Source organism: Pholis gunnellus (genome assembly GCF_910591455.1).
Source record: "Pholis gunnellus genome assembly, chromosome: 12".
Taxonomy (NCBI): Eukaryota; Metazoa; Chordata; class Actinopteri; order Perciformes; family Pholidae; genus Pholis; species Pholis gunnellus.
In genome coordinates, this window is record NC_136539.1 from 12,967,063 (window position 1) to 13,110,797 (window position 143,735).

The following is a 143,735-nucleotide window of genomic DNA, read 5'->3' on the forward strand; positions in this document are numbered from 1 at the left end:
TACAGACGCGTCAGAGGTAACGGCTTCTGGTTTTATGACCTACATTCGTGTAGATTTGAGTTAATTATCAGGAATCTATTTAAACAACCTGCTCCTTTTTTTTGTTTCTGACTTCTAAGAGTCCACACAAGTTTCCTGTCACTATCATTTGCCAGAGGTACCAATCGTTTCTTAATATTTTGATATATTAACCTGATATTACGTTCCCACAGGAGCACACGCATGCTGCATCACTATCTGTGCCTCTTACACTAAATGGGACATTTGACTAATTAGGTACTGTTGCTGTTTTTTCCTTAATATTAGACAGCGGCATAAGGGAGTCAAATATGTATTATAGCCTTCCTGGTTTTAGTGCCTGTGAACATAATTAAAATGGTAGTCGATGAAAAGCTTTATCTGGTTAATCAGAATGAAAAGCACATGCTTTTTGAGTCTTTGTCAATTTGCTGAAAGCGAGTCAGACGATGTGGTCTGTAACGTTAAAAAGGACGCGCCCGTATTGTCGTTCCTTTCATTTGCATAATTTAATGAATCCAATTCATTGTAATGCAATGCCAAGTGCACCAGGAACATAGAATGACAGTTTGAGTTAATGAAATGTGTTAACGGTATCATCATTTACTTGTATGTTAATTAGTCCAATTAATTTCCCCTGCTCGGTAATCTGAATATTGTAATAATCTTTTCTCCCCTGCAGGAATGAACCTATGATACACAGACCTTTGGGACAATCTGCTAAGAGAATCGTGGGTTTTTCCAGTTGAAACGTGAGTGCCTTCAAATATTTCTTAGGTGTGAAGTTCAGGAATATTCCTGCAGTTTTTAGGGAATTTTTTGCTTGAATATTATTTGCCAGAGTTTCTGTATAGTCTGCCTTTTAGCTTTTATGATGCAAATCACACCCACAGTTGGAAATGTGTTGAGGAGGATTGTCCGGTGCCAGACTCAGGATAACTTTCACCTGCTTGACAAACGGCCATTGCATTGCAACAAGAGGAGGGATGGTTCTTCTGGCCGTTGCAGATAAAAGCTGCCATCAGTTGGCGATCCTCCTCGGCACGTTAAAGGAAGGAAGAGAGATCGGCTGCTGTCCACACGGTCATTTCAACTGACCACCTGGATTGGAGGCTAACTTTGTCAACAAACTGTTGTAGCTCTTCTAATAGCGTACTTATGTGTGTCAGTGTTGGCCTGCAACCTTATGAGCAGAGAACGGTTTTAGCCCGGTTAATTAAACTGGAGAGGTGATTTTAGTTTTAAGAAAATGATGTCAGACAAGTAAAGCATCCTGTGGCTTTGATTTGTTGAGGAAAATGTGTGTTTACTGCACACACTCAGTTCCTCGTTGTTGCTGTCTTTTTATGCAAAAGAGGAATGAAACACAATTCAACTTGAGTCTTATTTTGGAGAGTAAAAGGAAATCTTTTTTTTTTATAATTTAATCTTCAATATTGTGTTTTGTGATGGAAACATATTATTTACACTACTGGTAGTTTGTGTGTTTTTATTGCAGCCATTAGCTTCGGTTCTTCTGGCTCCGGTTGAATAATGGTGCATTTGTGCATGGTGCGCAACTTCTCTTCCAATTCATGTGCAAAATACATAAACACAATAAATACTGTAATCATGCAATAACATTTCCAACTCTATGTGTGATAGAATTCAAAATGCTATTGGGATTATGGTTCTTAACCATTGGGAGGTAATGTGAACTGTTGGCAGAAATGACTTCTTTCATTATACTGTCCCAAATATACAAAATACTTCAGCGAGAGGGCTGCTTCTTCCCTACGTATCCCTGCCTAGCTGTAACTGTTGTCCCCAGTTGTTGAAGGATAGGCCTGCAATTTTTGCAAAGTGACTATTATTTGCCTTCCTCAAGGAATCAACAACTTGAAAGTACAGTGCGATGAATTGTTGGGGTTGTGCGGCTGCATTTATTTGCAATATGTCTCTTCTGTGAAACACAGAATTTAGAGCAGAAAGCCTTTATTTAATTCCCACTCGGATATGAACTGAATGTCTCCTCATAAATGAGATGCACTTACCATCCTGCTTAATATTTTGTTTATAGAAGGGCACTAATGGTGTTTTTCTCTTAAACCATTAGGACATTTGAAACCACATAAAAAAAATTAAAAAAAGTCCTGTGTTTTTACATTCCTGACACATTCTTGCCCTTGATCAGCTATAGAAGGCAGACAATAGCGCAGATCATTTTCCCCATGCAGGGAAACACAGCATGGATCAACTCAATAACCTGATATTCCCTGTCTACTGAGTGTGGCCAATTTAGCAGAAGGTCAGCGCCTTTTTTTTTTTTTTTTTATTCCAGAGACAATTTGGTGACCTCCCTCTGGAGCCCCAGCAGGACAAACAGAATCGTCGAGCTAGAAAGTGCTTGTGTTGACATTGCGTTTAGGTGTGGACTTCTCAAGGTGAACAGATACCTGGTGAGGGACAGGGAGGCTATTATGCAAACCTGAGCCACGGCCAGAAGTCGCAGGCTTGTGGATTTAGTTTCTCGTGTATTTTTGTCAATTATTGAGCGTCGGGGGGGATGTTTAAATTTAAAGACGTCCACTGGGTATAAAAGTATGGTGTATGTGCTTCCGTGGCTGCAAATCATTTCCCATCATCCTTTTCTATTCAGAAGTGACATTCACAGCTTCAAATTAAAGTAAAATGATGGTCTGACTATGTTCTACTTTAGGAGGGTGGAATTCAGATTTGATCAATCTTTTCTGTCTGTATTGCAAAATGTCTCTCATGCTGGTTTGCATGTACTGTATGTACGCTTTTTTTACCAGATCCAACTGTGAAAATTGAACCGACAACAATGAGACACCACCATCAAATTTTCCACATTATGTTGTTCTTTGTACTCATACGCAGCATGTGTCTGTTTTTAGTGAAGAGACAATTGCATAAGATCCTGTTGAGATCTATGAGAAGATTAGGAGGGGTCACTTTTAGCCATTCCTCACAGCAGTATAGTTTTCCTGTGGTACGAAATAACCCTTTATCTTTATTGTGCACCTCACGGTCAAACGTGACAGCGGCTTCAACTTCCTCCAGACTGCAGTTGAGGATAAACTGCAAGCGTGCGCTCAATATTCTCTTTTGGTGACAAGAGCTGGCCTCCAGTGTTATTCAGCCCATTGAAAACAATTTCAGATATGAAAGGAGTCGTTTTGTATCTGAAAATGTACATTAAATGGTGTCAACAACATCCTGGAGGTCAGAGTAGAGTCCCCATGGAGACTGAATCTGGCTGCTGCGCTCGAAGACTCGACACCCCCCTGAGTGGCGGCTCCGTGATGGCTCTCAGTTTCTCTCGTCATGTCCCTGGCAGCTTTGACACAGGTAATATGCATGCACGCTGACAGTGCCTGGGATGTGCGGCAGAGACAATGATGTACATATCATTTTCCGTCCTGACTGATTGAAGACTGTAATCTGTGCTGGACTTTCTCACTGATTACACACGTCTCAGGGAGCAAAACAAGGACTCTGAGCTGCCACTGGGCACCGGACTCATCCAGGGCTTTCAGCCTTCAAGAGGACTGAAGTCCGCCTTTAAGGTGAGCTCAATTTTCGTCCCATTTACACTATTGTTACAAGTGTCGGATGGAATGCATCTGGTAGATAGTGGTCAAACTGTGGCTGTCTGAAGATGACACAGAAACAGATGTATCTGGCACCCAAGGTCATCCTATTCCCGTCACTAGCACAAGCTCCTGTGAAGGCACAAAGAGAGAAACAACATTATGAATTTTACATTCACCGGCATTGTGTTCTGTGCTTACAAAATGCAAAGTGTCTCCTACAGCTCAACGGGCTAAACCTGTCCCAACAAGACCAACCAAGAAATGCAGAATAGCTATACTACTGCTTTGTTCCTGAACAAAGAAAGTGTTCCACTGGTTTAACGATAAAGCAAACCCAAAGGTTTTATTATTTAAAGTGTTGTTCTCTTGCATAATATATCATGTTTGCAAAAAGTGCACTCAGATATTCAACACGCCCTTAACCTGCCTGCGTAACCTTGTGAGGTACACTTGTGTCTTTATGTAAAAAGAGATTTCTCTGTTGACAGTAGGTCAATCCTTTACAGAAGTTACCTAGCACATTACAAGGTTGGTCTCGGGAGAGAAGTAATGGGTTCTGGGCAATTGACCAACCTGCCATGCTTTGCTGCACCTGCACTGAGTTAGAGCTGTCATCATTACCACTTCCTCTAACGTTCCCCCACAGCAACCCAGACACTCCCACTTACAGCGATATTTCACTTTGGTGGAACATTTTCACTTTTTTATTATGCATCCCTCCGTACACGACCAGAGGCAAGATTTGAAGCAGTAAGGTAACCTCTAACAGGCCTTTGGGGTCTGCACTAAAACATAACGTTTCCAAAATAGCTCCCAGTCACCAGCTATGACTCCGACTTCAACTTTTCAGATTGAGAGCCATGCTTGCCAAAAAGAAAATATCTTGATAGATGAAAGGTTGTAGAAGTGTCTACCCAAATTTTCTCCATGTCAAAATATGAAGAACATGAGGTCAGTCATTTGAAAGGCATTTATCCTCTATTTTAGTTGATTTATTCAAAATGATTGCAAGATTGTACAGTCTGAAAATAATCATTAGGGTGTTCTGTTAAAAAGAAAAGCTGTTTGAATGGTTCATTAGAATGAATCAAAAGCTTCTACATTATTTAGTTAATCAAGACTTGCTGTTAGGAAGCACCTTCAACGTCATTTATATATTTTTTTCTTTCCTTTTTTAAACTATTGTTCATTTAAATGAGTGCAGCAACACTACGTACAGGTCAGGGGTCAAAACTGTGGAGGTCACAGACGTCACAGCTTTCTGATTGCAAAGCCGTCTGAAATCTGGTCTGATTAACGTTTTCAACAATCCTTTTGTGCTTTAGTTAACAGTGAACCTCAGTAGCATCGTGAACAATCGCTTGGAAGACGCTTTCCTTGAACAAAACAATCTCACCACAAGGTCCATTTAGTATTTTCTGAGCACTTGATAAGTGTTGATATCAGCTTATGTCACAAATGTTTCAGGAAGGTGTGGGTGCTGCTCACTCTTAACAGCAAATCTCACATCTTTTTCTGACACGAAGACCAACAAACAACATTATTGCAATAAAAATGTTTAGCATTCAGGCTTTTTAAAACAACACATATCAAAAGAGATCAAGGCCTCGGCATTGCGAGCCTGCAGCAACTTCGCTCTGACTTGCAGATGTTTTTCCCTCAGTTTCCACGTCGTCCTCCTCCCACACATGTCTTATATCAGTATTCGCCGGATCCAAAACAACCAGCTTTGAAAATGAAGGAGAGGAACTTTACATTGTGCCAGAAAAAGGAATGGAAATTACGGGCAGTGTCAGATAATTGAGCTTGTCGTAAGAGACATGTTAATAACAGACGGAGATGCAGAAGACTTGTCACTCCGTACCCTGGGTGACAGACTCTCTCTGCTGTTGATGAGCTGTTTTAGAGAGGAAATTGTTCCACGCAAACACCATCGTTATTACAAGCTGGCAAGCTGCTCGCTTGTGTACCCAATTCTGCTTGAACTGACAGAATCCAATTGACCGGCACATATTCATGCACTTTATTTTCTTTATTCTCACCAACAATGCAGATAATTACTGCACCAAGTAAAACTGAAAATAGAATTTCACTGTGTTCCAGAAAACAATGCCAGAGCTGTCTCAGCAACATGTCTGCTGAAATTACTGTGACTTGGAGACCTACTGTAAGACGAGCAGCAATCCAATATTACTTGTCAGCTTAAAACCTACGGAAATCATCATGGCATTCTCTTCGTTTATAAAGTACAGTGAAATAACTTGCATTTTTCATGTTGTCATTTGTCCCCGCTGCAGCAAAGCAAGGCCACGTCGTGCAAACCTTTATTCAACAAAGCACTTATGGGTTTATCTGTGCAGTTTCTGTAGTATTATGACCCACACATCCATTTGCCATCACTCAGTTTTAGAATTTTCTCTTTCTATGGTCTGAGAAACATAAAAACATTCCTGAAATCACATCAATATTTGAAGTAAGTGTAGCTTTGGGTTACTAAGACAATGAATGCTGAAGAAATAATGATTTCTTTAGAATTGGTCACAAACCGGGAAGTGTACCTTTATGTTCAGAGGGTGGTAATGCTCTGTGAGTCGCCTACACATGAATCATATACTATGTTCACATCATATTTAGCTTGTTTCTGTAAAATGACCAACTAACAGATATTTATAGCAGTGTGTGTGGTTTCCATAGCACAGCTGGATAAAGAGCAGGTTTCAGAGGACTGGAAAATGTATATGGGCATTACCCTGATAGGTTTAACTACTAAATAGCCTCGTTCGTCTACAAATGACCTAACATACATTTTGGTGTGGTTAAAAGGCACATTTGCCCTAAATTTCATGTCTGTGTTCCTATCATTAATCCCCTTGGGAGTTAACGCAATCAGCCGAGAAGCAAATGGGACGTTGTCTCTGATGCTTGCGCCCTCAGAGAATAGCGCCCATGGCGGGACAGTAAAGTGTCTCCCGGGGACCAGACGGACATCTGCTGAGTTCACGTCCCTCCGTCACCTCTAACACGACTCATTAATAAGGATTGTCTACTGAAGCCATGTCAGTGTGTCGTGTATTTTTTTTTTTTAAACTTGGAACTTTGTTGTGAGTCCCACGTTGCAGGGGATGTGTGGCTGTCATACTAATGTATAGGGACACTGTAGTGCCGCTGTCCAACAAGTCGTCCGTTATCTGAGGGAAATGTATCCGTCCAGAGGTGAGGGCGGCTTTGTGCTCTCAACCAGGCCACCTCTCAGCCTTTGTGCCAGTAACAAGCTCAGCTCAGGCTCCAACGAAGCGAGAAATTGTAAACTCTCCGGAGAGGCCCAGTGGAGAGATAAGGGCTTAGTGTTTGCTGGCAATGTGCATGGGGATGGATCTGATACGGCCGAGTCCCACGCCAGAATGGGAGTGATGATACCTCCCCTTCTATGGAGAGTTATGTTTAATCCCCTTTGCCAGTGTATTCACTTGCAAATATTTCAGTCACCATTAATATGTATTAACATCCCTCACTCACTGTTCAATACAGATTTATCAGACTCTATTTTTCCTCTTGTCCTCGCCATCATCTCTCTGCTGCTCTTGAACCACAGCTTTTTATAAGCAGAATAGACTTGAATGGGCTGCTGGTGTTCAAGCAGCAAACCTTTGCCTCTAGATACGGCAGGGTTCAATATAGAGTCCACTGAAGCAACCACAGCACCAATATCAATACTTTACCCATGCAACTTCCATATTGAAACATTTGTTTACGTCGTTTGATATAGTGTTGGCATCAACAGAAATGAACTGCGTAGTTACAGTTCGATACATTAAAGCTGCAAATTCCTAAAAAGTCTCAAAATGTAAACAATTCAGAATTACAAATATCAGATATTAAAAATCATTACATTTTTATTATATTTGAACTCTTAATTCCACAATAAACATTTTTGCCGCTTTTATGTATTTTTCTTTCCGTCAAAAATAGATTTTCACATTAAAGTCTTTTTATAGCTTATAAAGTCCATAAACCTGATGTTTACCTTTACACAGATTCCTGTTCTATTCTGTTTCTGTTTTAGACACTCTCTTTATTCTTACTCGCGTAAGAAACGAAGGGAAAAAAACAGATGAAACTGAATTTCTTGTAATTTAATCTTTAAAAGGGTTTAAAAAGTAATCTTACTCTCTGATATCTGCAGGCACCTTGTGAAAGGCTGACTCGTCACCTCCTCTTATCACGGTTAATTTAGATTCAAATGTGAAATTAGTGGAAATTCTTTTTTAATTTGACTGTAATTCTGAATTACAGTGCGTCGTATAATCTAACAAGATAAAGAATGTTGAATTGGAGCTGTGTGATATTTCGTTCTGTGTTTGGTGGTCTAATCCAGACAAAGCCCTGAGAAGCTCATTACAGCCTGGTGAGGCCTTAAGTCTGTGCAGCCTGCATTAAAGCAGCCAAGAACTGTCTGTCAGCTCCCTGGCAGAGCCCAAATCAAGCTGTCAATTACTGGACGTGTTTATGGAAATTACATGTTTGTTAACATGCTGGAAAAATGTGCTCTCGGCTGAAGCAGCATGTGTTCGGAGAAACAATTTTGCTCGGAAATCACCTTTCAAATGGATGAAGGTGATCCTCATCAGATCACAGACACGAGAGGCATTTTAACTCTCCCCGTCCTGTTACGTGTGAAGAAAAGCCCAGACAGAAAGAGCCACAACTAACAATCAAAGGTGGAGTCCATGTATGATGCTATGTTTTTGTTTATTAAGTCATCCCAGTCAGTCTTGGCTGTGGTTCAACCTCCTTTGTTACTCTGAAACACACAAAGCACAAGTTTGGCATCTAATGCAGCAGTCAAAAGAAAGGCAACAGTAGCTCTTACATCTGACATCCAGCTGTACAAAGTAAACATTATATCCAACGAATTTTATCAATTACACTAAAGGTGAATTAACCACTAGAGGGAGCAACATGCTCTGATTTCTGATCAAGATATCAAATTAATTATTAATGCACAGTATTTCATTTTCACTTACCGCGTATGGACGTCTCGCAGTTTCAAATACTCAGTTTCCATCTGAAGAATGGGTCTTTTAAAGTATAGCTTCACTTTAAATGGATTCCTAACAATGCAGTGTAAAACTGCAGCTCCGTCTACCATTCAGTGTAATGTCTCCGACGAGATGTTTATGTCAATTTCCCTGTTGATTTTCTCTCACATAAAGGCCTTGATTTCAGCCTCCCAATGATCATGAAATTGAGCCAATCGACATGCATGTCTCAGATGTCTGGTCGAGCTCATCTTAGACAAGGTAATTTTGTCAGAGCAATTACCATTGTAATGTAGTCAGGGCATTTTCTGCTGCTTAGGTGAGCCGCTGACAGCATGTTTTGATTTTTAAGCAATTGTGCTTTTCACTCAGAGATCACGCCAAGGTCTGCATTTCTCCCTATGTACCAACCCGCCATGATTCCATTATTTCACATTAACATCTAATTACCTCACTCAGACCTGCAGCTATATTGAAAAGCCACTGCGAGTTCCGGGGTTTGACAAAGCTGTAAGTAAGGATGGGTTGAGGGGTTGGTGGGTGTTTATGAAGAAGAAACTCCAACTGTAAGACATACCCAATTCCCAGTGGACCCGTATTACCTGTCAGGGATGATGACAATGCCCTGGAGAATGTCACTGTGCAGTGAAACTGTCATCACACAATTACTCTCACCATTACTGGCCCTACATCTCCATGTAATGGCTGTGACACACTTTACAATTCAGATTGTATTCTCAGTCATTGGCACTTAAATGCTGCACTCCGTTTTATGAAAAGATAAAGATCTCTGTAATCTGCCAGAGCTCAACCATCCCTTGAAAGCTTGTCAGGCGGCATTTTGTCGTTCACAAGAAGTTGTCATACCTCGTAGCATCTCCCTTTGTTGGCCTGGTGAAAGTGTCTTTTTGAGTGCACTATTGTGTGCTTGTTGATATGTGCTTGCCTATAGAGTGAGACTGTGTTTTGGTCCAGTTTTCTATTTGAATCATGACAAGAGGAACGTGTCGTATTATGTAGAGTTCAGCCGCGACTATAGATCAGTGCAGAGCATCACAGGAGCCCCTAGTTATGGATCATCACACCAAGAACCAAACAGGGTGCTTGTTTTGTTGTGTTTTGGCAGCAGTGTTCAGAGGATGTGCTTAGATTTAAACTTTCATCTCGGATTCTTGCAGCTTAAACAATAGGGATGGAGATATCCTATATTTTTGTTATTGTCAACAAATCTGAAGACAAGACCAAATACTTTCCCACTTCCCCAAGCCCATTTGTTCCTACTGAAGACGCAAGTGTTTTAAAATGAGTCCCAAATACATAGTCTCCTTTTTAAAAAAAGGTTGTGATTTGAGCAAACGTTACTGAAAGTGCAATAACTGTGTTTTTGCGAGACTATTTTCAGTCGCAGATAAATGCACTTGGTGCTGTCTGTCCATGTGATTTGCTGTCTGAAAATGTCTGACAAAGAAGGTTGCTGTTCATAAACGATTTCACTCGCCGCCTTGACAGTGTTGCCCAGTTGCTTCCTGTTTCTCATATTCAAATTACCATACAAAGAAATCAGTGAGACTGCCAGGACTGATGCTGGATCTGTAAAATAACAAAATAACATAAATCCGCACTCTGTCAACATTAAAAACCTTTATCTCTCATATAAAATACAGTCCTTGTTGCCCTTTCTTGTATATTAGAATTAACTCTTTGTCTGTTTCTGTTTCTTCGTGGGATTTGTTGATAATAAGAAAAACATAGCTTTTCACCAGACTCGTCTTCTAAGTTTCAGCTGTTGGCAGGTCTGGGAACAGTCCAACTGCAAAAAGCCAAACTGCCAGCCTGTGTGTGATAGCAGATTGAGTTTAACAAGCCAGATGGGTTGTAATTGTCTGATCAATCCAATGTTTGTGAGCTTTTATGCCTTTTATTATGGTTTGTTTTCCTTACGTGCTGTTTCCTCTGCTTCCCTTGGGGAGGGTCTGTGTCAAAAACACTTTTGCTGCCTCACCAGCGTTACTTCTCTCAGGATGTGGAGTCACATTTTGTGCTGTCTGAGTTGGGCTGTACCTCCCATGAAAGTGACTGGAGCAGCATTATCTTCCACGCCTGTCGGCCATGCCGCTGCAGTTTTACCGTTCACCTTTTCAGAGCAGTTGTCTGGCACACTATATGATTAAGGCTTGCCCTGCATTCCTCACTGTGCAGAGGTCAGTGAAGGCTTTCTTCTCCACAATTCCAAGGAGTAAACAAAATGATTCAGACATTTGGAAATGTCATTTTTTGATCTGCTAAATCATTTGAATTCTTTTAGCTTTTTAAAACTTGAAAGGATCAACCGTTGCTGTTTTTCCTCACATTACATTAAGATATTCATGTAACCTGAAACTTTAACATGAACAAGAAAAAAGAAAATGTGTCTAACTTCTGAGACGGGGCCTCATATTGCAGGCATTGTTATTTTCATGCCACATGTAACAGCAGGCTCTCTTTACAATCATAACTTAAGAGTTGGTCCCCGTACAGATGTGAAGAGGTTAATCCTTCCCTCACAGAAGCTGTTGACTGGTTTTCTCGCCTCTCATTTGCTTTATCACACAAATTGAGACTCTTTCGCGGCACTTCTGTTTCTTTTCCTAGCCATGTAATGTGCTGGATAGATTCTCAACCTGCTCAATCACGGAGAACTAATTTGACTGTATTGTTTGACAAGTGTTCCTTACAGCTTGGTGTGAGGGAGATGCAATCTCAGAACAATTATGCCATTTTCTGAAAGCAGTATGGGGCAGGTAAGAACCATTTTAGATTTTCACAGGTCAAATGTAATGACCACTCAAGTGTTGAGTTTGTAGTGATTTTTTCTATATTCAAATCGCTTTTGCTCAGGGCCGGAAAAGTAGGTGAAAGATTGATATTGTATACATGTATATGCGGATATAACATCATATATGGGCTGCTGATACTCGTGTCCTCTTGCTGCAGGATCTGTGACTGTCTGTTCGTCATTCTCTTATATGGCGAGGACCACATATGACTCTATATTAATTCTAATTCTTCAGCACATCAGGTACCTAATCTTAAAAAATGGTAAAAGACCCTGAAGGTGCAGTGGCATTTCAGAGGTAGTGAAGTAAAAGAACTCAAGGTTGTAGAGGACTCTCAGCCACGTCTTTGAAGCCCCTGTTGGACTTTTACATTTTTATCACACCTGATATTTGTTCTCGATGGCAAATTAACAGCCCTCCTTGTGCCATTCGGTTTCCTTTCCGAAGACAAGGCTTAAATTCTGTCTAACTGCCTGAATTTACTACTCTTCTATTTTTCACACGACAGAATCAATACCAGGAATGAAGAAGAGAGGATAAAAATTTATGGTATCTTGCAATTTAATGGTTGAAAAGATGCAATTTGAAAGATCATAAATTGTGAAGGAGCTTATGCTTCATTGCACTTGATTCAGTGCTTGCTGTTAGAACTTGATTTGCGAGTGTCTGCAAAGTGTGATTAACGAGGCGATCAATGTGCAGTGCAGCACAGTATGGCACTCCTAATGCTCTTCATTAGAATAAATAAAATAAATTGACTGCAGCTCTATGAAAACTCTGTAATGGTTAAAAATCAAAGAATGTCATCGCCCAGCCACGATTTAGCTTCTCTCAGCCTGCATCCACCTTGATCACATTACCCTGACAGCCTTGTCTCTGAACCTGCAGGGGCCCTGAGATGAGCTGGCGTTGAGGGAAGTAAAAAGGAAGTGGTGTGTCGGCGGGGGCCACAGGCACTGCTTAGTTGACTGGTAATCATAAATCGGAGGGCTTCTGTATTGAAAGTGTTGGGGGGGGGGATGCGGTTTGTGGAGTATTAATGCATGAAATAGCATTTCAAGCTGATAAACGGTTCGCAGAATGGTCAGTCGGTGCAGATTGCTCTTCCCTCTTTCTTTTTCACGAAGGCATATTGTTTGTAATAACATTTACCAGGAGAATTTATTCCACTTCATCTCATGTTTTCTCGCCAGACAGCTTGGTATTTCTGTTGTGGAGGGAGGTGGAGTGTCAAACGCCGCTGTAATATTCACTCCTGCCTGTCTTCTCTGGATTATTGTCTTTTCAGATTAGACTATGTCAAATTGGCCACAATATGAGCTGTCATGCAGTCACTTAACTTGGCCCTTCAATTGATTTCTTGCTACTTCTCCCATGTGGTTGTTAAAATCAATTAACTATAAGTAACTGGGCAACGCAACACATTTGTAAATGAGCTGGTATTGATATTTTCATCTTTCTCCATTAAAAGCAAACTATCGACTCTAAGGTTTATGTTACGTGTCATGTTGTCTCTTTGTCTACACTATTACTGGGAACATATGAACCACGTAGCTGCAGCTGATGAACGTCCAACGTGATGCACAACACCAACAGTAATACTGTTTGTGCCAGCTTGAGCAAATATCACATTCATAACGTCAGAACAGCTGCTACCAAAAAGGAACTCATCATTTGACTGCATGTATATGTCTATTAATAACAATATGAATATGTTAATATCTGTCTTCAAATGAATGTAAGCTGTAATTTCTGTATAATACTCTCAACGTGCTGATGTGAGTCCTGCACAGTAAGACGAGATTCATATTTCAGTTTGTGTGCACTTGCAGGCTCGTAGCCGCTGATGAGATGTGTCTCTGATGATAGGGTGACAGCCAGAGTCCGCACGGCGACCAGCGGCCCTCCCAGCTTTTGTCTTTGCAGCACCTGTAGTGTACTGTAGGGTGAGTCACCTCTCCTCCCGCTCAGCCCAACCTTTATTAGCTCTCTGCCCATTAAACATGACCTGAGTGCTCATTTTGCATTGAGACACTTAATTGCGTGCTGCTGAGGCACTACTCCTAATAGGCTAAGTGCTAACTCCTACGGTGACTACATGACCTGTATATGAACTGCAAAACTTTCCTCCCTCCTGCACCCCCAATACCACACATTATTTAACTTGCTGATCTGTTAGAATTGTGTAAATTTACACAGAATTTACAGATAAAAGCATTGCTTTGTCACAACATATTTCTATTAGGTAGTTGTTAAATGGTTCACAAAGAATGAAAGATTTTTCGTTTCAGTTAAATGTCAAATGAAAGAATCGCCGTGCACAGTATATGAATTATTGGAAGTCGTGTTTATCATTTGTGAAATTTGAAACAAGCTGTATTTCTAGTAAATGTGCTGTAAATTCAGACTGAAATGCACTCAGGTGTATTGAAAGATGATTGCCAGGAAATATTCTCCTTTATATTACAGTCCTGGTGAGCTCAGTGTGACACTACCTCTGCCAAAATATGTGCTTAAGTTCCTGCAGAGTGCATTCATATTAAAATGTGACTCACTCGTGATACGGTGTTGTTGTTTGGATTTAAGTTTCCACCAAATGTTCCATTTAAAGTTGTCCCAACATGCAGCCTGTGGACTTTGGATATCCCACTGAACACTGACTAAGTCCTCTTTCTATCAAAGAGTAAATAGGATAGTATTAATACTTAAATAGCTCTAAATAATAAACTAAATAATAGGTAATAGCTAGCTAGCAAACATTGGACAATTGTTGTGTTTTCTTTATGCATACACAATCATTACGGTGTAATGTAAACATTGTATCACGAAATATTGTTTGTTTTTATTTGCACTTCTACTAATTAATAAACTCCTTCCAATCTGGTGGGTTTCCAAGTTGTTAGCAGCTCCCTGCCTGTTAGTCTGACAGAGAGGAGCTGGTGGTGTTGGCAAATCACGTTAAAACACATTTTTAATTGCTTTTGATTACGGTATTTACCGAAAAAGACTCATGTAGCGAAGGATAATATACAGTATTTGACAGCAAAACAGTAAAGCTAAATAAAAAATATATGTTAATTCACAAAGTTAAATGGAGATCTGAGGGATATTTGACAACCTATGGTAAGATTGACATTATGTTAATCTTGTGTTAATATTTATGTTAATATTATTGTGTACTTTTATATTATTATTTAAGCTACATTGAATTGAATGTTACACATTAAATCTTTGTCAAATCTAACATAATTGTGACATTTATGTAAAATGTTAAATTATACATTTTACAGATTAAAAGTTTCCCCAGATAATACAATCCTTACTGTTGTTATCTGGTTGACATCACTATCCTCATTTGTCTACAGAGTTAGAAGTCATGTTAACTTTTTTATTTTCTTTAACAGAATACGGTTGACTGTGAGTCTTGTCTTTGTGGTCATTGTCCAGGTGGTCAGTTTGTGCTGGGTTTATTTTCCTTATGCAGGGACTGTCTATGCGGGTCCATAATGGGAGATTCATTTCTTGTCCCTTGTTTGCTTGAGGTTTCTGCAGCAACTGTGGGTCAAACCCCAGACATGGTGGCCACTGATATATTCCATGAGAGAGTACTGGATACCCTAAAGTAATTATTGTAGCATCCTGATTTTTTGTTTTGTTTTTTGTTCTCTTGATGATTTCCCTGGGGCTCTCTTTTCAAATGGAGGACAATGTGCGCAATCATTTCTATATTTTTGTTTTCCACCATCAGCCAGAATACTGCTAATAATCCATGAAGGCCTTTTTTCTGGAAGGTTAACTGTAACTGAGCACAGCCAAATGGGAAGGGTCAGCCCGGAAAACAAAACAGATCAAGTTTTTTTGTTTTGAAACTGTGTTTATAGTAGGCTTCGTGTTGCATGGCGTGTGTCCCATGAATAATAGACAGCACAATTTATTTCCAAAGATTGCTTCAAGACCCTGCCAAAGTGTTCAGAGGGAGATAAACAGATGTTGACGTGGAAAACCTTGTTTTGTTTTTTTGTAGTGAAGTTTATGTTACAAAGTTTTCATTTCACTCGCAAAAAGATGCACACAGCTTAGTGTGAGGTACAACAAACTGGAAAACATTTTGCATTTGCCTCTTTACAGCTGTTGGGATTTAGAATGTATAAACTCACATTGATTTAAAGTTGGCTGCAGGCCAGAGTGAAAGATATATGACATGAATTGCACAAAAGAAATCACAATAACGGGGTTTATTCTGTCAGTTTTAGAGCAATATAATTCTGTTTTAAAGTTATTCAGGTTTGTTCACTGTTTTGTTCTTACGCTATTAAAAAGAGGTGTCGCAATATTCCTTTAAAAGTAAAAGTCCTGCATCGGGAAGAGATTGTTACTTCAGTAAAAGTTTTTTATTAGCAGGACAAAAAAAGGACTCATTATGCCGAATGCCCCATTTCGAAGTGTTACATAAAAATAGTATTATATTATTACAGATGCATTAACATGTCGGCAGCATGTTAATGATGTAGCTGGTGGACGTCGAGCAAATTTTAACTACTTCATTACTTTTGGGTCACTTAATCTACAGTATGACAAATAACCATGTTTTATAGGCTGGTCGTGTGTTTTGTACATAGAGTCTGTAAAATAATTACCGCTGACAGATAAATATTGTATAAAATCAATTAAAAGTATTTCCCTCTGAAATGTAGTCGAGTAGATTAAAATATAAGAGCAGAACAATTTAAAATATTTAAGTAAAGTACCTCAAAGCTGGAGTCAATGTTGGCGTCAGTTGAATTCACTCACTGAAAAGGAATCCATGCTATATTGTAATAATATAGTTATACATCTAATTCAGTCATATTGGTGAAGGAAGACTACATATTGTGTAATGCAAAATAAAATAGCATTTAGAAAGTTTTTCTTGCTTTAAATGACATTTTTATTGTGACTTTTTAAATTTGCAATGTCCACTAATTCAGTTAATGCCGTCTTATTGAATCCACATTAGCTTTTTTCTACCCGGTAACGTAGTTGTAGCACTGCTCACATTTTGTTCATAACATGCTGCTATACCGTTTCTGGTGCGTCTTTCAGCTCCCACTGTCCTCCTCCAGACTTAGAACAGAAGCAGCAGCGGTCCGTTACTTCCACACAGGTGGATGAATATCACTGTGTGAAATCATTGCTTTGAAACTTAAACAACGCACTCCTCATCAGGTTGGAGCATAAGAAGCTGGGAGGGGGCACAGGGCAGCCGAGCTGTGAATAGGCCTCATCAGTGAGGGTGAGGGTTCAGATTCTTATATTAGTTATACAGTAGTCACCCTCCCCGACCTAAGGCAAATAAGCCACTTAACGCAATTATTTGCAATCACTAAATGTGGTATTCATTATAAAAGATTTTCTTTCTTGCCTCAACATAATTTCCTATTGTTCGTTTGGAAACGGCAGGCAAAAGAGCATTTAAAGTGTTATTGTGGACTAAAGGGCATCTCTCTTTTTTTTTTCAAAAGACCGCTTCAAAGTCTCAATAAACTTTCAAATTATGAGATGAAACTGAGCCTTATTGTGCACAGAAAGAGAAGAAATAGCAGGCTTCCAGAGCACATTGTAATGTGCTGATTTGTAAATATAAGCTTTTGAAATGCAGCACAATACCCCATCATGAATATTTCAGCTCTCGCACATTTCATGCTATTGTAATATTTGAAACCGTTTTTTATTAACCTTATCAGTCGGTATTGTGGTTGCAGATATACACACTTTATCTGATACCTGGCGCCTATAGATGTGAAATCACAGAGAAGGAAGCGTCTATAACAAGCCGATCTCTCCCAGAAGAAGAATCAGTGTGAACAGAGAGCAGATGAACAATTATATCAAACTTTCCCTCTAGTGTTTATCCGTACATCTGTCTTTGTTTGATTACAGTTTCAAGAACAGAAGCCTCACTCTCTTTAGCCTCCTATCTGTGCACGCGTAATGTGCTATTTGGTAATGCAAACCAAATATCGGACTAATTAGCAGTTCCCTCACGTTGCTATACGTTTTTTCGCTCTGCATATTTCTGCCTTCCAGATAGTAATGCAATTAAGCACAACATTTTTTTTTTTTTCCCTCAACAAAATTGCTTAAGTAGATGTAATTAGAGAGGGAATGTTTTGATGAGGAGAACAGAACTTATGGAATATATCCATAAACCTTCACTCTACAACATTATGCAGTAACTATGAAGTGGGCATTTGTAACTTTGTGTAGCGTCTCTTATTTAAAGGATTGGTTTTACATTTTTAAACATTATTTTGATACAATACTTATACATGAAGCTTTATTGGGTGCTGTAATTGTTCCTCCTCTTTACAATGTAAGTCACTGAGTCCTCGTTCTGTGTAAAATGAATTCTAAATGATCAGTCACATCAAGTGGGTTGCGACGTGTTTGTTCCCACATCTCTTGTATTGAAACAGTATTAGGAAGCAGTCTTTTCACAGTCAGCATGAATAGGAGCAGATTAATGACCAAACATTGTTTTAATGTTTATATTGGCATGCGCAGTGGTGGATGAAGTAGGCTACTCAGATATGGTATAAAAGTAAGAGTCCTGCCTTCGAACCTTTACTTGAGTGAAAGTACAAACGTATTAGCATCAAAATATACCCCGAGTGTTTCCAAGTGGTATTATTGTTGTCGCCGCTGTCGCCAAGACAACCGGATCAGATGTAACAGAAAGTGCTCATTTTATAAAAACCACCACAAGAAAATGTGTTCTTTGTTAGATTATCAAAAGGACAATAAATCATAGATGATTGTTTTCTGGCTGCTAGTGTTAGCGTTAGCTAGCACAGATAGGCTTAGCGACATGGTTAGCGCTAGAAACAACCAGGAAAATCCCAATTTTTACTTTTTTTAAATTGCCACTTTAAAGTACTAAAGGTCATTATGCAGGATGGCGCATTTCAGAATAATATATATTAAATTATTGGACAATAATCATTAATGCATTGTGACATCACTTTAATGTGGCAGGATAAACAAAGTCTTTTCTCAACCTATGATAATAAATCAGGAACAAAAACGAAGGGCAACACAAGTATTCTGAGTTTTCCATTAAGATTGTTCATAATGAGGTATACCTCTCTGAAATACTAATGTCTATCTGGAAACTGCTCATTTATACTGTGTCCTTTAAACTACTATGAAAACCTTTCATTTCGTGAGGAAGCGTTTGAACCAGTCCCTGCTCCCATTTAACTCCATATACCGAGTTTGAGAACTTGTGGTGGCATGCGCATCTGTGTGAAAACTGGTGGCAGCATGATGCGTCACAATCGCCTCTGATCAGTTACAATGGAAATAAATAATTCATGCTGGAGGAAATGAGTCTAATTAGCAGGCAGTTTGGGTCCTTTGATAAAGCTGAGGACTAATTCTATGAAGGGCAGGAAGCTCTGTCATCAGTCAGCCCTGAACAGATTAGCATCTATTATGAATGAGGGACGAGCACCCTGGTGAAACCAAGTGTGTCCGAGAGACAAACTTAATAACTCCTGCGATGGGACAAACTTCCCCGCACCCTTCAAACCCCCCTCCTCCTCAACAGCAACACACATATATATCCTCCCTCCCTCTCTCTCATCAGTCTACACTCCCATCCTGCAGGCCTATTGTGTGCAGGTAGAAGCATGTCGTTGCAATGGAGAGACTCGCCCCTCTGTCCATCATCCTGACAGCTGTGGAAATACATTCGCCATGCTGCATTAAGGAGCGTCCACACTGTTTAACACCACACTCAACACACAAAAGGAATGTGGGGCACCTTCTTCATGCCTATTTTCCACGTCCTTGCACCATATTGTTTCATTTGTAGTGCATTATTTCCTCGCAGGATTTGTTTTAGCAACTTCTGAAGAATGAGGAGCGGTAAAGAGATGCTCTCAGTTTTGCAGATGATGCCACATCTCTCCTCTTTATGCGAGAACAACACAATAAAGGCCAATTAGAACTGAGTGCGGAGCCGTTGTGACAAGCAAAGGTCCCGGTATCAGGGGGGACACACGTGGGCGGGGTGGACCTGTCAGCGCTACACTGAGGGAGATAACAATAAATAGCTAATAATGACACTTAATGAGCTTGATTAAGTTGATTTGTTATGGAAAAAGTGCAGCAAATGGTGGATGTAGGCGATGTGATGAAAGACTGATTTTAATAGATAGGAAACTCTGTTGGGGCTTTGCTGCACAATGGGGCTGCAGAGGGAAAATAAGGTACAAAGGGGTGCTGAATGGATTCTCACGAGACACATTTGAGATAATTAGATAAATTTCACACTCGCACACATCATTCACTCAAGGACATTATGAACATGTTACATTTCCCAGCATACAGAGGGCTTCATATATTTTCAAGCTTGGTCTGATTATTTTCAACTTACATGTTTCCAGCAAGCGCAATATGTTCATACAGTATATGAATGTCGTTAAATGCTATTATGGGAGCAGTAATGACTGCCAGATAATTATCCCTCCCACTCAGACTTGACGGCTGCTGAATTTCTCTCATTTCACCACATAATTGTCTGTGATTGAATTGGAGATTTCGTATACTTCTCTGTTCTTTCAGGCTGAGTTGACTTTCCACAGTGATGGTGGAGGTTATCACAGGCCCTACAAGTCCCCCCAATTGCCCTGTAAACAACATGCAATGGTGAACAAAGTTTCCCTGGCTTTCAATATGCCTCTCCCAATTTTCCCTCGAAAGCAACAGAAAGTCAGATGAAGGGAAGTTTAATTAAGTAAGAACCTGTTGAGGAAGATTTCCAATCATGGTCTCTAGAATGAGTGCATTCAGCGTATTCATCTCCAGGCGATATGCTCTCTCTTTATCCAAGTGTGCGCTGAAGTTCTCTAGAGGGACCCCAGTTAATTGAATACATTAAAGTAGAGCGCCGGAGGCTTTATTTATTTTTCTACTTTAGTCAGACTTGTTTAAAGGAGACCAACTGCTGATGTTTGGCCCCTTCTAGAGTTTAAATGGTCTCTACACTGGGAGTGGTGTGCGAGAGTAGTGGTTTGAAAAGAGATTTGATGTAATCCGCAGCCTTATTTATTCACCATGAACCCCTGAGTGAGCCTAGTTTATGTATTTGGCAGTCATTCAAATGTACATCTTAGCCCTCAGGTCTGTGTCCCATTATGTATCTAAAGGGGTCGACGCAGAGAAACATATGGAGATTTCATTTGGTTCCCTTTAAATGTTTGTCTGCTGCTGCATTCTTTCCCCCTAGAAACTTTTACGACGAGTTGCGCTACACTCTTTGCTAACCTTGAGCCAAATTGACACCATTTATATAATCAGTTTTAATTTTGGTTTCTCGTGCATAAACCAACCTTATACATATAAAGATATCTCAATTTTGCAGCTCATTCTCAGCCATCAACTTTTATATTTAGCCTTATAATATATGCGTTACAGCTGAAAACAGAACATCATCTGCAAGCAAACAACCTATAGACGTAGGTCATTTTGTCACAGGAAAATGTCAATCTCAGGTTTTCATATTAAAACAAACATATATTGAGATGTCGGTTCATAAATTGTAGTTTTATTTTAAAAAATAATTTTAAAGCCCCTTTTGATATCAGGAAAGAATGACTTGTTAAAATCCGTTCACATTATACTGATCAAATACAATTCTCTTTTAGATATTATTAAAGATGCAAAATAATTCAGACCCGTAAGTTGAAATATTAGGTGTCTCATTAGCTACTAACAGTTACTAAAGGTTACCGCCTCACTGAGGAGGATTTTGGTTTTGACTACATAATACCAGTTAATGCCATTTCAAAGCAAACCAGATCATATAAGAAGCTGTAAGTAAAACTTTGAATTACAAACAGTAATTGAACCTGGATCTGGATGGGTCAGAGGGATTGTGGAATGACAGAGGTGATTCTTTAACAAGCAGCTTGACTGGTGGACCTCGGGGTATTAACATCATGTGGAGTGTGAAATCCAGACGGTGTCTTTTTCCCCAGTGGCCCCCGGGATCAGATCCCTGGACAACACTCATTAGTCAACATGCTCTTCACCTCCATCGTCGCATTTATCACAACATAGAGAAGTTACTTGCACACGCACATTATATGCTCATTAATAACCCGGTACAACATTCATCTTGTTGGAAGGAAATTATTTTTCTTGCTGTGGTGCACTTGTTCATTTAAACCAATTGTCAAAAAGCTTTTTTCTTTGTTTTGCTGAGCAGGAATTGCTCTATCCCTTCAATCATAGTTAAAGCGGTAATGGGACAAACATTACTTTGCATTATATTAAACTGGCTGTCTATCAAGGTCTCAACCTGCATTTTTTTTTAGTTTGCAGTCTAAAAAAAAAGGAACAAAAACAATGTGCTTTTTAAAAGCAGCTTTGCTGCTGAGAAAGTTGTCAACAGTTTCATGAGTATGTAAAACACTGTCATTTGAATACCGGGATGTCTTTTATTAAAAAGGACTAAAGTGAGATTTAAAATGAACAAAGTGATTAAGAGCGACTGTGCTGGACATTTATATAGCAGGACTGCGCATAATGAATAAAGATTCATGCTTTAGTTCCAAATTTAAATTTTTGCACAAAATGTGCCTGATGTAGTCAGCTTTTAATCACCTTACTGACAGGAGTAACTGCTTTCATTTAACCTTGACTGAAGATCATGAATTCTTAAGCATTTAATTGGATACGTCATTTAACAGAATGAACAGAGCAAATTTTCACCAATTCAAAGGCTCAGATTGACAGACAGTGGCAGTAAGACCCACCACAATTAAAGCTGATCTGTATTCACTGGCCCTGTCACCCATCGCCATTAGTGATGTGACTGTTTGATCATCTCTGCAGAGAAACTTTGCTGAACTTCACCTTGTTTTGAAAGGACTCGACGTTGAATGAAAGATGAAGGTAGAGGAGGGGAAGGAGGATAGTGACACACACACACACACACACACATACATATCTACCTCTAGGACCAAAGCTCCCTCTGATGCACCTCTGGTTTCACGGCAGTAACCATCCTGAAAATGGACGTGACAGCACAAAAGACAACCGTGCAAGTCTCTCACCATTATGTTTATTATCTCCACCAGTGGCTTAATTGAAATGTTTCAAAATCAGAAAATAACCATGCCATCCTTTTGAGACATTGGAAGTAATGTCTTTGTCTCGTCACTCTCGGCAGACAATTGCCCCAGTGATGTGAAAAACTGTGTCAAGTGGTACACAGTGAAATGTGCGGCAGACACTTAATTGTTTTCGTGCCTTTGACTTCAGAGAGAACAAATTCAATCTGTGTGCCAGACATTTCCTCTGTGACTAAGCCTAACCAGCCAAAGCATGTTTGGTTAAGCAACCAGCCCCAGGGTTAAATTACAGATTTTGCAATTACAGTTTTTTTTTTTTTAAATCCACAAAAATACAATGTGTTATTTAAATGAAAATAGCTTTGGGATGTGTCTGTTAACCATATCTAATATAGTGGTTCTCAAAGTGAGGTCTGGGGACTCCTGTGGGCCCTGTGGAGGGCCCTCAGGGTTCTCGAGAAAAATGAACCGTAGATTAATTTCATACAAGTTTTTGGGTCATCAACAAGACGTCTCTATATGTATCGTGGAGGTTTTTAGATATTTTCTTGTGAGAATAAGTGAGAATCCATAATATTTAAGTGATAGATAATCTGATAAATTAGGTTTGACATATGGGTTGATTCTTTTCAACATGTATACATACTATATTAAGGATCCTAATAAGATGCATCTTCATTTCCAGACGGTTTACACACAAAAAAAACAAATAAAATAAACGTTTAATCACAGGCGACAACTGGAAACACGCCTCAGACCAAACGCTTTATTCTTCCCTCTTGGGAAAAATCTTGTGAAAGATTTTGAAACTGGGATGACACACACTGTTTTATTCCAGCTGGATTTGATCAACACTGACATTTTGGAACAGAAGACAGGCATGTTAAAGGAAATGCAGATTAGGGAGACCAAATCAAATCCATTCAAGTGTTGTTCATTCTGCCCCGCCACAATACAAACCATGTGTGCTGCTTTTAAGTGGTGAAAATAATCTTAAGATTATAGAGTGGTCTCTGGTGCTAATTGTCTAAGAGCTGTTTTTCTTTTGCTCCCATTAATTCTTCCTTTAAGAGCTTTCCCCTCGAATGTTTTAACTGGATTTTGTCAACTGTTAGCTTTGGAGATATTGTTTGATGGCAAATGTAATGAGGGAATCATCATTTCAACATGTGTGGTGAAACAGATCTCACAAATGTTCTGCGGGACAGCTGTCGCAACCGATTTGAAATGTTAAGAAGTTTATGCTGCCTCAGAGGAAAAGCACTTAGCGCCTGCTCACTGATGTGTGTTGTTCTCATGCTCAGTGAGGGAAGAGTCTGACAACAGGTTTGAAGCTTGAACAACTTCACCGCCTCCATATGAGACTCAACAAAGATGCACTCCAGCTACATACAAATGCTGAATTTGGAAAGCCTGTATTTTTGTGACATCACTACTAGTTTGGCAGCCAATCATGGTCCAAGACGAGAAGCCTACAGGACACATACAGTGAGAATGGATGAAGTAGGAGGCATCTTGTGTCTAGTGAAGCATGATTGCATATTCATAGTGTCTGTTTTTTTTACAAAGAGGGAGAAGAAGAATTCTTAATGAAGTATTCAAACTTTTTTTGGTGGGGAAAAAAAACATAGACACAAATCCCTACTCCAAGAAGATTCATTTTATATGTCTTGAAACATGTCTGGAGGGTGTCTTTGAAGTCAAATGACGCACATTTGAGTTCAGACTGAAACTCCCCAGCTATAGCTCTCTGCCACACATGCAACAACACGCTCTCACCAAGTCTCTCTCCCCAACTTTTCTCAAGAATTCTGCACCCACTGTTGATTTTTCACAACAACACCCGCACACTCCCACTGTTACTGAATAGGTCAATCATTAAGAAAAGAGGGGGGAAAAAAGTAAAACGCAAACCAACACCATCTATTTATTCCTCTTTGCCTCCTGACACCCTCCCTTCCCTCACCTTGCACACCAGCGAAGGCCATCACTTGTCTGGAGTTAATGGTCACGCAGGGCAGAGCAGCAGGCATTGGCGCATTCATGACTGATTGCTATTGTTGGGTTTAAGGCTATAATATTAAACAAATGGTCCATTCAAAAGGGCCCACTGCTGGATTTCTGAAATTTTTTGCTGCGAGAGAAAAAGCGACCGCTGCAGCACCCATTGGTTTGTAAATTGGTAAACACAGAAGTAAGTAAGCACACTGCAGGAATACAGTAGCTATGTCAGGACGAGGATTTTAAACCAATCACTGATGAATTGTAAAAAAAAAAACAATGAAAGTGACACTCATAATTGTTCCAAAATGCCCTGTAGTCAATAGCAGAATTAACAAGAAATGCTGTAAGTATAAGATTTCTTGTGGACTCTTTCCCCTCAGTGTTTTTGTTCCCATGCGTTTTGTTTCTGTGATTGGAACGGCTTTCTGACAGCTAAATTGATACAGCACTTCATCTCATTGTGACTTTTATTCTTTATGAAAAAAAAGAATTGTAATGCCAGAAGTTCAAAAAAGACGTGACCTCGCGCATGAATACGCATTGATCTGAGGTTATGTATATTTCATGTGTTACTGATTTGTTTTGACAGCGTTACTTCAGTGTATCCAGTCCACTGAAAGTCGACCCGGGCTTGTCCATTTGCCTGTAGCCAGGATTCATGGTCGGCAGTGAATTGTGTGTTGAAGGGTCTGAAGGAGAGAGTTAATGAAGTAAAAATTAATGAAGCACGTGAGCACCACCATCTCAAGGCTGTAAGCTCCTCCATGCCCCATTTATAATGTATGATCTCAATAAAATCAATCCAATGTACCAGTTCTCACTTAGGGTAAGAATAGATTTACAGATTACAACCCTGTGTTCCCCTGGTCATAATTACACCCACCTTCCCCTCCCCCTCCTGCAGTCAGAGTGTGCTGCTGGACTCCTTAAGAGAATTTTATGTGAAGTTTCACAACACTGTGCTCAGACAATGTCATCGTCCTGCTGACAGATTGCTGAATATTCAGCTCTGATGCTGCAGGTGCAAAAGCCTCCTCTTTGAAGATATACGGTGTAGCTACTACACTTAATTTCGGTCGCACATTACACAACTCCTTGAGTGTTTCCTGGTGTGCAGAGTTTCTTGCATTTGATTAAATGTATGTGATATGTGAGGCAAAGCTCTGATGGCCCTTTCACTTTCTCCTCCATTTCCTGAAGACTTGTTGAAAGTTTAAGGAAGATATAAAGTGCAGCAAGTTTCCTGTATTAGAGCTCCCCCTTCAGGTGCCACGAAGAACTATATCTGAACACTGTATCTGATGGCAAACTCTCAACACCATGAGAAACATTATTGAGCACCAGCTTCGATAGACCATGGGCATGCATTTTGGTGGCTTCTTTTATTTGATTTTTTAACCTTTTTGACGATGTTTTAGTGACAAAGACAAGACTTTGTGTCCAATGAAATAAGCAATTAAAATGAGTGTGTTGTAAATTGTGTTTCTTTTCCTTCAGTTGTCTCACTCCTCCTGGAGCTGACGTTGTGAACCACGTGAAGCTGCAACCACTTTGAAATACAAACATCCACAATACCAGCTTAACACATTTATGAAATGGACGAATCCCAAGAGGATAAGAAGCTGATTTTGTTTTAGATAAACCCATACAGGTTTTTTTTTAGGCGCGCACATGAAAAACAGAATTGTCAAGTTCAGCTTCCTGATGTGCCTACCCCTCCACCTCCATGAACAATTCTGTATTTATAATGTCATCTTATCACGCTCGCCTTGAAGGCAGCAGCAAGTGCACTTATGCCTTTCTTTGTTAGGGTGAGTTGGCAATTTCCTGTGAGATGGAGCAACTGCCGGCAGCCCTTTTCTTTGATAATGTCCCTGACACCTGGACCAAACTGCTGTTTCCATCACTTTGCAGGCTGGTACAGGAGGAAAGGAACATGTCATAAGCCTTCTGCCACCCAGAGTCACTCACTGTGCATTTAACAGCACTCTCCTCACTACGCTTTCCAGGATGTAGAGGTCAGAGCCAGAAGGGAGATTCTTGTGTTGGAAAGTTATCGTGCTGAGCTGCATCAAAACAAAGTAGGAACAGTTTATATAATTCCTCGTTTTATTATCACAATTTGTACTTTTCCAATTATCTTGTATGTATTCCCTGTAATAATGTAGCTTTACGAGGTGTACCATGTTACATTTGTACCATGCAAAGCTGGTTATTAAGCAGCAAGTCTGAAAGGGTGTTTATTACAGAGGCCTGACAGATTGATTCTAAATTATAATTAATCAGTTGATTTTGACCCACAGATTGTGATTGTGCCCTGTGAGTTTCATTTATTCAGCTTTTCTTCTGGCTCTACTACAATCACTGTAGACCTGCAGGACTCCCAAGCAAATTAACAGTCTCCACGCTACCCTGCAGCCATAATGAAAATATCAGTCAATCAAAACCCATATTATGCTGTGAACACTACCACGTATCTTCAGAGCTGCATACAAATAGAAACTGCAGAATAAGCGCTCAACCTGTTTCACGATCATGGCTGGCAGTAGATCAGTGGCACAATATTCAAAAGCCTTGCTGCTCTGAGCACGTCCACCTGAAGCACCACTGTACTGAGATTTTCTACTCTGTTGCGATAAAACAGATAATCTGGACAATAAGATGCCCTGGGGAAAACCAGCCTTAATTCCTGGAGGTAGGAGAGCAGGGCATGCTGGGATGTGGGGCCCATCTGCGACCTGTCTGCAGGTCGGCTGATGTATAGCTGTGGGCTGGACGGCCACAGTCAGGGCTGTGTGTTGCTGCTCAGTGTGCCATGGCACTCAGGGCACTTCAACCCCCAGTCCCTCCTTACAGGTACCCCGCAGCCCGCCACCGTGCGCTACTCATTTGCTGCTACACTGGTTTTCATAATTAGCGCCGCAAGGCCTCATTAAATCTGCTCTAATGAATAAATATTGTATTTCATAGCCTGATTACCAGATCAGCTCAATGCTTGAGCGTTGTAAACAATTACTTCCCTAAATATTCATCACGCCAAAGTGGATGATCATTGGTATTTAATACAGGACTAGTATTTTCAAGTGCATCTTTATTATACTAATAATAGTTTTTGAAATGTTCATTTTGGAGGAAAAAAAGAGGAGTTGTTTAATATAAGTTACATTGTATTAGTATCATCATGTGATCATTTTAATTATTTACCGTTTTTATCATGTATAACAATACAAAAAACCCTGCAATGAATATAATGTTCTACTCATAAATGGGACAAGACAAAATATAACCCAGATACTACAAATGTATCTGATAAACGTGATATTCATTTTAGTATTCCTGGTAATATATGACCTGGCATTTTTTTACGCTCTTTGTTGTGTCAATATCTGTGTAATATTGCTGTGTCAATAATATTGTATTTTATTGTTTTGCTTCATTGTTGTGTCAACACTAGATTTACAGACTTCATTATGAATAAACAGCGATGATAGAACACCTATTGGATTTGTGAATTGACACAATTATTGGATTGCAAAATATTTTCAGCTAGTAACAGTTTAGTCACTTAAAGACACCTGGAAGTGTGATGAAGAAAATATTAAATGGAATCAATCAATCACTTTGTCAATGACAAATCCAAACCTTAATGTAATACTTATAATTCTTACATTGTAAGACATTTTGGGAAATACATTCATTTGCATTCTTGCTGAGAGTTAGATGAGAAGATTGACACCACCTTCATGTGTGTATTGTGCTGAGCATAACGACTGGAAACAGCTAGTCTGGCTCTGTCCACAGGTAATAATATCCACCTACAACTTCCTCTAAAAATCACAAATTAACATGTTATATTTCAGACACTGAAGAAGTCACTGTGTGAGGCACAATTTGTTGAAAGCTGGAGAGCTGTTTCTCCCATCCAGAGTATCCTTTTGTTTCCATTCTTCATGCTAAGCTAAGCTAACCGGCCGCTGCCTCCAGCTACATGTTTATCGTACACGCATGAGAGTGGTAGCGAGCTTGTCACCAAACTCTCGGTAAGAAATAAGTGTACTTTCCTTAAAAAAAATAAAAATAAAGATGCTTATCTCTGTGACTTTAATGTAATGGTAACACATGAGAGGCTCATATTGGGGAAAGTAATGTTAATTAGCTAACCTTCGACTAAGGACCACCCATAGGATACAAAACCCAATTAATTTAACGAAAAATAAGACTGCTGACCTAAACAGTATAACGAGAAATTAAGGATTCTTTGTTTTGAAGAGGCCACAGATTGAGCTGAAAGTAACCTACAGTAAGACGAACATGTGTGTGTGTGTGTGTGTGTGTGTGTGTGTGTGTGTGTGTGTGTGTGTGTGTGTGTGTGTGTGTGTGTGTGTGTAGGCTATGCAGTCACTATTGGGCCATTTTACCATTGATTGATCTGCTAGAAACAGTAGTAATAGTTTTCGTGTTGATCCAGCATCAAATGACACACAGCATACATTAAGTCTGATTTGAATTCAACATTGTTTTATCTCCATTGATGAACACCACATGAGGATGTGATAGTTTTCCAGGTACTGCTAACGCTGCGTCTACAATCCATTTGATAAAGGAGAGCAAAGCAGCCATCTCAAGACCATCCTGCGAGGTGAGCTGATGTTTTTTTTGTGTAAAAGCTCATGTGTGAATTCAAAGTCGACACAGCGCTGGACCATGTACGCAGACTCAACTCGTTGGGCCGATGGATTCATGAACACCGCTTCAAAGCCCGGATGGTGAGTCGCGGTGAGGGTGTGAAGTTCCCTTTGCACATTTGTCCACTGATTGTCTGAGATGGTAAAGTCAATATTCTGCAGTCTATTCATTTGCTGTAGCCATATTTTGACAAGAGACACTGTGCACTGGAAATAAACATTGCTTTTACCCATCAGTGTGAACACACAGCAGATTCTCTCAGAGATGCTGTTGTGAGACCAAGACCACAACAAGGGCATACAGTCAGCCCACTCGTTTTTTCATGCCGCCGGGACATTTTCTACGAAACATCGTAATGGAAGCTTCTGTGTCTCTTAAAGACGCTGTATTTAACATTCTGAACATTAGTATTGCAGCAAACCACTATTTGTTGAATATAATGATGTCTACCTGAGCAGAGAATGAAGTTGCTCTCCCTCTGTGCGTGTTGTTGTCAGAGCTTCTTCTTGCTTTGTTGACGTATCCGGGCCCATGATGTCCATCCATGGTTTCAATGCTGAAACAATTGGATTGATATCATTTTTGCATCATGTTAAATACAAACATCCACCAGTTTCCAACTTCTTTATTGTATTTTGTGCCTTTTGTAGTTAAGTATTTTGTTTGTGTAGTACCTTTAATGCAGCTTTTTGTTGTAAATTGTGATTATTTGACCCGTTAAACTTACTCTCTACACTGACCGCAGCTTGCTAACAGCGGTGGAAAACGTTAATAAACTTCCAGCCTTCACGCTCCTTAAGATCTTCCATCATCATGTTCTCCTACATGTTTCAATAACAGTATTTACAGCTGTTCTGGATAGAGTGATAAGTCAAGTCAAAGGAAAACTGATAACACGATTCTGCAGTGATGAGCGCTTTAATGAAAATGTACAGTACAAATCAGGCATCAGCATAGCAGATATTCACATCAACAGTTCAGCGCTACGCTTCCTGTCAGGAGTACAGTGCCTGATAAAACACACGCAGCAGTAGGATAACCTCCACCTGCCATTACACTGAAGAAGAAATCTCAGCCGCTGATTATTTTCGAAACAGTATCATATAATCAGCGCGTCCTGGTGCAGGTCGAATGAAGTACATTTCAAAGATGAGCGACACAAAGGTTAATTCCGTGCCATTCCGCGTAGAGTATCGCACTTCTGAACAGAAAATGCAGGCCATAACTCTATTGCCACTTCAGTGGCACCTTCAACGATTCCTACTTAACAGTGGAAGGCAGAAAATGAGCCAAAGAGACTGGAGCAGAGCGAGAATGTGCTTTAACAGGATAAAATGATTTACAGGTATGAGATTCCCATTAGAGTGTGCTAATTGTTTCCACACCATTAGTGACAGTTATCTAATGAAGGATATTTAACCAGGCGCTGTAGTATATCACACAGCTCCTCTCGGTTTAAAAAGTGAGAGGCAGTGGACCCCAGAGTCTATGCCCTTTACACCTGCACCACCTCAGTGGCATGCAGATCACCGGGCCATTTCTGCAGAACGTCCCAACTAAAGCAAACCGTCTGTGTGTGTTTTTATTTTTTAAATGTACACTTTCAGCAGATCTACAGAACTTGTAAAAACACAAGCATTAATTTGCAGCTCAAAAAAAAAAAGACAAAAGCTGTAACATTTAAAACAATGTAAAAATACAGTAGATCATGTAAACAAGCCTTATTTTTTTTTTTGCCGATTCATTTATAATCTTCTCGTGCTATGGGAATATATACAACATGTGTCTTAAAACATTTAAGATCCACGGGAATGTTCGGACAACGATCAAGTATGAGACATCTTCCTAAAATTTTGTTTTGGTCCACCTTAGTTTACAACCAACCAGTGTTAAATGTAAAAACTCTTTAGAACAGGCAGGAAAACAACAAGGAAGCAAGCTTCAGGCTGGAGAGAACTGGCAGCGTAGCCCTGCTCCAGATGTCAGTCAAAGCTAAAAAACACAGGATCAGCTCCTTCCTCCACATCTCACTCGCCGCTCTCTTCCAGCTCCTTCTTCAAGCTGCAGTGAACACAAAATGAGTCTCAGTGTTAAAAAAAAACAAACACAGACAGTCAAGTCTAAATAAAACACACTTCGAATCTTGCAAATGCTCCGGTCACCTTTTCAGGTAGGCGTGCGCATTGTCAAATCCATGATATTTTGCCAGGTACACCAACACTCCTGTGGCGCAGCGGCCGTCTCTGGCCCGACAGAAGCTGCAGTTACAGATCCCTCTGCATGGCGGGCACAGCCACTCCTACCACGAACAATGGAGAAGTCAGTCAGACCTGCCCAACACACTCACGAGAACACAACCTCGTAGGTTTTCGGTACTCACCGGACTCAGCAGAGCGTCACGGACCTCCTCTCCGTAGCGGTTACGAAGACAGGGCCCGCAGAACTGACCCCTCACCCCGACACACTCTGGGTTACGGCAGTTGGTTTTGGTGTCGATTGTTTTCTGGCGGCACTGGTGGCAAGTGGATCCCTGGAACATTTTTTTAAAAAAGGAGAGAAGCCTTCAGGCAAAGAGCTCAACAAGCAAATGCAGCCGCTCAAATCTTTTGCAGCGTAGCAGCGAATGCGGGACCTACAGTGGTGCTGTTGTAGACTTTCTCCCGCACGTTGTTGCAGATGCCCCGCAGCTCCGTCTCTGTGATGTCATCCACAGGCCGCACCAGGTGAGGGACGGCCTTCACGCCGTTGAAGGAACGGCGGCGGCGCTGCGCATGAAATAAATGCAGTTAATTGCCTGTACTGTTCATTGGGACGATTTGACGCAATGTGAAAAAGGCGACGAGACAACGCAGGCGGTCTGTGATGCGACTCACTGGCTCATCGACTTCCTCGAAGTAGCTGCTTCTGCGAACCAGGCTGAAGCCGTCCTCGGGCTCTTCTTCTGAAGTCGGGCTGCGGGGTCCGTCCACCTGCGAGCGGGACCGCGTGTGGGGGCGAGACAAAGACAAACGCTCGGAGATTCTCCGAAAAGCTCCAGGAGTTCCCGTTGAACACCGAGGTGCCTGTCGAGGCTGAATAAGACAAAAATGGTACCAATTAATATAGAGCACTGATAATCTACCACGTGTCAAATAGTTATCGTCAGGGTTAATTACCGTAGCAGATGCAGACGTTGCCCTCCGTCCTGGGAAAAGTCCGGGTACTTTGTTCAGCTCTGACATGAGCTTTGCCAGCTGAAAAAAAAGAAGAAAAAAATGCATAAAACATGAATGAAAGAGTAAAAATGGAGGCTGTTCAGGTCAACTCCACCAGATAAAGAAAGTAATTAATGTGAAAGAAATAGAGCAAACTGTACCATTTCTTTGTTCTCCTTAATATTCAGGGCTCTCTTGTTGATGAAGTTCTCCTCCCCCTCAGAGTCGGAGTCCTGTACTTTACTTTGCGCGAGTGGCTCGGGTGCAGGCCTCTTCTTGCCGGTCTTCTTGGTGGGGAATGTCATGGCCACCTTCAGGATGGTGGACCTGCGGCCACGCCTCAGAGGTTCAGAGTCTACTTTCTGAAAGAGAATACAATTAATAACTAGGACTAAACTCTGTCTGAGGACGTTCTGAAATATGTTCCAGTTTTAGAAAACGTACCATGGCTTCCATCTGGCTGTTGATCACACTCTCCTCAAACCTGCTGTGTGTGTCCTCCTCCGATGACGCTTTAAACATCTTCGGTTTCTCCGTCGTCATCCTCCTCGTCAGTCTTAAGCTGCTCCTCTACACACAGACAGAATCTTTAGTTACACAAAAAAAAAAAACCACGCTCACCACCATGTTATTAACAGTAGGAAGACTTAGATATTGTATCGTTACCGTGTTTGCAAAGCCTCCATCAGAGCCAAAGCTGTCACAGCTGTCATCAGAGCACGAAGAGGACGTCTCGGGAACCAGAGGGACGCTGCGGAAGCTCCTCAAACTCATCCTGGTAGATGGAGGCTGGGCTGCAAGTTTCTGTAAATCATACCAAGCAAGTTTAGGAAACGGCTACCACAGTGCACAGGAAGGCCTCTGTGTCTACAGACATGCCAGCGGAGAATACCAGCCCTGATACGGATACCACCGACCTCTGAACTCTGTTAGACAGCAAAGCGTCTAAAAAGGCTGTTTTACAAATACTCTGACTCAACATCTACAGAGCTGATGGTTGGATTTCACCAAGTGATCTTGCTTGCTAGACTTCAAATGATTTATGAGAGGACCGAGTAAGGATTACTTTATCAATTAATGTCAGAAAACATTTAAAGAAATGCCTTATGCCCAGGTCCTCATGTTCAGACTGCTTGTTTTGTCCAAACCCCAAAACAATTCTGTCATAGAAGCTAAAAACCAGCAAAAATCTTAAAGTTGGCCGCAACCAGTTATTTTTTTACTTAATTGTTAAAATGTTTACATATACATTTTATGTCAATGGACTAATCAACACTAATGTTTCAGATCAAACTTTAACACAGTTTTGCACATGGAACACACCCCTGTGGGTTAAACCTGGTCAAATGTAAGTATTAGTAGTAACTGGCTCATGTGTATTTCAATACAACTTACATGGACTTTAGTTGTTGTTATTAACAAGCTAACAGTAAAGTTACCTCCTTCTAAACTTTTTAAAGTTAACTTCGCATGTAAACTTATCTGGCCCTTTAATGGTGACCTTTAACTGTTACAAAGTGGTCCTAACGGGAAGATAGTACAATAGTATTAACAGTAAAGGATCAAATGAAGTGTTAGGCAGCTTTTCTTACCTGGGAGCGGGTGGCTGGCATTTTTCTTTGAATACTAGTCGCACACAAACAGAGACACAGAAGTGAACCGTGCAGCAGCTCTGCAGTGAACAATACGGATCCTGCAGCTGCACGCTGCTCAAGCTGTTCGTTTCCCGCGCCACCGGAAGGTCCTGGAAGAGGCATACAATGTAGTCACGTAGTTTGACGGAGTAACACACTTTGTGAGAGACACGGGAGGTCAAATTCATAACTGATATCCGTCATCAAGATTTATAAATATGTTTCGATGTTTATTTAGATTATTAAACGACACAAATTAATTACTTTGTGACGCATTGAGCGGATGAGAGCGGTGGGTCTTCCATGTCTTTGCCGTGGCGCGAATTTTTTTATTTGTGAATTTGCATGCAAGGCGGGTAAAATGTTGAGCTCTGTCCAACTTTAACTTTTGAAGAGGCCAAAGGTAACCTGCAGAGGTACATCAGTCAGTCTCACGTTACAGCAGACAGGACCTAGAAATGAAGCATATGCCTCTTTGCTGAGACTTATTAAAATAGGAATATTCCAGTTACACTTTATGAGGGTTTAGAGTTTATAAAGGAATTAAAGGAGGGAGATATATTGGCAGAGGAAACAGGGAGATACCGGAATTCAATTTACTAAAGCTGAGTAAAAGTGGCTAATAATAAAAGATAGCACTGACTGGCAACAAAGCTGAGATAAGACAAAAAACTGGGTGACATAAACAACAGGAAGTGGATATGAATGATTGAAGCATGAGCATAACAAGACTGGGGTGTGGCTAGCAGACCAAAATAACTTTGCATATCTGGGTTTATGAAGTTTACCTCTACCTTATAATATATCTTATATTCAATACTATATCGTATTATATTGTGTTAATATCTTATACTCTTTTAGTACATTATTCACTATAGTATACCTCTATTATATTTCTACATTAAAACAGACAAACACAAAGTCTCATCACTTAATCATATTATATTTTAGTCTGGTGTAGGCTGTTTGTATACATATTACATCCCGCCACTGTTACATTTGTCTTGTAATTATGTATTTGATGCTCTTGTAATTTTCTTTTGTCTTCTATTCTTATTCTAGTTTTGTATGCCTCTTATTATTTTTTCTTTATTTATCTGTACTTATTTCTGACCAAATTTCCCCATTGGGTATCAATAAAGGCGTTTCTCATCTTATTGCATGTGATCATTGTCACACAGTGGAATCAGAAGACCATGTTATATTTCTGTACCAAAAAATTCAAAATAAAGAGGCTATGGATAAATAATGGATTTGAACAAATGAACACTTTATCTTGGGTAAAGGTGTCATAACAGTTTATTTTTATTGCTTGAGAGAAACCGGGCTGATAAAGAATTATTTAAAAAAAATGTTATGCATCTATACTACCGGTCGCCATCTGCTTTTTAATGGAAGGAATAAAATGAAGAACAAGGAGTGAATTGTCCATTTTTTTTAATAACAATACATCATTTATATTAACCTGACAGGAACCAGTTTTTTTTTATGATAAAAGCTTATGTTCATACATATATACATCCGATCATAGGCATCAGTGTGATTCTCTTAAAACAAGCAGCTCATTTTCAGCATATAAGCAGACATAATTCATATAAAACCATTTGAGAGCATGTCATGTCAGGAAGCTGTCAGTTCATGTGTGGCCCACATTAAGTTCTTCCACCAGCGCCACGCCCTCCCCTGCCCCCTCTCCTCTGTCGACCTCTGACTTGTTTATTGTCCTGACGCGGTAATCTTTTCTGTCGCTCCACTTTGATCCACCCTCCGTCGCTGGCTTTGGCCCCCTCTTTTTCCTCACTAGGGTTTTCTGTCACAGACAATATACCTGGTATCATGGAGGGGCGGTTCTGTGGTGTGACACTGTAACTGTTGGACCGTGGCCTCCCTGGCTGGCGCGAGGTTTTGCTAGTTTTATTATGAGCGTAGTTACCTCTGGTATTGGTCCATGCATTCCCCCTACCCTGCTCCCCTCCCACAGTTAATGTGTTGCCAAAGTAGAGGTTTCTGCGGCGGTCATGCACTGCTCCAGCACTGAGTGGGCGCTCTCGCTCCCTCTCTGAGGCGCTCTCTGACGTGGTGCTGGAGGGGCTGCTGCCCTTTGACCCGAGATGGAGCGAGGAGAGTTTGGCCGACAGGCTGGTAGTTGGCGAGGAGCTGCGAGAGTCAATCCAACTAGATACATGGGCGCGGTTTGGAGAGCGACGCACAGCTGCAGCATAAGAAAACCCCTGGCTTTCATGTGCAGACAGGAACTGAGGCAGAGTGCGGGCGTCAGACCTAGCTAAGGCAGTCAGAGCAGCAGTAGTCTGCTGGGATTTCTGCGTCTTTAACTGCTTCTGCCTTACGTTGTACATCCATGTGGCATCAATATCTAAGAAGGAAGATATGCATTAATTAAATTCAGGGGACAGTCTGTGTTTAACACGGATACATTTGTGATATCTTCAAATGAGGAAATTCAACAATCTGTATTTGTCCAGCAGTGAAAACTGTTGCTCTGGCACTCTTGAGGTCAATACAGTAATAAATAAAACAATTACCAGAGTAAGACTTGTCCGTGGGGCTCTCGTTGATGTTAGCTGGAGTTGTTTGGATGGCCAGCTCCACAGTCTTGATCTCGTCTTGTTTCCCACTGTGACTCCACGTCACTGGATAGCTGTGTCTGGTAGACTTTGGTGACTTGACATCATCCTAAAGTCAAAAGACAGGAAGAGAATACATATAATGCAATATATTTAGATTCATAAATATATTTACCTGATGCTCGGGCTTCTGTGATTGCATTTGATGCATTTTCAAATTCATATTTCAAATGGCTGATATGATGTATTTGCTTAGTTTTGTGAGGTGCCTCTCACCTCATAATTGACTGTGTAGTCGACTTTATGGTTCTGCTGTATTCCAACGATCCATTTGTCCATCACAAAAGGTGGCTGCATTGCAAAGATTTTAGTTCATTAAAAAATCTGGCAATACGACAATCTTAGAGGTATAATGCAAACAGTTAGGTCAGAAACAAAGACAGCATTTAGTATTGATTAATATACATGAGTGGTCATGTCATTTGTAACTTGTTCAGCAAATGTGTTTCTGACGACACCTTAGTCATCCGCAGGATTTCCACATCTTGTCGGTTGACATTAAAGATGACATCTTTGATGTAGGTTACTGCAATATCATCTCCATCAAGTTCCAGGTACATCTTCCATTTGCAGTCCTTTAAAGAAAATAGGATGGGTTGAACATTTTCTTTTGTGACGCCAATATCTCTGTTACTGTACAGCTGCAATAAAATCGGATCTAAAAAAAAAAAAAAACGATAATGGTGAGATAATGTGCGTCTGGTCTGGTGCACTCATCACTAACAACACCTGATTGTATGGAAAAGTTTCTAATTGCAGTAGAACTTGGTAACTCTTGTATATAAACCAACAGCACAACCTAGAGGTAGTTTGATGGTAGTGGCCACAAAGCCACTTACTGTGAGGGAGGACAGAAATGATATATCGAAAAACGGGAAATTGTATATAATGCAATTTGTGTAATATATAATTTCGAAACACCTTATTTAGAGAATGAATTTTAATCAAAATCAGTACTAATGTCTCAACATTGTAGGGAAAATTCAATAAGAGACAAACAGAAATAATTGACGCGGTAGGAAATATTTTGATGTGGACATTGTAAATTCTTTGTCAAACACTAGATGTTTTTATTCTCGGTGGGATCCAGGATTAATTTCTTGGAGCAGGAATCGGGTCGATTTTAGGTGATAAGGGTGAAGGTTTTTCCTCATGACTTGCTGCATGCGGCACACATCAAATCCTCACTAGGAGGCACAAATCTGAACAATTCCCCAGACCTCTTCTCCTGCATACTGAATGCTGACGAAGCAGTAATGATTCTGCCAATCCCCTAAAGCCGACCACGAAGCCACAGGTCACCGCTTAACCACACAGGGTTCATGGCACAGGCCAATCCATTGTGTAGTGATCACAGAGAAAGACATCAGAGGAGTGGCACTAACACACTCGTCTGAGGAGCCTTCGCCCTCTCCTGCATCGTCCCCAGGGGCTGGAAACGGCTCAAAGGGGAAGCTTCAGCAAGCCTCTGGCTCAGAAACACACCAGTGGCCCCGTGCTGGCCTGTTGTCGGCACTGGACGGTCGCACCGGGGCTTCCAGGTCCATGCTAGTCTAATCACTCCCGCAGAAACAATGTCTGGTAATGATGCCTAGGACCCGAGTGCGTCTAATGACAACTCATACATAATTCAGCACCTTTCACTTGGCTGCACGGTGATATCCTCATTAGTAGGGGACCCTCAGTGGCTGTCAGATGGTGGCCGCACAATCGCAGGCCCTCATTTTGTCTTTGAGAAGTGCAGCTGCTTCCATGACATCGCCAGCAAAGAGGGGCGAAGAAAAAAAATGCAGTGCGGGTTTGTTTTATTTAGTGCAAAAATCCTTCCAGTTTGTAAAAACAAGGCTGACACGGAACCTGACACCAGGCAGGGGAAAATAATTAGCTCTCATTTTCTCAGCCTCCTGTTTCCTTCTCCCTGCTGTGTTTTCTACCCACTAAACCACCACATGTCAGAAGAAATGGGAGGCAATTAGCAGGCTCGTTTCAGCCCTGCCGAACACACTGAAAGAGGACTATTTATGATGGGACAATGAACAGCTGAAAGATTAAATAACGTTTGCCTTTTAAAAAGAAAATGACTTCTGGCTAAATGGGCTATTTTTGATTAAATTCAAACAGCAAGTGAAGAGCCATCCTTTCTCCACAGTTTGAGACCCTAACAAAGGGCTGTGAGCAAGTCGAGGTGGATGTGGTACATGGCTGAGAATGAAATGTTTATTCGTCTGGTTTTATGCATGTCTAGTGATGCCTTCAATGGTCAGTACAACAGCCATCATCATGAATCCTCAGAACAAACAGCTTCAGTACAAGGCGGCTGATTCAATCATGGCAAACACATTATTCTGTACATCTATTTACAAAGGAACAATTCTACAAAACCTATTAAAGATGTTAAAAATTAATAATCAAAGTAGTTTCAACATTTTTTTGTGGTTGTCCTTTATTTCTTTTTGGTCGTCCTTTACAGAGCGAATGATGAACTGCATCTGATGCTCACAGCTGCAGAATATGTTGATGCAGTCAGTGTGTATGTGTGTGTGTGTGTGTGTGTGTGTGTGTGTGTGTGTGTGTGTGTGTGTGTGTGTGTGTGTGTGTGTGTGTGTGTGTGTGTGTGTGTGTGTGCTTCATGATAAACTTACAGATTTCCCAGTTCCTGGTTTCCAGTGGTACCCGAACACCAGCTCCAGATTTACAGTTTTACTCATCTCAACCACCTTTCCCAGCTCATCCTGGGGAAAAGAAAGTGGAGTTTAGGCACCAAATATGCACAGAGAGCCCCCCCCCCCCCCCCCCCCCAAAAAAAAAACTCTTCCTAAAGATAAAGAAGAAACGTTTGTACCTTCAACAGAGGTGGGAAGTGGACCAATCCGAGGTAATCATTCGTTAGCTTTTCAATTTCACCCTGCCGAAGATAAAATGTGAGATTCACTGTAATTCCAATATATATGAGCATAAAACTCATCCTGTAAATGACGAATGGATTAAAAGAACTAAGACAGTTGTGGTTAATGGCTAACTGTGCCTTGCCTTAAGGTGCATGGCGTGACCTTTGGATTTGACCCCCATGTCCCTCATGTCTTTTTCTGTGAGCAACAGCAACCTCTTTCCAGTGATGTGATTTTCCTTAAACAGGTCAGCATACAGCTGCATGCCCCATGTGCCCTCCTCTGAGATAGAAAAGGACACGCCCAGATTTTAAACAACAGATTACAAATAAAGAGTCCGAAGATGCCAAAGTTGAATAAAGATAAAGTACATGAACAAACCTGCACCAAATATTTGCTGCATCCAGAAATACTGAAAGAATCAAATGGTAATAGATTATTTTTAATAGCAATGATGCGTGGAAATCTAAAATAATACATTAGTTATGAGGTTAGTAATGATACTGACCACATGCTCTTCTGTCCATGTATAGATGTCAAAGTGTGGCAGCAACTGCATAAAAACGAAAGACAGGCAGAAGTAACAGCAATAGAACATGGATGGATACAGACAGTATAACATGTGTATTCATGACGGACAGATTTTAAATAAAAATCACCAGACTTAAGTAAATGTTATTAAAATGGAAAATAGACATGTTTTCCATGTCTGTGAAGCCATTACTTTTCCGGTTATTGTGCTGTGGGATGAAGACGACTTGCCTCTAATGGTCTATATCAAACCGAAATGTCCATCTGACTGATCTAACGTGATCTGTTTGAATGATAAATCATTTATTGCTCATTAAATGTAATCAGGCAGAAACTTGCCAGCCAAAATAAAGATTTCATCATTGTGATCACGAGACTGGTGTGTAATGACAGAAATAATGCAATGGAAAATTGGAGGAAAGATGACTAAATGAATGAGTAATCCCCCATTCACTGTCTTCTTCCCACGACATCTGATAACAGCTCAGATTATGAGCTGAATGCCGGTCTCAATAGACAGTCGCTGCCATACATTTCAGTGCAGCCCGCCGCCTCACAAAGCCACTCAGCACTGCAGCGTTTTCCGCCCCCTCCAGTGCTGCGGTTCGGAAGTAAACAGATTCAGAAACATTCTGCCGCTGCCAAAGTCTCATTGGAGTGACTTAACATCACTTTTCAAGCAGCATATTGTATTTCACAAATGTGCTGCCGTGATTCTTTCTCTAAGCACTATCTCAAATTCAAAATGGGGCGCACAGCTTTTGTGTTTATGACATGTGTGGGGAATCTGTAGGGGAAAGAAATAAAAGACTTTGGCTTAGTTCACACAATTCTGCCCCCATGTGGACTAAGTGTATGATGAGCAACCAGACCATGAACACTGGGAGTTACAAAGTGGCACGAAGTTAACATCACAAGAAACAGCTCAACATGAATGCCCAGTGAAGCAATACATTTTACAATCTTATTAAAATGCTATCAGTCACGCTCTGTTCTGTCTTCTATCATAAAGGGTTTGGTAATAATAGTGGCAATACAACATCATTCTCATGAAACAGATCAGCAGAGAGTTGAAAGAAACTGATTTATTGACAGAACAGTGAAGGATGCAGGAAAATAAGTCACATCAAGAAGCTGCTGGTTTGTATGATTTTGGTGAAAGCTCGAGAAGATTATTAACAAGTGTGGAGGCTGAATGTTTCTGAAGTGTCTGGATTTCACACAGGGAAATGTAAATATTGGTAAGCGTCTTGTTATGTCTAGTCTCGTGTGTATAGAGCTTGAAGGCACAAGGCGATGTTTGAATATTAGCTCACGGCAGGATGCTAACAAGCAACAACACAGGAATGCAGAGGATTACATCCTCATGAGACTGACTGATGATAACAAGTGAATGGGACAATTTAATGTGCTATGCTCAAGGAAGCATGTCCTTCCCCCAGATGAAGCCTAATACCTACTTCAACACTAATGCTAATAAGATTTTCTCTACTGTAAAGTGCAGGTCTTGAGGCGAATATTCAGTTAGACCGTATGAGATTCTGTATGAAAAAATGTGTCAACAGAAGGAAATTATTCTATTAAAATCTACGTTTGGTAAAATCCGTGACTTCTGAATCAAGCCTTTTCGCGCAGAAACGTTGTTATTTATAATTCCTTATTTCTTAATTTCTGTCAATCTTGTGAGGCCTAAGCACGAAGCCTGTCTTGAAAAGTAAAATGTGACGTGAGCACTGAAGCTGACACTCATACAGCCACAGCCTTCTCCTGCTGTTTTGAACCTGGGTCAGTCAGAGGGAAAAAACATGTAGTTTCTCATCCTGGTAAGAGACTGCATCTCAACAACTGCACTCCAACACATCCAGAACAAATTGGCCAATCTTAATGTCAGCAAAATGTCACTTCATCATAAAAGCCTGGCCCTCTCTAAGCAACTGGCTCATGTGGCTCTTTCTTCACAGCATAGCACTATACATCCAGTACATTAGACATACGGTATATGACATCCATAATATACATAGGTGGAGGGCTCTAAAAGTATTCTAAAATATCGTTCTGTGCTAGATTGAGTGGTTTCTGAATACAACTTGAGCAAAGCAGAAGAAATATTAAGTCAATATGTTCCGGTGTTTCTCATGATTATTGAAATGATCAAAATAATCATGACTTAACAAGTAATTCATCACGAAATATTGCTTCCACAAAACCAATAAAGCATCAAGTGAGATTACAGTATTTGATAGATGCAGCGTCGCAGAGCGTCGGAGAGCTTTATTCACTGTCGTCAGACCAAGTGAAGCGTCCCATTCCCAGAGTCATGTTGATTTTGTGTCCTTCTCTGACACAGCTCGACACGGAGGAGTTCTGCCTGGCCTGCATGTTGACCTGCATGCCCGAGTGCAGGATAGGCCGGCCAAAGTCCAAGGAAAACATGTCCTCAAAGCCCTTCGTCATGGACTGCAGATTCACCTCCTCGTTACTGGAGGTTGTGATCTGACATGACATCTGTGAACTGTTTGATTCCTCCGTCTTAGACTGATAGAATGACTTAGCGCTTATCTTTTTAGCCACAGGTAAGAGGAGCTGAAAGGCAGAGACGGGTGGAGAAAGGAGGGACACAGGGGTGAAAGAAAAGAAGAGAGGATAGAAAAGAAAGGGAAGTAAGTAATCAGTTTCAAAACACAATATCAGTGTAAATAAGAAAAGTGGACAACCTTAACCCCAACCCAAGAAGAAAACTAGATGGTAAAAGAAAGTTAACAGAACAAAAGAATAAGTGGAGGATAGGAAACGATAGGAAACACAGGAAGAGATTTCAGTGTACTTGATCCAAAGGTGTACACTACTGTGGCATTCCGTCACACACGGTTTTGAGAAAGCAAACACGTTCTGTTCACAGAAACACGAAGTGCAAACAAGAAAAAACACAACATAATGTGTTGTGTCTTTTGCATGCAAATATTACAATGCAAGGAAACAAACCAGCAAAACTGCAACGCCGTGAACCGCAAGTTCTGCAACGCTCACAGTTCAATATGAATTCTGGTAAGAAATGCAGCATTCGCTCTGTGCAATGATGATGCAAAAGTACTTGTTGGGCAACCATGCACTACACTGCACATAAATGAAGTACTGACAATAATACACAGTGCCCATGATGTACCTCATTCCACACTTTTATTTATTTTCATTCCACTACATTTCTCATTTCCACGTCACCCCAGAGGAAGATCAGAAGGAGTCTGTCCCTCTCGCAATGGGATTGAGCAAACTAGCATGTGAACAGCAGTGTCAACGTGAGGTGACAGCTGGTGGCGGCTGCCCTGCGGGTGAAGGTGGACCAAGGTGGAGAGGACATAATGAGCAACTCACCGGGCTGTTGGACTGTTCGATGAGTTTGTGCTCCCACATCTTTAGACGGCGTTCTCGCTCCTTCAGCTCCTGCTCTTTGGTACTCAGGTCTCTCTCCAGCTTCTTAAGTCTCTCAAGCGTAGCTTCAATCTCACACCTGCAATAAACAGTAACAGAACAATGTCAACAATATACCAAATATCTCCACATTGAATATCGGAAAACAAACTTTCTTCAAATGTTAAAGACTGGCATTAATTCACGTTTTTCTTTTGGTCAGGAGTAAATAGAGATTTTGTTGTAGACTATTTTTAGCTGCGGATTAATACACAATTGGTGCCCGAGAGACTTTTTTTAGCAGGGTGTGTCACATGTGGGATTGACTCAGTAAACTACAGTGCTTGTGATAATTTAAATGAAGGAGTTTCCACCTTCTTATTTTAACTTGACATGCCATATTTGTAAGGCTCCATGGTTTTATTGCTGCATTATTCTATTACATGTATATATTTGGCATCTTTGGAAGCTTAAGGATTTCCACTAGAATTTTTAATTAAGTTATGTGGGTTTGGCACTGGCAGTTGTATGTAATGAGTAACTCACTGGCAGTTCAGTGTGGCTTAAAGGTTAAAGAGCTCTCAGCTTAAGTTTTGGTAGAAAATCTTAAATATCACCAGCCTTATCCTTTAAACAACCCAGTGTGAAGAATAATGACATGAATACCAGTTAGAGTACCATGGCAGTAAGCAGTAGCACATACTAAAGCAAAATAAAGTAAAAGTGTAAAAAAACACCAGGGATGCCCTGCAGTCAGAAGGTGATTAGGCTGTGTCTAAAGCTTCGGATGCCAAGGACGGGACAACGTCTCATGTGGGGGAAGTTTGTTTTGCCCAGCAGGTGGGGCTGCACAGTGTGTCATGGAAATCCACGCTGAGCTTCAGCCCAACAAAAACTTGGTTCTCACACTCTCTCTCTGTTCATAAACACATGTAGCAGGAAAGCCCATCCTTACTCCTCCCAGTCCTCCGGTTCCTCCACCCCGACGCTTCCCACTTCAAACAATTTCCACTCTGGCTCAACTTCCCAAACAATTTGTTCTCTTTGCCTCTTGTTCACTTTCCTGGAAAACATTTTTGGCTTTTCACATCGTCCTGTACGCTGCAGAATGTCTAATCCACACAGAAATGACTTTCTTCCTATTCTGTCCAAACTAGTCTGATACAGAGTGTAACAAGACGCGTCTGTTTAGTTTTACATGATATTTAACTAATGTGACTCAGTCTATATTTAGTTCTTAAGACAAATAGTTAGATCACACAATTCAAGTTCTAATTTTAGATGTCATAAGACATTGCAATTGTTGAATTAAATCAGCTGCTTTTGACCATTACACCATTTGATGGTGGATCTGTCATGAAACAATGCGTGTCAGGTTAAAGTAGGGACTCTCCCCTTTAAATGGAAGGTGTTTTAATTGGCTATAAAAGCAGCTTAACAGTGTCCATGAAAATGAAGTGATGACCGCTGTGTGCATAAGTACAGCCACACAGTGCTGCTAGTAGGCAGTAGACTTGTAGTCTTCTTATACCGTACATAAAAACATATATGGCCAACATAATATCTCACTGCCCTCTCATCTGGTGGAGCTACCTCCAGCTCTGATCACCCACAAGCCAGCTAAGCTTATAGTATCAAACCTCTTGAGCTACAACAAATGCATCTTTCTGTGTCACACATTCTCAGTTTCTGTTTTCCAGCAGCGAGTTTCACTCCAACCTGCTGCACCTGCAGATGGCTGCCTGGACATGATGCCACCAGCACAACTTCTGAAGAAAAACCTCAGAGCACAGACAAGCCCCGCAGAGAGGCAGACAGAGAATAAAGTAACAGCTGAGACTCAGGCTGTGCTGAACATCACCAAACCTCCAGCTGCTCATACAACCCAATTAAACACTTCTACTTGAAAAAGATGGTGATTATTTTTAGGGCCTTATGGGTAAAGAGAGGAAGTATATCCAGATGGATGATTCTGTGGAGGTTTTCATGCCTTTATGTAGCTATCAGTGTAATTATTAAAGATCTATATGCACGCTCTCAAGTCCTTTTTTGTGTTCCACGGCCCCCATCAGCTACATTTCCACATCACTCTTTGAAAACAGTCGCACATTTCCTTAGGCTGAGGCAGTATATTGGTGAAAAAGAGAGTTATAAATACATTTACTGGGCCTGGCAGAATGGCTGATCACATTACCTCCATTCAGCCTTGTTGTGAAGGAAAGAGTTGCACTGTTGAGGAAGTTGGCTGTCATTAGACATGGACTCCAAAGTAGAGAGGATCTGCTTGAACATTGGCCTTTCCTGAATCAACATACAAACATTTGCGCTGCATGATTCAAATGAAAGCATATACATATGTTGTCAATTTGCATAATGTAACTTAGTGGATCACTCACTTTAGATTCGGCTGCCCAGCAGTTCCTCATGAGCTCAGCAAAGCTGGCAGGACAGCCACTCGGGATGGTTAACCTCTGAAACACACACAGTCAGATGTAGGACGAGCTGAAGGGCTGCTGATTTGAAGGAATTGTTTGACATTTAGGAATTCACGCTTATTCACTTTCTTGCTGAGAGTTAAAGCTAAGCCAAGCTAACCATCTGCTGGCAGTGGCTTCATACGCTCCAGTTCCAAGGGTCACTACTGTATACGGTACATACACATAATCGCACACTAGAGTACCTCGTTTTTCTCCACCACGAGCCAGGCCACTTGTAAACCTTCCAGACCTTTGAAGGGTATCTCACGGGTGAGCATTTCCCAAAGAACCTGTCACAGAAGTAAAGAGCCATGGTAAGCAAACAAACAAAGTTATAACATACACACATCTAAGAATCTTTTGTTTTGCCCCAGTGGGTTTCACAGAACAAATATTGCATAAATAATAAATATTGCAGAGCAAATAAGTAGCTTTTATCATTTTCTGTTGTGTGTTTGTATACAAATAAACATTTAAAACACTTTTCTGTCTTTCTTGAAGACCAAAATGCAACATACAAATTAGACAAAAGAAATATTCTTAGATTTAAATGATGAAAGGCTGAAATGACTTCTGAAGAGCAATAACAGCACTCCCTTGATCATGTAGGTATTCAACAGTGTCAGGTATTCAACCTGAGTCGACGTCTTTAAAAAAGTAGATTGAGAAAAGGTGGAGAGACATTTATTAAACACCCAAGGGCTCTACTGTACTCTACATTTCTATATTTCTACACTTGCCAGCTGCCTCTCATTAAATGTATGTATTTTTCTATAGAAACCAGCTCCTCAGAAGTGTGTCAGTGCGGGAAGACTGCATACTCTGACACAAAAAGCACTCATTGCAATCATAAACATTGACTGTTCAGCACGTAACATCCTGCCTACTGTATATCTGAGGAAACATATTTTTGAGATTTTGTATCAGAGATTTACTCTTGCATAATAGGAACTGCAAAAAAACTTTTTTTGAGCTGTTAACTGTTTTCCATTTTGAAATTACTTCCAAAAGTCTTTAGACAGCAAAGTTCAGGAAGAGTTTCAGGAAGAAGAAAGACAAAGACATTTTCTAAGAGGCTTTACTTCTGCAAAGGTCAAAATAATTGTTATTGTCCACTTAGGCAGAGAAAGAAATGCAGAAATAAAAATATCAGTGGGACTGGTTGACTGACAGTTCGTTTTTTTAAGCTGTGAGGGACTTTAATGCAATTTCTTGTCAATCATTTGTTGTTTGATCTTTTGCGGGCCATAATTAATACGTTTACGGTAATTAGATTTGATGACACCATTCGTAGGAAAATTGACATCAATTAATGATTTTAAGAACTGGAGTCATGGGTCAAAACATTTTTAGTTAAAAGAAATCTTTGTATTAAGAAGCTAGAAGTAACTTTTTGCAGATTAAAGGAGCCAAAATACTCCATCAAGCCCGCTTGACGGATGGTCGGATAGTCGGATAGTAGACTCCAAACGGACTCAGCAGACCTCTGGAGCTCTACTTTAAATTATAAGAATATGGGCAACTGTCCTATACACTATCTGGGTGTTCAAATACCCATGTTACCAGACTATTTAACATGGAGGAAAAATATTTAGAAAGTTACATGGTACGTAAAATGCTGTATGACCGGTCTGGTTGCATTTTTTCAGTATGCAAGCCAGAATGCTTTTTAGGTTATTCTGACCCATAATTCTCTGTGCAGCGGATATATGAGCAAAAGGCTCAAAGTTCAAGGTGCAATGGTATGAGGAAGTAGTTTGTCCCAATGGAATGCTTACTGAATGTAACAGTACATACTTTACAAGGGCGGCTGCAGTATAAACTCAAGGTATGTGATTTAGAACACAGTGAACATGTCAGTCAGATGTCTGCTGACTCGTACCGTGAAGAGGGCAACAGGTGCCGAAACAATGGTCTACAGAATTGGAGACTTAAATATGACATCACTTGTGAGAGTGGTGCTTTCCCCTCCTTTCCTTCCTGTCACTCACCACACCGTAGGAGAAAGTGTCACACGTCTCAGACACAGGCAGACTCTGGATCACCTCCGGAGCCATCCAGGGAAACGTGCCCACCAAGGACATGTGTGTTGTGTGGGTCAGGAACTTGGATGCTCCGAAATCACAGATCTGAAGTGACAAAAAACAAAATTAACATTATCATCGCATCTAAATCAAAATGTCCAGTTTGGTATCCATATCTACCATCCATACAGCAATTCACTTACTATGCACTAATCAAACCAGCAATTCAAAGAAAAAGTGTCTGCAAGTGATGCTGGTGTTATTAAATGCTACGATGTGGGTTTATACTGTACTGTAATCACATCATTAAGGCCTGGACACAATTGCTTGTTTTCATCACTGCAATTTGGCACAGTATGCTCTTGTCTCATGATACATCAGATACAAAAGAGGCTTCAACAAATGTTAGAAGTTACTGAAGTTTTCCATAATATACTACCTCTCTTTCATGAGTTTGATTTAATCTCCTTTCTACTAATCTCGTCTACAGTAAAGCACGCGGCAGTAATGCTGGTTCTTGTAAATGCTAAGTAAGTCACTGCCCTCTTGTGTCCACATACTGAAGGTAAATAACATACCAGTATTTAATGCTCAAAGTCCTTCTAAATTCTGAGATAAAAGTTGAAACATGCAGTTAACCAGACAGTATCACCTCATCAGAGCACTCTTAATGTGCAGCAAAATGTATCTGAGATGAAACTCAACAGAGTATAAGTCATAATGAAAGCGCACCTTGAGAGACCTGTCTGCCGACACAACAACTGCAAGAGAAAATAGAAAGTCAATACAACTTTGTATTCACTTTAAAGAATATCTAACATTCATTGTATACAAATTAGTATTGCTTTGGACACAAATACATTCTAGAAATTAAATCCTTTACCATTCCTGGACTTCAGGTCTCTGTGGATCACCTTAACGGGGGCCTCTGAATGTAAATAGTGCATTCCTAAAGCGGAAATAAAGAGAGGTTTTTCAGAGGCAGGTCACTGGAAACACTATATACACTGGTGGCTCTGATCACTCAATCAGGAGAAAATCATGCTTGTTTTATCCGGTTTGAAATACCGTAGAGTAGCAATGAGGGAGACCTACGATACCTTGAGTAGAAACGCATACTATTAGGAATTCACTCATGAGCAAAATCAAGACTCATTGACTTGTATTTGTATTGCTAAGTAAAAGTACACCTACAGTGCCAGCACACAACATCAATCATGACTGCAACAAATGATGACTTGAGTCAACAAGAAGTTTAACATTTTTTCTTGACTTGTAAAACTTCTTAATACTTTCACAGCTGATAAATTAGTGCTGCTGATTAACGATCTGTTTTAGGTCATATAATATGCAATTTTGTGATTCTTACAGATAGTGACTTTAATAGGACTACAAACCCTGCCTTGTCTTTTAAATCACTTTTAAAAACCGAGTTATTTGCACATATCACAGTTTTATTACAACTGCTTTCTATGAAAAAGAAAAAGGTCCCTCAAAACATATCGTACCAGCCTCCTTAAGTTCTACAATTAAGTGTATACAACTTTAACTGCTGTCTTTGTCATATTGTATTTATCATAATAAAACCACTGTCTACATTTATTAAGGTTGCAACTCATGATTATTATCATTTTTGATTAATCTGTTGATTATTTTCTCGATTAATCGATTGGTTGTTTGGTCTATAAAATGTCAGAAAATTGTGAAAAATGTCGATCAGTGTGTTTTTCGAAAGCCCAAGATGACATCATAAAATGTCTTGTTTTGTCCAAAAGTCAAAGACATTCAGTTCACTGTCACAGAAGTGTATAGAAACCAGAAAATATTCACATTTTAAGCAGCTGTAATCAGAGAAGCAGCAGAATCTAAAGTGAGTGATCCACGAAGTTACATTATGCAAATTGACAACATATGTATATGCTTTCATTTGAATCATGCAGCGCAAATGTTTGTATGTTGATTCAGGAAAGGCCAATGTTCAAGCAGATCCTCTCTACTTTGGAGTCCATGTCTAATGACAGCCAACTTCCTCAACAGTGCAACTCTTTCCTTCACAACAAGGCTGAATGGAGGTAATGTGATCAGCCATTCTCCCAGGCCCAGTAAATGTATTTATAACTCTCTTTTTCACCAATACACTGCCTCAGCCTAAGACAATGTGCGACTGTTTTCAAAGAGTGATGTGGAAACGTAGCTGATGGGGGCCGTGGAACACAAAAAAGGACTTCTTAAAAAAGACTTACCCCTGCAAAAATAAAGGGTTTCAATTAATTGATTAATACAGAGACACTGTTATTGGCAAGCACAAGCTGTTAGTTACCAATATAATCAAGGAGATCAAATATTTGTCACATTTACCTCTGGCGATCTCTGCAGCCCATGTCATGATCTGCCCCATGTCCATTTCCTCACTCTCAGCACTGGACAGGTAATCATACAACGATCCACCACTTGCATACTCTGTGGAGAAATGTGATCATGTTTGAGTTTGTTTTATTGGAAGTGACTGACTGGTGATGGTGAAATGTCTTATAGTGAAAAACTCTCGTCTTCAGGCAATGCATTATTAGTGCAGTATGTGAGAGCGTTATGGGAATAGAGATTTCGCCAGAGAACTCCTGGAAGCCTGCTGACTGTGTCTTGTTTACAGATTGCTCCTGTCACTGACCTGTCGCTGCGTATGACCTCAATTTATCACGGTGTAAATGAACACGGCTCCCTGAGAAGCCCACATGTTATCAACTCTCTAAAACACGAATAATCTGCTCTGTTTTCTCAAGTAGAATAGACTTCTTAGACACACTTCTTATGAGTCTTGACAACCATGTAGCCTTTTGCAAAATCCCCCTCACAAAAGCTCTCCAAGGCACACAGATATCTGTAGACAGAGACCTCGTGAGGTATAGTACCTGAATGAAGATAAACAAGCACCATCATACCGGATAAAACAGCAGGAGACCTCTGTTTGTGCATAATAACCCAATCATGTTGTGTAAACATGCATAGGCGCCAAGGCAGGAGTCTAATTAACAATCATAAAATACACAGATGGGGGTTTTTCTAGTCTGGATTTTGCATCGCTTTTTGCGTTTGCATTGTGGCAAAAGCTGCCTGACAGCAGATGTATAAATAAGCTCACCTGACTTCGTCCATGTGTGCAAGTGAAGACTCGTCTGCTTCTGCACTGTAATACGTTCATCTACATTCCACGAATAATGTGGCTACCTGAGGCTCTGTTGTAAACAGCACTTTCATTTGATCGAGTTTTAATCAGTTTGTGTGCAACAACAAACAACCGTGCAGTGTATCTCACAGGTAAATGTACCTTTACCCCCAAACAATAACTGGCCTTCATTTATTAGGTTTATGCGGTCGTTGAGTGAGTATTGTTCAACTCATGCAGGTGAACAGAGACAAACAGGTTTCTCATAGTGACTGCAGAAAGAGGGAACTGCCTGGCCTGATGCTGTGTGTCAACAGAGGACATTTATAACAGAGCTGATGAATGTGGACATGACATGGTCAGGATGGCAATAAACCGTTTTTCCTGTATCTGCTGCTAATTAGATTGTGCTTTGACAAATAGAGACATCAATCAGCGACTTGACAAACAAAACCTCTCTCTTTCACAGCTGCAAAATACTATAGAGGCTGCTGAGGTGTCATGAGATTTTCGTTCATGTTCTTTTTATACAGTTCTCCCACACACAGCTATTACATAGAAAGCGTGGTTTGCATAACATTTAACTGAAGTGCAGACACTGATTTCACATGAGAGACTTCTGCTCACGATAATCACAATCTTCTCCTGCACGACATGGAGCTATGTGAACGTAAGATGGGGAACTCTATAGAGGCAGCAGTTGCTTAACGTTATTACAGTGTCATATTGTACGAGGTGAGGTGTCATAATTCTGTCTCTTCTACCACTCTCCATTCCACAAGAAAAGGACATAAATAGCCATCAGTAAAAATGATATCAGCATGAGGATGGACATTTAAAAACAGAAATCTTAGGTCACGGAGGTTATGGAGTTTACCTGAGATGACTGTAGTCATGCTAACAATTGATGTGTCACACAAGGAAAACATGTCAGTGGGTTTGATGTGAGGAAATAATGATTTTCTGATGTAAATGACAGGGAAGTTTTGCAGTAGAAAACAGTTTAAGTTCCCTGTTTTAATCACCACTAGATAATATAGGCTGTTATTACTCATTTTGAATGATGTTTTTTCCTTTTTGTCTTTACTGAGGAGCATGTGTTTGCCGTTTTGTAAACTGAAAGACAGTTGTGGTTGCGTAACCTATTGTCAAAACCCGGCCTTTTGTTTCTGTAGTTGTTTTGTAACCCTGCAGAGAGATATTGACCCACACATTGACACTCCTTACATAAATAAACCGCCCAACACTGTCAAATGAAATTCTACTATTTAAACATCACAATATACAACCTCACCTGATCAAGTAAAGATTAAAAAAAAATCAATAAATATAACACTTGATATGATCCCAGTTTCTGTGCTGCTATTAATTGATACAATTAATTAATTTTAAAGTGTTTTTATTGGTTTGTTGTTTTTATTGTTTATTATTGTCTTAACTTTGTGCCTCTTCTGACTCATTGTCTTATTTTTTAGTGTGGTAATTTAACTGTAGCTACATGTCCCTTTATGGGACAAGAGAGAACAAAGATTTACCTGCCTTGACTTAACATGTATTCTTTATTCATTTACAATTTTCATTTATATACTGTTGCAAACCTAGCCAGACAGCTAATATAAATCAAAGTAAATGAAATAAAGGTCATGTTATATTCACTCAGTAAAAGTGTGTAGTTTTACTTGTACAGTAGATACTTTTAGCGATACTTAACAGTATGTAGGTTACTGTTGGACGCTGTTAGAAATGCAAAATGGACAAACAAATGCAGAGCTATGGCGTCTTTGTAAAGGTAAATAAATAAAAGCAGAACCACAATCTCTCAGTGTTTATTTTTCACCTCTCACCCTCCAAATCAAGTCATGTTTTAAAGCAAGATAACTTGTACTCTTTATCATCACTATGATTTTTGATTGCATCTAGCTCTTGGTCTTAAGGAGTTTTAATGTATTTAGTATGGGGTACTTTAGACGAAAGATTTTTTCAATAAATATAATGTAACAACACCCCTGGTTGTGGAGAAGAAACAGTTTACTGTATTAGATAACGCACCATGAATCCATTTGATTTAGTGAGGACAAATGTGAACTATGGGCTCTTTTATTTATCAGTGGCATTGACCGCCGGAACAAAGAATGTCTTATGTGATTAATCTGCGCTGTGGGATGTTGTATGTTGTCCACATGATGAAAGGAGGTGGTACTCCCTGTTCAGGATGAGAGTGAGGGGTGCTACAACTTTCACTGACAGGGTGTTTAACTTTTTCCTGGAAGAAGAGCAATGTTTGTGGTCAAGATATTGCATTTATGTGACTTGAGTCACATTTATGCAACTGCAATTAAATCTCAATTCCACATTGTGCTTAAGTTATTAATTGATTAGTCGAAAACCAATTGCCAACAATTTTGAAAAATCATTATTTGTCAAGCCAAATTTATGAAGCAAGATTTGCTGTTTCACATTTGCTGTTTCCAGCTTCTGAAATGTGTGCATTTGTTGATTTACATAATTGAAAATTGAATATCTTTCTGCAGTTGGTCGGACGAAATGAGTCATTTGAAAACCTCGTCTTGGGTTCTGGGAAAGTGTGACAGACGTTAATTAATAATTACCACTAATTTCTATTAGTTTAGTTTTTTTTAAACTATTTTATGGGCATTTTTCCTTTCTTTGTAGAATGTTTTTGGCCTTTTTCTCTTCTAGGTACAGATTGAGACTGAAAAGGGGGAGAAAGGGGACTGCATGTAGCACAGGCCAAGGGTCAAATTCAAACCCAGGCCGTTGCTGTAAGGACTCAGGCGAAGTACATGGACCGCCCGCTCTACCAGGTTAGCTAACTGAGCTCCTTGCACTTTTGCCTTTTAGCCGTATGTCTATAGATGCAAATTCCTTGTATGTGCTCACACTTATTTGCCCATTAAAGCTGATTCTGAGATGACATCTCCACAGTAGTGAAAAGTTTGTGCAGAGGCATTGTGGGCCCCTTGCTACACAAGGTTTATTCTTCTCAGCCTATAACCTAAACACAAAAGAAAGGGGCACACAACTACTGTATCAATGTGTGCACATACCCGAACCCTCTGGCATTCACTAATGTTTCTATAGAAACCTCTGCGCCATTCAGTGTTGAGCAAACTGCAACTGATGCAAACAGATTCAGCTGCTGTGTTTTCTATCGTGATGTAGCCAAGCAGCTCTGGTGAACACTGATCATCATTGAGACATACTGTATTTATGACACGGCCAATGTGAAGGCTTTGAAATATCTTACCTGTGACGATTCCATAGTTGGGAGCCTCAACAATCGCGCCATAAAACTGGATGATGTTACGGTGGCTGAGGACGCTGAGGATTTCAGCCTAAACAATAAACATAAGACAACATAGCTGGGTATTTTTGATGCTAATGCTATACAAATGTCTAAACATCTTTATTTCAGGGTCTAAAGAAACAGGAGTCTGCAGCCATGCTAGTGGCCTGTGGCGCTTTGAGCTAAATGCTAACGTCAGCATGCTAAGTTTAATGTTCACCATGTTGACTGTCTTAGTTTAGCGTGTTAGCATTTGCTAATTAGCACTAAACTAAACACAATGGAGGCTGATCGGAATTCGTTTGGCAGGTATTTGTCATAAACCAAAGTACTGGACAAACATTCATGAATGTTTTTCACCAAATAAGAAATGACATAGCAATCTATCATATCACTAGTCATTTCACTGAAACACCCAAATATCAACCTCTTGGTGGCGCTATAGAAAAAGTCAGGGTATCAACAAAGTCAGTAACATTCACCCACTTTGGACCATGAATGTTTGTAAAAATGTACATGGAAATCCATAAAGATCTCTGTGAAACTATTCCTTGAATGAACAGAAACTTGACAAAACCAATTTATTTAATTGTAGCCAAACACTGTAATTAAATGAACAATTGGTTCAATGTGAAAGGATTACATTATAATTTTCGCTGAACAATTATCTCTCCAACACTTGACTGAAGTTGAATGGATATCTGTGATCTTTTACAATTTCAAAAAAGAAACCATGAATCGCTTTCTGAACATCCTATCACAGGCCAAATATAATACAATTTCCGTGACACGATTTCAAAGATAGTTCTTTTTTGTCTGTAAGACAATGAGCCTGAGCTTTCAAAGAGATCTCAGGAACAGTCCCTGCTGTAATGGGGCAAAAATACATTCTTTCATTTGGCAATACTGTTTCTTTCCCTGCATATTTCTGAGAGTGGGGGTGTATAATGACCATGAGTGATGGGTACAGAAGTAACCACATCCCCTACATGGGGTAGCAATTAAAATGAGTATTATACTGACAATTAAAAAGTATATGAAAAGCCCAGGCAATTATGACTCCTACCTCATTTTCAATCTTGAGCAGTTTCTTCACCGCCACCTCTTTATCCTGGGAGATCCACCTGGCTCGGTACACACTCCCGAAGCTGCCGCCGCCACAGTTCTCGTAGAAGTGGATGTCATTGAACGTGATTTGCACGAAGGAGGCCCTTGGAGACAACATCTCATCTCATCGGCACCAAGAGTGCTTCTGTGGAGGGGTCACAATGAAGGAAGGAAGTTCACTCAACAGAGTCCTGTACGGGAAAACAAAAGGACTTCTGCTGTGCAAGACGCTTCAAAGAATAGCTTCACTCTGAAATACACAGGTTTGATGAGACTCCGACATGACCTGGAAAGGGGCCGCTGTGGCTGATTCCGCATGTCGTGTCAGGTGTGAAAGCCCTGGTTTTAGCTCTGTCATCCACAGACCGTCTCTTTTCTCTGCTCCACACCCACTCCTCATCATCAGTACCAGTAAGCAATGAGCTCAGGGTCCAGACTCTGCTTGTATAAGGACGATGGCATGCCTGGTATGCTGTGATCATGCAGCCAAAGTCACACACTGTTCCAGCAGGGTCTACGGTGTTCGGTACAAGTAAGGCCACAAGTAGAGAGAGCGAGAAAATGGACTGTCTCTGACTGTTTCAAGACAAAACCATAGAGAAAAACCGCATGTTCTCTAAGGCCATACATCCAGTATACGTGTCAGGGTTAGAAATGTGATGCTCCCAAACTGGAGTCCACACACATTGATTATCGCATCCTTTTGTTTGTCAGTAAGAGCATAAAAGCATCTTGTAAAAGACATAATTCCATCATTACAGGAAATTGTAGTTCTGTTATTGTTCATAGGTTTCCCATTTCAAGCTGAGCAATTATGGCTTTAAAAAGGCTGTTACCTGGGTATTCATTGGGATTGCTATCCATCACAGCGGGAAATGCCTCCATTGTCACAAAGGGGGGCCATTTCTCTCTGCTGATTTACTTGTATGCATGCTATACTTAGACTCACAGCAATCTGCTCAGTGGACCAGCCCACTGTATTGTCGTCCACTCAAGAAGCCAGGGTTACTGGGATATGGTAGCACTCCTGATCTCCTTCCTGCCTGTTCTCACTTAATAGCAAACACTGCAACAATAACGGCCTGATAGCCATATGTCAAACCACAGGTCGTTACTCTAATCAAAAATAAATAATAAATAAATCAAACAAAGCTAGCAGATAGGAGGGGGACCTGTCAACTTTCATATGTTACATCCAAAACAGTCTGCAGCGGTGATTTGTAATCACAGACACATATTGATATCACAATCTTAAATAGTTATCAATGATCTTACAGTGCATTGTATTGATCATGCTCTGGGTGGCTTAGATTATTGTGGTAATTTGCATGACTACATAGCTCTCTAAACACATGATGCACTGCAAACATTACTCAATAGTCAAACGTGAAAAAGAAGAGGGCATAGTTTACTGTATCAACAATTGGGAGAGTGGAAAATACCAGTATTATTACGACTGTACGTGTTATAGTTTTTACAGAAGCCCTTTACAAACACTGCTTTAAGTCTCATACTCAACAATTCAAAACCAAAAGTAAACCTGTGTAAACATGTGTAGCCTACTGTAGATTATGAACCAGCCTACCATAAGACCACCGCTCATACTCACATGGACACCAGTGAGCCACCATGTGAATACTGTATCTAACTTTTACACTCCGACATTATTAACATACATACCAACATCAAGTGGGAAACGTTCGTCTCCTGCGTAGCTCGTCGAGGTGCACGTTGCAAGCGTTCAGTAAGACAACCGGAGAAGTTAAGTTGTTCCGGGAAATCTCATGTGACGATTTTCTAAAGTCTGCCCTCGCCCCGCGGTGGTTTTACTGGTTGCACAACTTCTACCAGCAGCAGCAGCCCACACCGACCGGACTGCAGTGTTTTACACTCACGATCCCAATGACAACAGCTCCCCCCGCCGGACCAAAGTGGGACAGATCCAGAGGTTCTACAACCTTGTTGTTTTTCCACACCGTCCCGGGACGGTGGTGCTCCATGTGTGGTGCGCGGACCAGCCGAGGTCCCCATTAGAATTTTGCATCGGTCCCTTCAAATGTTCCAATAATACTGGAACTGCTCTACAGCTTTTATTCGTCTGTCAAATGTCCCTGTGTCAATTTTATTTAGCTATACTGTTCCTCTCACTGTGGTTTAAACATTGTATTTGTATGCATTGTACAATGGGCTCTTACCGTTCCTAGATTTGCCAGTAAATATGTTACTATACTCTATTATATTTCAGAGGTAGATACAAAGTATATTCACTCAAGTACACATTTTAGCTACTTTCACTTTACTTAAGTATTTCCATTCTGTACTATTTTATAATTCACCTCAACTGCATTTTAGAAGCCAATACTTTTCACTTCTTTTATTTGACAATATCAATTACAAGCTACTTTGCAGATTCAGGTCATTAATACAAAATATAAATCAACTAATACATTATTATGTATTATTATCAATAATTAATTAAGCTAGTAGTTGCAGCTTAAACATTTAAGGTGATTTATACATAAATGCATCAATCATTATATAATATTAATTATTCTGAAATGGGCCATCCTGTTTGATGAGTACTTTTACTTTTTGGTATAAGTACAAGTACGCTAATACTTTTGTACTTTTACTTAAATAAGATTTTGAATGCAGGACTTTTTCTTCTAACAGTCAAGAGTATTTTCATTCAGTGGTGTCTTAAGTAACAGCTCAGAGTACTTCTTCCACCACTGCAATTTAAATCCAACAGATCTGCCAGATTATAATGCTTCTCAGGTTTTAATTAAATCATATGATCATTGTTGTATCATAGTTAGTTGTGATGCTGTACAAGACTGCATTATATAAAAATGTGTTTTAAATACCACCCCCTCCCATGTTTGTAAGTGTAGTTGACAAAACTTTAGGTTCAATGTCATTTAGAGTTTAATTATTATTATTCAGTTCCTTCAGAGCTGATTCGAGAAGATCAAGATACTGACTTCTGATTGGAGGTTTCTCACCTTCTACTGCCCCAAATATTGTGCTCCTCTTCTCCTCAATCCTCTCAGATGATGATATCTGAATGAAACTGTCCTAAAATTAAACAAAGCAGTCTAAGACGTTAAGCAACTAGTAACTTCATGCTCCACTATACTGATTGACAACACATAACCTATTTTATTGAATGGAAAATCAAATTACAAAAGTTATTTCAACATGCCATGATTTTTTAACAACGTATTAATGAAATGGCAATACAGCGCACAAATACATCTAAAATATTTAACACTTTCAGCACACAAAAGTTTTTCAGACATTTACTGTATCTCCAAAGAGAAATGTGCTCACATGAATAAAAAGGCAAACAATCATAATAACTCTTTGCATGCTGATGTCAAAATAAATATTTGCATACAGTTTACAACACATAAGATTCTCACAAACTTAAATATGTATAAATATTGTTTGATACAAAAGATACGAAACAACTGAATATCAGGAATATCAAGACTTTGCATTTTTAAAGCATCAGCGTCACATAGTGTTTACGTCTGAAATGTTAATCGGATGAATGAGATCCCCTCAAAAGCTTGTTAATTCCCTCAATTGTTGCTCTTGTTTGACTTGCAGCACTGGGATATGAGAGGTTCTTCACCCACCAACAAATACTGGCTGTTAAAGTATCACAAATTACTGTAATAAAAGGCTTAACAAGTCAGGCATCTGAAACAATATCCCTTTATCTGACACCTCATGTGATTGCCTGTGTTGGAGTAAATGCATCCAAATGCAAGCGCATATCATTTAGTGAAGCAGCAGCAGAGTGTAACATTTCTGTCCCTGAGTGGATTCAAGACCTGCGGGGCTCGAGTCCGTGAGAGAGCTGAGTTAGCGTCCTTTGATTGTCGATCACCTTGAGCTGACGTACGTAAGTCCGAACTTCTGGGTGGTTCTTGCTGGCCAGAGGTGAATCTGGGCCTGAATAAATGGGACGGAGGAGTAAAAATGGTTAAATGAATTATGTAATTAATTAATTAACCAATGTCATTCCCTGAAAAATGTACGATTTGATATTTCATCCCAATTTCCATCACTATGAAATAAAACTTTGGGGTGCACACTCACTGAATGGTTTGCTCCGACAGTATCTCACTATTTTCAACGTGTTAGCAATCATCCGCTGCAAGACAAAGAGCTATAATCAGCAACAGATATCAGCGATTAACTGAATAGCTGAAAAAAAAGATTTACACCAACCATTTTCTCAAAATTGACCAGATAGTCGATAAACGTCTTGTTGCCCTCATGAGTGAATGTCATGTCTGTAAAAGATCAATTGTTTAGATGGTTAAAGCTGTTAAAGAACAGATTCAACAACATAACTGTGTCGTACAGGTCAAAATGATGCTACATTGAAAATGCATGGTCATCAAATTAACAACTCTGACCTTTGATAAGCAGCGGCATGAAGGGAATGATGGGAGGTTCCAGCTTGGCAACTGTCAGTCGGTACACACGGTGGTTCCTGGACGGGTCCTGTGGAAACAATCACACTGTTCTGAGATCTGATGTCACCGTGTTAAACAAATCCATCGCACTTGCCCGAGGATGATGCTGCTGAACCCACACTTGACACGCTGAAGGTGCAAGAAAGGCTGGACAGACATCTCAAAGATGGAGACGCTTTGAAGTACAAAATGAGTCGTTTGAACTTACCATCATGTTTTCAAATTCCCCGTAAAACCTCTTGAATTTGCTGGGAAGTTTCTGTGAAAACAGATTACACGAAAGGTTAACTGGCAGGTAGTGCTAAGAATCATTTTGAAACAGACAAGTACCCACCTCCCAGGTCTGACTCAATCTGCACACTGCTGGGTTACTTAGTCCCATGATGATAGCAAAGAAGGCGTTCAGGTTCTTGTACTCCTTGCAGCTTTGGCATAAAACAGGGAAAAGTATAGGTTAGAGTAGTGAATAAACAAAACTGCAAGCTGAGTCAAAGAAAAGCAGAATAGATGGTGAAACACAGTCCACTTACTGAGCAGCAATCTTGATGAACTTCTTGAGAAGCTGCACCCTCTTGCTGAACTGAGAACACAGACACATCTCTGTGATCACCCAGAACTGAATTTCATTAAACCTCCTCAGGAACAGGTCCAGGTTCACGGTGGTTTTCTTGACGTTTTGCCTCCCAAATGTGTGGTAGACGAGTTCAAGCTGTTGGACACCAAAGAAAAACAGTTCTTGTGAAGAAAATAGTGCATCAACTCAAAGAATGAAAACAAATTCACTTTATTTTATGCTGTAACATGAATGCAGGTGTACTAGTAAGGAATCAGTTCTGCTGGTCTCATATCACAGTCGTACCTCATGTACACAGTGGAAAAGCTCCCAGTCATAGGAAGTTAAGTGGTACGCCACATCTTTGGAGCTCATTAACTCAAAGCTGGCCAACCGCCCTGTAGAGGAACCTTCCTGCTCTGGTAAAGGGGTCTAGAAAACAAGAAAGAAATGTCTTTTATATTTGATAGTTATGTGATGTATCAGGAATATTTGTTTTGCAATTAAAAAAACTAATGCAGCTAAGATCAACCGAGGCAAAGCTCCTCATAACATACAAAAATATTAGCCAAAATACATTCAAATGTTAAAAAAGAGACAAGATTATTGCTTGTAAGAGTAAATACTGCAGTTTGGAATAAAAACATTCACATATAAAAAATTAATCAGCACATTTACTAGGTTGCTTAAAAGCTAGCTGGATTCTAAAAGCATGTAAAATAAAATGAGAAACGTGTGTTTAGAGCAACAGATTTCCAATATTTTTAGTTGTAAGTATGATGAGAATGTGCTGTTTATTAATTAGAGATTAACCCACCAAAGAATCCAACTGATCCCTCCGGCAGGCAAACAGTCGTCCATTTATGCTGAGAGTGGAGAACACTGAAACATCATTGGGCTTGAAGATGACTTTCTCTGTAGAAACAACAACATAACACAAAAAGGTTAAAAAAAGATTTATGGAAATGGAATGGAATATTTGATGGATAACCGAATATTGTACAACCATTCATGGTTCTCAGAGGATGAATTCTACAGACTTTGGCGATCCCATGACTTTTTCTACAACGCCAGCATGAGGTCAACTTTTCTGTTTCTGTTTCGTGAAAAGGCTCAACAACTATTTGACGGATTACCATGAAATTCGGTAGATATATTTATGTAACTTTAGTGATCCCTTAACGTTATAGCACCATCATAATGTCAAAATTATCTACTTTTTAGTGTCCATTTGTTAAAAAATTCACAAATCTATGACAAACCATCATCTTCAGCTTTGTGTTGAGTGCTAATCACTAAATGTGAGCATACCAACACAAAGAAGCAAGAACCTTGATTGATTATTTTCTTCGTTCATTGGTTAGAAATAAAATATAAGAGCTGTATGATAATGAGCTCCAAGCAAGAGAGCAGCTACAGCTCTGTCTCTGTTTGCTTGCCTTCAATAAGGAGAGTGTAAGGTTAAGTGTGGACAAGTAAGAGCTGCATTAGAGTTTTCTGGAATATCACAACACCAAGGAGCAGCCGCGAGCACCGACAGCCTTATGTTGAATGCCATGAGAAAAACTGAGCTCAAGTTTTTCTCAAGCTGGTTTAAATGCAATTCTTTAGCACCTACTGTAGCAGCCATCACTTTCTGCAAAAATCAGCTGGGGATTCATTAGTACATATCCCTGCTTGGGCTCTTCCTTGTGCCACCTTCGGCCATTTGATTAACATGTAGCTGCCGCCGCTCTCACCTCCTGCCGAACTGAGGTTGACCAGGAGCAGGTCCTCTGCTAACCCCAGCTTGTCGGCCACAGCACCGATGACCTCCCTGACTGAGGCGGCCACAGGCACACGAATCGTCGTGTAGGTGTGGTCACAGCAGTAGACTTTGAGCAGAACTGGAGGCATGAATCAGAGCAAATATGCGACTGTCAGCAAGAAGGAAAAGAAGGAGCGGTAAAGCAGTGCTGGAAATGTGGAAGCAGTTAGATTAGAGAGCAACATATCCAAATCTGCGTGAGATGATTCACAACCATATCTTTACACAATTACTCTAATCTTTGCTTTTCTTGTGAAATCCTGGATAGTAGAAGTGAAAACACACAGGCTGCTATATTTTAAGAAGTCATGAGCTAAAAGCGTTAGGATCATATGTTAAAGCTTCCTATTTCCAGCGATATTCAATGAAAACTGAAATCGATTAAGCATATATGCAAACATTAAATGTCCATGTGTGTGTGATTGTGCAGGCAGAAGAGGCAAAGAACACCAATGACTCATTTCCTCTTACTCAGCAGAATCTATTTACTTGTTAATGAGGATCTTATTTCTAACAGAAGTGGGCGACTGACAGCAGTGTGTAGCAACAATGTACTGAAATGATCCTCTTTAGTCTGGGACAAGTCTGTTGCATCATACATTGAGCTAAGCATGTGGAGACACATTCTTTACTCACTTTCATCATTACTCTTGATGGGCTGACGTTTCTGAAGCTTCTCATCTCCCATACTGAACTGCCGCAGCAGGACTTTGTGCTGTGAAGTTTACCAGGTTCATTTATCAGGACATTTTTGCACATGAACTTTAATGTGAAAAGGACAGAGTCAGTGTGTTACCTTTTTCTGTGAGACTCTGGCATCTTCAGTGCTAAAACATGAAACAATAAGCAACTTTTAGGTTAACGTTTTGTACATTTGTTCATCTACCAATGAGACCTGCCAATTGCTTTTTAATTACGTGCACATACAGTCGGATCATGGTGGGCACAGAATGATAAATACACACGGCCAGCTTTAGGATTAAGATTCATCCATTCACTTACTTTCGCTTTAAACTTCTCTCGAGTTCTGTGAGTTGATCCCTGAGGGCTGGAACTGCTTTGGCATCATTCGACACCGCCATGAGAAACTCCTGCAAAAGACAGCAAGAAGCATTTAGTAAACAAAAACCTATTTATTCTGAGTAACATCTGGAGTTTTATCATAGACACAAATCAAAGAACAGACATGTAAAAGCAGGCAATATCCATCCCTGGCCTGGCCTACAACTATGTTGTAAACATTTATTAAGACTCATACATCTTTTTCATACCATGGTCAACAAGGGAGAAGTCTCTACTCTGATTGGTTGGCAGGTGTTCACTTATGACTGGACACCTCTGATGCAGGTATTTGCTTGCTGTTGTAAATAAAGGTGCCACTAGTACACTCAAGGTAAAAACAGTGAGACTTAGATTCACAGTTTGGATGCAGTAATATTTTTGCAACCAATATCTAAAAAAATGACACTTAGTTGATTAAAAATGTAATTATATTTGTTTGAATCTGGACAAAGTGATTTCACACAAACCTCTTTGCATCAGGTGGTTCTTTGCGTCTCTGCTTTTATTACACTCAAGGAATGTAAAACTTTTTTGACATTATTCCCTAGTTGCCCTCCACCACCATTTGTAGATACTACTTTCATGACTGCTATTGCACAGTTGTTTTGTCTTTACGAGATTTACAAACGTGCAATTATTTATTAATTTTTCAAAAAGTAAATCTTGAGGGTTTTTTAATATTTTACATCTCTTCTGACTTAAATTGTTAAATGTTGGTCTACAGTAACTTACACTGTCACTGAAAGACTTGAATAGAAACACTGACTTTACATTGATTATTAAATCACATTATTATTATTATTATTGTGATCATGCTGCACCTATAGCAGTAGTTATAACAGCGGTGATAACGTTACTTGTATCTATATGCTGACCTCTAGGAAGGCCCCAGAGTCGTCCTCCTCCTGCAGGTGATCTCCATGTACAGCAGCCCACTGCATCACCAGGCGGATCACCCTGCGCTTGTTGTTAATCGTGTAGTCCAGCTTTTCCTGTTCAGAGCCCTGCAAAGCCTGGGCATGGTAGGTGCACAGCAGTTAAAGATCAAAACAGTAAGTAAAGCAGAGGAGAAAGGTTTTTTATTTAAGATTAGTTTCACATTTAACGACATTAGGTAGCATAATGCTGAAAGGATATTGGGCCATCAACACCGGACAAAGTTGACTGTTTGGGATGAAGACACAGTGCGTGAGCACAAAGTCATCTAAGGCTGAGTCTGTGACAAAAAAAAAGAGACGGTTACGTCAGACACCTGTGTTAGAGAAGATCAAAGGGCCTCCAGAGCCACCATCCCTTGATCCTGCATGGCGCTGTCTCTGTCACCTCTGCAGGCAAATAAAGACCATATGTATCCACACTAGCGAGAGTAATTAGATCAGCTCTGTGACATGTGGCTAATTATAGACGAGAACAAACAGGTCAGTGCAGAGCAGCAGGCAGAGGACAGACGAGAGAAACTCTGAGCCAGAGAGAATAAACATACAGCGTAGAGGAAAACCCTTCATCGCAAAAATGATCATCATACTGACAGATTGTATTCGATGGCTGTAATCTGACATGCTGAAAGTTGCATGCCGAGCAGTACCTGACTCTGTGAATTGAGAATCCAATCGCATCATTTCGAGGAGGTGCTCTAAAATCTTCTCCGGAGTCCCCGACATTACCTTGTATCTGGAACAACACAGGATAAGACACACCCTTCACTAATCAAGAAACACTGGCCCTAAATGATCTGCGACACCTCCGTGGCCCTCGACTGATTTGTCTTACTTCAACGTGGGTCTGTGATTGCTTCATTTGATAACAATCCTATTTACAATCACAGGGTTCTTGGCCCGGATGAAGATTGAGGGGAGTCTGGGCTAAGAGCTGTGAGAGAAGCCAAAATAAAAATGTCGGGGCATCTCGTCAGTGAAGGAGAATCAACACAGTCCAGCCCCAGTTGTTTTCGTTGTCACTAAAGGGAGCCGCACAAGACTTGTTGTGTCTTCCCCGTGGTCTTGACACTCTCATGTGTGAGGGGCCGAGTTGATTAGAGGGCGACCCCGAACAAGTAATTGTGACTTGCCAGGCCTTCTTTTTCCCCCAAGGAGCAGAGGGCCATCATTACCATTAATGTGTCTCTCTATATTACGGCCGCCGCGGTGCAGTGACAGATGCTTCTATTAAGATAACACTTGTTGGCTGCAGTGCACAGGATTGCTCTGTGCCTGTGCTTCAGACATGGTCAGGAAGCCTTTTCATCGGCACACACTGCTTTTAAACCTTTCCTGTATGAAACCAGTGCAGTGGATTGTGGGTACATTTACTTGTAATGGGAGGACGAGGCTCCGTGGCTGGAGGTTCGACTGCTGCCAAGACTCTTCTCCAACACCAGAACATCCTGACCGTGCTCCTTCAGACGCACCGTGTTGGCCTCCACATCCTTCACACAAATACACACACACACACAGTGCATACACATACGTTATGCATTTTAATATACAGAGAGAGCAAGAAGCTGTTCAATCTAACAGTTAAACAGCTATAATAATGTTAACAACACACTGGAAGGTTGTGTGTATGTAATTCTATCTGAGCTTATTTCTGTTTCAGTGAATGTGAGGTGTCCCTTCCAACACTAACACGTCATAAACTGAACACAATGTTGACACCATCATCTCAAAATTAAAGAGAGGGTTGACTCCTCTCTGCTCTCTGCATCAGAGCCAGCTGTCATTTCCCCTGCTGCAGAGAAGGTGGCACGAACACTTGGCTCTGGTCACCGAGCAGTGGATTCGTTGGCTTGTCCGGCATACAGTCAGCACACAACCACGCTAACAGCAGCAGGCTAAAAGGCTTAAACAGGATTCATGACAATGGAATAATGCCAAATAATATTGTGTGAGTCTTAACACAGTCTAGAGTGGTGATTGTTAGTTCATAAGAAATGTGAATATATTTTAAATAGAATCTAACTAGATTTTCTTTTTTTTAAACCAAGACATTGGATTAATTCTCAGTGTTTTACCCCTGATGGGGTAGAAGGTCGGTTAGCCCCCTGAACAAGGAGCGGCCTGCCGGGGGTCAGTCTTTACAAATTCATTCTGTGTAGTTCAAGTTTCCAAAGATAACACATTTGTCAGCCTGAATTTTGGGGAAAGGTGGATCAACAAGACACCTGGAATATTTCTATTTGGTGGAATGATGCAACCATAAAAATAAGGAGTCTTGGTTTTAAATATTTCAGTCAGTGTAAACATCATATTAGCTTCAACGAAAAGCCAACACAGAACAGGAATGTGATGATGGGGAAACTGTATGTTAACGTATATTTGCTCAATGGTTAGCAGAGAGTCGTTTCTCTCTTAGATTTCTACCTTTTTTTACATTACAGACCTACTGAAGCATCACATTCATTCACATCCAGGTTCATACTGTCAAATCTCTGCTGCTGTATTTCAGCCAGAACAGTAAATTCATGACGTCTTCTGAACTCCTGGATGGAAGTTTTCCACACAACAAGTTTGCATCCACAGCTAATTAACCCCAAAGCTGCCTTTTATCTCTAGCTTGAAGCAACACAAATCCTTCCCAACATAATTCATATTTAGAGGACGAAGCTAATGAGTGCAGAGGACTGGAGAACTATCTCAAAGGATACATTAATCAACTTTTATGGCTGCAATGCTGAGGTTTTGCCAACAGAGGGCAATATAACTATTTTAAATACTACAGTAAAAGCATCAAAAGAAACTCACCCTTAAAATCCTGTTGAAGTCCTCCTTGTCCACTGTCAGGAAGTGACAGTTGTCCTCTCGCAGGACAATGGAGGCAGCGCGGGGCGCGTCATTGACAAGAGCGAGCTTTCCAAAGTCGTCTCCTTCATGTAGAGTACAAACAACACCCTGCGACACACAGCGTACTGATCAGTTACTTACCGATGAATTAATGCCCTGGTCAGAGCAACATAATCATTTCATAGATTTTAGAAATAGTGTGATCTCATCTGGAGAAATACCTACTTTTCCATAGATAACAACGTTGACTGAGCCCTTCAAAATAATGTACCATGATGTGCCCTCCTCGCCCTGATTGAACACTGAGTGAGAAAAGAAACAAAGAAAAGTTTTGGTAGTCTGGTATTCCCTAATCTGGGATTTGTTGGATTCATTCTCACACTGTAATTCATTTATAAATCAAATTGTTTGGTATCTGATGGGAAAAGATGGATCATTACCGTCACATTACTTATTTCACCGCACTACTTACACACTGTTCCTGCCTTGGCATGAGACTCAAAGATCAGCACTCCTGCCAGTTCCCTCTTTACCTGCACAGTAGACAGATTCATAGCTCAGGAGGATCAATATGAAGAGAAATTAAATTGACTTACTAGTGCAACTGGGAGCAACCAGAAAGAGTACAACCATGCAACGTTTTATTCTCCTGCCAGTCAATACCCCTCCAGTGTAAAGCTGATTTAAACTGAGCTAAAATCCATTCAAAAAAAAGGCTCACCCAACTTTGAGTGAAACCAAATGAATGCGAACGAATGATTTTACTTGCAGAACATCAATCAAAATATGTGATGATTAGTACTGAGATGACTACACAAGTACAGGAGGGTATGCAGTTTGCGTGCTTGCATCTTGTCCTGCACTCTGCTACTGAATGTGACAAGTTGTTTTCTGCCTCAAGAGACAGAAGCAACCTTAATGTCTGCATAGTGACAACAGGATTCATACGGCCACATGAGACGGAGAACTCACAGTGGTGGACAGGTGAGATAAGGCCTTTATATGGAGCAGCTCTTCATAGATGATCTCTAAATCATCTGCTGTTCTTTCAGACGGACTGCAAAACAGGAAATATGTAAAGAAAATCATGACACCGAAACACCAGTTCAATTTATTTAAAATTGCTTTAGAGAGTATTGTTTTATGGTCGTACTGTTTCCTCAGAATCATCCTCATGTGGGCATCAGGTCCAATCTGTAAGAGGAGGAGCAGGGTGTCCTGCAGCTCCTCTTGGCTCTCCTTCCTCTCCTCCTCGCCCGGTAAAGGAGCATCCTCCTGCTCGTCATCCAGGAAGCGGTAGAAAATGTACTTGTCCTGGAAGCTGAGCTCCTGGTCCACTGTGTCACAACAACACAGACAGCAGGGCTCGAATTAATTAAAAAAAGCACTGCTTTGCACGTACATGTGCTGCAGACACAGACATCACACAGAGTCTCACCATGGTTGAGAACACCTTCTTCCAGCAGCACCTGCCACATGCCCACAGCCTGAATACGAGAGTGGATGCATGAGCTCTGCTGCATTTGCCAGTCGACTAACTCTGTCCCCACGCAACACTTCCTATAGAAAAGACAGGAAAGGTCTGTATAAGATCTTATTCAAGGCTAAGCAGTATATGTTTTGTCCGTTTTTATTATTTGAACCTGCCTGTTCTTGTTTTGTTTTTTTGTTTCTGTTGTTTTACTAAACTGCTAACAGGGTGTTGCCAAAAAGGAGCCTCTATGTTCAGCCAGGAAGTTAAAGCTACTATTAGAAACTTTGATTTTGTGTTGATTTTGGCGGTCCCTGTGGTCAAAAGCTATAGTGTTTCCGAGCACCAGAGTTAATTTTACTGTAGCGGCAAGACGAAGCTCTGCACCTGACCAGAGGAGCTTATGTGTTTTTGCCGGACTCAGGTTGCCCCTTGAGGAACAAATATAGTATTTTGAATCAAATAGAATGATGCAATCTTTCACAAATATCAAAGATTTAAGATGCCATCTAACCTGTACGTCTTCAAATGGTACTTCCTGTCTCTGATCATGTGAGGCGCCCTGGAGAGGATGGCGTTACGGAGAATCTTCCCCGCCCACAGTATCTTCTCAGAAGGGACCTGCACAATCAAACTCAAGTTAAATCTAAGCACAGTGGAGTCCTACTGAGTGCCTGCCATATAAACAAGTAATGACTTGGGCGCTACATACAGAAGGATGATTGTGTTTACTACCTGGGAAATGCATTTAAGGTGGGATTTGGCTGGAGTTTCAATGAATGACTTCTGCGAGAAAAAAAAAAGAAGCAAAATATAAGAGGAATTTAAATAAAACACATCATGCATGACAATAAAACTGAGGCTCGACGTAGACACAGAAATTCGGTGAAATTAAAGGTTTGTTGTTGTAAGAAACAACAATTCAGTAATTGGCAATGAAATAAATCAGGGAAGCAACATCATGTCTGACAAGTCAAGTGTTTTTCCTCTCACGTCGGGCCACAGGATGTCTTCTTCACTGCTACTGTATGACTCACGGTTGACATTAGCTGTCAACTTTAATTGAACTTATGTCTTTCTATATTGCATCTCAGTTAAAATAATAGTCTGTTATCAGAATCTTGACTGCTGCATTCAATTGCTTAAATGGGACACAGATAATGTCAATTTCTGTATGGAAATGTGTGTTTTTCCCCACTGGGGCCATGGGGTGGGCTGCGGGGCTTTGACATTTAAAGTGCATTCTGCATGCTCCAGAGAACAGCGCAACTCGTGCATTTATGTGAAGGCTTTTAAGTTCATTATTTATTTACAAGAATTTCTCCACTCAGTACAAAAAGAAGCTGGGCATTATATCATAAGCATTATTCATATATGTTAAAGTAAATCAGAGCAGTTTGTTTGTTACAAAAAAGGAATACAATTTTTTTTTTTTACATAACAGTACAACTCTGTGGCCATGTTGTGACTAAACTCTTTGTAGGAGTAAAGCACAGGGCATCATAAATCTGCTGCAGTGCCACGTTATCAACGCAGGAAACGACAACAGGAGAAAGGTGGGACAGGAACTGTCATGGATGGAGACAAAAACTCCAGTCATCTTGTTTATATTTAGACCAACTTTAAACAAACTTCACATTCCACGCTGTTTTCCATCCTCTTTTGGAGAGGCAAGTATTGGTAAAGGATGCCGTTATGTGAGGCGAAATAGAAGCACAGAATGAGTTATGGTCTTTAGGTTTAAGTGAGAAACTGTTCACGTACAGTAACACTCTGCGAGACAGGAACAAGGCCAGCGAACCAGCACTCTCTCTCTCTCTCTCTCTCTCTCTCTCTCTCTCTCTCTTTCATAACATGTGGTCGCAATAAATCAGATAAATAATTCATGTGTGTCAGGCAAAATACCTTATTCTGATGTTTGGAGACAGAAACAAATGAGTTGTTACTTATGTTCTCTTTGTCCGGCATTCCTGTTGGCAGAAAAAAACATATTCATGAGAACAAAAACATGTATAAACATATTTAGTATGACTTTAAAACAATGAAATAGATAACTTGACATTTAAATGTCATGCCAGATCATCCTATTTTATTTGATTCCACTTTTCATAGTTATTTTTCTTTTACCTTTCAAATCAAACACATATGACATTTCTGTCACCATTATGAAACAGAAAATATACCCATAACAGTGGAACATTTCATCTAATTTCTATCTCCATTCAATGACTATCTTATTTATTTTTCAAATATTTATCTGGCATGATAAATAGCTTAGGCTTCCATGTGGCTTACCTTTGGGAGACAATTGTCATTTTAACAAATCTATAGCAAAAAATAATTTCTATGTTACATAAATAAATAAATAAATATAAGTTACAGTTTTCCTTAACTAAACATGCTATTAGACTTTATTATTCTGGTGGTGACTGTACAAATTATGTAAAAAAATAAATAAAATCAATGAGGATATGTGACCGTTCTGCAGAGAGTTTGTAGGGTGTGGTTATTTCTCAGTATTAGGAGCCCTCCAGGACAAGTAGCATTATCAGTCAGAGCTGCTCAGTCACAACTGTATCTTTAGGAAATAACTCAGCTATACTTAGACATTCTTTTCATTTTCTATTGTTGCCTTCATGTTGCGTAACAAGTGGGCAAACAATGTGCAGGAAAAATGATCATGGAAGCGTTGAGAAAAATGCAATCCGTGATAGAAATGTAAAAAGAAAATGGCTGTCACCTCCAGATTGATTTTAGTACAAGAGCTAACATAGTCACCAATAAAATCAAGGTTTTTAATGTTAACGGTAGCTGGTAAAAGTTTGATTACGTCGTTGTAAGAACTGGAGTAAAACAGAACAAAGTAGAATCTTTTCTTAGCCTTCAACAATAGTTTTAGCAGCCTAAATTTACCCAAAGTACTCATTTGACTCACAATATATTGGTTATTTTAGAAAGCAATGATGCATTTTAGACTTTCTTGAATTTTATTGTGATGAAAATTATTTTTGTATGTCAGCTTAAGTAGAAGAGAAGAAAGATTTTCAACTGCAGAATTAATATTTACGTTAAACCTGCATTAACTAATCGTTTGGCCACTTGGGGGCAGTGGAAAAAAGTTGCAACACATATCCAGCAGTTATGAAGGAACATTATCATCTGTTAAGATTCATGTTTCTGGCCTCCTGATGAATGTAAGTCTAATATTCTCTTTAAGCTTTGTTTTTGGTCTCCACCAACCGCTGAGGGAAATATCTGGCTCTTTAGCTGCTAAGTGCTCCACTTTGTTCACCAGTGACTACTTGTGTCTGTTTGCTGCTGAAGGTTAACACATTGTTTTCACATTATCATTTAATACATTGTTATTGGAAATATACGGACTATAGCCGCTTTAAAGGTCATCTTCTTACACACTCTTGGACTGCATTTCTATTACGTATATACTGCGGGTCTGAACATAACCTGTGCCGGTTTATTGTTTTTCTTTTTCTAGAAGTTAACGCAGCTGTACACCATTATATTTGTGGTGCTGCCATGCTGGTCCAAGTGATATCAGGCAACCCATTCAAGTGTCATATCAGTTCATCACATGTGAGATATGAATCCAATAGTAGATGGAAATTACAAAAATCTAAAATCGAATTTGTTGGTAAAAGATCAGATTTAGTTTGAGTATGTCAGAAGGGAAGTGTTTAGTTGTATTGAACATTAATGGCAACACAAGTGTGCTTTAAAGGGTGCTCAAGTAGAGTGGTACTGAATGCATGACCGAATGAAACAATGCTGACTTTAAAAGCACCAAAGTGCTGTAAAAGCACAGCGTAGTTGTAACTCTGAAAACTATTTTAAAATGTTTAATTCATTCACCACTACAGTTACAGAATCACTAAGCTGCTGTGGATGTACTGTATACAAGAAAGTGCATCAGCCTCCAGCTGCTTGATGCTTGTGGGATTTCTGTCTTGGTGTATTCATGCATAGAGTACATACTGTAAGTATTGTACTGTATTCTGCAAAGAAAATGCCCAGAGCCCTGCTCTTACAGTGTTGCTCCATAGCACGAAACAGTGATGACTTTTAAAAGCAGCCCATGAGGCTGCAGTGGTCAATCAAATCCTCTTTGATTGGAACATAAAGCAGGAAAACATTTTCTTTAAAATGATCCATCATTTACGAACCCTTTCAAAAAACACATTACAACATACAGTAAACAAGCTGCCAGTAAGCCGACAAACTCGCTGGATTGTCTCACTGCTGTTCATCATTTTTATGGTACATGACTTTGAAGCAAGTTAAGTGGTCTGTTTGAGCAAAGTGAAGTCAATATTGAGTTAACGTGCAACAGAAAAGCATAAATAAAAGCCTTTATCACAATGCAATAGGATGAAGGAGGGTCAGACAGTAATGGAGTCAGGCACACAAACGTATTATTACATATTGTACCAAATAAGATCATATATGTTATATTACACAACCTAAAGATTGTAAAATGTCATTATACAAACACAATCAAAGAGTTACTTCTGGGAATATTAGAATATTCTTCATCTTGATACAATCTGCATTCAAACTTCACTTTATAATTTCATCACTACGATTTAGTTTTTTTCTGTACCTTTAAATCTTGAGTAGCTAATAAGAAAGTAAACCAAATGCACTGCTCAGCCGGTTTCTGATGATGCACCGCTGTCACTGAACATCCTACTAAACCGTGTGCACCAACTGCAACATTTGAACATTTGGAAGCGCCTGCACTGTAATATCTTACAGTCAAATGTTGTCTTAAAGACCCCAATAAAATGTAATTAAAAGTTTATATAATGCTTTCAAATCTCCCACAGCCTGCACTGTGTGAACTTTAATACAACAAGCGAACTATATTGTGAGAAATATATAGATAGAATGTGTGATTGCTGAACCGAAACCACTCAGAAAACGTAAACAGTAATACTTACTGTCACCACTACAACCACTTTCCATCACACCATATGGTGGGGCGAGCAGTCCAGCCATGCACTGATGATATCTCTATGGAAATAAAGAAAATACAAGAACAAATCAGTCATGGCGGAAAAAGAAATGATCTGTTTTACAGAAATGTGTGAAATAGTGGTAATATGAATGCATCACATTGTGTATTTGGTAAAGAAAACGTTGTCCTTATGTCTCATCACTTTATCACCATGGGAGGTCAAGGTAATGTACCCTGGACAAGGGTACAGTAACATGCTGTAACTCAACAGCTGACATTCACAGCTGGTGTTTTGGGAAAAAATTTAGATTTTGAATTTTTTACCACACAGCTCACACACAGCTCTACGGCGCAGGATCACCATCAGTGAAGACATAATCATATCATTTACTTCAGTAAAAGTAAAGAATTGGCAGCAAAATGTATCTTAAAGTGGACATGTCAGGAAAAACTGCTTGCTTGTGATTTGGGTACCTAGAGTTGATATAAATTGGGGTGGACAAAATAATAGCAACAGTCCTCTTTTATTACCTTGATCAGTCATAGAGTACTTACTCCTTAATGTTGTGCAAGCTGCAACTTAAACTTTATTTACATTATATCTAACCTCGGCATGTAACCCACCCTAACCATCTAGGAACTGCTGTAAAGCGCCCGGAGCAACTTGGGGCTCAGCGTCTCACTTAAGGACACTTAGACATGGATTCTAACTGTACATGCCTTGTACCATCACAGAGCCCTGCAGCATCACAGATGTTATGTAATGAACATCATACTGCATTCATGCACTCTTGTAAAGGTTTTTTCCGTGACACTGTTGTACAAAGAGGCCAATTCAACCGTAACCAATGAGCCATAACAATATATAGACTTATACACTAATATTAATGGCCCCTTAGCAGACTTAAAAAATTGGGTTTAGCATAACCATACATTGGCTAACAAAATATACTGAAATATTTAGATTTTGCAAAATAGAGTAAGTTTAATTATTATTATCTAATGGGGCTTTCTATTCTGCCTTGGGTGCTTTTTCTCAGAAACAGAAAGTACTCGACCCTGCATCTCTGAAAGAAACATTTGATCATGTTAAAGCATCCCCACTACATTTAGTATCTACTCTAATAGATCTGTGCTGATTCTTAAAATTGTATTTTCAATCTGATCAGTAGACTGATCAAGATTAAACATTAATTTGCGGCAAAAGACACAGAAAAACGTATTATGTGCCGACGCAACTACGTTCTGAGTCGATAAAAAGCTGATTGAGGACCACTTAGTTCTCTCTACCTCGCTATCATCTAGTCAGCGGAGACTGAACGAAAGCTAGAACCACAGAGCCGTTTGTTCCTGCATGTGTAATGTACTCTCAGAGGTCATGTTTTAAATTCAATTCTACCCTCTGAAGTCAGTTAATCACTTTAGCAACCCTTCAGGGGCACACAGCCTTTACCCTCAATTAAGAAGCAGTTTAGAATCGCTCAGTGACCTCAGTCTTTAAACCATCCACTCCAAAATAAGGACTGACTTGGTGCTCATTAATACACTAAAATATACAGATTAATGTCTAACGCAACACTCAGATTATTAAAATGCGTCTTTTGTAGAGGGGATTTTGTACACATGCAAACAATAGATTTACATATTCAAAGAGTCACCTCAACAAGTCTATCTATGTATCTTTGTTGACAATTAAAGGATTTAGGATTAGGGAGGAGCACTTCAACTGAGCACCAGATGAACAAATGAACTCAACCCCTCTGAGCCAATAAAGCCGAGTTCCCTGAGGGATTGAATCCAGTAGGCAGGGCGGGGGTGTTGTTTCAGAAAAAGCTTAGGACCATTGTCAGGTGTGTAAAAAGCACTCAGTTGCCATTCTGTTAGTATTGATGTCTCTGACTCTAATGACACACGGTGCATTTGATTAATTTACATCCTCCAGCTTGAAATTGAGTCACAAACCTTTCAGTTGTTTTTTATTTTTCATTTTGTCTATTGTTCTATTTAAGCTGAAATCATTAGACAATTCATCAACGAATATTTTGATGATCAATTCATCATTTAAGTCATTTTTACTGGCTTTACTGGAAAGGAGTTTTTCACCAGACATTTATGGACCAAATGTTTAGTCTATGAATTCAGAAAATAATTAGCAGATTAACAAATGAATCACAATAATTATTAATTGCATTCCTGCTCTTGTCTATCTATTCTTGTCTTTGCTCCCGTAGCTGTGACTACGGTATGATAGCATCTCAATTGTAAGTCGCTTCGGATAAAGCGTCAGCTAAATGACTGTAATGTAATGTAATGTTTGTGCTCTGTGAAAAACTCTTTGTAACTGTTGTTTTGATTTCTATTAAAACAAAGTTTATTATTATTATTTTTATGATGCACACCTTCATTTGAGGCTATTTTGTCAACAACACCACACACATACGTATCATGTCAATTTATGACACAGCTCAGTTTTGGTACTGAATAGAGTTAAATTGATAATTTGACATTTTGGGACAAAAAAATATTTGCTTACTTGCCAAGAGTCAGATGAGGAGAATGAAAACACTCCCATGTTTAGCTAAGCTTAGCATAAATACTAGAAACAATAAAGCTAAACATTTTAAACTTGATGTCTCGTTTAACACGTATATTCGGACAGAGCCAGGCTAGCTGTTTCCCCCTGTTTTCAATCTTTATGCTAAGCTAACAAGCTGCTGGTTGTGGCTTCATATTTACCATAAAGTCAAGAGAGTGGTATAGATCGTCTCATCCAATACTTGGCAAGAAAGTGGATACGTCTATTTCTACACGTCAAACTATTCCTTGAAATAAATCAGTGTGATTATTGTCATTTTAATCCCAAAAGATTGTTAGAGCATCAAAAAAGGGAAACCTGGTTCCCCTTCTGAAGCCAGACCTGGGAGGTGAGCTCGTCAGCAAAGGGGCTTAGGCGTGCCGACCCCTGGCATCGCAGACTAGCTCTAGGGACGTGAATGTCACCTCTCTGGCGGGGAAGGAACCGGACCTGGTGTGTGAGGTGGAGCGGTACCAACTAGATATCGTTGGACTCACCTCCAAGCATAGCACTGGTTCTGGATCCAAACTCCTAGAGAGGGGATGGACTCTATTCTTTTCCGGAGTTGCCCACGGTGAGAGGTGCCGAGTGGGTGTGGGGATATTTACGAGCTCCCGGCTGGCCGCCGCTGTGTTTGAGTCTTCTCAGAGGAACGAGAGGGTCCCCTCTATGCGACTCCGAGTCGCTAGGGAAGTCTCTGACTGTTGTTTGTGCCTATGCACCGAACAGCAGTTTGAAGTACCCAGCCTTCTTGGAGTGTCTGGGTGGCATTCTGGAAAGGGCGCCAACTGGGGACTCTATAGTTCTGCTGGGGGACTTCAACGCTCATGTGGGTAACGATGGAGAAACCTGGAGGGGGCTGATTGGGAGGAACGGCCTGCCTGATCTAAACCCAAGTGGTGCTTTGTTGCTGGACCTCTGTGCTAGTAATGGATTAGCCATAACAAACACCACGTTTGAGCATATTGCGGTTCATAAAAACCCGGATGTGGGAGGAGTTTGGGGAGACCATGGAGAAGGACTTTCAGTGGGCCTCAAGGAGGTTCTGGCAAACCGTGAGACAACTCAGAAAGGGAAAGCAGGGCTTGTCAGCAGGGGCGGAGAACTGCAGACCTGGACTAGGGATATCGTTGAGCGGTGGAAAGAACACTTTGAGGAACTCCTGAACCCGACCAACACATCCCTCATAGGGGAGACTGAGTTTAAAGACTCGGGGGAAGATGTTGAGGTAGTCAAAAAGCTCCCCAGCGGCAAGGCGCCAGGGCTGGATGAGATTTGCACTGAGATGCTGATGGCTCTGGACATTGTTGGGCTGTCTTGGCTGACACGTCTCTTCAGTATCGCAAGGAGGTCGGGAGAGTGTGCTCTAATTATCTCACTGCTCAGGAGCATCTGGAACAACCTCCTAAGCCTGCTGACCCCGCGACCCGGACCCGGATAAGCAGAAGCGAATGGATGGAATCATTTTACGCATCAAGTAGAGAGATTTAAACTGTAGATATACTAGAATTGTGATAACATGTTATAATGAATAGATAAAAGGCCCTAAGACTTAAATATTTATAAGCCTTGTTTACATAGATCTAAATGTGTCATGTTCCCTCAAAACACAAATTTAAATATTCACGACATTTCAAGTCACAATAAAACAACCACTGGCTGTGATTTGTGCATCTAGTCTTCCTCCTAGTCTTTCACTTTACACATCAACATTTCCCAACAAATGGACAGTCAATAGTCATAAGTCACAAACAAGCCCCAATGGGACTCACGGACAGCTCTGGAAAGAACGCCCTCTTTGTATTAGCAGTACAAATGTTTCTGCTGCACACTGTGTAAAGTACGGATAAACCTTTAGGCGTGTTCAACTGTGTCAAAATAATCTGTCACGACATCCAGACAGCAAGCACAATGGTGTAGTCACACAGCTTATAGCGTCAATCTGTGTTTATAGAAGAAACATACTTGATCACAATCTGTTTTATCTCTCTTTCATTGATTTACTCTGAGCAACTGACAGGTGTTACAAACACTTCAACCATCAAAAGAAGTCACAGCCTTGTCTTCCAATAGAAGGTCTTTGATCCCCAAAGACAGCTTAAAAATCCCTTTTGACAAATTTCCACCCGACATAAAATCCATTACGATTAGTAACCTGAAACATCCACATATTCCTTAATTGTAGTAGAGGTAGCATATTTTATTTGGAGAACCAATACATCTTTTTAGTTTTTTAGGATATCGTTTTCTGGTGGTTTACAGTAAACCCAACTATCAGCCAAAAAGCCACTGAAATAAATTGTAGAGTAGACCCACTTCCTCCTCGGTAACCCACCCATCCACCTAGTACAACCACCTCATCAACGATCACCGCACCACTGATTGTAGTAATAGTTGAAAAGCTTTGGAACTTGACTTAAAGAAAACTAACAAAATGCCAATATTTACACAGTTGGCTAGCGATATTTTTGATAATAATTTCCAACAGAAAAGCAAATGTACTTCCAACCTCTAATAGTGATATTTTCTGAAACATAGGAGGTTCAAACAGTTTAAATAACTATAATTTGACGTACTTGACTAATCATCAAATGTGCTTATGATCCTGCATTCATCATCACACAGGGCTTTTATTGTTACATGAAGATGAGATTTACAAATGTCTCTCAATAACAGATGTGCCATTCTGTGTTCCTCCAGTGAAGCTTGGTTAACTGCTTACACTAATCTGCTCTCATACACTGACTTCACTGTTCACAGCAGCAGAGCTCTTACACATCTCTTAACCCTGTCTTCTACTAATAATGTATATTTTTTTCCCCCATATACTTTGTGTATAAAAACAGTAAAGATTGTCACCATGGAGTGAGTCCATATCTCTATCTGATGCTTATTTTTGCTATGCTTTCCAGAGTTTAGTCTTATCTGTGTCATAACAAACACATCAGTGAAGATATAAACCAAGTCATCTCAGTGCAGTTCCAGCTACTCCTCTGCTGTTCATGCTTGATCACATTGTTGCATTATGAGCATCAATGTGCATGAATGCCCTGCTGTATTTTGAATAATTCACCCCAGATTACGTAGTCATAGTCACTGATTATTGTGAACTCTGACAGGCACACTTCAGGCCACTTGGGTGAAACAATTGGGTGAAAAACTCCTTCCAAGAGTTTCCCTTTTCCTTTGCTCTGTCAGATTTCCTCTCAAACTGAAACGGAATATAAATTCAAAATGTTCCCATTTTTCGTAGGAAAATACTGAATTCTACTTTTGGCATTTGGATTGCAAATTCTGAATTTCCAGATAGTTCTGCAACACCAGCAAGAACAACTCCGAACAAATTTCTAACCAGCATTTCTTTCCCTTTCCCCATATATAATACAGTGCTTCTCATGCAACAAATGCATTGGATTGTTCAAAAGTTTGGCAAAGATTACCTAAAGCTGCTACCAGCGTCCCATGCAGCCTATTATTGTTGCTAATGACTGGAAGGTCCTCCACACCTTCTTAATCCAGGCGTTAACAAACACTCCAAGCATGTAAATCCAGTCCTAAGAGTCATGGGTCACATCGAGCACGGTCCAGCATGAAGCCAGCAGCTCCGTCACCGCAGCCTGCACGCCACTCTGAGAGCAGAGTGAGCGGACTGTGTCAGACCAGCAGAGTGCCAGTCAGTCTTCTGAGCAGCAGTTGCTAGGTGATCAACTCCAGTCACTGAGCACACAGGAGAGCATATTCACCCTCTCTCTGTCTCCCTCCCTCCCTCCCTCCCTCCCTCCCTCTCTCTCTCTCTCTCTCTCCCTCCCTCCCTCTCTCTCTCTCTCTCAAGCCTTAGCTAAACTTCACATGCACTACAATAATACAGAGTACTTGTTCTTTTTCTGCTTGGCCACCTTCACAAAGAGCAGAGAGTCTCACAGGATCCGGAATAACAGAAATATATCAAATAAATATTGTAAAAATGTCTCTGCTGCTTTCATCGACTTATAGCGCCTCAGGGAGACATTTCCTCCGTGAACACGCCGGCAGAATTGAGTTAAACGTGTGAATTTTCCTTTGTGCCTCCAATCCAACTCTAAAATGCAAAGACAGTAGTCTACCATCCGGTATGGTGTTCCTATCACTGAGCTTCTTCCTCTCAAGGACACAGACCAGATGGCATCTTATCTTTGACCTTGTTAACTATCAAATCCCCAAGACAGCTGCACTGAACTTCCTGAAAATGTTCAAACCAAGACATTTGTCACACCATAATATGTATGCCTCCCCAATATTAAGTTGTAATTATTGTGTCGATATATATGATTTGTCTAATTTTAAGGATACTTTAATGGTGGCTGGTTATCATCTCAGGTGTTTGCAGTGCGTAGCTTTATAGATCCTTAGATGATGTTGTTGTTTCATAATATCAATTTGATGCCTGAAAGAAGGTCCATGTTGTAATGTTGAATCTCTAATTAAATGAACAATGTGAAGGGATACATAAGCCTTTCTTTTAAAGTAAAACTATGCAAACATTACTAGAGAATAAAATGTTAAAAACCACACTGATCACACTTATGAACCACACAAGCTGCTTCATCGGCTCATTCCATGGCTGCATGTAACGAGCTGTAACAGTAAATTTAATAAAGGATAACAGTCAGTGATGGCTCATAAAATGCTCATTGAGTACATTTGACCAAAATTACAAGCAGTCATATACCACATGTTTGATCCCTCAAGGAGTATTGCAAAAATTAAAACAACCTTTTTTAACACAATTGGTGTTTACTTTTATTGCTCAGTTAGAAATTCAGAGCATATATCTATTGCCTTCACATGACTCCCAAAATGGTGGCGGCTGAGTCGCCGACTGGCAGCAGCACAAACAGTGCAAACAACCGCAACAGTGCTAACAGAGGTAACAGTGATTACCTGCAGGGGAAGCGGAGGCGAATCCTCCAATGGCAAAAATATGACGCACACTATACTCTGCCTCTGATTGGCTACTTGTTGCCTTTGTTTGTTGGACTGGTCAGGTTTAGACCTGAGTGAGAGTAGGGTTAAGAGGTTAGGGTTAGGGTTAGAGGAGTGAGACTGGTGAGGGTTAAGGTCAGAATATTAGGGTGAGACAATCACAGGCAGAGTAGGGCGAATCATGCCTTCGCTACAGTAGGATGATTCGTAACATTGCCAAGTTGAGGGTGGGCGCTACGCTTCCGTGACAACACCATCAGTTAGCTCTGACCGCAGCATGAGCACAGTGAAGAGTGCGGCCATGAGCTAGCCACTGTGGCACGCTCACACGCACGAACGTGCACTGTAGAGTCACGTGCAGCCGGCTTGGCTATGTCAACAAAGCACCCAGAGGGGGAGTGACTTCATTCTCTGCTCAGATAGACATTACTCCACTATATCTTTACATAGCAAACTGTTTGTTTGCTTATTAATGCTCTGAATGTCGAACTGAAATTCAGACCTAAATTACCATCAATCTGATTTTGAGTCAAGAAATAAAGACGGGGAATGGATGTAACTAAACAATAGAGAGATTGGGCTGAGCAGGTGTGGATGTGTGTGACTAACGCACCATGTCAAATCTGACTCCTCGTCACTTCACACTCCCGACTGAAAAGAACAGACCCAAACAGCTTATCTGCTACACTTTCAGTAAAACCATGTGATGAAATGATGTCTTGTATTGGATGTGATATCATGGTCATCCTGAATTTAATGGAATAAAAGTTTGTATCGAACAGGGACGAATTTAAGACAAGGCAATTTTCTAAAATGTATTTTGGATGTCAATATGATGGACTGAGTCACTGGAAAAAGAATATATTTCATTTTCCATCTTCACTCTTCATGCCAGCAACACATTTGATTTGACATTTGAAAATGATTCACTGTTGTTTTTTTTTTTTTAGTTTGACTTCAGTTTAGTCTGCTCCTCCATGCTTTGATTTAACTCGAATACACAGATCAACTGAGCAAAAAGAAAAATTGTATTTGTCACATGTGCAAACGCTTAAACAAGGCGATGATATGGAAGATGAAAGCTGAGAGAAATCTAGCTTGTGTGCCAGCTGAACGATTTTAGTACAGCATTGTTCTTTCTACTGGACACATTATTCTGCACTAAAGAAATGTGTTGGCGTTTTGTGAGCTTACAGTTGCTGTAGCTGTTAACTTTTATCCGAGATCTTTCTATCGCATTGATCTACTTTCATCTAAATCATAAAATCATACATAAATCCTGTAAAAGCTGTTACAACAAAAAAATGCTACTTTGTGGACTGAATAAGGAAGTAAAATTTGAACTGATAACAAAAATATCTGCATGACGTGTTCTATTTTCCAGAGTGCAGTTCATTACATCATCAAAAGATGATGTAATGAACTGCACTCTGTGTGCAGAGATAAGGGAATAAAACAGAAGTGTTTTGATATAATCTTCCTTCCCTTTCTGTACACATATCCGCTGGGCACTTGGAGTGACTCCGGCCCTGGATGTGGCATACAACTTGGATACTGAACCACCAGAGGATCCATGTGGCCTTGTTTTTCCAATCCCTCTCCACCCAATCCTCAGACACCAGAGGGCACGCTGCGTCCCTGCCACTTCCTGTTCATCAGCCTTCTCCACTGGCTGCTCACCAGGCTGCTTCTATGGACTGATGACACACCAATCTCACCCGCCCACTCTCTCTGCTCAGCACCCAACAGATACGCTTGGAACCTAAACATGCCTGCAAAATACTTACAGCCAAAAACATCTACACACAATGTAACTCAAAGCATGTGCAGTGCTTATCAAACTGTCCTCCTAAGATGTGTAATTTTGTCACATCTAATCCAATATATCAGAGCTTCCAGATAATGAAAGCAAGTCTATTCAGGCCACATGCAGGATGACGTGATTGTCTTATGACCCTTCAAACAAAAATCACAACTGTGTTGTTTCAATCACAGAGCCCATCGGAAGCAGGAAACAAAGGGAAGAGCAAATTGATGATCAGGCCGAGCTTCGGTCAGCGTGCCCGAGTGTGCTGAGCTCGGCTCATGTCTGCTCTGTTGAACAAACAGCGCCCTGCACGAGTTGCATGCATGAGTGGTACCCATAGACACTAATTCATGCACTTGTTATATGCTACCGCTACACGCAAGAAACATATATAACCTAAAATGTACGGAACAATTAAATATGTTAGGAAAAGGAGGGAGAACTGGAGAAAGATTTTACACTGAATAATTGACTTGGACAGGCATGAACAAATAATATTATCCATGGGTTTATTAGGGTAATGCTGTGCTCAGTCTGGCATAGTTTTGTAAGAGTACTCGGCCACAGGAGGACAGATCTGTGTGGGAGGAGGAGGAGGAGGAGGAGGAGGAGGAGGAGGAGGAGGAGGAGGAGGTGTGTAACTTTGTTTCAGGGCTTCCTCCTGGCATCAATAAATGGAGTATTTCTTTGTTCACCCTGGTGTTCAGGGCTGTAAGCCATACAAATACTGATCTCATGAAGCTTAAGGTTTTTTTATGCACCACAAAATGTATTTCAACTTTAATAAAGCCAGAGTGATGTAGATGAACTTCAGTTATTTAATTAAACAGCCAGAGAGACATCCAGGGAAGTTGGAGGCCGTTTGGCCCCACTGTGCATAGGATACTACATAAGCAATTGTACTGCATTGCGGCAATACTGGGAGGAATAAATGAGCACCAGTGGCAGGTAGAATAGTTTGGTGAAACTGTTGTTCGAACAACAAATCGTAAAATACTGGGAGCTAAAGTAAAGATTATCTGTCAACAAACTGATTATGTGAATGTTGACTCGATAGCCCTTCAGTCACAGCTTGGCCAACTTGCAAGGCAAAGCCAGCTCAGCACATCTAACAACAAAAGATCCATGTATCGATGCTGATGCTGTACATAGTAAATTGTTTTTGGGTGAAGTACATCCAGAAACTGAGGGCAAATAGAGTGCATGTCTCATTTGGAGAACCTGGACTGAGACAAGAAACAAACTTCCCCAAGTTTTTAGACTCTGCATGGAATAATGATTTCTGATATGGGGGTTTTCAAATCAGTGCTGTAGTCAAGACCACCTGAACTGAGACTAAGTCATGACCAAGACCTATCGAGACCAAGACAAGACCAGGACTTTGAGGGGTTAAGACAAAGTCAAGACCAGACCAGTGTGAGTCCCCCACTGCAGGACACTAAAATGAGGGACATGCAAACCATAGGCAATCCTCAAATTGATATAAAAGATCCACATTCCCATAAAAACACCCACAGAAAACAAATGAAGATCCCTCTTCATTCACCTCTGTATTGTGAATGGGTGTATGTATAAGTGTACCATGAGAAAAGTCTTGATAAAAATAATCAAAAAGCATTGCAGAGGTGAATTTTCATTATTTTTCTATGAACAATCACAGTAATGATCAGACAATATCCCAGCAGTTGCGGTCTTGAAAACAAAAACTGAATCCTCTTTGTCTGAGACCGAGACCGACAAAACGGTCTCGAGACCAAGACCGATCTCAAGTACGTCAACACTACCTCAAATGACATCCTAATCCTTCTCCCTTATGAAAAGTACAGAATTTAAAAGCATGTAAATTGTCATTGTAAATTGTTCAACTTTTTTAAACTATTCAAACTATTTTCATTTTACACACTATATTGAAACTTTCCTAAAATAAAGCAAAATAACTATGGGTTTTTTTTTCAGATGACATTAATTGCACTAATGATGTTTAGGGAACCCAGTCGGTAGTCCTTGTATGTTAAATATGTTGGTGTATGAGGGTTAAAGCAACATACAATCAACAAGACTGCAGCTGCACTAGTTCAAATGTGTGATATGAAGTGGGTATTTGCTTCTTCATAACTAGATTATAGACACAACAACGCAACAATGCCAGATACTTTCCAAAGAAAAGCAGTTCCGTAATATCTGTGAACCATTCTGTGCCCAAACTACATCTAAACGCAGTCACTTCACAGTGTGTCGATACATCCCAAAACAATCAGAAGCCATAGAATCTCATCTGAAACACACCTTACTGGAGAGGTCGTCTGAGGGCAGAGGTGAAACGTGTAGCCTAGTAGTACTTCCACGTTGAGGATCCGGTCACACTGCTGCTGGCAGTACGCTGACACAGACACACAGCCCATAATCTAACAGCCCCTTATGCCCTTGGGTCCCAGAGGAAATGGGCTGTCTCTCTCAGTAAACCAGCCCATTGCAGCGGCTCCAGCAGAGGGGGAGCTGAGAGAGACGAGGGGCTCTACGCAGCATGACATCGAACAACTAACACGCAGGAGATGGAGGGTTAGGTGGTGCATGGTGACCAACCATAAACAATGCTGTTTCTCTTAATAAGTATCTTATTACGATCAATCTAATATTTATAGTATGTTGGATTTCAGGTTTGTCCTGACACAGTGAGATATACTTCTACACTATTATGGTAGGTTATCTGAAGAGTTGGTCTGGGTTATACTTGTGCTGAGTGACACCAGTAAACACAGAACCAGAATGAACCTTTTTCTCTTCAGCACTGCACTTCCATCTAGTGGTCAGGCACTGTAAACCTTCTACTCCCTGATGAGACCATTTATGCTGTGGAGTGCTTACACACAAACTTGGGAGCAGAAGCTTCTGCAGGGGGGGGGGGGGGCAACAATAAATTAACAATCCAACCTCCACTGATCCACAAGATACGCCACCTACACTTTGGCTTGCGTTTGGCTCAATTCATCACAGTTTTCAAATTTAACTTTTCAATTGCAACAAGAACAAACTAAGACAGGTGGCTCTCCCCTGGCGTTGAGCAGCCCCCTCAGTTAGGTTAGAAAGGATGAATGGACAGAGATGCAAGCCGCCTTTAAGCAACCCACTCAGCTGTTAACGATCTGCTTTATGCTTGAAATTGTTGGCATTAACAGTGTAATTTTTACTGAAAATATGTATAAATAGCCGCATTTACCCGTTTGTAGGTGATTCTACATATAGCGTTGCCATTTCATTACAGCCTCATAATCAGGCTGAATTTAGTTTTCACCTCGTTATTTGATTAATTGCTAAAAAGAAACAGAGATCAAGTCAACAGAGACTCAGAGATATGGGACCGGGCTAGTTTCATTCCAGAAAATGTAGTTAAATTCATCGTTGTCATATTTGTTTTAAGCAATGTAAATACTATCTCTAATTTTAGTCCTGTGACTAAAGAGAAACAAAGTCAGACTAAAGAAAATGACAAACGTTTACTTGTATTTCAGAACCTACTGCTGAACTACTCTGTAAACTATGTCCTGTTGTTTGCTGTTCATCAGTGTTTAGGGTTTTGTGTGTCTGTATGCCACTTGGCTGCAAACTCATTTCCATGTAAGAGACATAAAAGATACTTTGAACTTTGGAAAAGACATGCTTAGATATACTTTGCAAGCAGCTCTTTCCGATCTCTTGATACAAGCATCGACCTTGAGTTAATCTCGGAGATGTGTCACAAGCTGCAATGTAGCCAGAGAATGTCTGTAGTATGATTCAAGTACAGATGGAGCAGCTAGAGGTACTCACCTCCCACAGAGACCTGAACTCCCTCTGCTCAATGCGTAGGAGCTCACTGAATTCCCGTGTGACAATAGTGGCGTGCCGGGGGGTGTTATCCAAGATCGACTCCCCAAATGCCGTGCCAGTGCCCAGTGTGCATATAGTAACAGCATCCTGTAAAAGAAACAGAGAAGGTGATTTACATGGACCATTACTCCGTAAGGATATGAAAATGCACCCAGACAAAGAACCTCGGAAATGCTAATGCTATGTCTTTATTCTGCTGGATGAATAGCCGTTTTTTGAGGCACTTGAGGAGCACTGATCAGATCACTTTCAACGGCTACAGGCAATCACCTGAACACTTGTGTCAGATAGATGGACGCTCTCCAATCTGTAGAGAAATTACTTCAATCAGCACCCAAGCAAACTGACTGAGGTGCATGAAGCTGCGGTATTAAAAACTAATCAGTAATATCCCCTAATGTTAGAAGCAAAATGTTCTTTACAGCCTACACTCCAAATAAGATGGAGGCTGGATGTAAATTAATTTGCCAGTGTAATGAATTTCAAGTGCACCTTAACTGACAAAATCATTCAAATCTTAAAGATTGTAAAAAATGTGAACATTATGCGGATTTAATCCCACATTTTGTAAATTAGCACATCAAATTATCATTAATTTAATCAGTCGTACCTGATAACTTGATGTCTCTGAAACGTTGACATCCAGCGAACCAGAGAGGACGGCATACCAGCTGGTGCCAATGTCTCCTTGGCGATACACTAAAACACAGAACAGTTTGAAAAAAATCAACAGGCTTTTAAAAAAGAAACATACTTTTATTTTGGTGGCGCATATACAAAATGACCCTTTCAGAGCTTGTATTTTGACCTACAGGTGATGCCTTTCTCCAAGCACTCATAGAATCCACACAGGCAAATCTGCTGCAGCAAACTGGGGTGGAACCTTTCGAAGGCCTTCACGTTTTTCAGACGTGCCAGGATTATGTCAACATCTTCTCCGGAGCGCTCTCCTGGTCTGGAAAAAGAAAAAGAAAGGGGCTAATGTGCAGGTAATGGTAAAAAATAAATGTACATAAGGCTCCTAAATAGGCTGCAGAGCTTGAGTCGGCATAAGTGCATCTTGGCCTAGATTCTGAAAACACCTGTAGCTCTGCAGGAGCGATGTGACACAAATTTATCCCTAAGGAACACTGTCCTCTGGTTTCCTGTTACAGCTCTTATGTCATAACTTAAACTTGCACAACAGCAGCGCCCTGGACAGAAGGTCAGAATTCACAACAGCACTCTGTTGTAGTCATCATGAACTCAGGCAACAAGTGTCTGCTGCAGACCACAGTTGATCCAGAAACACATGTAGAATGGTAACAGCATTGTTTTTACAGTTACAATTTATGTATAACTTCCTGTGCGGCACTGCACTTTCATGGCAGGGTAATTAAGCTTCAGTCAAAAAGAGCATCTTTCCGCACACTGTGCTATCTTTCCTTTACTTTCTTTTTCAACTCAAAGGACACTCACATTTTCCACAACTTGTGTGAGCCAATAATCTCGTTGTCAAATATGAAATGATGACCCATCGTCAAAAACTAATATGCCACTTCAACTTTTCCTATTGTGTACACAGTATAATATATATATATAATAACATTTTAGTTCCTTAATTAAAGTATTCCTTGCGTTTTGGACAATGGTGATGTTGTCTTCATGGGTAAACTCCCCTCATATGTAATCTCCTCACACAGACATTCTACAAATTGTTTCCTGACCAGTTTCCAAGGAACCTGAGCTGAGGGGAAAATCCTCGTCACTTTGCTCCCTTGACTTGGAATAATCTGCAGAGCATACTACATTTTGAGAATATCGTCGCCTTGGAAAAATGTAAAGCCATGAGAAATGCAACTACTTTGTTTGAGCTGGATTTAGTCTCTTCCTTGTATGTATTTCCTGTCTGTTGTGTTTTAATTTTCATATAAACTGTGACTGGAGTGCTGTCTTGGCAAGGTCTCCCTCCTAAATAAAGGTTGAGTAAAATAAAGAATCAGAATAGGTAATTATGCAGGGTCTTAAGTTGCAACAATAGCTTTGATTAAGTGTTGCTTACAATAAAAGACTAGATTTCCCTATGAAAAGTTGCATAGAGCTTTGTTACACATGTTTGTGAAACCAAGCTGCTCACTGACCATTTGTTTCAACTGGACAATGCAAAAAGAGACTATTTCCATAAGGATAGAATTGCTTAAAGTAACTCTATACATTGAGCTTGAACAATGTGAGGGATCTAAATTATGGCAGAAAATACTGATCACGTTAATATCATCACAGATCAGTGTGTTTTATCCCTCTCTTGCCTGTATCACACGGCCCCAAAATTTGTTACACTGAATGTGGTGCCTCTGATGTAACATGTGGGTGGTTGTACTGTGGCTACTATCACCTTTGAATCCATATCCATCCTTTCAAAAATGAAACTATGCAGTATCAATAATTCAGAAATGGAGTCAAGTTCCCACTTCACCGCTGCAACAATCCTCTGACTTAATGTAGCTCTGAAAATGATGTATTGTACTGTATTATCAGTCCAATAAAAGTGTTATCACCAAGCTTCATCATGTATTCCCTGGCAACCTTTCAACTCACAGTAGTCACATTAAAGTATGTCTTTACTACACACATCGTAATTGGACTGCAAAATCACACCGGAGCCTACCCTGCATTATTTCAGCACTGCGTACTTTGTCAAACACGCTACACAGTGAGAACAACAAGGCAACAGAGAGATGTGTGGGAGCATGAGTTTCAAAGCCAAGGTGTCTTTTTGGAAACCAACCAAGTCAACAAAAATAAGCTTTGAAAGGGTGCTGTTTTAGAGTCGGCCTGAGGACAGAATGTTTTCATCACAGGGCGGCTTCTTGCAGTATGAACAGTACAAACCTATACTGTGTCTAATTTACAGTTCAGTTACAAGACCATGAGACTTCAAAGAGTACAGGGAAGCTCTGCATTAAACTGTGACAACATAAACAGTTTAAGCGACACCTTTGGGGGGGTTATTTTACTCAATTATTTTTGCACTGTGAAGAAATCCAATGACTTTTCAAATGGAGTGAGAAAAACACAGGGAATCATTTGTGTTCATCCCCTGACTTGCATTTCAAAATTAGGAACAGAACAATAAAGTGAAGCCTACATGCTACAGGTATGTGATCGGAAAAGGTGAGTCATACAAGAACCGTTTGATTTGAGCGACACAGGAGGCTTCTAGGACTAACCAGAGGATATTACTGTGCAAACACGTCTGGCAGACTGCGTCACTTTGCTGTTCATAGCTGATGCACTTTGGACCTTTTCTTTGTCGCAGCCCCTCGTCATTTACACCTGAGCCATGTGTCCAACATCCCTGGCTGTTTGACTCCTAAAGCTCTTATGTTCACTGTCCCCCATTTTGAGTGTGTGAATTCAAGGTGTAAAATGTATGCACAAGGAAGTGCTGTCAGAAATCCCCACAACGGAATAAATCAATTGAAGTTTGCAATTTGTTCTTGCTGTAGATGATAGACATAGTGCATTAGAGTTGTGCAACACTGCACCTGTCAGTGATGCAAAATGATGGTGACTTGTAAAGATCTGAAAGACTTTATTCCGTTTTTATCAGGTGTTGTTATTGGATGACTTTTTAAAGCAAGACCCTTGCAGCTGCTTGGTGGTTTAATAACTCCTCTGTCAGGTGTTCATGCAGTAGTTTCAGCTGCTGGTCAAGTGCTCTGCAGTGATTTGGGGCAGAATGTACAGCTAAGGCACCTCAAAATAGCATAATCATGATCAGAGCTATATCCACATGGTATTTTAAATATTCTAATGGCTTATTGACACTAATCTTGTATCAAAACACACAAATCTGCAGGGCCATTATGCTGAATTGTATTATATTATATTATACATAATGGACCAAATAATGTGTGTGGATTAAGCAATAGCATCATTGTGGCTCATTTTCTGCTCATTACAGAGAGCACAATGCCAAAGGACCTTGTGTTTTAAGAAACTTTTACTTGCTCTTGTTAATCCATAACAAATGTAAGTGAGTAACTGAAACGGCTATTTGCAGACAAGGATTTATGTACTCAGCGATACAAAATATATTTTAACAGCATATCAAACGCATGTCTACAGTTGTTCTTAGCTTTGCTCCAATATTTCACCAGTCTTTCAGTTTGACCAGAGCCACAGTTGCACGTTGTTTGAAGCCCAAATGAACGCGTGTCCTGATATGAACGCAATAACCATGAGGATGCTACACATGGCGCGTTCAAGGATGCCCTAATTAACAATCTTAATTCTGTTGGGAAATTAAAACTCCAGAGCCGACAATGTTTCAATTCAGCTACTGAAACACAACGCCCAGCTCTGGAGGGGGGGGGGACAAAATCGCTTTATTATTCCGTCAATAGTCGCTTACACAGTGGACTAAAATGAGTTGCAGGGACGTGGCATAAATACCTCTTATCCAGACAAATAATCCACTCGACAGATTCCGACGAATGTGAAGAAGTGTGCGCTGCTACCATCTTGAGATCCTGCTGCTGCTGCTGCTGCGGAGGTGGATGGAGCTGGACCACAACACTTCATCTACCTTCACTCATTCACTGCTGACAGTCGACGTACTGTCCCCGCTGCTGCTGCTGCTGCTGCTGCTCAGTGCGCACCTGACCAGCACCAACAGGAAATACAATAGGGTTTAGCTGTAATCAACGTGAAGCCAGTCCAAGCAGTAGGCTAATGAAGACCAGTTTGCTTTGAGGAAAAAACGTGACTCATTTTGCAAACTGAAATACAACAATACAAGCAATAAATCATGCGTTCATTGAAGTTGTTCACATGTTGTTTAGAGAGGTGTTTATTTCACTTCAGGGGCTTCCTGGCTTTAGTTTTTTTGTAGTGCTGTATATATACTGGGAGGTGTGTCTAATATTTTGCCCACCCTACTTATATCAGTGAGGATAAACTAAAAAAAAAGAAAACTTTTGGCATTACCAAATACAATTCAACAAATCGTCATGGAGTTAGCATTTATTACAGTTGTAGATTGTGTTAGTTTTTGCTATGTTGACCAAATAAATAGACAACTGAGTGTAAATTAAAAGAAGAATATGTATGAATGGTTGTCTGAATTAAATATAGTGTAGCACACATTGAGCTGCTCATACCAGTTTATGTCTTTGGAATCTGTGCCTTGTGATTGTGTTAGAAATATCTTATTGGCATTGGCATGACTGCATACATTGACCATGAAGGAATTGGCAATGAGTGACTTCTCTGTGGATATTAGCATATACTGTTGCAAAAGGGCGACCTAACATCCACATTATCATCATGAGTATCCACAGCTCATCGGGGATATGCAGGGACTCGCAACATAAACTCTGTGCATAACTCTGCTTAACTGACTGCAACTGCCTCCTGCAGCGCTTTCTTTAGGGACTGATGGCTTGCTCTCTATCACAGTGGCATCATGTTCATCATGGACCTGAGAAAAGCATGCTTTGTGATCAGGGGCCACATAATGAAAGGGTCATTGGTCTCTCTCAGTTACCTTGGCAACAAAGTGCCGCAGAGACAGAAGCACGGAGACTCCGTGTTGCAGCTCCGCAATGCCTTCTGTGCTGACGAATGTGCGAAGAAAACTGTTTGTGTGCTGCTTTCTTTGTCACCACTTAAAACACGAGAGCTGAGTTTCGGGGTTACTATAAAGACATTTTTTCAAAGAATAAGACAAAAAATAAAATTGCTTTAAAAATGGTTTCATGTTATCGCAATACCTTAGATTACCAAAGTAAAAATGAAAAGGGTTTATTTCAAAAGCTTTAATTAAAGGCCCATCAGAAGTTCAACATGTTCAATTAAAAAGTTTGACCGTAGATGAAAAATAAGCAACTTGTGTGTCTCTTACGCGACGAGAATTAAAAATATGGGCCAATTCTCTCCCGTGATAGATGAGCATTACTGATATGCACACATCTTCAGCTGCTATCATCAGTGGCTGTAGTGTCAGTTCTCTATTCAAAGACCTTGTACTCAACGAGTGACAGAGGCACAGACTGTTCCTCTGTGTCTTGAAGAAATACAGTAAACTACTGATAAAATAATGGTTGTCAGTGATGGTTTAGAGGCAGATGTTTTTAAAACCGCAAAGTGCATCCAAAATATTATAATGCTCCATTTACTGCTCTTTCCATGGTTTGGACAGGGCACACATAAATCATGATTGAATTTTTTTTAGGGAAATTGTGATTAGGACGCTTTTGATGTTTATCACATTTTTGGAACCAATATTTAAAATCCCATACTTCTATCTGCCACTAGATGGTAGAATGCCCTCTATAAAAGTAAAGAAGATCGGCGTATCAGGGCAGAATTCAACTCCCCATTCACTGTGAGAAGGGAGGACCATTCTGCCTTGACACTGATTAAAAGATTGTTTGGGAATGTAACCAAGGCCTCAGTCTGACACTGAAATATTTAGAGTTCCCTCGAACGAGAAAAAATGTCCACTGTGTGTTTTCCCAAAAATGATTTGCATCTTTTTGCTCATTTTGAAAAAATATTTAGAGCCACAGTGTGGTAGACATTTTATACACTTGTATTGTCTGCATGAGTATACTGTACCTGGTAAGAGTTTCTGACAAAATATCTTGACGAAAATTCCGATTATTTATTAAAATGACTGTTCCAATAGTCAAGAATGAGCACACAGGTGCAAATCTTTATCTTTACCCTTCCCTTTCAATTGTCACCCCCTCTCTTGCAAAGATAAACAGTGAGGATGCAAGACTGAGCTCAGGCCGGGGCATGCACAACACAAAACACACATTCCTTGTAATGCTGCATACCACCAACTCAGAGCTGCATCCGACCAACACACAACAATGTGTGACGATCTCAATATGCACTGCAGTACTTTGCCACAACCTGCTATTACTTCTAGTGAGAAGCCAGTGCACAAACCACTGCAAAGTACTGTTCTCTCAGAGAAACCTTTAACTCACACATGTTTGCATGCACCCTCGAGGGTTCATGGGTAATTCATATCTTTATCCATTGCAAGTGTGCAAACAATCTTGTCCTAAAGGCTCTATAATTGCCATTCATACTGAAAAGGACGCCAATGAGAGCAGCAATATTTAAACATGACACCCTTTTCAGTAAGGAAGAACAACGCTGTCGAGACAGTTTTGTTCTGGCTGGATTGAGTTTGAGACATTGTCTCAAAGGCTACTGTGACCTGCTCTTCACCTGCTCCTGTTTCCAATTTGTTTTGACTTGTTCATTCGATTGTTGTTTGAAGGGTTGCTACAGGGACCACTGGCTTGGCTGTGGCTTGCCATGTTACCCCTGGAGGAAGAAAGCCCACTGACTGTGTGTATATGGCTTTTCAGAACCACAGTTGCTAGGAGATGATCCAGCAAGCTGGAAATGGTAAACACACAGACACATGCAGCCCTTATGTGCACACACGGCATAATTTCAGATGCTGATGAGCGTTTGGAAAATATCTGTTACTGCTGGTAAAATGTATTCGTTTCTTCTTGTCAGATGAAAATGTTGAAATGTTAAATGTGTTGCAGACCAGCAAACCAGCAAAGTCTGAATTCCTGAGTCAAAAAATTGACACTGTTCCGACTTTAAAGTCACAGCTCACATCCCCCAGAGCCAAATGTCAATGAATTTACGTAAAACACATGAATACACAACACCAGAAAGCCATTATGTACTTACTTACTTAACTTATGTACATGTTTGGTTATACAAAGTTGTTTTGTAATGCTCATTTATCAGATAACTATGTTTCAAATGGAATGTGAGGGCAGATAACTCCAGGGGAAATGCTTGAGGACCAGACTTTTTCCAGAGAAATCTCTCTGAACGTAAAAAAAAGAAAAAAAAAGATATGATGGGCTGAAACGGAGAAAAATAAATAATTATTTTCATATTTTGCTCATTTATTTGATTAATATTCATATTTTCTAACTAACAATTTAGGGCAAAGGCAATGCTCTGTGGAAGAAAAATATCCACAAAGTGTTGAGGGTTCAATATTTCATATTTTAGGGAATTAAAAATGTAAATGGGATTACACTTTAGGCAACAGAAAAATGCCTTCAAAATAGATCGCCATCTGTTCAGGCCTCTTGCTGCAGTCTGGTTCATATATTTATCAATAATTACATTGCTCTTTGCGTTTTGTTACATAATTCTCCTCATGGTCACGAAATAATTTATACTCTTTCAAAACATGTCAAAATCTATTTCAAGTATTTCATAATAATAACCTGATAAATGTGTTTTCAAAATGTGGATTTAAAAGCATCAACTTATATATGCATCAATAAAATATATGAAACACATTCAAACATTCAGTCAGAATCAAAGAATATCTTCTCTCACATGATCTGGCTTCTATTAGGTCAGTTTGACTGGTGGATATTTTTGCAAAGTCAGCCACCAAGGAAACCTGACTATTCATTCAGGATATCTTTGTGCCGATTTCAATGAAAACAGCATCTCTTTGTTTTGCGAATCAAGCAGGCGCGTACGTATTGTAAATGTCAGTTTTGTAAAAAAAAAAAGAGCTAAGTTGCACAGTGTTGCTCTCTGGAGAGGGGACCTGATTTTAAATATGACTGGCAAGTAAAAATTAAAAGCATTATACTTTGAGACTTTCTATCCATTATACTTCTGTCCTGAGAAATCAAATGTATGCAGGATATAGGAGCTGTGTGGATGACCTACTTTTATTGACGGAAACTTTAGAGTTACAATAATAGATAAACCAGACCTACTGTATGTAATATGAAGGAATACTGAGCCACATCATACACATCACACATCTGTGAAGTGAGACTAGACCCACATCATAACCTGGATTAACTAATAAGGTACAATAAGGTACACTTGTAATAAGGTACAAGGTTAATATTGTATAGGCCTAATTTTAGGGGGTAAATTCCCTTTTTCACTGTGGAATCTTTTACAGTAGAGGTTAACAATGGCTCTGTTCTATTCAAGTGTCCCAGTGCCAACAGTGTGACAGTGAGCCAGCATAGATTACATTTACATTACATTTATTTAGCTGACGCTTTTATCCAAAGCGACTTACAAGAAGTGCATTCAAGCGTACACAATACCAGGACCCTGGTAGGGTTCTTGGTAAGGCTTAAACCAAGACTGAAACTGCTAATAAAAGTTCAGCCACCACTGATTTAATTATTTTCAACTGTGCTTTCCCTGCTATGAGTGTAACATGTCAAAATATCTTACCAAAACCCATTGACCCGGGGCTTTGGGCCCCTGGGGGTTGGTGGCACTGAGGCAGTTGGCTGCTCTGCTCAGTTGGTAATCCAGCCCTGGTCGAGTCTTTTTCCCATACATTGTAGGCCTATAAGTAGGGTTACATCATTTGGTAACTGTTGTTTTAGCAAAGTATCCTAAAGGGCTACTCCACAAATTTGGCTTTGCAAGTTAAGTTGGGGAACTCAAAAAAGACAAAAAGAAGCAGCAACAGCCGAGACTAGTTACACGCTACTAACAATGGACCTTACATTTTCCATAAGGCAACTCAACAGCATCTTATCTTATCCGCCTCCTGAGTGTAAATTCCTTTCAAATACCACAACTCCAGTTTATGACATACTTTTAGTGTTGCATATAGAGTAGTAGGTAGAAACTGAACAGCATATGTAAAATCGGCGGTGTCCCTTTAATGCAAATATATAATGGTAGCAATCTCTCAGTGAAAATTTGGGCATAGACTTGGGGCAAAGTTTTAAAGGCCACTCTCCATGTCTGCTGTACCTTTTACAGCCCTGGTCATGCGCAGTGAAGCCAGTTGTTTTTGTAGTTTAGGTGTAGACTTGTTGCTCATGCAGAGGTCTAGGTGAGCTCAAATACACAGTGAGCTCTTTCCCACGCCTTTCTCCTGCAACTCCTCGTGTCTCTGTGGAGAAAGAGGGGCGGGTGGAGCGGGGTGGTGGGTTACAGTCCTGGAATGTGTGCGCGTCCCCGCCATCTCTCTGTTCTCGTCGGCCGCGGCGCGCGCGGCACAGACAGACTCGTGTGCGCGCGCAGCCCCGCGACAGGTCTGGAAGTGCAAGGAGGGACGCAGGAAAACGCTGCTGGAGCGGGGGAATGATGGCGGTGAGCAAGAAGAAAGGGACAAGTTTGATACTGTAAAACTGGAACGTTGTGGGCCATCTATCGGCGCCTAACACGATGAAGCAAGTAGGAGGTGAGAGCTTTACAAAGTTGTTTACCTTTTTGTCGTTGTGCGTAGAGCCGGAGTTAACATTTTCAACGGCTCGTACTTGAAACGCCACAATGAATTGTTCAGACTGAGGCACTAGGTTGGGGCTGTGTTGGCCCAGCAAGTTTAACTTTGTTTCACCTTTTCAACAGTGCTGTAACGTAAGCGTTACTAGCAACAGTTGACTGGTTGAGTTGAGTACAGTTAGCTTAAAGTTTGTCGCTGGTTAAAGTTAACTTTAAATTCAGAACTATTTGATTTAACGCTAGCTAACGCATGTGAACGTTAGTCAGACAACCACCAACTGACCTTAAACGTCATATTCTAACTTCACCTTCATGCTGTTTTGATTTGCATACAGAAATACACGTTGACTCGTATTAAATAGGGACATAGTGAGATAATGGTATATCTGTGTTAACATATTGTATTCATTATTTTTAATAACGGTAGCCATTTCTCTCTCTAGATGCCTTCTCTGTGAGTGTGTAGCTACGACAACAACTCCCCACCGGACCCCATGGCACCACTTTGGTAAAGTTGAGGGATAATAGTTCGCCAACACAAAGCATCAGTCTCTACAAACCCTGGCTTCTCTTAATAGGGCTGCAGTCACAAAAAGCAAAAAAATGCTCAAAGCGGAAAGCAAAGGAGGCGAGAGGACCCTGAGGAGCGCATCCCCTCACCGGAATGCATACAAGTCTGACTTCCACGCCATTAAGTGTACTTTTGATGGGTCAAAAACCGAGGGCGATGCCAAATCGTATGCAAATGGTAACAGTGACACCCGGGAGGACTCGAGGGGGAGGCCCTTTGGGACCAGAGTGAACAAGATAAAGAACATTTTCCTGCAGATGGATGGTCAACAACAGGAGTGCCAAGAGAGTAAAGTGACCCCGAAGCCCGAATTGTCACCTGTATCTCCAACGAAGCAGCAGTTTCCAGTCAACACTCACAGAGTTCCCCTCAACAGTGCCACAAGCCCAGAACCACAAAATGTAGATAAAACACCCAAGGGGGAAGATGTTGAGATTGACAAAGTGGCTTTGGCAGAGAAGTTTTCTGTGACCAGAAAACTCTTTGAACGGGGCGTCAAAGAGCAGCCGGCAGCTGAAAAACAGTCTCCGAACAGAGTAGTGAACCGTTTGTCCCTCGGAAGTTCCTCTGATGAGGGGAAAAGCACAAGGAGGGTATCGGGATCCTCTGAGACCGCTATCAAAGCAGAGCAAGATCCTACTTCCACAGTTAAATGTCAACCGGATGAGAAGGTTGATTGTGAGAAAAAGCACGGGTCTAGAGTGTCATTGAATGCGGGACCCATATCCAAAAGGTTGGAGAGTTATGTGGCAGAGAATGACTCCACAGACAACAGCACAGCTTCTGCAAAGGGAGGAATGGCGTCTGCTAAACAACACGGTGCCACTGAACAAATGTCTTCTTCTCCAACAAAAGACAGCATACACAAATCCACTTCTCCTAAAGAAGCCACTAACTTTACCCCCGTGTCTGACGCCACTAACAAGAATACATCAGCTTGTGCCATGAACAGACCAACGTCTAATGTTAAACCAACCAGCCCAGTTACCAATGCGGCATGCAAATCTAATTCTCCATCAACTGATGTCGCTCACAAACCCCTCTCACCAGAAAAATCCAGCCCAGTTAACCATGGCTACAAACGCTCCTCGTCATCCGGTGATGGATTTAGTCGGACATCTGTTGGTGGGGATGAAGGCAAGCCACATAGTCCGCCCCCAAGGGATGTGAAGCAGCCTCTAGCATCAGATGGTGGCTTTCAGAACACCGACAGGGCTAAATACCCCGAAAAGGCCAGGAGTCCTACAACGGACAAGCCATCCAGCCAGACCTCATCGCTGGACTCCAGGGGGGTGGGCGTGGTGCGGGCAGAACTGGTTGTGGTTCAGAATGAGTCCTCAGAGAGTGAGGAGGATGAAGATGAGAACGTTGAAGATAATGTGTTTGAGGAACAGAAGGTGCAAAGCTCCAAAGATGACCTAATAACGAACCTGAAGAGAACCTCTCCAACAGAAAAAGCGAGCTGTAACCCCGCTCATCACGTCCCTAAAGAGACACAAAGGGTAGCAGAGACCGTGGGTGAAGGTAGAGTTTTAGAGGACAATGAGGGATTTGGATTGAAAAGGGAGAGAAGGGAAGACGTTTCAGTTGTGGAACAAGATGGTGACGATTATCGTGAGGAAGATGATGAGGTTGCAGAGGAGGAGAGTGAGCTGGAGGAGCAGGTGGGCCAGATCCTCCTGGATAGAGCTTCACCAGTAGTGTACGGTATTGAGAATGCAGCGTTTGTGGATGACAGAGATGTAGACCAGGTCCTCAGAGAAGAGGAGGAGGAGGAAGAGGAGGAGGATGAAGAAGAAGAAGAGGAAGAGGAGGAAGATCAAATGTATAGGGATTATGAGGAATGTTACGAGACCACCGGTCTGTCGGATGAGGAGGAGCCTCTCCCAAAGAGGACAATCAAGTTCTCCACGGGACCCATTCAGGTTAGTATCATGCGTTATGTTGTTTACATCTGAGCTATTGAAAACATGTTGCACTGCACCGTCATTATAAACCACCGTCGATACTGATTCAGCAACTGTCTGACCTAGATGTTTCCCTGCAGACGCAAGACAAATTAGTCAAGGCTGAGAATGAGTGCTTTTGTTGGGCAGGTTGACGTCACAGCTGCCGCACTGTATTATCAAAAATGTAGGCTATGGTTTGTTTAATCTTACTGACGAGGGAGGCAGGTAGTTTGACCGCCTCAACAGATCAGCAGAGAGAGGGGGACCTTAGCTGGCAACATTGTTTGTGGTATATCTGAAAATATTGTTGACGTTGCGTAAGAGCTTGTGGAAGCAGGAGCAGTGAGGTAGAGACATGTGAAACTTGAGTCTGTACAGTAAAAGAAATCATGGCTACCTCTGAGTCACTACACTGCCCGGGTATTTATACTCATCTAGAAGAGTTCCCCTCTTTTGGTGAATCATGAGGGACTTTTCATCCAACGTAGATATAAAGACTTGAGGCATTGTGTTCACCCATATGATCTCTTTTACAGACATGGCTAAGTTAATCTTATTACAGTTGGGGAGTCTTTACTATCCATTAACAAGGATTTACATCTTTTTAGAAAAGCAGAGAATGACATTCTGTCTTTTTCTTTTCTCTAAATGTCCTCATGTTTGAGTTTAGTAAGATATGTAATATCTCTTCATTGATGAAGTCCTATAATTGGGTTTGTAGAGTATTACAATATTTTTAGACTTTGACAATTTTCAAATATGACCGTTGGTGCTTTCATACTCTATCTAATCTCAGCTGGAGATGTTCCAAATACTCTGTGTATAATTAGCATCACCAAATACACTGTTAAATATGATTAATTGTATCCTTCCTTGAACAAATAAGTTTGTAGAAACATACAGTATCATACTGCAGTTTTTCAGTAACAAGAACTCCTGTAGTATCATACCATGATATCCATAGTATGCATTTGATATGTTTCTTCCTGCTTTACAGTTTTGTGCTCTGAACTGATTTTTACAGCTGGTGTATTCTCCTTTCGTATCGCTACACATCTTATGTTGTAAACATTGCAAACATGTTTTTAAGGGATGTGGTGGAAGTGGAGGTAACATCTTCTGCCATAGATATTCTACAATCACCAAATCTAAAAATAACATTTAGCTAAAGCAGGGAAAAACAAATTGCACACATAGCTTGTGGACAGCTCAGTGTTTATCCAGGCCTTAAAATGCACTGTTATCTCAGGGTGTGGATGACCCCCCCCCCCCCCCCCCCCCCCATTCCAGTCATCCTGGCTGGGGGTCCTGGGAGAGGGGACCAGAAGCTGACCCTAGAGTGGACACAAACAACAGTGTGTGCCTCTTCTGCCCAAAGTGAAGCTATGACATAGATAAACACAGCTTTATAGCTCACAACAATATGGTACACTGTGTCTGTTTGGCACAACCATGAGAGGGAGACTACAGATATAGCTGTTGCAAGGTTAAGTTGTCAAATTCACTTCAATAATCATTGAATTATATGGACTAATAGTGTGGAGTAAGTAATCAGTAAATACTTAATATTAGTTAGTATGTTCAAAGAATTCAGACTAGCTTTTTTCCCTCAGTCCCAATTCTATTCTATTCTAATTGACAGGCTGGAAAGAACTCCGAGAGATTTGTCAAAACAATGGCATGCGCTTGGATTAAAACCATGGGGTCAAGGCTACGTGGTATGCATGTTAGCCAATTAAGTCACACAAATGTCCCCCAGCCAAGCTTTCTACCTGTGGCCCGGCTAACAAAGGCCTCCCGCCAGCACCGCATCATTCTCCACCGTCTGCTAGTCCCCGGCTCTGGGATTGAGCACACTTGAGTTGTAGCTAACAAGGAGAGAGGAAGTGCTTTGTGCTTCTTTAGGTCCCGAGGTAACCCGAATCTTCTGGGTAGAGGGGGGTGTCTTGTGTGGAAGAAAGGTAAAGGAGATGTTCAGTTTCAGCATGTATCGCCCTTTAAAACAAACGAGGGCTTTCTAAAGCAGTCAGGATTAGTGCACCCATTCTCAGTAAGTCCTATAAAGTGAAGGTTTTCTGTCAAGCCAAATAAAAGATGTTAATGGTTGCTAAATGAGTTGCTTTGTGATTAAAAAAAATACTCTAAAATCGCAAAAATACTCCATGGTACAGCTATAATACTATAAATTATGTTTTGTGAGAAGACCCTTCTGCATTTATGGTAACAGACTCATACTTTAGGAGGGCATTGAGCTGCTGCAATCCCTTTGCTGCTGTGTCAGTATTATAAGTTAGCTAAACCATCTGGCTGAATGAGCGGCGTAAATATTGCACTACTGCTTGTACTGATGATATCTTTGGTGTTAGTGAGGAAGCCGTTTCCTCTGTAACTGCAAATAGAAACCAGGCCTGTAATACTGGTGTGTGAAGACATTACCTTATCCAGAGAACGTTTTGAATCTGAAATCTTTTTTTTTAAGCAGTTAACAGGTTTGCGTCTACTGGAATTTACTTCCACCCTGAAGCCTATAGTTTGGAGGAAAGCTAAAGAGTTATTGAATGATTAACGCTATCTACTGTCGGCGTGTTATCTGCTTGACTGCACAGCCATTTTCAGAGCAGTTATGTGGGATGGTTGGAGAGGTTGTCTTGGGTTTTGTGTGCCGTGTCACACATGATTATATTTGGAACAAAACCAGTTCACCATTACTGAAAATGAAAATGTCTGAAACCAGGATCTACACCTGCTCCTTTGCTCCGCCCTCGCAGAGTCACAGAATGTACCACCAGCAGTTTTTGGTCAAGTGAACACACTGTGCCTCCGCAAACACACCGGGTGTGGTAAAAGATTTTAACTGAAAGAATTCAGCATTCTTTGTTTGCACTGTAGATGATTACTGTCCAACATTGGTCAATGTTCAAGTATATGCGTCCTTTTGTAGACATTAATGTGGAGCCAGATAACAAACGTTTCATGGGAGCCCAGTGGTGTTTCTGCAGAAGATTATGGGTATTTGCATGCCTTGGTTTGTGCAAGGAGTTATTTTCTTCACCCAGCCAGAGGACGCTAAGTGCTGCAGTGTGCTCTGGTCAGCTCATCTTCTGTGTTAGTGTTGGAGTTCTGTGCTCCACTGCACCTAATATTAGCAAGTCTCTGGGTGGTAGGGAAAAAATACTTCACTTTCATAATAGAAATCTAACTGTTAAGTTATTAAACGCTTGCTTTTTTGTGAAGTGTAACTACTAGATAAATCTAGCACATCATCGTCGACATCTCCCGGATGCTGTACTGTGCTCATGCGGTTGAGCGGTTTTTTTTCTCGTTTCGTCAACATATCTTTATTAACAACGTACATAAATCTATTTTGTGAAAAGCAAATGGGGCATCCTCCACATTTGGACTCTGGCCCCTATAACCAACCCATCCCATAGTGTTGTGCTTTCCATTTCCTCTCTGAGATAGGTCTTCTGCTGGGCAGAGAGAGGAATGTGTCTGACAAAGACTCCACCCTCATCCAACCAGCAGACAGGCCCTCCCCTTGTGGGATCCGAGTTTTCCCTCCAGCCACCTGGGCAAGTGGGCGACTATCCGACAAAACTGGGCGGAATACTAATGCGGTCGGCTCAATGCTGTTCATTAAACAACTTGGCACGGGACGAGTCTGGCGCTTGATTGTGATTGCCTTAAACGCTTTCATTATGTGATTACAGACAAACACATCAGAAGGCGCTGTGTGTGTGTGTGTGTTTTTTTGCTGAACATTAGCAGTAATTGTGTGTTCAAAGTTTTCAGCAGCCCTTGCAGGACAATCGTAGCTTTCATGTTCCATTTATAACAAACCTGTTTAACCTGTTTTTTGTTCGCACTCCTTTGGAAATGTTGATTCCACTCTGCTCCTCTGAGACTCCACCTCTTCCTGCTGTAGGTCACACATTAACGCCTAAAACATAAACATTGTTATTTCAGTTACAGTCAAAGTACTATTTTTTTTTTAAATTCTTTTTCCTCGTGTGTTTACACAATCTTAAAAACCGGGTCACATGTCGTCTTCCGTAATCACTCTATGATCCGCCCCAGCTCGCTCTCACAGCATGTTTGGATTTGTTGTCATTTTGTCGGCCTGCTTGCATTACAAGCTCCCCCAAATCCAGTGGTCAAGCCCTCATTTTTGCTCTGGCAAAAGAGACTTCTCTGGTTTGCTTTTCCTCGCAGCTGCTGACTCATTTCCCCACATCGGTGTTCTGCTGTGTGGAGAGGAATGAGGGGAAATATGGGAAGGATTTTTTTGGTTTGGGTGTGGGCATGTGATGCATGTAGAGAGGACAGACCACTGCAGTTGTTGAAGATGGATGAAAGGCCCACACACACTGCTGGGAGCGAATGGAAATATGAAGATGGCATAGCAGTCAGTTGACCCACATCACAACCTCAGTGACGCCAGTAATACTTTAGGGGAGAAATTGACCCTTTGCTAAATCCCGCCCCTTGAACGCAGACTGACCTATCATAGCGTGCCATTGGCCAGCTCCCACAAGGTTCCGACACTTATACTTTACTATACTGCTTTCATGCAATCGTTTTAGATATACTTCATTTTCAGGCTGGTTTTATGGATTTCGAGTTAGTCCTGCTTTTGCTTTTTAAAGATTGTAACCGACAATAAACAGGAACAGTGTTGGTTAATTTCATTGTCTTCTGTCTAGAGCCAGGTCTCTGTAAAGATGTGGGCTCAACAGTCACCAACCTCCCGCTGCTTTCATCCATATTATTTTTCTGAGATGTGTATGAGGCTTGTTGGTGACGGAGAGGCTAATTAAGACATTTTTGTTGGAAACAGTGGTTGAGCGATTAGGTTTCAGAAAAGGACAGAACATTGTTCGATAAAGGCCTGTGGGTCCCTGGCAACAGGAAAGTCAGACTTAGGAGCTTTGGGGAAGTAGAGGAGAGGCCAATCCGACTGCTACTGCTCAAGGATGCAGTGTTGCTTCCTATATTCTATTAGCCTACATTTTAAACCCTTAATTACTTAAGTCTCCAAAGTCTAACCTAAAAAAGGCATCTTTCATCGTTAATGAAATTTCTGTCTGCTCTAGTTCCGTGAATCCATTTTTAACTTACAAGTTGATGAGCTTTGTTGTATTTATAGAGGCACTTTCAAGCTTGTTGTTCAGAGACATGCAAAATAAGCTTCAACATGCAAGCAGGGCAAAAATGGATTGAGTAGCTTGTTGGTTATTTTAATAAGGTTTTCACTGCTCTTTGGTGTGCAATGACTTTGCCTTCATGTGATGAAGAGAACACCTATCTTCCACAATATATGGGTCATACACTAAAAGCTGTTCTATAAACCTATGAGTGTGAAAGGAAGGAGGAGGATTCAGACGGAGGGCTCCCTCGGGTTGATGGAGGGTCGAGGCCTCATGAATAGCATTCCTGCCTGCACCACAGAGCTGCACCAGTGTGCATAATCCTCAAGTTTCTAATCTTTTTTTCGTTTGGTCTGAGAGGCTACATGGGAGAGGTACCCGCAAGTGTACCAAATCAGTACACGTATGTTTGGTTATCTAACATAACACTGGGATTCATGGATAGGTGAACCGCGGATTAATTACACAGTTTAACGTTAACATCACAGTGTGAAATATAGTTTTGTTGACGATTGTTATCCGGCAAAGTTCAGTAAAATATGTAAATTGGGACGTCGTCATTTGTGCTTTTCTAGTTGCGGATCTCTGATAATGCTACTTTGTAAACAACCAAAATGTGTTTAAATCAGCAGGAGGACAACAAAGGTTCCATTCAGTTACATTATGATGCGTTCAGGCTCTGTTCAGTTAAAATGAGTGTTGGGCGAAGGTAAATTATAACGTTATTATGTGTTGTTCAGGGATCTCTAAAAGTTAAATTTGCTCCCTTTTGTTCTTTTGTGCTGATCCGTGAGTTTTATGATCCACTGCACCACTGTGTTTATTTGATTCCTCAGGTCTTGACATGCTGTAGGGTCCACACCTCAGACGTGGTTGCCTCGTGTGGAAATGTTTACTTGATTACATTATACATCCTCATGGCAAATGTTGCAATCAATCCTTTAATCCCATAATAAATAGTCACCCATTGTTTTTATTGTGTTCATCACAACCTAGGTTGCCCTCTCTATGATATCATGGGGGTCGTATGACACCACAACTCAAACATGTGGCCCTGTGCTGAGTTTATTAGGCTCTAAATAACACGCTTGGTGAATCATTTGATTGTGCAAATTCTCCACCCGTGATATACAAGATGGAGTCAAAGACCAGGATAAAATCCAAAAATAAATCCCAAATTAAAATCCAAGGTTTCAAGAAATCCAATCGTTTCTGCCCTATCTTCATTGCCCCTGTGGTGCTTTAAAAAGCTTTTATCTCTCTCTCTCTCTTAGGCCATTTATAAGATTCAGTAGATTGGAATGAGGTCTAGCAAGAGTTCAACAGGAAGACTGCTTTATTCTTTTCTTTTGTTCATATTCTACCTGCGGCTCATATCCTTTCCTATGTCTTCCCACTTTCCTCTGTATTATTTCCAAAAAGCAACTCTTCTATTTTTTGCTCCATCTAATTAGTAAGCCTGCTCTATAGAAAACAATAACTACCCTCTCATATGCACAGAGGAGCCAGATTATGCTTGATATTAACTCAGTCAGCAGCACCTGGGCACTGTTGCCAGCATCCGTGCCGCTACCACCACCACCACCACCATTTTCATCATGACTCCACCCAGATTAAAACTGATGATGACCAAGTAGGGGTTGTGTTACAGACCCACTGTTGGGTTCATCCCTATAATCAGTCATTAGCCTCTAATGGAGTCTGACAAACTCTAATCTACTTTTTGTCTTTGTCTATAAACGAGTCTCTCATAATTGAGCTCACTCTCTGCTTCTTCTCTCATTGTTCTGTTAAAACCGATAGTATTTTAGTATTAGTTAGTATTTTGCTTAGAGTGTTTGGCCAAATATTTCTTAAAGCAGAAATGAACTTTTTTGACTTTTTAAATATGAATTTATGCTGGTTTTCTTAGTCCTTTATGTTGTTAACGATAAGTTAACTGTGTTTTCCGTTCATTATTCATTATGGCAGATTAATTACACAGTTTAACGTTAACAATTACAATGTTCAGGCTCTGTTCAGTGAAAATTAGTATTGGACGAAGGTAAATTATAATATCATGATTTGTTAAAATGTAGTTTTGATGAGAAACTTTTTCTTTTTTTTTTGCCACCGTCCCAAAAATAATTTCAACCTGAAGTCAGTGTATCCTTTTACTTTGTTATAGTAATTTATGTTTTCTTTCTTCATAAAATAACACAAATGATAAGAGAATAAAAGGTTGTAATTGTATTTATTAAAACAAATATTGTCATTAGTAGTTTTAATGATGTAATGCTGCTTAGAGCCAGAGTGAACGGGTCATAATTCTCTCTAATATTTATGTATGTTGCTGTGAAAACATAACTGGATTTATTCAAGTTTCTCGCCAAAACTACATTTGACGAGAGTACATTTGAACAAATTGTGATAACATTATAATTTACCTTCGTCCAATACTAATTTTCACTGAACAGAGCCCGAACACATCATATTGTAACTGAACAAAGTCGTCAGTCGTTAGTTGTTGGTCGTTGGCCGTTGGCCGTTGGCCGTTGGCCGTTGGCCGTTGGTCGTTGGTCGTTGGTCGTTGGTCGTTAGCCGTTAGCGGTGCTGACACCGTGACTAGCTCTCCTGTCAATTTTCAACGCAGATAAGTTGTTTACAATGTACGATTATCAGGGATAAGTGAACAGAAAGCATAAACGCAGATGTCCTGATTTCCTGTTTTTACAGAATATTGTTGGATAACATCACTAGGAAAACTTTATTTCACACTGTGATAGTTAACGTTAAATTGTGAAATTAATCTGCAGTTCACGCCAAACTGCGAGGGGGAATCCGCCCGGATCACGGATTGACAATGGTCCGTTAGACCACTATTTACAATTTACAAAATGTTCCTCGGGAGGAGCATGAACCTAGACCCACCTAGAGGGTCCAAGCTCCACCCACCAGAGCCTCACAAAATCCTGTGGGAAGCTCTGAACAATCTTGGCCTACTATAGTGTTTTCTGTATTTAGGTTTAAAAGATTAATCAAGTTCAGCAGATCAATCAATAATGAAATACTCGTACTTTGTACCAGCTGAGTCACCACAGATGGTCGTCGTCAGTCCATTTCATGCTGTATATTGTCGTGCTCACCTCAGCTTGACCCTGTGAGTGTTGTTTGGAGAGGATTAAGAATAATATTTCTGTTTGGCATCATTGGTATTCAAGGTAAATAGCACATAGTCTTGTATGTAAGCTGGTGTTGAGTACCGGGTAATGCCCATTGACAGAAGGTCATGGGATTGTTTTCTTCGCTGTATTGTTCTTTATTATATGTCTTTTAACTGTGCTGCTGACAACACTTGTCTCCTCTGAACATTGATCTTTGCTGCATCCATTGCTCAGCTCTCCCCAGCTGTGCCCTACTTTCCACGCTGCTCATGTTCTGCTGTACTGTGTGTATGCGCTTTATAATTCCAACCAGAAAACGGCCTCTGGGACACATCCAGTGCTTTTTCGCGAGGGCTGCCTGCAAAGTTCACAATGTCTTAAAACTGTGATGAAAGGCCTCGGTGTCGCTTCATTTACATGTTTCAAAAATGGGATTGATATAGGTTTCATTAAAGATGCAAACGATTATAAACTAAAGTTGACAATGCAGTCTATACGGTTAGATAACTGAAGATCGTAATCTCTGTCAGACACTGTTGTGACCAGAGTTTGATAAATAAAAGAATGAATTTCAATGCCAGTCGTCCAAATCATCATCAAAAGGCTCTGCTGCAATTTCTCTCAAAGGAAAAATGTGTCCTTGTTCCCCCTGCCAAGATAAATATGAACTCAAAAGTGAAAATGATATGCGTATGTCCGCGCAGATTCCATAGATACCCCTCAACACAAACCTGTCTGACTTGTTGGTAAGGACACAGAAGGCGGTGTACTGAAGCTATGCACTTGTTATTTTGACCGACGCAGGTCTTCAGCACCTTCTCCAACGAGGAATACGATCGGCGTAATGACGATGTGGATCCAGTCGCAGCCTCCGCAGAGTATGAGCTAGAAAAGAGAGTGGAGAAGATGGACGTGTTCCCTGTGGAAATTGAGAAAGGTGAGTTCAGTCAACACTGAAGGTGAATCCCTACGTACAATAAGCAAAGAGTAAGCAGTTCTTCTTACAAACCTTTTAAATATCTTCATAATGTTACTGCCTTCAGGAGACAATGGACTTGGCATCAGTATCATTGGAATGGGAGTGGGAGCGGACCAGGGTCTGGAGAAGCTTGGAATTTTTGTGAAAACCATAACTGAGGGAGGGGCAGCTGAGAACGATGGACGGTGAGTTCGAGCGCTGTTGCCTCCTTTTTGTACAACCCCACATTCAAGCCTTGTCACCAGTGGTGGTTTGTATATAACGGTAAACATGGTACACACTCGCTGTACACTGCAACAACAGTTCTTAACATCACACTAGGAATCGCTCATTCCCCCAGGGCCCAGTGACACACGAGACACAAACAATCCGATTTATTTATAACCACACAAGGAAGCTAAAGAAAACAGTTGCTACTTCTGTTTCCCATGCATGTTTAGATTTGTCTTATCTCCAGCTGCATTGACTCTACTGTATTCTTTTCATCTTTACTACTATGCTGAAGGTGGTGCATACAACTCTTCCGTGAACCTCTCCTTATAACGATGATCATCTGTGTCTCTAGCATACAGGTGAATGACCAGATAGTGGAGGTGGATGGCGTCAGTCTTGTGGGCGTCACACAACTGTTTGCTGCAACAGTCCTGAAGAACACCAAAGGCACAGTGAGGTCAGCTCAAAGCCCGTCTACTCGATCCCATTGATTATCAGACTGAGCCACTGTTATCATAATAAGCAAAAAGGGGTGAACAGTCTTGTTATCTCTTGAGAGTCCAGAGGCCATGAATGATTGTCTGTGTGTATTTTGGCAACACAAGGTATTGTGGCATGTAAATGATTTGAACACTCTCACATGACAGGGTCAGACCTAAATTGCATCTCAAAATTTGCATTTCCCTGTAGAAAGTAAGACAAAGACAGTAAGTTACAGTAAGCTGTTTACAGCCAACATTTAAAATATTCCATTTCACGGCACGCTAACGCATCGCGCTCTGAAAAGCAGGTTCTCAATTGGACGGGAGAAGCCGGGGGCCCAAAGCGAGGTGGCCCGCCTCATCAGCGAGACACTAGAGCAGGAGAAGAACCAGCAGCAGGAGCAACAACATCTGGATGACCCCTATGAACACTCCACAGAGGAGGTGAGTGAGCTGTCACTGCTCCACCATGGAGACTACAAGGATGCCTAACAGCTATACATCTGTTATGATGTTTAGATATACAAATGAATGAATTATGTTCATATTCTAACTCTTTGTTCCCCCAAAATAACTAAATAAAAGCTCTCAAACTAGGTAGAAAATATGCATCTCAACTGTTCACTACTTTCTGTATACTTCTACTACATTGTAGTACTACATTTAGCTGACAAATTCAATAATACTTTATTATTCATTAAACTACCCAGTATTATTGTGCCGATAATGCCTCTTTCACTCTTTACTTTAAGTAAAGTGAATACAGGACTTTCACTGTGTAGCCTTCTTCTTCAACCACTAAGTTTATTCTATCAAAGTTTATTAATATTTAACTTGTCGAGTGTCTAAATTGCACCAAATTCAACAAAGCACTCCCTTTGGTCCCCGGCGCTACACTGTGTGTGGTAGGTTGGACGAGCGGTTCTGGAGATATGTGAAGGACACACACACACATATGTGTGTGTTTCTTCTGTTAAATTCTGGTTTAATTGACTGATGTGAGCTTTCCATATTTGTGTGGTTTTCAGGAGCTTCTCTGTCATTATGTTAGTTCTATCGGAGCTTCCAGAAAAATCCCAGTTTTCCACTCATAAAAATGACTTGGGTGTTGATGTGTATGCTATTTATAACAGTCATAATTAATATTACTCTGACATGACATAAACACAGCATTAGCCCCCCCATAGCCACACCTGCTCCAATCCCACCAGCTCAACCAGGAAATGAAACGCTGGCTGTGAGTCAATCCATGCGTCACCGTTCTGCTGCGTTGGAAGGTGCAGTCGGCCTCTTGTCTGTCTGGCAGAGTTGTGAAATGTTTGTTTTCTGACGTTTTAGGAGCCGGTCTCCTGCTTAACTATAGAGACGCTGGGCAGAGAATGTATGAGGGATTGACAAAGACAGAAAGGCAATGTTGCATAACTTTCAGTGGCAGTGGACACCGTTTCCAAGTGACTCTGTGGTTATGCAAAGTGTGTGTAGGTGTGTTAAGTCTTGTTATCCAATGAGAACATTGTTCATGTGTATGAGTTTGACGCTGCGGACGCGCTACAGACGTGTGGCCAAACTGCCTCCCGTGAAGCGACTCTCCGACGTCTGGTTATGATGTATTGATTACAATGTTCCCTCCAGACTGGGTTGACCTGTGTAGACCTTTGCCTCTGGGAGTGTTGTTGACGCACACTGGGCATTGTTCATGGGCATGCAGGGTGTGTCGATGTTTGCGATGTGTGATGCCATGTGTGACGTCATATTTCAGGAGGAGCGCTATGAGGAGGACGACGGGGTGGAAGAGAGGATTCTGTGCTCCAATTTCTCCCCCGTGCAGAACGTGGAGCTGTTAGAGCCGCCTGATACAGAGGCTCTGTTTATGCCGAGCAACATGGACAGCTCTCAGATGGTCTTCAAGTTTAAAGAGGTATCCCCCCATTCACCATTACTCTCTGTCTCATGTGATACACAATATCAAAAGTTTCTGTGTTCACAACTAAAGGTTAACATACAGCGACGGGTGTAACCAAATCTTTTATTTTCCTCTTTTTGTTCCTTAGCTGCAGCATAAACACAGCACTGCTGCAGCAGAAATAAATCAACTAAAGGAAAAGGTACGACTTTTTTTGTTCTTTAAGTTATTCAAGATATCCACATAACATGCAAGACAAATAAATATATGATACAGTAAATACAAATACCATGTACCATGATATACAACCAAAACAGACAATAGACTTTTATGAACTTTATATTAGCTGAAGTTTCCTCCATCAGTAATTATACTGTGTGTAATATATATATATATAAGACCTCTTGTTTTTTTAGAATGGTTGTTTCCTAGCAGCCTTCTTGCCGCTGAACGTTGACCTCTTATGTACTCTCAGTGAGTGATGATTAATCCTCGGATACTTATTGAAAACTAGTTTTGAAAGCCTCTTGATAATCCGCACACTCAGATTCTATAGAAGAATGTGAATTGTTGCATTTATAGGGTCAGACACAATGTGAGACAAATTCTCACAAATTCAATTAGCCCACCCAAGTAACATGTCATCCTCTCTGTACAGCTACGGGCGTCTGAGGAGGATAGCTCGTTGTGGGAAGCGCGGGAGTGCGCACTGGAGCAAAAGATCGAGGATGGCAGCGACAAAATCCTGAAGTTGGAGAGTTACTGGCTGGAGGCCCAGGGTCTGTGTAAGACTGTGAATGAGCAATTAGCTGAGACCCAGGCCCAGCAGGAGACACTGGACAAGAAGTACAACAAGGCCAAGAAGCTGCTCAAGGACTACCAGCAGAAGTAAGTTTGTCTTGAGTTACGCAATGATTTACTGCTTGTTGAATTCAGTGATTCACTCAAGTCAATTTATTCATCTATCAAGATCATACAAAGAAGTTATTTTACATAGAAGTTAAATATTGTTAAACTAAAGTATAAGATCTGATTTTACATTTTGGAGTTCAGTGGCGTAGTGATAACCACATACATTACAACGTGTTTACAAGCTGAAGGACTGAAGGGAAACCACATTTCCTTGTTTCCTTCTCAGAGAGATCGACTTCGTGAAGAAGGAGGAGGAGCTGAAAAAACTTCTAGATGAAAAAGACAAGTGGTATAAGGAGCAGCTGGAGAGCTTGCAGAACAGGGTAAGACCCCCGCTTGAGATGGAAATGCACACACACACACACACACACACCGCAGACCTGCTAGAGACACTGAAATGAGCCTGAGTGTTGTTGTATCTACAGATAGCTGTGCTGGAGTCCAGAGGGGCCTCAGACGAGGAGCATCACAGTGGTCAGCGCTCAGCCGCAGACGAGAGATTAAACGGCCAAGACCCAGCCGCCAACTCACAATCCGTTGACTCACTACTCGGTACAAAGGGTTACTAGAACATAATTTAATTTAAAACGGGGACTATGCACGTCGCACTTTAATTGTGTGATCGGTTAAACATTCACAAGCCCACATCATAAACTCCATTGACCCTGGTAAATGATTAAAACCGTGCACACTGTCTTATGACTTATTTTGTTTGTTTGTTTTCCTCCTGTGCAGAAAAGGACTGGAGTGAGTCGGTGCCTGAGACTGAGCGCTTGGACACCAGTGCGCACCGAGCAAGAGGCCTGCTGGCTCAGAAGGCCAAACGTCAGCCTCCATCGAGGAGCAAACTGAAGGAGAGCCTCGCAGTGGCTTCAAGTCACACTCAGGTCAGCCAGGAGCATCTATTAGTGATACGTACAGCCACCTGAGGCCAGGCGTAAGCTATGACATGAAACCTAAAACCCTATCAAGGCACGTCATGCTCAAAATGCTATCTCGGAGGTAAAACTAATGGTGACAAAACACCTCGTTTCTCCCTTTTTATAGAAGAAGCACAGCACATATAAACTTGTGAATATGAGTGGCATGTTTTGCTGTGATTGTAGACAATTTTACTGCCACTTTTTCTGTGGCTGATCTGTTTTCTTGCTGTCAGAGCAAAATCTTGAAAAAACTCACTGTTGTACTGTTGAGGCAGCACTTTGCCTGAAATAGGGAATTGCCTTAAGATACTCACAGCTGCTCTAAAACACAAGAGGGAACCTCCTTGAGTGTCTTTTTGATCGTACAAAACAGTAATGCACCTTTTTATAATGTGTGTGTTCATGACTCAGCCGATCGCAGCTTTCTGTTATGTAATAAGCTTTTATCCCCTCCTTGCATTGTCCTTAAATAATTAGCTTTGTCCCTGCAGGAAACTGAAGAAGAGGAGGAGCAGGAATCTCCCAGGAGGAGGAGATCCATCCAGGAGAGCCTGTCCCTTCCGGTGCCTGTCTGCTATCCTGGGAATGGACAAAAAGAAGATCCAGGAGAGGCCAGGGACGGATCCAGGAGTAAGGCAGAGCTGTCCAGCAGCCCGTCTTTGTCCCCATCACAGGGAGACGGTATGGAAAGCAGCGGAAGTCCCTCTTTGTCCTCTCCAAAAGACACCTTGTCCCCACATTCCCCCTCTGGATTGATGCGCAATGTCAAGAAGAGGGAGTCGAAAGGAAAGAGCAAAGAGCTCAAAGGTATGCAAGTAGACCAATATGGGACGGCTGCCATCGCAGCACTTCTTGTTGCTTTGTTACTGAGCCTATTGTTTCATTACAGAGGAACTAAATGAAGCCTCATCAGCAGGAAAACCTAAAAGACGATTTCCAGACTTTGGGTGAGACTCCGTCGTGATCACTGTCATTCCCAAGACACCGCCTTTCTTTGCACAAACTAAAACATGTTTACATCAACAGAGGTCTCCGGAAGTCAGGTGGCAAAGGAAAGAAACATGACAAGGAGGCTATGAGAGCATCTTTGGACAGCAGGTTTGTGATTGCTCAACTTAATTTATTAACAATTTAAAGGTGAGGAATATTCCAAATAGTTTTGTAACACATTTCTTGGAGTTATCCGTTGCTGTAGGTGTTAGTGCCACATATAGATAAATAAAGATACGTAAATATTGAGCTACACAAGACCAGCTTTCTACTTTCTTGTTGCCAAATCTTGCACCAAAAATGTAGTTTATCCTCCTATATCTGATGGTCGTCACCTACTGAGCCATGTTTAATGCAACACATGATGTATTAAGCTGTCTCATGTTTACGGTGAGTGTGGATCTTTTCTCCAATGCCCAGGGGATCGGCAGAGTTACTGGAGGAGTCTGGAGGGAACCTGTCTCCTGCGGATTCGATGACCTCCATCCCCACCTGTATGCCCTTCTCCTGGTTCGGAGACAAAGAGCGGGACCGGGACAGAGAGCCCTCGTCTTCCAGCAGCAGCCTGCCGTACGCTGCAGAGACCAGCAGTGAGCAAAGCCAGGACCGCAAGAATAAGGTTCGAATAACCGTCCGTGTCTGTCCTCCATCATCATAATATATTTCTGTCTTCATTGAAAGAGTAAAACTAGTAGAAACGTAACAGGAGGCAGTAGCCTGACATGTGCCGTCATTGGCTAGTTCTCTACATGAGATAAACTAACTGGATCCACATGTTAGCCAGAGGAAGGATTTGGTGGCTTTTCAATGAGTTTGCAAATAGCGACACATCAAACGCATCCAGTGGAGCGTGTGGCTATCTGTCACACAGCGCTGCTGTTCCCACGAAGCCATTTAATGAGTTCAAGACACCAGCTGAAGAAAAGACTAAAATGATGACTAGGAGAATAGTTTTGGTTTGGTTGCTGTGTGCATTATGGGAGTTTTTGTCAGTGCTTTGCTGCCTGGACGTTTCATGTCACTGAACCGTGTTTCCTTTAAACAGACAAATCTCTCCTGGTCCTCTTTATTCAGTCGCTCATTAGATTTGGTACAGTATATTTGTTTTACCTTTTTGATTTTAGATGCCACAGTAGAGCATCACTAACAAATAGAGTTCTGCGATTTGTAATTTCTCACCTCCACACATTCTATGAATAATTCCCCTTTTTCATTTCAACTGGGTATGTGGTAGTGTTACAGGAAACTAATCGTATCTAACTGTCCTTGTGTCCACATTCAGAAAGCCTCACAGCTCGTGTTAAGAGGAGACAGACGTTTGTAGGGCTTGTTGCACCAGTTAATGGGAAGTTTGTGTGTAACATCAACACTAACTGCTGCGTTGTAACTAACTTGAATAGTGCAACATGTGTTTTTTAGAGTGTACTTCTTCCACTACATTAAAATACTTTATATGAACTTACACATAGCTGGTGCAACAGCCTGCAAGTCTGGCTAATATTTCCCTTTTTAGAAAAAAACAATCTCTTGATGAATCAAATAATGAATCTCATAGCATCTACTAAATGAAAAACATTACCCCATACCTGTTTTGTGTGTGCTTGTGTGTTAGTATAGTTAGTCGCTGTAGTTTTAGAGGTTGTTGATGTACTTTTGGTGGTGGATTGGTTTTTAATTACCTTGCATATTGTGCTACATAGCGTGTTGAATATCACAGTCACTCACTTGGATTGCTGCCACTGAAACCGTTTATCACGATCATTTCCATCCTAATGGAAGCAGCGCTGCTCTCACCCCTCACAGCTGTCGTGTGTGCTGCTACAGAACTGTTGTTTGGTGATGTGTTGCTTTAGTAAATGCGTTCCTTGTTTCCCCACTTGTTCCAGAGTTTTTCAGTCATAGATGATTCTAGCCCTGCCAGCCCCAGTTCAGACACCTCTGGGTTAGTCGCTGAACCCGATCTGTCTGGGCGCTCACACACTTTAATCTTCTCTTCCAGTGAGGTGAGTGCTCTCCTTGTTGCCGTGTGGGACGCCTTGATGCCGCTGAAAGGGGACATTCTCAAGCATGCTCTTTGAGCCGTTCCCCCTTTCACAGCGGAGAGTGAATCATGAATGCAGAGGGAATTGAAGAGAGCTGCATGTGTGTGTGTGTGTGTGTGTGTGTGTGTTAAAGCTGTTTTGTTTTTTCTTAAGTCAGCTGTGATGTTGCACGTCAGCGTCTGTTAAACCGTCAGCCGGTGCTTCGTGTTCTTTACGAGCTTTGGCCGACCACAGAACCATGTCGACTGCTCTGCTGCCTGCTCAGTGGTGTTTCAGCAGCAGTCTGCTCTCGTGTTATAGAGTCCGAGTCTCTCTCAGTAAAGCGTGCAGAATGAAGACACACGGACCCGGTGTCTGAGAATGTCATTGATGTTTTTGATGCCATTGCACGCTTGTTTTCTTGGTTGCTAGCTTAGGAAGTGTATACGCTGCACACAGTTTTGTTCAACATGTTCTTTTTTGTTTGTTGTATACATACTGCAGTTGGCTTCACTTTTTTTAAGTGATTTTGTGATGATTCATGTTTGCATTTCACCACTTAACTGTGCTTTAGGAACATTGATCAACGCTGTCAAACACATACAGTACAGTCCATGGCATCAACTGGCTGTTGCACATTGTTGGAAGGCACCAACTATATATATATATATATATATATTAATTTGGTATTATTCCTCACACTAGACATGAGCAATCCTTTTCCTTTAGTGTACAACAACATACGACATGAAGCACAATGTGGTTGAACCCACAGAGATTCTCACTCTTACTTCTATAATGTCTGTCTTCTGTAGACTTTAGACGATGAACCAGTAGCCACCGGGAAAGAGTATCAGTGGCAGAACCGGCCTGTCTGTGAATGGACCAATCAACAGGTCTGTCACTGGTTGATGGGCATGAACATGGACCAATACACCCCAGAATTCACAGCTAAGGGAGTGGACGGACAACAGCTCTTGTACTTGGACAGTGAAAAGTTGAAGGTAAACAAAATAAAACCTAGCATGATAATTATGATGATAATTATCTTTGAATGATAGTTTAAGAGTGATGGTAAAATTAGGTTTTTATTTTAATCATACAAGGCCTCTTTCATTGCAAATGAAGTCATTGTTTAGTGAAACATTGTCAGCCTTTCACTGCCACCTTGTGGCCAGACTATGGTAGCATTATTTTGTCCTCACGCTGCTCTTTTTTTTCCTTCAGGCGCTCGGTGTGTCAAGTCAAAGCGACCGTTCAACCATCAAGAAAAAGCTGAAGGACATGCGTAAGGCCCAGGAGAAGCTGGAGAAGCAGAAAGAGAAAAGAGAGAAGGAGGTGCGGCGCAGTGGGAAACTGCCGGCCAGCATGGACTCAGTCTGCTGAGGTAGCAGCTCTGTTCTCTGGATTCATGCATCCCATAATCCTCATCACTACGGGGCCCCTGAGCACCCCAACGACCACAGAAATGACGGTTGTGCCAGTTGTGATTCACGTTCATCCAGTCGCTCCTGATTCTTCTCTCGCCACTGATTCTCTGGAATGTTTTAACAAACTTCAGCTCAAACCATTTTAAATGAAAGATGGGGAATGTAAAAAAAAAAGAAAACACGTTTGGTATGTGACCAAAAATGGAATCCTGAAATGTTTTTACCACTACAAGCTCGAAGCGATGATTATAAAAAAAAAGATGTTTTCAGAATGAAAGAATCTAATGTAGTAGTTGTGGATCATGCACACATTTAAATATGGAAGTCAAATGTGTGCTGCTTCTCCAGCATTTTATATATTTGCTAGTATAACCTGTTTCATGTACATGAACTCTTCTGCAGGAACGGTTGTTGTACAATTCAGATAAAAGCACTATATTTGTCTTTTTAAGCTTCAATGGGCGACAAGGTTTTAAATGTATAAATACATTTTATACATGTGCTTATTAACTGCATATCTTTCTTCTTTTTTTTTTTTACTTAAATACCATTGTTCATTTTTTACTGTATACATTTTTCTACTAAGTAGAATAGCTAGGCCGTGGCAGCAAACGGATGGAGTAGGGACGAGGTGAATGCTGACTCGGCAGGTCTGCTTCACGTACGCCTCACTGCCGCTCCACCAGACGGTCAGCGTGCCCATGACGAGGACCCGTGTGAGTCGTGTATGAATGCGAGGCTGAACAATGATTTATTCTCAGCCGAAAACCCCCCCAAGTGCTTCCTTTCCTCTTCTCTCACGCGTGACGCCATGTTCTGTGTGCCAAGCGACATGTTGGACTGCAAGAAAATCATGGTGTCCACCTCTTGTCAATTAAAGAGACATTTCTTGGTACATACAGCATCAATAAACTAATTTTCACTTTATGTGGTATGCTTGTGTTGTGTTCTAGCTTTATCTTATCGTGCACCAGTTTCCACCATTACTTCCATCCACATAAACACAAATACATAAACACAAATACACATCCGTCTGTGTTGAGATATTTATTTTTCTCTGATCATGATTTACACAGAGTAACTGCTTCAGTAACACGGACAATATTGTGTAGCTTATTTGACAGGATGAGTCTTAATAATACAACCCCAGTAATCCAAACATGTTTCTCTTATGTGATGTGAAAAGTAAATATGTTGCAAACCCAATACAACATAGCTTACAAATTTGTGCTTCAGCAATGTTGAATTTTAATTATCCACTTTCCTTATATACATAAAGTGAAAATAGGTGCAAAATGCTCTGTTTACAGACGGACAATTTTTTTTTATCACATGTTGCTCGTTTACATCCAACTGATGAATAGACACTTTATATACTTTTTAACCACTTAAGACTCATCAGCAGATTCTTCCAACGGATTTAAAAAACAAGCAGCAACTAGTTATCTAACAAGTTTCCCACGAAGCAGAGGAGATGAGCAGAGCTGAACGAGCGCCTCACACAGACGGACTGTAACGGTTAAAGCTTTTTAGCTTTCAGCTAAATGAAAGCAGCTACGCGTTGAAGGAAAAGCTGTAAACCAGTAGAGCAAACAGTTCAAACCTTAACCATGCTGATAGTTTCAGTTGGTGACATTTTCAGATGACGCCTCGTTAGATGGAATTTAGTTTGTTCTCAAAGCATCGAAAAATGACCTTTCAGCTGATTTAATCAGCTGAGTTTAGTTTAGTTTGAGGTCCTTTAGAAACGTGGATTTTACGTTATTGTTTGTCCAGCATACGTCAGCTCAGGACATCGGTTTATTAACCATCCGTAATGATAATCTGAGGGTGATGTTAAACGGTCAATATGTTATCAACAATAGCATCAGCCTGAAACTTCCAGCATTAGTTAGGCTTTCAACATTAATGTGGCTTTCCAGAGTCGTCACCATTCATGGTACCGGTAGGAGTGAGAAGGAAACACATTTTTCTTCACATTAAAACTATTGACCTCTGAAGAATTTGGCACAACACCACCTCTCTTGCATACGTTGCGGCAGGACGGCAGCCTGTTGGATCTAGAAACTGCGAAACGTCGTCATGTCCTTCGGCTCTTTGCTGGGGACGCACCAGTCGTCGGCCTCGTGGATCGTCTTGTAGTGTTTCCAGGCCGACTTGTTGTACACGGGGAGCCTCTCAATGGACTCCGTGGAGAGCGCCTAACAAGAAGATTGAGAGGACAAAGCTGTAAATAACGCCCGTGCGCACACACACGATGTTCGTGCACAACTCATTTTACCCGGATGTAGATCACGGCGTCGGTTCCATAGCCCTCCAGAGAGTACAGCTTCAGGTCCCCTTGAAAGTAGCGGGCGTACAGTCGAGAGATGGGCAGGCCGTGCCCGTAACCAGCCTGGACACAAGTAAAACAGAGCAGTCAGCAGTTTTATGGCAAAGAGCACATGATGTAAGAGGCATGTGTGTTAAGAGTTTAGACTGTGAAGTTAGTCTGGCACTGGAACAAACTAATAATACTGATTGTATTTGCTGTAGACATGAACAGGAGGGAACATTACAGAAATGCTTTGAGATGTTCTCTCCTTTTGAAGAAATGTTACGATAAGGATTTATCCTCGGATAAATCCTCTGATAAATCGTAAAAGCTTATTATGTTATCTTAGTGTTATTACTTCCGCCTGTGTTTTATATCACATTGGATAAGTCGAGAGCAAAGTCAGAGGAGTGACGATCACACATGAGGGATGCTGACCAGAGGAGCAGCTCGGGCCCCGTCGATGCTGGGACGAGGAGCCGTGGAGTACGTGTAGGTGAACAACCTGTCGATCTTTCGCAGCGGCACGCCTCCTCCGCGATCACTCACCTGGAGAAGAACATCGTGTTTGGTTTACACTGGCATGTGTTTTGTGTGTGTGTGTGTGTGTGTGTGTGTATGGGGGATAACCGGTGAACGCAGCACAGCTTTACCTTGACCGTCAGATCTTCAGTTCCCAGAGCGACCTGCGCGTGGACAGGAGGATACTCCATGGCGTCGCCGTACAGCTCCATGGTGGCCCGCATGGCGTTCTGCAGCGGCGAAAGCACAGACAGCGGCGTGACGTGAAACTGTATCGTGTGAACCGGCTGTCGACTTATCAGTTCAAAAAGCAAATCCTACCTTAAAAAGTTCAAAGACCATGTGGTACAAATGAGATGGAACATAGACCACAGTGATGGGGTTGACTGTCGGGGATAAAGAGATGATAATAAAGTTGATCAGGTATGGTTGAAGTAATTCATGTGTATCTATTCATTAATAATGCAATTTAAAGTGTTGTTTTTCTGACTAACGTCTAAACAAGTTACCTTTGAATTCCTCCAGGATCAGTTCCGGAGAGTTCATGTAGTACCGGTCACAAAGGTTTCGTGCATTTTCATAGGCGTCTGCAGGGAAGAGAGAGAGAGGGGGGGGGGGGGGGGGGGGGTTCAGGTGGGAACACAAATGACGACATTTCTGAGCACTTCAACATAAAAGTGTTCTCACCTCTGACGATATCGCTGACGCGACAGTTTGGATCAATACTGCCGATCTGTTTGGGATGAGCTGGGTTCACCTTCACCTTCCCACCAAAGAGGAGCGCTGGAATCAAACACACAGGGGTATAACCGTGCGCCACAATAGAAAGTGTTCATTATTCTAACAAAAATAGACACTTGTGGACATATTTCTCCCCCAATTCTCAATGAATTGATCAACCGTCTGAAAAATGCAACATTTAATCAGAAACTGGAGATTTTTACTTAATTCTCTCCAATTTTTTTTGTTATTTCTCAACTCAAAACACTGAATTCTAACACCCAACACACTTTCACTCTGTCCCGACTCACTGGGAGCATGACGACCAAAAACTAAAACGTTCCAGCTCTGCACTCTCTAATCTCCTAAACACAGAGAAGCCCATCGTTAATGTTTCTTTGTCAAACTTCTGATGATGACCGTGGTGTGTTTCTTTCATTCTTCCTCCCTCATAACCTAATTGTAATGCTTCCTTTTCTTCTATATGCCTCCTGTTCCTTATTATGAGTTTGCCATGCACAAAGCAGGAACTGTGTGTCTTAATAACAACAACAATATGTACTATTATCATTATTGTTATAACATCCAGGGCCATGCTGGTTGACTGTGTCTTTGCCCGTCTGGGTGTCTGGGTGTTATCTTGTTTTGTTTCCCCTGTGGCGGTGGCGTTAAAAGCTTGCAGACCATCTTTCATGGAGCAGAAGAGGGTCTACTCACTGTGCTGGTTGAGCAACATCCTGATGGATATCCTGCTCATGTAGAACCGATCCAGAAAATACTGAACGTTTTGGCTGACGACGGGGTCCGTGCCGTGGTTCTCCTTGTACTCCACCACTCCCTGAGCCATGGTGGGGATGACGTCATTGTGCCGATTTCTGATCTTTATCACCGCGTCTGTGAACCTAAATGAAGACGCAACGATTACTGCGAGGCATTAGATCATCGGACATAGAGGAAATAAAACATCATAGTGTTGTCATTTACTTACTCATATGTGACTTTCTCATCACCGGCATTCTTGTCCCTGAACTCAAGAATCTCTTGAAGGCTTTGCATGTACCTGCGCATGAAACATCACCGTTTATTGGCATCGGCGTAGGTTTGAGAGACAACTAAGAAAAAGCAGAAGGAAGCCTGCGTACCAGCTCTGGACCAACCGCACCGATGGAGTCCTCAGTAAGTTGTCCGGCAACAAGTTGATCTCTTTCATGATGTTTGCCAACCTCACGGGCAACTCCTGTCTGAGGAAGGTGAACGAGGTTTTCTCACACGCATTTTCTGAGCCTGGAGGATGTGTAAACAAAAACATTATTGGGAGACAAAAATGATTAATCATCGATGTTGTCAGGTTGGGTGATATGATCATGTTTAATTTTGCCATGCAGTTCATGCTGAGGCAGCTATCAAAAGGCCCATTGTGGGCAATGTTGCAAAATAATGGCCCAGACCAGTTATGCTAATATTGTATTTTTAGGATTTTTGCATTCATGTTAAGCACTTCCTTAACTTGTCAGGTCTTTGCTTGACTAGTCCAAAAACAGACATACATGCCTGTGTGCAAGCCCAATATCAGAGCTTTGCCTCAGGGGGCTTTACAATCTGTACACCCTCTGTGCCTGGATCCTTGCAGCTGGAAGGGGAAAACTGGTGTGTGTGTGTGTGTGTGTGTGTGTGTGTGTGTGTGTGTGTGTGTACCGACTCTTACCGAAATCCAGAAACTGCTTCATTGACAGAGGAGAGGGCGAGAATTTGGAGTAATAGTCAATGTCCTTTCCTATGGACACGCTGCTCCTCAAAAACCTTAAAATCCTCATCGTGACAGCTCCTGTGTTAGCAGACGATGGCGGTGCTTGGTTAGTTTATAAGTACAGGTCACATCCACAGTTCCGACACGCGCAGTTAAGTTAGCTGATCTCGGTTGACATTAGCCTCCACGCTAGCGTCAGCAGCACGCAAAAACACTCGTGGAATCAACGATCTGTTACTGAGTGGTTTGGTGAAATTTGTGAATCCATAGTCGCAGTAATTTTTCTATTAATAGCCCTTACTTTAATTGTTCATAGAGAAGTGGAATAAATGTCAACACAGAAAGAAGGCTATGCGGGTAACCCAGACAAAGAGTCATAACGGTGTCAAGAGCGCGAGTACCTTTCGGCTATGTTAACTTTAAAAAATACTTTAATAATCAAAATAAGCGTCTTCTTTTGTAAAAAAAAAAAAAAAGTGTATTTAGTATAGCCTTTCAGAAAAAAATACATTTGTTAATGTAATTGGCATTAAGAATGTGAAATTATGCAATTCAATAAATCCTTTCGTACGTATCTTTTCTTTTACATTTAGTTTTACGTTAGTGTTTCGTTTTCTTTCACGGCTCGTAATCAGCATGAAGTGTATTATCTTGTTGTACTCAGTACTCTTTGGAATAACGGGGGCTCTCGTTTCCCTGAGATTAGTTTTTCAGGCAGCAAGCTCTACCAATCACATTTGAGTTTGAGTCAGGTCCGGGCCTTAATTGGGCATTAGAGCTGTCAATCTTACCAAGAGGCGGGCTTTGTGCGTTGGCAGACAAGACTCGGGGCCAACGCCATCAAAATTTGGTCCTATCTGCCGTCATTTCCTTTAGTCGTCGACAGAAATGCCTGCCTGAAGAAGTGCGAAACAGAGGGCCACGTTTTGCGAAGGATGTTTTGTTAGTTTTTAAGCCTCCGTCTGGGTCAATGTAACGTTCCAAAACCCGTGATTGACTTCATCAACTGCTAACGTCTGGAAAGCCATCGTAGCAGAGAAACTATTCCCTCGGGTTTCGTGGGTAGAACCAGCTCGTGTTGGTGACCCGCCAAAAGCCACAGAAGTTCAGCGAGGAAGTAACCATTTTGTGAGTTAGCTGGTTTCGATAGCTTTATATTTAAGTTGTTGTCCCGCGAAACGAAAATGAGTGGCGGTTTCAACTTCGGGCAAGCCTCCACGGGCTTCTCTTTCGGAGCTCCGAAGCCAGCAGTCCCAGGCCCCGGCACGGGCTTTGGGATGACTAGCGCCGTACCTGCAGCCACTGGAGGGGGCTTCGCCTTTGGCACTCCGACTCAGACCGCCGCCACCACCAACCCTGCCGGCTCCTTCAGCTTTGGCACCCCAGCGAAGAGCACAGCAGCCCCCGGAGGCTTCTCTTTTGGGACCCCCACCGCCTCGTTTGGCATGGGCGCTCCTCAACCCGCAGCAGTAGCGCCACAAGGGCTGACGTTAGGCACCACAGCACCGGCTGCGGGGCCAGGGTTCACCCTGAGCGGGGGTTTCCCACCACAGACCGCCGCTCCTGCCGGAGGGGGCTTCGCCTTTGGTACTCCTTCTCAAGCTCAACCCCAACCTGCAATGCAACTCCAATCGGCAATGCAACCCCAACCTGCAATGCAACTCCAATCGGCAATGCAACCCCAACCTGCAATGCAACTCCAATCGGCAATGCATCCCCAACCTGCAATGCAACTCCAATCGGCAATGCATCCCCAACCTGCAATGCAACTCCAATCTGCAATGCAACCCCAACCTGCGGCACCACCAACAGCCACAGTAACAGCGACTACAGGAGCAGGCGGCCTCTCATTTGGAGGGTTCAGCTTTGGAGCAACCAAGGTCCAGGCGACCACACCTGCAGCCCCCGTTGCTGCCCCTGGAGGGGGCTTCAGCTTCGGCACCGGTGCTCCATCCAACCTCACTATGAGCATGCCGCCCCAGCAGCCAGCACCCACTGCTGCAGTCACAGCCAGTCAGGGTGGAGGGTTTGCCTTTGGGATTAAACCCTCATCCACCCCAGCTCCTCCCGCATCCACCCAGACAGTCCAAGCTCAAGGCCCGTCTCTCTTTGCTTCACCCATCTCTGCTGCTGTTGCTGCTGCCGCCGCCGCAGCCACTGCTGCTGCTGCTAGTGTTACTGCCACTGCACCAGGTACAGGCTTTACTTTGGGTGCAGCTCCAACTTTAGCGGCAAGCACGGCTGCTGCAACCACTACGGCAGCTGGCGGAGGTCTGGCTTTTATGCTGAAACCTCTGGGGGCAGCCACCATCACCTCCGCCTCTGTCCCTGCCCCCACCGCCACTGTTGCAGCTGCCCCAACAGGTGTTGCGACGGCCTTCACACTGGGGCTCAAACCTTCAATCGGCACAGGTATCGCAGCGACTTCTACGGCAACGACGCTCTCTACAACCGCCGCTCCTCCGGTGATGACCTACGCCCAGCTAGAGGGTCTCATTAACAAGTGGAGTCTGGAGCTCGAGGACCAAGAGAGACATTTCTTGCAGCAGGCGACTCAGGTGAACGCCTGGGACCGCATGCTGGTGGAGAACGGAGAGAGGATCACATCCCTGCACAAGGAGATGGAGAAGGTGAAGCTGGACCAGAGGAGGCTCAACCAGGAGCTGGACTTCATCCTTTCCCAACAGAAAGAGCTGGAGGACTTGCTCTGCCCGCTCGAGGAGTCGGTGAAAGAGCAGAGTGGGACCATCTACATGCAGAACGCCGACGAGGAACGCGAGAGAACCTACAAGCTTGCCGAGAACGTGGACGCGCAGCTGAAGAGGATGTCGCAGGATCTGAAGGAGATCATCGAGCACCTGAACACGTCTAGCGGCCCAGCAGACACCAGTGACCCGGTGAGACGAGGCCTCGTTCAAGTTGAACCTTCCTTGACACGTTTCTTTTGTTGCTTTGACATATATTGTTGCACATTTAAATTCACTTTTTACCTCTCTGTTTTTGTGTTTTTCAGCTTCAGCAGATCTGTAAAATCCTCAACACCCACATGGATTCACTTCAGTGGATCGATCAGAACTCTGTTCTTCTGCAGAGGAGAGTGGAAGAAGTGTCTAAATTGTGTGACAACCAGCGCAAGGAGCAGGAGAAAACCTTTCGTCTGACATTCGACTGATCTGGAATAAATACGTTGACATGTATATTGACTCAATGATACTTTTTGTCAGTCGTTCTAAAGAGGGAAGTCTTTTTAGGGGGTTTAGATATTTTAAATGCAAAAACCAGTTGCAATTCCTGTTAACTTGCTTTATCTTTTGTTTTGGTTGCGTAAAGATCCATATCTCCGATGCAATAGCTTTTATATAGAGTGAAATGATCTGTTCCCATGTAAATGCTATGGTTGTTCTAAATAATATGATTAAATAAATCAATGAAGTAAGGCTCTGTTTTATTGGATAGCAAATTAGAATTACTGACATATATCTGTGGCAATGTTTAAGTCACAGAGGTAGACTTTTGTATGATTACTTAGTCAATTGAGAGAAACTTAATCAACTGTTTTGATTATCAGCTTATTATTTAAGTCTCTTTTTGTCTTAACAAAAAGCCAAACATTGCTTAGTTCTAGCTTCTCTTCTGTGATGGTAAACTGATTATATATTTGGGTTTTGTCACATTTGTCTTCAGCGAATTGTGATGTGCATCATTCACCATTTTCTGTTCTCTTATAGACTCGACAATGGGGAAGTGACTCATGCGATAAATGGTGTATAATAATGATCATTAGGTGCAGCCCTATATGTATGTAGGATTATACTTCTAATGGAAATGAAAAGCCACAGTAGCGTTTGATGTTTAAGCATTTTATTACACTTGACAATTCAACAAGTCATTCACCTTGAATTGAATCTATAAAACCTTCATGGCAGTTTCTACTGACCGTCTTCCCTTTGGGTTTCACACATAGAACAAAACATCTGGATTCAGTGTTGACCTACAGTACAGTGGATGCTACCTGATGCCACAACAGTGAGTAGAGGTGAAGGATCAACGAACAGAAGTGGAGGGAAAAGACCTCGGCACGCAATGTGAGTCAGCTGTGTTCATTTATGCACCTTTAATTCTTGTGAAATGATGATGTACCTAAAGACTGATTTGTTGGTTGAAATGTCCTGAAATTAGACATAAGACAACAGACGAAAATACAGATTCATATTCAGATAATACTGAGCTAGGTTCGCTTTCCTTGCATAGATTTTCGGCCTTTTTAAGACGCTACAACTCCACAGAAACGGTCAACTTTGCTCTTCATCCGTCTGCTCAAAGAGACACGAGACTGAAAAAAACTCTTTGGCTGCATGACATTATTTTCTTATCAAAAAATAAATACACAGTGTGCAGAAGTATTTAAATATATACAAAACGTACAAAAAAAAACATCATCTTCATCATCATCTTCATTCATCATCTATACAGTGTAAAAAGTCAAAGACATGAACTCAACTGAGTCCTGAAAAAGTCAAATCACCGATGTTCTCCAAGCGAACAAGAAAAGGCAAAGTTCATCCGGGACTGAAAAAAGAAATCAGGTTAAAGCTGTTTGTGAAAATCATTTTAATGTTTAAAGTCATGAGTAACTTTCACCGTCCATCCAATTTGTCATCCACTGCTTTTTTTCAAAAGGATCAAGCTTGACTTTTCCGTCTTTGTTCTCAGGAGTTTCCTTTCTGATCCGCACTGCGTGGTAACGAGGGACGCTGTCCTCTTGTTTGGAGCGTTTGAAGAATCCACACTGGGAAGATTTAAAAAACAAAAAAAACAAGATGCATTATTAAAAACTGATAAATGTCGGAAATATTCATGCGCACTGTAAACAGCAAGAGGAGAGATGTGCAGCGAGGTTGAGCATGCGTTGCAGTTTGTAATCGGACGTTTCAAACAGCCAAGCAGTAACAGCGAGGTCAGAAAAGGCACCTGCAGAGCAGAACAATCACCCCAAAAAATGAAAACAATAAGCCTATTGGTAAGAAAATGCAAAGATTTTTTTGGGGGGGGAGAAATTCAGAGACACATATTGTATGAATAGCAGAAACCTTAAGCACGTCATCAATACAATATACCATTTTTTAAAAATATTTGTATTTAATTTAATGCAAATGTTAAGGTTTCATCAGCTATCTACATTATGTGTCTGATTGAATATTTCTGCGTGAAGTCAGCTGGCTGGAAAGCGAGTTCATTAGTCACTGCAGTAGTCACACTCCATGCTGACAGCTGGTTTTACCGCTGTTCATAAATCAGGCCTCAGCAGAGAGCTTGTCTTTGTCAGAGGGCTGAACATGGATCTCTGCCTTCTGATACGCAGCATCGTATTGGTCTTTTGATGGTCTCTTGAAGAAACCACACTGAGGGGGAGCAAGTGATGAAGTGTTTAGAGTGACACGATAGTCAATAGCTGTTATGATGTCTTCCATCAAAACACCAGAGAAAATGCATTTTTTTTATTAACATAATACTTTATCTGGAGAGTCCAGTGCTTATTTACAGATGCAGAATCATTTTAGATTAAAGACATACATATTCACATACAGACAATAAAGTATGTGCATATCTGTTTAGTTATTCTATAACATATAGATATATATTTGTTCAAACTGTAATTTTTATTATAGAGTATAATGTTAATCACAATGTCAAAAAAGAACGGTTACCACAGCCATAATGACGCCTTCAAATAATGATTATTTTTGACAGTCAACAAAATATATAGTTATTCACATTAATATGAAACCAAAGAGACAAAATACTATTATTTTTAAATCTGTAACCAGCAAATAGAAAAAAAAACAAAGTGATCAAGTCCTTTTTTATTAACTCTCACGTCTTGTACTGTTCAAAAAGCTTTTCTGATCATAAGCAGTTCAATGAAGTTTATGTTTTACCTCCTATTGCCATCCTGTATTATAAACCTGGTTAATATGAAGGTGTAGCATCCCTCTATCTCACCTTCCACAGCAGAAACACCAACAAAGCCAAAATCAAGATGCCTGCAAGAACAGCCACCAGTATGATCCACCAGGGAACTCCGCTGTGCTGTGCGACTGCACCCTCAGGCGACACAGCCACTGTCACCTGCAATAAAACACCACGGCGAGTTAAAAACCAAGAGACCAGGTGAGTCCGGACCCGAGACAAAACGTGAATAAGATGTTGTTCGCCGTTGAGCTGCTTACGTCAGTGTGGGGAGTTCTCAGGATCATGTTTTTAGCCTGAGTGTGGAGGACGAGTGAGGCCTTCACAACAATGTGCAAGTTTGAGATGGAGGCGTAGTCCTGTGTGAAAACAAAAAGCAGCCGCTCGGGTCAGACAGTCGCTCCAGATCACAAATGAGACACGCGGAACGCGTTAAAAGGACAATGCGTCACCTCGATGAAGGTCGAGTTCCAGAGACGAGATCTCAGTTCAAGTGATGTACCGTCCAGGCCCTGAAGGGGGCACTTGAGCACCACACATTTGATCTTGCTGTCACACGTCTGATGAGGAGAGAGTCCATTACACATCAGAGCAATCTACACCTTTATAAACTGTGATGGAGGACATATGTAGTTATTTTACTTGTGTTAAACTGCTATCAGTACACTGTAAAAAATACTCAAATTATTGACTGAAAATAGTGATAAATGCTCATCACAATTACTCAAGAGCCCAATCGTCCAAACCTCAAAATTATTAGAAATAATTAAAAGGACAAACAGCAAATATATTTAAGGAGCTGGAGCCAGGAAATAAAAAAATATTTTTAAATAATTGCCAATGCATTTTCTGTCAATAGACTAATTAGTTAATGGACTAATCTTGTCAGCTGTACTTGTATATACTGTTGGTATAGTTTAACTTTTAACACAACATCATATCTTATAAGCTCTTCATATGTTTTAACTATGGGCATGAAAAGAAAATACTCAAAGCACAAGTACCTCACTTTTATACTTAAAGCGTGGTACTTGAGTAAATGTAGCTACATTCCACGACTGTTTATGAACAAATGTGAATACATCCACACAAAGACTCACCAACACTTTTTTCTTTTCTGACAGTGACGACATTTTGACGACAGTTTTTCTTTCTCCGATTTCACGTTTTGTCCTGGACGCAGAGGCAGCCTGAAAGTACATTTTATTCTCATTAATTCAAAGTGGAACCAAGCAGACTTCAGGTCAGTGCTGAGTTCACCTTGAGTACGTGAAAGTGAAGGTTTAGAAATACTACCTGGATGTGTTTGAGAGAGTTGATTTCAGACTCGGGAGAGCAAAGGACGTCCTCCGATCCTGCAGCGGTGATCTTCACCAGGTACAGAAGCCATTTACCGTCTTTGTTCCATTTGGGCCACTGAATGTGAAGTGAGGCTTTGACAGAAGACTTCAAAGACTTCCACAAGTTGTTAATCTGAAGGAGAAAGCAATATGTTATGATTTCAAAGACTATGAGGTTCTATGACAGCAGTGATTCAAAAGTCAAAGGTTGGGTGAAGAAACTTACTCTGAACGTATAAGTGATCAAACTTCCAATCTCCTCTTCTGTCTTCATGGCACTTTCACCTTTCACAACGCCTCCAAAGGAAACCTGATTAGGGCTGGCTTCTCTGATGAAAACAAGCAAAAGTAATCATTTACATACTTTTGGAGGCACTTCATCTGTAGTCGAACATTAGTTCAGCACACTTACCCGCTGACCGACAACGGCAATTCAATGATTACTTTAGCCTTCACTTTAACGGGGGCAATATTTTCTTGCACACTTGTGCTGCAAGAAAAAAAAAAAATACACAGATTTAGTACAATACTTGGATTTATGTTGATGTCAACTTATCTGAAAATACAGGAAAAGCATGAAGCAGCAACACATACGTTTGGAGCTGCAGGTCGATGTCAATCTCCGCGGTGTCGACAGTCATACCCACAGTGCTCAGGATGATGTAAAATGTAACCTGACGCAAAAAAAAAGGGAGAAAAAAACATTACATCACATTTGAAAAACAACAACTAAGTGTCAGGATGAACATGTGAAACGAGTCCGTACCTTTGAGTCTCTCTTAAAAGGATTCCCCAGCTCACAGTCGGCTTGAGAGCCGTTCAGATTGGCTGTACAGATGATTGGCTTTTCCAGCTGGGAAACAAAAACAGAAAGTTAAAACAAAGCTACAACAAACGTAAGAGCAAGATAGCGTGGTGTACATACATATAATGTGCACTACACTATATACACTGTATTAAAACTGTGCATCTCTCTATTTCTCAATCTCTTTAATGTGTTTACGTTTGTGGAGTTTATTCATCTCTGTGTTGTCTGTATGTTTTATTCTGCTGTTGATGCTATAAGAAGTCTTCATTAATGCTTGTGTCCAGTGTTTATAAGCTTGTTATTTATTGTCAGTTGGGTTTAATTGATTGAGTTATGTTGTCTTTTCTGGATAATTCGAGTGAGGCTACACTAAATTAAGAGGTTGTACAGCCTATTTATAATTTATAATCCGTTGTATGCGCAGGCTGTCATCAATAGAAAAGTAATATTCTGTTGGTTTGGAGATAAGGACTCTGTAATGTGATGACATATTGCACTTTTTGTAGCCTTTTTGTGTTCTTTAATTACATTTTTACTTCTATTAAACTTCATTCTTATTTTACTTGCTTTTGAGTAAAATGGCTTTTCAGCAGCAGTGCTTTAACTTGGGTGAAACATTCCAGTCTCTCTCCGTCCCCGCTCTTGTTTACCGTTGTCTGATGTGAGCGCACTCCAGAGTAAGACAGCGTGTCTGGGAACGTCCCCACCAGCTTCGCCTCGTACGCATCATCTTCATGCATGTTGTTGACTGTCACGCGCAGAGCCAAGTCCTTCCTCTCGTAACTCAGATGGAACGCAGCGATGTTGTTATTGCTGCAAATACACAAACATAACCACTCACCTCAGGTGGATTTTTATGGGGGGAAAAAACACCCTTATGGTATATAATATATCGTTGTGTTTTCATATATTAACATTGGCTTTTCAAGTTGTTATAGTTGACATTTTACCAGCAGACACTGAGCAACAAACATGTAACTAAAGCAGCATTACAGTCATTTTTCTGGTAACATCAGAGAAGCCGAGTATAAAAACCAAAGCTAGCTTTCATATCATATGGAGCAGTGAAACTCCACCATTCAGCCGACAGTATGTGCCGCCCAAAAACCAAAAGAAGTTTAGGAGTTAACTGTGTCATAACTGGGTGTTGGCTCTCATTGGGAGTTGAAGTACAAGCAGTTCTATAGTTATGATTCATTGTCAATGTGAACATTGTTGTTTAATGCAGATTTAATCAATGAATTTGAGCTCATTTTAGATCACATTCTACTCACACGGGCAGTGGGGAGTACACGTCTAGGTTGCTTTGTTTGTAATATAATTTGTAGTCCATCTTCAGGTTACTCCGGCAAATATGATCACTTCCACATCCCTCTTTTACAAAGTTGACCTGCAGCAACAACAAATCGCAACAAAACCATGTTAAAATCATTGCTCCGCTGTGAACCTTTTGTCATTAACTTAAAAATAAATGTTGAATGAATGTTTACCTCAATGACGTCCGTGCTTGGTTGAGAGGAGTCTAATATGGGCATGAGTTGAGAGAGGCCGTTCCTCGTCTTCTGTCGTTTCGTCCCCACAATTCCTGCAGACACCTCGATGGGGACGCTGCGCATCTTGTCCTTAATGTTGTCCTGTGCAAATCAGACACAGTCACCATAGTTCGGTGCATAATATTTAGAATGAAATCAACAACCCAAAGCTCAAATGTATTTAATTTACAATCACATAAGATAAAAAGCAGAAAATCCTCACAATTGAGAAGCTCTAATCAGCTAATGTTTAACTTGAAAAATGTCTGAGACGATTAATTGATTGTCAAATATAGTGGACAATACATTTTCTGATGATCAACTAATTGATTAATCAACTTGTTAATATGTGTAGGATTGGTATTAAGAAGCTAAGAAAGTAGAATTGTTTTGTATGCAAGACAAAAGCAACTTCAAAAGCTATTTCTGTGACGCCACAAAAATACCTAAATATACCTCTCTGTTTTACTAGCAACAACATCTTTTGAAAGCAGTATTCGCTGAGCTTAACAAGTGCAGACTAATAACTCAACTGTTGCTCCCTGAGTAGAATTTATCCTACGAATGTGTTTGAAGTATGTGGGAGATTTGTCTCACTTTTAGTTTGGCTGTTATCTTGATGCATGACTTCTGGTTTTGGCCGCGGAGGTCCAAGGTGCCATTTAACTGGTAGTCTGTTTCAGTGCGGGAGTTGTTGAGGAACATCACTCTGGAGGGCAAACCATGTTTCCTGCGATCTCCATCCGCCTCGACAGAGTAGCCGATAACTGCAGTGAAGAGGGAAGCATCAAAAATTAACAATTCTTTTTTGTTTTTGGAAAAGAAGATTTGTTTTTCAGCATTTCACTTACTTAGTTTGGGGTTGTAAGATGCAGTGTTTGCTTTCCAGGTGAAGCACGCGTCCATCGTGAAGCTAAGAACAGGACATGGATTTGTTTTTAACAACAACAGAGGACGCTTCGACGATGAGGTCAAGTGTAGGAATGTTAGAGCACCTACCAAATACTGTTACCACAGGTTTTGATTGTAAGGTCAATTTCCTGTGGAGATATTTTGACATCTCTCCTGATGCTAATGACTGGCCGTGCCCTGAAATAAAGGTTGTTAAAAGAACGTGTGGTACAACTCAGCAGTGTTTAAATTGACTTAAAAATGGGTGATAATTACCTGTAGATCAGGGCTGTGTCCGACAGAGAGCCCACAGCCACATCTGGATAAGAGTTACTGTCCAAGTCCATGTTCCCTGCTAGAGAATATCCAAAGAGTCGCATGTTGTGCTCTTTTCCTGAAAGGATCTGTAACAACAGAGGAAAAATGTAAGAGAGAATTAGGCCTTAAAAAAACGTGGTCAGCTAATTTATAAAACAACATAACATTGAAGTGTTATTTTTAGTGTGAGGAGCCAAACTGACTTTGGGACTTTTGACAGCAAGTACTTCAATAATTCAAAACTATGTATCAATCCTAATGAAATGCTTAATGGATCATCACAGGGGAAAGCTTTGTTGTGAGTCCCTGTCCACAGGAAGGTCCAGACAAATCAATGTCTTGAACATATGCAATAGATTCAGAGCTTAAACCGGCAGTAACTGATGTTTTGGCCACATGGGGGCAGCGGAAATATGCTGTGAACACAACACTGACAAATGATCAGCTTTCAAACCCGAGTGATTTATTATCCCTATGTGAACCTTTGTTAATATGAAAATATTGAGAACAGCCACTTAAAACAAAGTTCCGCAAAGCCGACCTGTGCAGGGCTGGTTTTGATTCCTTGTGCAGAGCCATGATAAATGTAGACTTTTCCTGCACCGCCGTCATCATAAGGAGCTCCGATGGCAATGTCTGCATGAGAAAGAAACCAGTTGATGTGACAGAGACTGATAGCGAGACATAAATAAGCTACAAAAATGGCCGCTAAATGACCTTCATATGAGTCTTGATTGATGTCTCCAATGTTTTTCACCGCCAGTCCAAACATGGAGTCTTTGGTCCCATTGAGACGAACAGGTGTGATTCTGTCCCACCTTCCTGCCTGGTTGATGTAGACGTAAACAGCTCCTCCAACGTCTCTGTCCTTCATGTAGAACTGAGGGGCTCCCACGACTATGTCTTGCCATCTGAATCAAAGAAGGGAGGTAATGATTGACAAGTATCATACACAACTGATTGAATTTATACATTACAAGCAAATAAGATACCACTATAATAAAGTAACCTTAAAGTAAGTCAGGTCCTTTCCTAAAATCTCAAAGTTTTACAGAAGTTTTCTCTGATAACATTAACTATCTGAGACGGTGAACAGTTCCCTACCCATCACCGTTCAGGTCAACCACAGCCACGTCGTAGCCAAACGAGGACGCGAGTCCTGGCCCGTGCAGAGTGTGCTCCACCAAAAGTTTGGAGGAGGTTTGGCTCTCTTTCTTCAACAGGACCACAGCTCCACTGTGATTGGCTCTGGGTGCTCCAGCCACCACCGTCAGTCCGCGACTCCTGGTGATGCTGTGTCCCGAATCGAGGGAGAATCCTTAAGTGTGAGAGATGTTGTAAGAGATAAACATCTTATTTTACAGTGAAGAAAAGTTAGAGTTTCACTCCCTTTTTTCCCTAATTTGGAATAGTGAGGTAAAGACAACCACATGTCTCAGTGCAGCCCTTTCTTTTCGTCTACCTTTTCTACCTCTATGCAGTTGCCCCGACGAACCACTTGGAGTCACTAGTGCAGCATCAACGACAATAATGTCTGTCACTGAAAATTATGTTTACTGCAGCGGTTCCAAAACGCCCGTCTTTACCAGCCGGAAATGTAATCAACTGGTGACAATACTGTGGAAACTTCTAACAAAGAGAGTGAAGATTCATTTGATTTTCAAAATATAATCAAGAACCTGAGCTGCATGTTGGCTTCAAGCATGTCATTAGTTTCAGATGTGATGATTAAAAATACCATTTTGCCCCAAACTGCTATGGTATATTCTTCTACTGGCGTGAATGTCCATAGGGAGGAAAGAAATTAGAAATGCACCTCAATACGCATTTCCAACAAAAACTGAACATTATAAAGTTTTTTTAAAGGTAGAATTCATGGCAGAGCTGTTGTGTTGAATTCAACTTTAGTTTCCCTCCAAACGTCCCCTCTGATCATCTGTCTTCAGCAGTAACATACCAAAGATTTTCACACATGAATGAACACTAATGTTGAGGCAAAGCTAGAAAATGCTTCAGTAAAACACTTCTCATGCCAAATGTGTGAGCAATGCAAAGCCCTGCAGAGGAAGTAACCACAGTGCATAAATAAACCAACAGGACACAAGTTACCCACAAATATAGTTTTGTTTTGTTTGTAGAAACCCACCGAGGTAGCTGTTTGCAGGTACAGGCACAAGCTCTGGGCTCAAGAGATGCTCATCTCCAACTTCATATGGGCCATCATCATACACTCCCATCTCTATCAGAGTGTTGTTCTTTTGCTCCACTCGAACTATGCCTGCAGAAATGTTTATTTCATAATTAAAAAACACAAATATTCCATTTCATATTTGAACAGAATCTGGAACTTTATTCTCTCAGTAAATGGTGTTATTCACTGTGTGTATGTAGGTGTGTGTGTGATTAGCTAGTGACCTTTCCAGTTGTAAGCTCCTGGTGCTCCAAACACCACGTAATGGTAGTCCTTGGTGAAAGTGGCAGCCACACCCTGCTGGCAAGATCCAAACATCTCATGGCCTCGGGGTCTGCCCTTGCAGAAGTTCCAGTTGCCTCCATCCTCATCAGACGACGGGTCGATGGTCAGGTCCTGGCTCAGGACGTAACAGCGCCCGGTGATGTCCCGGTACTCCAAAGGCGTGTTCACATACAAGCGCCTCTGATAGCGATGAGCACAAGTCTGAAATTGCAAAACACAGTTGAGTTTTTAAGTTCATACCTTTTATAGCCCATAAGACCACAGTCGGCCTGAATGTTGATGGGAACGCTGGTTCACATGCTCAGTTTGACTCACCACAATCTTTCCCCCGGGTCCCTGGCTCTGAACCGTCACCCCCATCCACTGATTCTCCTTGTTCTCGACACGCACGTCCTCTTTCAAAGTTTAGTAACACAAGACAAAAATGTAAGCATTTGTAAACGCTGCTGTATATGCAGACAGACAGATAGACAGACAGACAGACAGACAGACAACTCACCTTCACTATCAAATTCAATACGCTCACAATCGTTGGCCTGAGTGATTTCACATTTATAAAGGCCTCCTGTGATGTTGGCTGTCTGTTTTCCCAAAGCTCTGGCTCTGGGTGCGCCAATCAATAGCCTGAAGAAGAAGAAAAAAACAATATTATCAAACTATTAGTTTCTGAAGCAAACCGAGATGTATTGATATGTACTGAGATGTTTTTTCTGAAGTAACTGTCTGCTACACCTTCAGTAAGTCATTTTCTACTTTTCTAAGCTCCGGGGCAGCAGCTTGTTGAATTTAGTTACAGGATCGACAGTGACAGTGACAGAAATGGCATTTCCTGCCTATAAAAATGTGCAACATGTCGTCTGGTTGTTATCTTGAAAAGCTCATGTTGTGGCTGCTGTTGGCAGGAATAGTGGTTTGTTCTTCATTCCTCCATCCGACTGTCACAGTGGTCAAAAACTGTCAAGAAGTAGAAGAAGTAAAGAAAACAGCCAATTGACAATACAAGCTTGTTTCAGATTAACAAGTTACATGTTGCTTAGCTGCAAGTATCTCTATAATGTTCAGTATCAACAAGAACTAAGAACTGTGTGGCCTAATAGTTAAGGTTATGTCATACCCCGCTACTCCTATCTCTCTGATTCCTGTCTGTATTTACACTGTCACTATCATTCACTATCAATTCAAGCCGCTAACAACAGTTGGTAAACAGGATTACCTGTGTGTCCCAAATTCATACTAATACTAAGCAGATTTTTGGTTTAGTAGTATTAGTGTTCACTCTGTAAACATGAGGTATACTCAAACCGGACAGAAGGAAAACTAAATCTGTAAGTTTAACTTGCAAAGGGGCAGTTTGATGGACACTGCATGTTGCCCACATTGTGTCATTTCCAGTTAGTATAAAGTCTCGACCTTTTTTTTTTTTTTTTATACGAACTGTTAAAACATTAATTATGTCTGTAGAATGAATTTGGGACAAAGCTCAACAACAAGCGTCTACAGCCACACTAGTGTCTCTGGGCAGCTACATTCCAACATCAACAGGCTCATGAAGACAATGCTAACAGGCTCACCTTTAGCAGGCATTATGTTTACCATAGTCACCATTCTATATTAGCCTGTTAGCATGCTACCCAGCATAATGTCTCGAAACAAAAGTATGTTTTAAGAAGAGATTCAAAAGAGGATTCTGACTCAAGCGGGTCCTTTCAGAGCCTGTAAGTGCTCTGTCCCCTCTGGTAGTATTAGTTAATAATAGTAAATATAAATGGACATAAAGCTTCTTCTCTATATTCCTTTGGTTAAGGCACATATTGCGTATTTTGCAGGAAAAAAATGTAAATGGTTGTGTACAAAAAGAGGTTGTAGTTTATGATAAGAAACAAAACTTCTGAAATGGACAGTAGACTATTGTCCTGTCAAGAAGCAGTGAAGCAGACAATTCGGAGCATGTTCACTTCAACCATAGTTCATTGACGACAACTTCTTCGCTAAACCCACAGCATCATGCAGCCTCAGCAAGCATGCAGAAGCAATGTGTTTCTAGTTGGGTGACCGCAGCAACTGGAAGGATTTACTTATTAACTTCTCTTTTACACAGTAATTCAAAAACTAGACACAGACAAAAAAACTCAAAGATATCTCTCATGTGATGTGATTTTAAATTAAGTAAAGTCACGATACTTCAGAATTTGTACTTCTGAATGAAATATCATCAATGTCTTGGGACATGGCTCACTCAACAAAACGATAATCTAATTTGGTTTCCACAGGATTAGTTTTTTATTTCTCTTTGTGAACTATCACATGCCTTTACTTCAAATGAACATAATTGGACACCTGAAATGTGTTCTGAAATCAGCAGAAAAAAATGATCTCGTAGAATAAAAGTCCACTTGTTGATAGAATCATCACAACTTGGTTCATAGTTAAGTAGTTAACCTTTCAATTTCCACGACATCATGTTGTTTATCTTGTCAGCAGTTAGCCATTAGCTAATCCCCCTAACTGTTTTTTCTTGTACACAGTTCACATGGTAATGGAGACATGTTTGCCACTCAGTTTTCTTAGGAACTGTTTAAACAATTGGGTCCTTAATTTCAGTCGAACAAACAAAAGCAGGCATCCCACTTCTAGCTGGCAACCGCCAATTTTTGTCGGCTGAAATGACGACTGTCCCTGTCAAACTTATCAGCCAAAGCTAGCTAGCTAATTAAGCTAACGTAATTTGGCTCTGTGAGTTGGTTAAAAACATATTTTTAATCTTTTCAACTGACTCTGTTTTAAATAAATAAGACAGTGATGGGGCGAACTGGCAAAGCTGCTTTATTATCATCCATATCAATTGAAAATACTTTGTGTTATAACTACAACTCAACAATATAGATCAAAAATGTAAAACGCAAAGACCTGAAAGACTTGAAATGACTCGCAATGTACTTATGGAGACTTGAGACTCAACCTAGCTTTAGATTTTTCACACTAAACTATGGTATAATTACTGTAGTGAGATTGTCAAAACTACTGAAATAAGACTTTTTTTTGTTTGAAATCTCCTTTGACGTGAAGGGAGAAATATTGCAAATAGCACACGTCACAGTGATTCGCTGCACTAACACGTGTGAGCTAGGCTGCTCAGCTCAGTGTAGGAATTTTGTCAAAGGACTGAGAGGAAATCCTCTCCGCCCTTTTCTCCTCCCTGTGACTCTGCAGTTCCTTCAGTAACCCATTGATCCTTGGGACGGCCCCGTGGCTCCTCATTTCTTAAACAAGGACTCTTCTGACTGAGGACTGATGTGAGACTGAAGACCAAATCCTCTCCTCAAACAAAACCCAGTGAAATGCAAATACAAACAAGAGCCTTTACAAAGTCGGCTTCAGTTTGACACTTCAGCTTCTGAGCTACAGTAGTTTAGCCCGACGAGAACTGCAGAACATGAGATACATTGACAACGCTGTTATTTTATATTAGACAAACCAAATCATATTTTCCAACGCAACACCGCTGCAATCTACTGCCTCAGAAATGACCTCAGAGTTGAACCAATAAATTACATTTGATTTCTTTAGATTTAGAGCAACAATTGATTTGTCTATCAATTAGAGAAATTAATCGGCAATTATTTTTTATAATCAATACATAACTTCGGTCTTTTCAAGCAAAAAGGCCAAACATTTGCTGGCTCCAGCTTCTCAAATGTCAAGATTTGATGCGTTTCTTTGTCGTACATGGTAGCAAACAGAATATATTTTGTTAAATACAACAGGCTATAGAAATAAGTCACCTGTGACTGTGGGGAATTTCGTAGAGGATTGTTCACAAATTTCTGACATCTTATAAACAAAATGATTAATCAACATAATCAGCAGATTTGATGAAAGCATCTGTTAGTTAGAACCATATTTTGATTTCTCAGGCGGCCCCCTCTTTGTCAATTAATCGGTTGTTTTGGTCGACTAAGATTGAATTTGGTAATAAGTCATTTCTTTATGCTTTTTCATGCCGAATGACTTATTTCCAAGAAACCTGTGAGCACATCTCTGGTAAACACGAGCTTTAAAGTGGTGCTTTTGTGTGATTATATGTGGAGAACCTCAGTTTTTACAGATCTGTTGATTAAACCAACTAATCCCGTGAGTCCACTAAAAATCTCTCGGGTCGAGGACAGCCCTGTAGATTTCACAGGTGTTTAAGCAGAACAACACCAGATTTATGAAGAGACCGTAACAACACCTCTAACTCAACAGCACAGCTACTCTGGAAAGTGACAGCTGTAGAATTTCGCAAGTAGCTGACGGGTAACATTGACATTTACATGCAACACGCCCGAAAGCAAACACAGGTTTTTCAGTTTGAACAAAAAGACTACATTTCTGTACTTCATTATACTTTCTGCAGCAGAAATTAATGCAATGTTTGTTTGTGATGATAGTATAAACTATAAAGCTGCAGACTGTATTCTTTACTCTACAACTGCTACAGAGCCTGAACCCAGTAACAGCCAGGCTACAGCGTGAAACCACGTCCCATCATGCAGCGTGTCTTTCAGTGCAGTGGAAATGGAAATACACAGTGACTGGTGTGGGTTTACAGAGTGATCTCACTGGTCTTTGTTAACAGATGTGGTCCGGTGCTTCCACAGCTGTGCACTCAAAGCCACGAGAACTGCTGCAGCTGTTCTAACTGTTTCAGTTTACACACACACACACACACACAGACGTTGATTGGTGCTGACCTGTGATTGGCTGGGTACACATCACAAAATAAATCATGAATATTCACTACAGACACAGACCAACTTTAAGTAAAGAATCCAGTTTAAAACAAAGATTAAGTCGCCCATTTTAACTGTTTATTAACCATATTTTAAGCAACAATCACTCTCGAACGTCAGTGTGAAGTTTGACTGGAATGTCTCGACTGATGGTTCACTGATGCGTTTAATCTATCAGGTTACATGCGCACAGATGGCCGTGTATGTCCAGTCAAATGTCCGTTTTCTCTGGTTTCATTCAGAGGAAGTTATATCCACATCATTAACCCAACACATTATTCATGGCGGGGGCGTCCAGTTGCTCCTTTGCACATTGCCGCGTTTTTGTTCAGCCTCATGTTGAAACATGGATCTCCTTGTTTCTTCCACTCATCACAGACCAATGAGAGGCGTAATAGCACCATCAACACCGTGAGAAGCCAAGTATTACTTTTCAATGAACCCATTAGAGGAACATGGAGAGAGTGGCCCACATGGTTGGAAGCAATATGAGTTTAAAAATAAGTTTTTTTTGATTGCAGTAAAGTGGGGCAGGTTTGGCTTTTAGCCCTGAAGGGATCAAAGGTCAGTTGGGGTTTTACATTAGAGGCATTGAATCGATCTACTGGTCACACATGTTGCAGTGACAGCCAGTAGAGTTTTACAGCTAGCGATCATCAGAAACATCTTCGTATAAGCACAAAAGAGACAGATGCAGATGTGTGTGACGCATTGCTGGCTTCAATGTGCCTCACAGCTTTGAGATAGACGGGGCTGTTCATTACCTACTCCTGTGTGCTCTACTGAGCTTTCACTTGACTCGGCTGGCTGAAAATCTCAGGGTCACGTGAGGATTTGGAGCTGAGGCGGGGGAGCCGCTGTCAGTTACAATAACGAGCAGCGTTTTTATACCGTAACACTGACTCAATGTGTTTTCAGCCAGGATGTGAGAGGACAACAACGCGAACAATTAGAACGAGGGCTGCAACTAATCATTGACTTCATTATTTATGTATTTTGTTGTCAAGCAATTAATTGTCAGTAGAACAGTGACCATTTCAAGTTCCCAGGAACAGGTGACGTCTTAAGAAGTCAAACTCAATTTTATACTGATGCCTCTATATGAGTTAACGAGACCATCAGCAGGACGCTTGGCTATATCTGTATAGTTATTGTTAATGATATGAATGGAGGTTCACCAGAAACTCCTTCAGCTTCAAAATTTCACCTCGCTGCTCCGCCGGTCCCCGCTGGGAGCCAACACCACGCTGCTGGAGGCCTAAGCCGTATCGCTGGGCCCGCTGGAGAGAAGGCAGGCGCGGGAAAACCAGAACCAGAACTGAACACTGTCAGACCCTGCTGCAGTACAATTAGAGCTTTCCTAAAGGGAACCTGATGCTCGGAAACACCACCACTTTTCTCCACAGGGACCGCCAAATTCAACAGAAAATGAAAGTTCCTTGTAGCAGCTTTAAAGCTAACTAAAGCATACGCCAAAAATTGCAAACCTATGCAAGGATGCTGTTTGTGTCTGTTCTCGAGAAGCAGCTTTTGCACATGTTGACAGGTTTTGTGTCGTATGATTGGTAAAACTGGAGCAGCTTCCTCATAGATCCTCATGTAAGCGAGGTGAATCTTCACCCTGCTCTTACTTTTACTGGCTGAAAACCAAATATCAGGCCAGTGTCACATTTCGAGCCTCTGTTTGTCCAACAAATATGACTTTCTCCTTACACTTGGCAACTCTGACAAATGTATAAGTGCCTCTTTTCAGGATGCAGGCTTTGCACCGAAGAATCCTTGTAAAAAAAAAAAAAAAAAAAAAGAAAGAAATGACAGCTTTGAACTTTCTTCACACCACGAGCTGCCTTTGCACATTAGTCAAAACACTTGTAAGATAAAATTCCGCAAGTTAAGCGGAATCTCTCCATGTCCCATTATCAGGGCTCCTTATCTGTGCTCTCTGTTTCTCAACATGCTGCTGCAGGACCCAATGCCAGTCACAGGCTTTGACATGTCGTCATCCCCCCCCTCCTCACTTCACCCCCGTTACACTTGTGTGGCAGGTTGATACACTGGTGTCTTTTCTGCTCCCTCAGGGCTGGCTAAAGGACACTATTTACTGTGGTGCACACATGATAGCAGAATCAGAAATCCTTTAAATGCTTCCTCACAATTTAACCGCTGTTAACTCTTATTTTGGCACAATTACAAAACATGTGGGCCCTGAATAACTTGTGCATGAGTTGAGAACAGGGTGCATTAGTCAACTTGCCATTAACACTCACTGAAGTCATTCCTTCTTATTACTTTTCTTTAAAAACAACTTTGCTGGTAAAACTGTTGTGTGTGAATACAACAGCTTAGTCCTTACTGTTTTACAGAGAACCCCAACAAACACCACACATTAGTGGG

The 143,735-nt window shown here is 41.0% G+C and overlaps 7 protein-coding genes across 11 annotated transcripts in view; 2 read left to right on the top strand and 5 right to left on the bottom strand.

Moving 5' to 3' along the window:
* Positions 1-30,188: 30,188 nt before the first annotated feature.
* On the bottom strand, positions 30,189-34,109 carry cdca7a (cell division cycle associated 7a). The gene is made up of 11 exons (XM_079169634.1): positions 34,066-34,109; positions 33,480-33,502; positions 33,140-33,221; positions 32,918-33,043; positions 32,635-32,835; positions 32,435-32,512; positions 32,153-32,350; positions 31,916-32,044; positions 31,660-31,809; positions 31,442-31,578; positions 30,189-31,340 (listed from the first exon to the last, which is right to left on the bottom strand). The coding sequence occupies exons 1-11, from the start codon at positions 34,084-34,086 to the stop codon at positions 31,307-31,309; spliced, it is 1,179 nt and encodes a 392-aa protein (XP_079025760.1). The 5' UTR covers positions 34,087-34,109; the 3' UTR covers positions 30,189-31,306.
* A 1,424-nt stretch (positions 34,110-35,533) lies between these two features.
* map3k20a (mitogen-activated protein kinase kinase kinase 20a) lies at positions 35,534-57,457 on the bottom strand. The gene is made up of 20 exons (XM_079170183.1): positions 57,338-57,457; positions 55,617-55,802; positions 54,512-54,599; positions 50,439-50,540; positions 48,964-49,029; positions 48,813-48,841; positions 48,048-48,185; positions 46,260-46,346; positions 45,976-46,050; positions 45,774-45,880; positions 43,544-43,679; positions 40,149-40,193; positions 40,022-40,052; positions 39,783-39,922; positions 39,595-39,657; positions 39,395-39,484; positions 37,211-37,327; positions 36,969-37,043; positions 36,651-36,801; positions 35,534-36,481 (listed from the first exon to the last, which is right to left on the bottom strand). Exons 2-20 carry the CDS (start codon positions 55,773-55,775, stop codon positions 35,760-35,762), a joined length of 2,421 nt encoding a protein of 806 aa, XP_079026309.1. The 5' UTR covers positions 55,776-55,802; positions 57,338-57,457; the 3' UTR covers positions 35,534-35,759.
* Positions 57,458-59,492: 2,035 nt separating this feature from the next.
* On the bottom strand, positions 59,493-91,510 carry rapgef4a (Rap guanine nucleotide exchange factor 4a; the record flags this gene model as incomplete). Of its 3 annotated transcripts, none has more annotated exons than XM_079170145.1 (31): positions 59,493-59,620; positions 59,768-59,822; positions 59,900-59,964; positions 60,091-60,178; positions 60,359-60,409; positions 60,485-60,575; positions 60,681-60,859; positions 61,010-61,135; positions 61,521-61,618; positions 62,443-62,589; positions 63,147-63,225; positions 63,307-63,337; positions 63,513-63,601; positions 64,448-64,598; positions 64,710-64,788; positions 65,158-65,243; positions 65,882-65,997; positions 67,313-67,459; positions 67,577-67,653; positions 67,824-67,884; positions 68,324-68,408; positions 68,505-68,688; positions 68,790-68,911; positions 69,337-69,443; positions 69,558-69,608; positions 70,728-70,792; positions 73,778-73,850; positions 86,946-87,092; positions 87,616-87,704; positions 87,818-87,960; positions 91,443-91,510. In XM_079170145.1, the coding sequence occupies 31 exons, from the start codon at positions 91,508-91,510 to the stop codon at positions 59,493-59,495; spliced, it is 3,078 nt and encodes a 1,025-aa protein (XP_079026271.1). The 3 variants fall into 3 exon arrangements, with proteins under 3 accessions (XP_079026271.1, XP_079026272.1, XP_079026273.1); XM_079170146.1 differs by having other exon boundaries at positions 64,448-64,585; positions 64,697-64,788; XM_079170147.1 differs by lacking the exon at positions 69,558-69,608 and having other exon boundaries at positions 64,448-64,585; positions 64,697-64,788.
* Positions 91,511-97,089: 5,579 nt separating this feature from the next.
* ppp1r9ala (protein phosphatase 1 regulatory subunit 9A-like A) lies at positions 97,090-118,858 on the top strand. Of its 3 annotated transcripts, XM_079169953.1 has the most exons (20): positions 97,090-97,227; positions 97,712-99,764; positions 108,883-109,015; positions 109,122-109,242; positions 109,623-109,727; positions 110,061-110,196; positions 111,512-111,670; positions 111,804-111,857; positions 112,314-112,543; positions 112,794-112,890; positions 112,993-113,119; positions 113,303-113,454; positions 113,982-114,297; positions 114,380-114,437; positions 114,517-114,588; positions 114,901-115,099; positions 115,526-115,570; positions 116,367-116,483; positions 117,317-117,505; positions 117,729-118,858. In XM_079169953.1, exons 2-20 carry the CDS (start codon positions 97,872-97,874, stop codon positions 117,885-117,887), a joined length of 4,362 nt encoding a protein of 1,453 aa, XP_079026079.1. In that variant the 5' UTR covers positions 97,090-97,227; positions 97,712-97,871; the 3' UTR covers positions 117,888-118,858. The 3 variants fall into 3 exon arrangements, with proteins under 3 accessions (XP_079026079.1, XP_079026080.1, XP_079026081.1); XM_079169954.1 differs by lacking the exon at positions 115,526-115,570; XM_079169955.1 differs by lacking the exons at positions 115,526-115,570; positions 116,367-116,483.
* Positions 118,859-118,971: 113 nt separating this feature from the next.
* On the bottom strand, positions 118,972-123,580 carry pdk1 (pyruvate dehydrogenase kinase, isozyme 1). Its single transcript, XM_079170156.1, has 11 exons — positions 123,193-123,580; positions 122,630-122,771; positions 122,476-122,547; positions 122,205-122,389; positions 121,455-121,550; positions 121,277-121,354; positions 121,089-121,153; positions 120,899-120,997; positions 120,684-120,794; positions 120,213-120,326; positions 118,972-120,132 (listed from the first exon to the last, which is right to left on the bottom strand). Exons 1-11 carry the CDS (start codon positions 123,299-123,301, stop codon positions 119,992-119,994), a joined length of 1,212 nt encoding a protein of 403 aa, XP_079026282.1. The 5' UTR covers positions 123,302-123,580; the 3' UTR covers positions 118,972-119,991.
* Positions 123,581-124,123: 543 nt separating this feature from the next.
* nup62l (nucleoporin 62 like) lies at positions 124,124-126,661 on the top strand. Its single transcript, XM_079169789.1, has 2 exons — positions 124,124-126,131; positions 126,248-126,661. Exons 1-2 carry the CDS (start codon positions 124,419-124,421, stop codon positions 126,404-126,406), a joined length of 1,872 nt encoding a protein of 623 aa, XP_079025915.1. The 5' UTR covers positions 124,124-124,418; the 3' UTR covers positions 126,407-126,661.
* Positions 126,662-127,897: 1,236 nt separating this feature from the next.
* Positions 127,898-143,735, bottom strand: part of itga6a (integrin, alpha 6a) — a 16,648-nt gene continuing 810 nt past the window's right edge. The window contains exons 2-26 of the mRNA XM_079169823.1: positions 137,069-137,193; positions 136,885-136,964; positions 136,509-136,770; positions 136,240-136,371; positions 135,198-135,411; positions 134,811-135,004; positions 134,635-134,729; positions 134,052-134,179; positions 133,884-133,973; positions 133,736-133,797; positions 133,482-133,651; positions 132,843-132,986; positions 132,627-132,742; positions 132,003-132,165; positions 131,311-131,397; positions 131,139-131,218; positions 130,957-131,034; positions 130,771-130,873; positions 130,501-130,677; positions 130,305-130,394; positions 129,657-129,764; positions 129,465-129,563; positions 129,238-129,363; positions 128,516-128,636; positions 127,898-128,023 (exon numbers count right to left, since the gene is read on the bottom strand). Coding sequence (XP_079025949.1) covers positions 128,529-128,636; positions 129,238-129,363; positions 129,465-129,563; positions 129,657-129,764; positions 130,305-130,394; positions 130,501-130,677; positions 130,771-130,873; positions 130,957-131,034; positions 131,139-131,218; positions 131,311-131,397; positions 132,003-132,165; positions 132,627-132,742; positions 132,843-132,986; positions 133,482-133,651; positions 133,736-133,797; positions 133,884-133,973; positions 134,052-134,179; positions 134,635-134,729; positions 134,811-135,004; positions 135,198-135,411; positions 136,240-136,371; positions 136,509-136,770; positions 136,885-136,964; positions 137,069-137,193 — 3,031 coding nt within the window. The 3' untranslated portion in view covers positions 127,898-128,023; positions 128,516-128,528. The remainder of the gene's footprint in view (positions 128,024-128,515; positions 128,637-129,237; positions 129,364-129,464; positions 129,564-129,656; positions 129,765-130,304; positions 130,395-130,500; positions 130,678-130,770; positions 130,874-130,956; positions 131,035-131,138; positions 131,219-131,310; positions 131,398-132,002; positions 132,166-132,626; positions 132,743-132,842; positions 132,987-133,481; positions 133,652-133,735; positions 133,798-133,883; positions 133,974-134,051; positions 134,180-134,634; positions 134,730-134,810; positions 135,005-135,197; positions 135,412-136,239; positions 136,372-136,508; positions 136,771-136,884; positions 136,965-137,068; positions 137,194-143,735) is intronic.

Coding starts and splice junctions, on each gene's coding strand:
- cdca7a (XM_079169634.1), bottom strand. CDS start 34,086: ATGCCAGCCACCCGCTCCCAG. Junction 33,044..33,139: donor ATGGAGGCTTTGCAAACACG/GTAACGATACAA, acceptor GTCTGTGTGTAG/AGGAGCAGCTTAAGACTGAC. Junction 32,045..32,152: donor TCGAGGAAGTCGATGAGCCA/GTGAGTCGCATC, acceptor TTTCATGCGCAG/CGCCGCCGCCGTTCCTTCAA.
- map3k20a (XM_079170183.1), bottom strand. CDS start 55,775: ATGTTGTCTCCAAGGGCCTCCTTCGTGCAAATCACGTTCAATGACATC. Junction 48,842..48,963: donor AGACCTGAAGTCCAGGAATG/GTAAAGGATTTA, acceptor TTTCTCTTGCAG/TTGTTGTGTCGGCAGACAGG. Junction 46,051..46,259: donor TCGTGGTGGAGAAAAACGAG/GTACTCTAGTGT, acceptor TGTGTGTTTCAG/AGGTTAACCATCCCGAGTGG.
- ppp1r9ala (XM_079169953.1), top strand. CDS start 97,872: ATGCTCAAAGCGGAAAGCAAAGGAGGCGAGAGGACCCTGAGGAGCGCA. Junction 109,016..109,121: donor CCCTGTGGAAATTGAGAAAG/GTGAGTTCAGTC, acceptor TACTGCCTTCAG/GAGACAATGGACTTGGCATC. Junction 110,197..111,511: donor ATGAACACTCCACAGAGGAG/GTGAGTGAGCTG, acceptor GTCATATTTCAG/GAGGAGCGCTATGAGGAGGA.
- pdk1 (XM_079170156.1), bottom strand. CDS start 123,301: ATGAGGATTTTAAGGTTTTTGAGGAGCAGCGTGTCCATAGGAAAGGAC. Junction 121,551..122,204: donor GATGTTGCTCAACCAGCACA/GTGAGTAGACCC, acceptor GTTTGATTCCAG/CGCTCCTCTTTGGTGGGAAG. Junction 120,998..121,088: donor TGGTCTTTGAACTTTTTAAG/GTAGGATTTGCT, acceptor TCGCCGCTGCAG/AACGCCATGCGGGCCACCAT.
- nup62l (XM_079169789.1), top strand. CDS start 124,419: ATGAGTGGCGGTTTCAACTTCGGGCAAGCCTCCACGGGCTTCTCTTTC. Junction 126,132..126,247: donor CAGCAGACACCAGTGACCCG/GTGAGACGAGGC, acceptor TGTGTTTTTCAG/CTTCAGCAGATCTGTAAAAT.